Raw genomic sequence first — 133,016 nt, forward strand, 5'->3', positions numbered from 1 at the left:
GCAGGTTAACAGAGTTGTACATGTATGTTGGTGATTTGCAGATGTTTACGTTCAGACTGCATGCCAATGTACATTGTGACTCTTTTGGTGTACCTAGCTATTTGATGGCAGTCAGTGTGTTTTCGACTACATCACGGATGTGTGGTAGTACCGATGCATTGTCATCACACAGTGTCAGGCAATGCCTAATCTGAGTGGACAGTTACTACGCACAAGCGGAACCGGTTGTGACTCGTGTCCTATGATGCTGGTGTTGCACTTTGAGCCTCATTGCCCTCATTGCTGATGTTCTGTGATTGCTACGTGTGTGCTGCATTGTGGGGAGTTGCCCCTGCAACTCTGGTTTTGTGTAGCCGTCTCCGTTTAAGGCGGAGTGCCTTTGAATTGCGTGCTTTTCAGGGTATGTTTTGGTATTGACTTGGGTCATATGTGCTCTCGGACAGATTTTGTGGCCTGGTGCATTGTACGTCTTGTGTGTCCTACAGGGTGCCAAGGCTCTCAGTGACATGATCCAGGGTCATGTGGGTGTGCAGTGTGCTACACATATTTGTGCATGTGTGCCATTGTGCCCATCTCCCCCCGTCCCTGGTCGTTACTCACCCTGTTGCTGTTGGGTCAGGTCGTATTGTGCTGTGTCCTGTCCCCCAATTCCTGCCACTGTCTCCACACTGCTGACTGTGGCCACTGTTTCCTCCAGCTGGTAAATCACTTCCTGTGTCGCAGGACTCCCACCTCCAGTCGCCCTTGCTGCCTTCCTGTTCGGGGAGAGCTTCTCCTTGGTTTGGCTGTGCACTTCGTACCAGCGCCTCTTGACCTCCTCCAGTGACATCCTCCCCACACCGACTGCATTGACGTTGTTGACAATGGCCTGCCATATTTCCTTTTGGGTTTCCAGTGCCGCAGTGGAGGTGGCGGACAGTTGTTGGTATTGTCCTATGACCTCCGTGACGATGATCTGGTCTTCCTGCGGACTGAACCCTGTCTTCCTCTTGTCCTTGCCCTTCCCCGAACACGGGGGTTCCAACCTGGTCCTCCACGGGGCTTGTGGGGTTCGGCTTGTCCTCTGCACTCGGTCCGGATGCATCCATGGTGCTAATCAGTTTGAAATGGTTTTTTTCCCTTTTTTTTTCTTTTATAGTGCATTTTCCCGCCAGATGTGTGTGATTTGCAGGCCTGGGGCCGGTTTTCTCAGATTTTTGTACCACGATTGGCCTAATCGCATTTTTTTGCGTTTGCTTTTTGGCATTTTTGCAGCGGGGTGTTGATTTTCTCGCTGATTTTTTACGCGTTATCTGATGACTATCGCATGCTTGCGTATTGCTGTTAATTCCACATTGACACGGGGTTATTTTCCCACGATGGGCTGCGATGTTGGAAGTTGCGTTACGCTACTCTTGCGGTAGTTATCACAAGTTCTAGTAATTCAAGAGTTTTGCTAATTTATAGAAGGGTATATTCAAATGGGTTGAAGTTGGGAAAAGAGTGTGCTACGGAGGTACAGATAGGTGTGAGATCAGAGTTTATTGTGGGAGCTATTGAGGGCACTGTGCAGATTAGTAAAGGAATTGTGATCGAGAGTTATAGGAATATAATAGTCTGTAACGATGAACTTGTTTAGTGATGAAATTGGTGAGGCCACCCACTGGCCAATTACAATTTACAGGTCTGCAAATGTGATCTGGCATTCTCTGTAAGCCAGTCACTTGTAATGGTCCACACAATTGCCAATCCTGTATAACATACATTTTGAATCAATATAAGACAACCAGGTCTAGAGAGGTCTTGTTTTGCCCTGATAAATCGATTGCCCCTAGCTAATCATAAGCCTCAGGAAATGCCTCGATAGCTCAGAATGACTCCCTTGGTCACATTCGAGTAAAATGTTAGAAAGTCAAATTCTCAAGTTTAAACTAATGTAATATGGAATTCCAGCTGCCTTCCAAATTTACTAGCTAAATATGGTTTTCTGGGTCTACCGCTTTGTAATGGTCCAAACAGCAACAATTCTCACTTGTACTCAAAATGCGAAACCTGGGGGTAATGACTGGGTTCTCTTTGATCATGAAACCACGTGTAGAGGACATCATAATAAGGCTTCCAGTTTTCTGTTTTTCCTGAGTTTTATAGAAAAACACAGACAGAAAGCGATATGCTTTTTGTCTGCATTCATTTTTCAAAGCTGAAAAATACAGACAATTGGTCTTTTTTTAAGTGACTCTCCGTGCTGCCTTGCATGAATTCCGAGCCAACAGCCGAGAAGATAGACACCCTGGGGGTGTTAAAAAAAACAAGATGACATTTCCTTAAAGAAGTGAAAATGACAATATAAATTTGTAGTATAATGCTAAAATTCACTTGTGGGTGTATTGTTATCTTATATCTGGCTTCCTAATTTGCGAAAACACGATAGGCATCAAAGTTTAAATGCATGTTCATCAGTTAAATAAATGTTGAATATGCAATTTTACAACGTCATTTATTCACAAAACACAAAATAAATATGAATAAATACCAATAAGAAGGCCAAAAAATTAATATGGATAAATATGCATATGGAAATGTTAAAAAACATAAATCCTATAAAACCGGGAGCCCTAATAATAATTTCTTCCACATTTATATCCTATTCTGTATCCCCACCTGTATTCTTTCAGCACTGTCTGAATGGCGCCAGACCACAAAGCAGTAAGTGTCATTGTCTGTGTTGAAGGGTTTTTGCCAAAAGAAATACTTGCTCTGAAAAATAATGTCTTTGAAAGGTATTACAAAGCTATACCAGTGTACAATGAAGGAGTAGTACATTTTGTAATCAACTATATTTTAAAGACAGGTCACCAGAGTACAAGAACTGTGAAGTATCATGGAAGGTAGAGAGTGAATATAGTCCTCAGCAATTCAACATAATGTGTCACATGGACACGTGTCTCACAGGCAAGCATATGTATGGCTGAACATACTCACTTGTGGAGGACAATTAACCACCTCTAAGACGGTGAAGATTCATAGCCACTAATTAAATGCAGCTATTGCATTATATTTTTCAACAATAATGTAATTAGTTTTACATTTTGTTTTGCTCCATCTATGTAGAATAGATACCAAGTTGCAATGTTCAATTTGAAAATAATAATTTACTCCTAATTTTGTTTAACTATATCAGAATTATCAATATTTGTGTTTGCAAACATTAAATTGTAGTACAGTCTCAATGTATTACTGTAAATTCACAATATACATTTTCAACCCATTTATAGTGTCCTTGAGTAAGTATCGAATCACACCTAGCTCTGTTTAAAGCTTATTGGTGGGAAGGTATTTATGAAATAGCAGTTTATCCTTCCATCTCTTTACTTAATAATCTGGTCAGGATTATGTATGCATATGCTTTCTAAAATGGTAGATGAAGGATTGATGGATAAGGCTAGATTTTCAGCATTGAAAGTTGGAGATCGACTGGAGGGAAAGACGAGAGAAGTTACATTAAAGTTGTATTGCTAGAATGGATAGCTTTGAGTGAAGCGTGCCAGGTGGGAGACAGCAAATGAGTGAGTATAGAATAGATTCGAGTGGCAGAACTGATAGTTTGATTAGATGGGACTGGATTGTTGATACATAAAATGGTTGATCTCAAGATGTATTGAGAGCTGATTCTATGAATCTTGTCTGCTAGAGAAGAACTTTATGCATTAGCTGGACTACATGTGACAAAATCTATGTCTCAATGATATAGCTGAAGCGCAAGTGACTTATAACTAATAAGGTGCATGCCGGAACTGAGTCTAACTTTAACACTTGGGGGGAAGATTTACAAGCCCCTTGCGCCTCTTTAACACCACTGTTACGTCACTTTTGTGACACAGAGGCGGCGCAAAAGATGAGCCATACTGTGGGGTATTTACAACGTGACCCATCTGGGAGATACGTATGTTGTAAAACCCTGCGCGAGAAGTAGGCGTTCCTGCGCAGGAACGCCTTCAACAGCGACTGAGTGAAATCTACAAGATTTCACAAAGTCCCTTTTGAGCCCATGCTGCGTCAAAACCCTGCGCCTGTTTGAAGCAGGCGTAAGGATTGACGCAGCATTGTAAAGATGGGGTCCCCCAGAGCATTGCTGGAGCTGCGTTGCGCTTGCAACGCAACTCCAGCAATGTACCGCCTTTACGGCACAGATGCGTGATGCATCTGTGCCGTTTTTGCCCTATGGTGTGCTGCATTGTAAATGCGGTACATCCATGATGGCGGAGCCGTGGTGCACAATAACTGACACATCCCTGCTGATATGCAGGGATGCGCCAGTTATTGTAAATCTGCCCCTATGTCCTTCTTTATTACTGATTCCCTCTTAATGTTCCAAAAGGTTTTCCTGTTTAGGAAGGGTTAGTGACAGCAAATGTGGAAGAATGGCCCGTTTGGCCTAAGCTTGGTAATGCTTTAGAAAATGCCATTTTATGGTATGTTACATGTAGGGCTTTACTCCCTTTTGTATGGTCCCATAGCACTTTTAGTGACCCTATTTATGGTTCTGGGGTAGCTATTGACTGGTGTTAAAGTGATTTATTGATATATTTGATTTTTTTCATGGTTTTGTTTGGAGGTCAGTCATAATGGCTAGTGGCTGGGAAGATAGAGTATTGCTCATTTATGGATTAAAAATGGAAAGGTGCTGAGTAGAGACTGTCATAGATCTGCGTGGAGCATTAGATGCACGTGGGAACAAAACTGCATTATTTGCATTGCTTCGTTTAAATAAAATATAAAATCATGAATAACTAAAGTTGCTTGGAAGCTCGCTGTCAGTGCTGTAAAATACCAGGATTACGAAATACTAAGACTGCTAATCTTGATTCCACTTCATGACTCTTTGCTCCACCACTCTAAATCTCATGCTTTTTCATCCCACTCGTGGAGGTTATTTTTCATCTCTGCTTTCTCCCTTTCCCACTGTTTTCCTACCTTTCTCCCCCTTCTCCTTTCTTCCTTTTCAGTCTTTCTCTCCCTTGCTCTGAGTTAAAGTCTAATCAAGAAAGATAGTGCCGATCACCCAAAATGAGTGCTGGTGTCTACCACCTGCAATCACTGGCACACAATAAATGCTGCTTTATTCTCTGTAAAGCAGAGAGGCCCACTATCTTATGATTGACATACGTGGGAACTGGGCGGAAATAGTGTTTCCTCCACATATATAGAGGTTTTTTTGATCCCAGCAATATTTATTTTGGAATCACTAGCATTACTAACCTACATTACATGTTTACGGTGTTGAGATACTCGTTTTTTCGCTTCCTGAATTACACCCAGGAACTATTGCACAGTGTACACAAAAGCACGTTGATTCCCCCCGTTTGTGTGAAGAGGGTGGGAAGCTGCGGTATTTAAAAGGTGAAATAGCATTAAAGCAAACATTGTGGATCATCAGTCAAGGCAAACTTACAAGGGCCTTCCTCCCCCAAGGGGCACTTGACATTTAGATTAAGCTTCCCGGATAATTCTGGGGTCAGTTTGCTGCTTACGGCAATATACATATTACTTATGAATGAAGGCCAAGTTGCTAATCTTAGAACCGAGCACATATTGGTTTTTTGCTGGGGTGATGGTTCAGTGGTTTGTTGTGGGTTTACAGTTTTTTTCACTAGCACATCAACATTTCAATCAAGTCCCAGGTGCACAGTGATCTAGAGTCATGTATTTTCTGCTTCCGTCTTCGATGACCTTTCTAGAATGAATTTCCCAATATGTGGGAGATTATTAGCCGGTGGTTTGTTATCACAGTTGATGGTAGTTTAATGAAGGGGTTGGTTGGAGTCTGTTGCACTGAAAGCTCAAATGCAGCGTGTTTGATCAGTAACACCTAAGCAAGGACAGCTTTGAGCTTCTAAAGAGGAGCTCCTGCATTTGTGCTTTGTTCCTTAGTTGTTGTTGGAGGGCAGTGTGGCTGGGCAAATACTGTAAACGTTTGTAAATTACAATATTTGGATTCACAAATTTTGTGGCCGATTTATCATTACTGAAGCGATGCTGTGTTGCGCAGCGCTGCATCAGACATTTCTGTGCTGTGCTGCGGCATTTCCACGCACCATAGATACGCAGTATTTATGGGGCAGCTCACCATGGCGCAAGAACCAGAGAGGCATCACAAATTTCAACGCAAAGGTGTCGAGAATGGCGCAGAGTGCCTCAACGCAACTACTACCTGTGTGACACAAAGTTGATTTGTTTGTCGTAAAGCACCTTTACGTGCCCCAAATCTGCATTGCTTGTCACAGGAGTGCTTTGCGACACAGGATTGTGTGAAAAAAAGCAACGAAATTTACACAACCAATGCTCCTCAATACAGAGAAGCATAGAAGGTGCCCCTGGAAGCATGGAGGGCAACAACCTCAACCCGTAGTCGCAGGGAAAGAGGAAGTCCAACTTCAGTGAGGAGGCGAACCAGATACTAATCAGTGATCTGACAGAGAACGAGCACCTCTTATTTGTCACCTCAAAATTGCCATTATGTGATATACACACCTAGCCACAGATTCCTTACCTTTGAACTTCCAGGCGTCAGGCTGGATCCGGAAGATTTTTCTTAGCAATACCGCTGCGTGCCTGTAGGTGGCGTCACTCGACTCCGCGTGACATAGTTGGCGTTGTGTGTTCATCACTGCCATCGTGACGTTCGCATCGTCAATATAAACGCCACTCCGGATCGCTGACTCCAGTTCTTTTCTTTCTGCGCCAGCCAGCACCGATCCTTTGAAGAGAGCTACCCCCTGTCATTTTTTGACAGACTTTTTTTTACTTTGTCGACTTCGTTGTTGTGTTTAAGAGCTATGCAGAGTAAGAAGACTTTGGGGTTCAAGCCATGTGGTGCCTGTCACCGCGCCATGTGGGTCAAGGACCCCCATTTGGTTTGTCATTGCTGCCTGGAGCACAACCACAACTCCAAGTCATGTCCCGACTGCCATGTTGCCGAAGGCTTTGAGGGAGCAGTGCCTAAAGCTTCTGGCAGCCCGGCAGCCAGCACAGCGAATGTTGCATCATCAGTCTCGATCCGGCCCAGGTCGAGAGGAAGGTCGAGCACTGCTCTAGTGAGTCGAAGTCCTCTTCATCGAAAACGTCGAAATCAGGTAAGAGGCACCACAAAAAGCACAAGAAGTAGAAGTGTACTTCGACTTCGCCTTGGTGTTCGAGGCCCCGCTCTGTGGAGCGGGTGCCTGGGTTGGCTCCACGTTTCCCCTCCTTTCTGGGAGCCCAGCTGAAGGATTTTTATGATGCCATGTGTGCCATATTTGGGCGGCCTGACCCTGCCGGCGCGCCTTCAGGCCCCCCCAGTCTCAGAAGACGGAAGGGCCCTAGCGGTGCCCATGCCGGCGGCTCCATCCTTGGCGCCACAGCTTCCAATTGGAGTCGCTCCAGGGTCCGGACCGACGCTGGTCGCACTTCCACAGCGACCTTCCGCAGCGTTTTGTCCAGTGCCGAGGTCATCTGCATCGCCGGCGCCCACTGGCAGCGCCTCCGCGATCCTCATTCCTGACAACACAGAGTTGTTCGGGGTCCTCTAATACTAAGACCGGCTCAGACGAAGCCGTACTGCTCCATGCCATTCACCCTGCCTTATTTTGTAGAGTTAGGGATGGAGGAAGCGTATTAGGAGGGGAGCAGGATCCATTAGAAATCCGGCACCAACAAGATTTGGACTGGTATGGGTACCGGGTGATGCCAATGGTTTTGACACCTCTGGCATGCTTTCCCCTCCTACCCTGGCTATGAAGGAGGGAGCATTTTTTGCCATGGCGGTGCATAGGGCTATGGAGGTCCTTGACATACAGCTTCCTACAATGGCAGTCAAGACTTATGTCTTGACAGAGGTCCTGCAGCCTGTGGTCTCCAGCTCGAAAGCCCTACTGCATTTCAATGAGGCCTTAACAGACGTCCTTCCGGGAACCTGGTGCAAACCCAGGACAGGGGCTCCTGTGAATAGAACGATCGCCCGCCGCCATCACCTTGCACCAGCGACCCACTTTTCCTCACCACTCATTCCACCCCTCAGAGCTTGGTGGTCCAAGCTACCACTTCCTGTGGCACGTTCCTTTTGCACCTCAGGACAGGGAATCCAAGAGACTGGAGAACTTCGGTAAATAAAGGTTTTTCTTACACCAGTCTGGCATTGCGGTTGGTGAACACTGCATGCCTTTTGTGGTGTTACTCCCATTCGATATGGGATACGGTTGCGCAGGTGCTACCCAGAGTAACGGGTAGCACTCTCCCAGTCCACATCAGACAGGAGAGACGCAGCTAAGTTCACCATCAGATGAGGCTGGAACACAACAGACTCTGGTAGAGTGATTTCCACAACGCTGGCTGTTTATTGACACGCCTGGTTGAGAACCTCTGTTTTTTCAGGGGATGTCCAGGCTGACCTCATGGACATGCCCTTTGATGGTTCCCGTCTCTTCAGAGACAAGGTGGATGCTGCCCTTGAGCACTTCAAAGACTTGCGGGCCACAGCCAAGTCTTTGGGCCTCATCACCCCGAGGGCTTCACCTGCTTTTCCCTCCTTTCTACGAAAGCGGCTGTCAGCCATGCCACCCCTATTCTGGCCAGAGGACTGTGGCCTCGGTTCACACCAGCCCCGTGGGTCGGGGAAACAGAAGTCTAGCGAAGCCACAATCCCCTTCTCCACCCCAAAACTTTCCTAGTCTGGTTTCCCAGGATCACTCTCGGCCAATTGGAGGCAGAGTACGCCATCATCTTCACCAGTGGAGGGAGATTACGTCGGGCAGGTGGGTGTTGCAAATAGTCCGAAGGGGCTATTCCTTCTCCTTCGAGACTACTCCTCCGTCTATGCCTCCAGTGTACGATCAGCTGACGGTGGATCACCTTGCTTTGCTACGCGAGCAAGTCAAGACTGTCTTGGCCAAGGGAGCTATAGAGATGGTCCCCGGGCTCGTAGTAGGCAGTGGTTGCTATTCCCGCTAATTTCTGGTCCCCAAGAAGGACGAAGGGCTTCGTCCTATCCTAGACCTCAGAGCCCTCAATTTCTTCCTCAAAAAGGAGAAATTCAATGTGCTCACCCTTGCTCAGGTCCTGTCTGCCCTGGAACCCGGAGACTGGATGGTAGCGATGGACTTGCAGGATGCCTAATTCATATTCCCATCCTGTTGGCCAATCGCGCTACCTGTGGTTCACGGTGGGTCATAAACACTTTCAAAATTTCCAGTGCTCCCCTTGGGGGACTTTAGGACCCCTTCTAGGTCTTGGATTGGACACCCTGTGAGGGATGTTAGACCACTGCGATCTGGAGTATCAGCATACAGGAACCTCAGCATCTCGAATCAGTGTGTCGGGCCGGGAAGTCCTGGTCTCCTCTGTCTATCTTTGCAAGATGTGATGTATATATACCCATAGGTCTCCCCAGGGGTCCTACCTCGCCGTATTTCTGTGTCGGCCTAAGGATGACGTTGGGCATGAACTTTATACATAGATATTGTACAGGAGATGGTAGTCCTGCTGTGCTTCCAAGAATCCTCATGCATAATGTATGAGATTTTCGAACTAGGGAAAAACCCGTGTTCTGAATGCAGTTTTGTATCTAGGTAAAAGGTCAGTCCCTGTAAACCTTTATAAGTGTAATGTAGGGAAGAATATAGGTGAAGGGTTATGAAGTTACCTGGGCCTATATCAGGGCACCTATATGGAATATAACATGGGGATGAAGTCTGGTGAGGAGTGGAGACCATAGCAGGAAATCTTGAAGGAGTCTGTAGTTGTCTGAACGCTAATAAGGGGTTGACAAAGACTATCACAAACACCTACTCTTGACACCATGGGATTGATGACTCTCTACCACATAGCACTGGTGTCATGATATAGAAGTAACAACAACACCAGCCTTCTACATTTGATACCAGTGAAGTAGTGAGGCAGCTGGAAGCCATCAATACATCCAGCCAGTTCCTGGAGGCCAAGATTAACTCCTTTATAGCATCAATGACTGCTCTCAATAGCAATGTTGTTGCTTTATTGGCTAACCAGCGAACCCTTGCCAGGAGCTACCATGCTGCCTTACTCCACTCACAAAGGTTGTTGAGAAAATGGTATTTACATCTTCTGCCTCTGAAGTTTGGATGCCTGAGTTCACAGAAACTCAGCTGCCTCCCATTCCAACACCACAACTTCTAGGCGACACATCAAGAATAGCACACAGGCTCCTGGAGTAGAAAACATGGCGGCCAGCTAACGTGCGGGTCGTAGGAGCCCGGAACCTAGAGGAGCACTCTTTGCAATTTTAGTGACAAACTATGCAGTTTAATAGTAGATAATAGGAGAAAACAAAAGAAAGCAGCCTACGGAGGTGTAGGATTAACTGAATCATACCATATGAGCTCTCCCTAGGTAACGTTCTGATTAATAACCTGGCAGTATTGCACCATGTCGCGGGCGTCTGTTCTGTGCACCGCGGAGCGCTGTGGAGTCTGACTTATTGACTTATGCGATGGAAGTCATAGAAGCAGGGACGGCGCCGGCGATTTACAGGGGGAAAGTATAACGTTACCTGGGTCGTCCTCTGCGCGTTTCCCCTCCCCGGCGGCATTGTTTGACGGCGGGAGGTCAACCGTTGATGCACGCACTGGAGCTCAGAAGAGGAAGACGCGCTGCTTCCCGAATTTCCTTCCGGGGGAGGGGGGGTTGATGATGGGCAGATCAGCACCAGCGCCAATCCCTCTAAGCTCAGCCCTCGGATACACGCTGAGGAGATAGAAGCTCACACAGTGGCACAGAAAGCTGCAAGGAAATCTGCGGGGATATCTCTTGCACCAGTGGTTATTACTAGGCAGAATAAGCGGGACACTCTTCTGAATAAGGTTGGGGCTTTGGATTGTATCTCCCCTAGTGTTAGTCCTGAACCCTCTTGCCCCACTTGCCTTGATCTAAATTGTATGAGTTCTAAATCTTATAGAGACAGAAGGAAGGGGCTGGTGGGGGCTAAGGAGGGTCCAGGACTGACCAGGTACACGTTAAGAAGTGCTCTGGCTGCTAACCTTGAGGTTGTAGAAGCAGTGGTTGCCCCAAGCAAAGTGGATTCCGGAACTAAAGCCGATGGGACATAGGTAATAAAAGATAATCAAAAACCTGCCAGAACAACAAAGGAGCGTCTGGTCAAGGACACAGAGACAGGGACAGCAACACGTAGTAAACTAATTAAGGATAGATTAAGTCTTGAATGTAAAATCAAGGTTACTCCGTCATTAAGGACTTACTTTAAAATTCTACCAAAGACTGTAATCCTAAATAATAGCCTCCATCCCAAGATCGATGCAAGGATTGAACAGTGTTAACACGGGAATGGGGATGACTTGTTGTCTTGGTCCTCCACCTCTCCCTCCGTCTCTGCCTCTGCCCCTGCGTCTGTCTTGGAACAGGCCTCAAGTTTGGGTGTTGGTCAAATGATGTCTCTCCAAACCGTTATCAGGTTTTGGCCATAGAATCTGTCCCCGATGAGTTTTCCCTGGGTTTTGGCCCGGCAAATGACCTTGCAAGTCATGTGGAAGACGAAATATCTACTAATTCGACCAGTAAGGATCTGTGTTCCCACTTGGAAAATCTTCCCAAAGAAGATATCTCTATTGCTAATCTTCTCAAAACTCTCACGATGGAAATAAAAAATCGTTTCGAAGTCTCTGAGTGTAATCAGAAAGACATTAGAGGTGTCTGTGACAATTTGGAGAAAAAGTTTGTCGACCTAAGTTCAAGAACTGTGATCCTTGAATGGGAAGTAAAGATTTCTTAAAGAACCAGTAGAGGGTAATGCAGCTGAACTAGAGGTTTTAAAAAAGAGGGATAGAGAACAACAGGAGAGGCTAGAAAGATTAGAACATTTTCAGAGAAGAAATAATCTGAAGTTTCTGAGGATACCAGAGGGCAAAGAAGGGGAGGACATTAAATCCGATATTGTTCACCTGATTGAAAAAGAGCTACTTATTGAAGAATTGGAGGAGGAGATAAGCAAGGACATACAGAGAATACACAGGGACCCCTATAGGCCTAACCCGAATAGAGCTAAACCTAGGAGGATCCTGGTAAACTTCTTGACTTACTCCCTTAAGGAGAAGATTCTGTCTCGTGCCCTGTCGAAAAAGGGGAAGGAGATAGATGGAGTTCGAAATTAGATCAGATATCTCGACCGAAACCTCCAATAGGCAATGGGAGCTAGGCAAGAGAATTGACCCTCTTAGGAAGCTTGGTGCGTCTGTGCAGTTAAAATGTCCAGCGATGTTGAAGGTAATGCTTAATAATAAGATACACTCCTTTCGTTTTGTTGAAGTGGATAGGTTTTTGGAGGGTCTACAGTCAGGGTCCCAGTAAGGAGCATATTCCTTGATAATCTAGTGGTGTACCAAAATGTTAGCTTCAGAATACGAATTCTAACAAAAAAAAAGAAGAAAATGATTGCAAGAACAACTGTTTGTTTAGGTTTAATTTATACCTGTTTTTCTTTCCTTTCTCTTTTAGTTATAGTGCTTTTGGATGTATATCTGATGTAACTCTGGGGGAAGGGTCCCCATAGGGCTTCCTATGCTGGAAAGTCAGGGGAGGGTTTTCCGGGGTGGTTGGAAGGTTTTTCTGTTGTTGGGCACAGGGTGGGGGGCATCAAGGGAAACAAACAAAAAAAAATCCTCATTTGCCATACTAATATTTTAGTCTCGAGCCTGCCTTTGATTCAGCATAAAAATTCCCGACTCTGTCCAAGAAAGTAGTTAATGACATAAGAATACTCTCTTGGAACGTGAATGGCCTGTGGGTTAGAGCAAGGCAGGAGAGAATATTGTAGTACCTGAGGGATTGCCGGGCACAAGTCATTATTTTGCAGGAGACCCATTTGACAGAGGTTGAAAGTCAAGATTTGTTTAGAGTTAAAAAATGGATCTCCAGTGCACTTGTAACAAAGCAGTTGGCGGTAACTAAGGGAGTTGCAATTCTGATAAAAAAGGGGATGGATATCACTGTAGAAGGTAAGGTGTCAACTATTTCGGGCAGATGGTTGGTAGCAAAGTTAAAGATCTACGGCCATAGGTACACTTTAGTAGGCTATTACTGCTCAAATCAGGATGATACAGGTCCAGTTGAAGAGTTATATGCAGAGCTACTTAACTTTCCTGATCGGATCATTATGGCAGGGGATTTTAATGGTGTGATTGACCATAAGTTGGACAGGTCTTCAAATAGCAGAGCAGCAGTTAATCCGAAAATGTCGGCCATGGTATTTCATCTGATTAAACAACTGGGCCTGTGCGATATTTGGCGGCAGAGAGCAGGCCCCTGCAGAAGTTACACATTTCACAACAAGAAATATAGACATCATTCCAGGATCGATTATTTTCTAATTGATAACAGGTTAAGGGATCTGGTTTCAGATATCCAATATATAGGTGTACACCTTTCAGATAATTCAGCTATAGTTCTCTGTATAAACTTGGGCCAGGCAAGGCCTTATTCTAGATGGACATTAGATCGTTCCATCTTGCTTGACCCACAGTCTCTTATTATATTGAAACAAGAGACAGTATAGAGTTTTTTGATAACAATGAGGGTTCCTCTTCATTGGGAATAGTCTGGGACTCTTACAAGGCTTATTTGAGAGGCAGACTAGGTACTCTTGCAGCAGCTAGAAGAAGATTATACCATCAGAAGGTTTTAGATTTAGAGGAACACATTCGGTTGCTAGAGTCTGGTCTGATTTTCACTGAGAACCGGGGACAGCAGAATGCCAGGCTAACTGAAATTGAGTCACTGAAAACAACTTTGTCAGCCATTATTCAAGCAAAGGTTAGGGAGCGATGGGATACAAGTTGTTTAGAGCATTTTATATATGGGGAAGGATCTAGTAAGTTATTACCTGGAAAGTCAAGAGCGACTGAGTTAAAAACATAATTAAAGAGATCAGATGTGAATGAACCGGGACTTTATTATCGGATAACCAGGCTATTGAAGCGGCATTTTATAAGCACTATGCAGAAGTCTATCTGGAGGATTTAGAGGTCACCCCAGAAGAAGCACTTAGTTGGTTGGTGCAAGACTCGTATGAACAGCTACCAATGGAGAAGACTAAGTATCTGAATGAAGAGATTAGTTCAGGGGAACTACAAAAAGTAATAAGCGAGGGCAAGAAAGGGAAGGCTCCGGGACCTGATGGTCTTCCCCATGAAGTTTATAGGGCCCTGGCGGATACTTTGACACCGATTCTGCTACATATGTTTAATGATATTTTTATGTCCAGAGTGGGTTTTCCAGACTCATGGAAAGAGGCCACCATAGCTTTAATTTTGAAACCTGGTAAATCCCCCCAAATTGTGATTCATACAGGCCAATATCACATTTAAAGTGTGACTACAAGTTATTTGCAAAAATTATTGCAGAAAGGCTTAATGGGGTTATTCCCTTGGTTGTGCATGAAGATCAAAAGGGTTTTATTCGAGGAAGAACGCTCAAAGAATTGACATTTAATCTTATTGGGGCAATAGATCTGCCCGTTAGCGGTTATGGCACTGGATGCCGCCAAGGCGTTCAACCGTGTTAATTGGGTCTTTTTAAAAACAGTAGTCAAATCTCTTAACCTTGGCCCAAATATATATAAAATGTTGGAGGGTATATATGCTGCACCTGTTGCCAGGGTTCTAGTTAATGGAGCCCTGACAGAACCAGTTCAGAGACCAAGGGGAACAAGACAGGGCTGCCCTTTGTCCCCTCTTTTATTTGACCTATACATAGAGCCATTAGCTAGATGGCTTTGGGGCTATTCAGAATTCAAGATTTTCATTACAATGGTTGGAGTAAAAAGATTGGCTTATACGCAGATGATATCTTGTTCTTCACTAGTGAGATTCATAGTGCACTTGAGGCTGTTTTAACAATCACTACCGATTTTGGGAAAATCTCAGGGTACAAGATTAATAGGCAAAAAACTGAGATTATGACTTGGAATCTAACAGCAGATGGAATAAGATGCACTGAGGACATGAGATATTTAAGGGTTAGGATTACACAGGACATTGTTAAACTCACGAAAGTAAATTTTGAGATAGTTAAGAAGGAAGTGGTTACCCTGCTAAAAAATTGGGCGCATCTCCCTCTGACTTTGTTTGGTTGGGTTAACCTCATAAAAGTGGTAATCCTATGAAAGTTTACTGTTCTATTTGAGGCTATTCCTCTCCTCTTCTGCAAAGCTTGGTTCGTAAAACTCCAGGGTCAGATTAGCTCCTTCATCTGGGCTTCTAAGGGGCCAAGAATTTCTTGGAAGAAGTTGAGAAGGAGGCTGGAAAAAGGTGGCCTAGCGTTACCCGATCTGCTGCTGTACTCCTGGTCTTTTTTTCTTTTTTTTAAAAAAAATGGAAGAATGCTTATGCTCACACCATCTAATTCAGACGTGGGTAGTCTTTTTGAGGTTCAGTTGAGAAGTCACAACCTGATCGAAGGAGTTTTTATGTTTAAAAATGCGGACCCAAACTACTTTAAAGAAGTTAGACTAAAAATCTTAAGAGGTATGGCGGAGACATGGTATAGAGTGAGGAGAACAGTGAAACTGCCATATTTCAGCCATTATGCTTCTATCTGGGATTCTCCGGGGTCCGCTGAATGGGCCAAAGATGCGTTGGCCGTATCCTTGAGGGAAGCGGGCATAGCAGTTTGGAATCATCTCCTACACGAGGATCAGTTGATCTCTTGGGAGAAATACAATCAGATTTCAGGTCAAAGAATATCAAGATTTAAATATCTCCAAGTTCTAAGATGGTTTCAAGCTCCTAGCACAAAAGTTGGAGACTATAACGAATTTGAGGGGAAATTGGTTTCCAGGCGGTCTCCAGTTAAGGAAATCGCACTTTGGTACTGGTTCATGGTGGAAATGGAGGATGGGAACTTCAGCCTTCCAGACGATCTTTGGGGGAGATGCTTGCCGTCAACCACGATTGAAGACCAATGGCAAGTATCTATGCGTACTTTATATAAAATAATAAAACCAGCATACGTCAAAAGGAACCATCTTTTCACCGTTCACATGGCCTACTGGTCTCCCTGGAGGCTATCGAAGTTTGGTCGAGGAGGAGATGTGGCGTGTCCAAAGTATTGTAGCATGAAAGAAGACGACCTCCACATGTTTTTACTTTGCCCAAAGATCCAGCCCTTTTGGATGGCAGTGAGTAAAGCGTTATCTGATTTTTTGAGGATTGAAGTTAAGGTAAGCGCTTTACTAGTTATTTTTGGTCTGATGGACTCTGAAAGCGTAAGCAATAAGAATCATCTAAATTTGGTATTTTATACGATTTTACTGGCCCGCAGAGAGATCTGTAAATTATGGGTATCACCGATTCCCCCAAGTTATGAAGATTGGTTATCTTCGGTAAAGAATGTGGCAAAGTTAGATACCTCAATTAAGGGCCGTAGTAGGCAGGAATTTTGGGCACCTATTTTGAATTGATGAAAGTATTTTTTTTGTAATTTATTAGATGAGGGGTCCTATGATTAAGCCCTTTTTTCTACCTCGGCTGATAGCACCTGTTTCCAGGGTGGTTGGCTTCCTCCACCGGGCTTTGGTGTGCATAGGGTTCTGTATGGTGTGAGCTATTGATCCAGGGCGCCCCTTAGCTACTCCAACGTTGGTAACTCATGTCAGCAAATGAGGTTGTGGACATTTCGGCTGGTGAGAAAAGCAAAATGGTACGATAGAGGCAAATGAGGAAAAAAACAACAACATGACCACAACTTCTAGGCAGCCGCGGTCCGTGCAGGTACCAGCGGTGGGGCGGTGTAAGGGGGGATTACGAGGGATGAGGCAGAGGTAAAATTAAATAAATAAATAAATAATTTTCCCTCTGCATCGTCCATCGGAATCTCCTCTTACACAACCCCACCGCTGTTACCTGCACGGACTGCGGCTGCTTCTAGGTGAGGCAGAACACTCAACAGAGGAGGAAGATATAGAGTTTCCCAGTTCCTGAAGAAAAACTTCCTGATAAACATTTGTGACTGCCCTCTGGCCAGTTTTCCTGTCTTTCCTGTATAGTACATCATGCCACCTACTTTGGAATCCAGTACAGTACTCTTCGTTTCTATAGTAGTTTATCTTGTCCACTTGTGCATCAAAATAATATAGTACATTTGCTAATGGCAATTTGTTCCTCCACACTTATCGCAACAAACACATGTAAATGTGAAGTCATGTGTAATCAAACGTATTTTGACACACACTACATTTTAAATTGGCATACGTGTTGATTGATAAAAAAAATTAACTACTTACATGTTATGTGAAGATCTGAACTCTGTAATCAAAACAAACTTAAAAACATTATGAGATGTGTGGTTGTTTCTCAAAAGTCTGCATTCATAATGTAATTTAAAAACACAAAGCCACTTTTCTGAAGCTTAAAAAGTGAGCTAAAGTTAATTGCACTTGCTGTCTTTGTATGTGCCCCTACACCAATTTCATCCATTGCAATAGTATGATGAGCAATGGGTGGTTTCCCAATGTAACATCAAAGTGTATCAACAAGCTGCATTTTCTTGAATGACCCACAGTGAGAGTTTTACAAAGTACACAAATACTTACAACATATAAATGGGATGTGTGGGACATGTGAGACCAAAACATTGTTCCACTGATCCAAATAAATGTTGCAAAGCATCCTTATCTACAATGAGTACCTCACTGCTCACACAAAAGATAATAACCAATACATAATTCTGGATGATTTTACCAATACTGGCTACATACTCCTACCTATATTCCTCATGAATTTGCATTGCATTTGTGCCACCCAAGGATGCACAAGGGCACCACAATGACAAGAATTACAGTAACCAAGACATGCAAGGGAACCGTGCCTGGCCCTGTATGTACTGATAAATGTTGAATAATGCATTTATGTTTGTGCATTTATGCACAATTGTGTTATCCTACCCTAGAGAAGCCACAGATAAGCCTTGCATGTGTTGAATGTGAATGCATCCACACACTCAATTCCTTCATTCATTTGAACATATAATTTTGCATAAGTGCAGCGGAGGGAAAACTGGGAGATATATGGACAAAAAACATTGCTAGCTCTTTTTAAGTTAGCTGCATGTTGTGGCACACTTAGCAAAAAGTAAATGCCAATGAGGATGGATGTTGTCCAGGCAAGTGTGACTTTCTGCACAATTATTAACCAGCCAACAAGGCACAATAGTGCAAGTGTGTCTGTGTTAGTGCTAGGCAGCAGTTTGTGTCCCAGCACAGGCAGGAAGTAGCAATCTGTAGTAAAATGTTAAACCCATCACTTACCTGCCTTTTCCCTTTCACAAAGGGGGCTACAGTAAGGAGATTGCCTGTGCCGCTGTCTATAAAATCAAATACTGAGCCCCAATTAGTGTCAAAGTTATGGAAATGAGTCCATACTCTACTGTGAGGAAGACCTAGAGTTGTCCAGATAACTCGAACAATGCAACATATTCCTTCAATATACTTGGGACAAATTCAACATCATGTAATTACCTAACACAATAGTATCAACTCATGACAAATAAATAATGTCCAACTAGAGAATAATGATTACTTTATTTAAATGTAAAACCTAATATCTAAAAACGCTACCTAATCCTAACTAACCTACAGTAGCTATCATTAACATGATCCTATACTACCTTATCTTACACTTAATCTATCTTGACCACTATTGACACATGATGAGGTAAACCATAAACCCTTAATACACTTAGCTCAGTACAATACAAACATCAACTACATCATAAGCATGTACTACATAGACATAGATATCTAAACACACACACACACACACACACACAGACACACACACACACACACACATATATATATATATATATATATATATATATATATATATATATATATATATATATATATATATATATCCGAACTCACAGGTAGCCTCAATGGAGTAAGGCCTCAAGCAGATTGGCATTCTGGTTCCTGTAGTACAGAGGGTGTTCCCCAGTGGGTCTGTCCTGCAAGGCAGTAAAGATTAAAAAAGTTATTACCCAAGTGGGTTGAGGCAGAATTCCAGCGGCCGCCTGCCCCGCTTTACAGTATCCCAACACGAACATCATAGTAGCTCCATCCTGCATATGGAGCCAGCATGCCTGCTTTCCGTGCTGCCAGCTCCACGTGGAGACAGCACGGACCCGCTCCGCAGTGGACCCCACTCCGCGGCTGGGCAACAGCCGCTATTACATCCGAACTCACAGGTAGCCTCAATGGAGTAAGGCCTCAAGCAGATAATTAATTCGCATTTTATTGGGCAAACTTGCAAGCAGGCAAAACAGCAGGAGACTGACATCAAATAAGTTCATTGCCAGACGCGTTTCAGGAACGTGTTTCCCTTCATCAATGGCTCCCAAACTGCCGATTTGCAAAACAGTATCGCTGCACAGTTTTTAAGTTCCAGGGTCCCGCCCCAGTGGGCGTAGCCTTCACGGCATTCTGGTTCCTGTAGTACAGAGGGTGTTCCCCAGTGGGTCTGTCCTGCTGGAATTCTGCCTCAACCCACTTGGGTAATAACTTTTTTAATCTTTACTGCCTTGCAGGACAGACCCACTGGGGAACACCCTCTGTACTACAGGAACCAGAATGCCGTGAAGGCTACGCCCACTGGGGCGGGACCCTGGAACTTAAAAACTGTGCAGCGATACTGTTTTGCAAATCGGCAGTTTGGGAGCCATTGATGAAGGGAAACACGTTCCCGAAACGCGTCTGGCAATGAACTTATTTGATGTCAGTCTCCTGCTGTTTTGCCTGCTTGCAAGTTTGCCCAATAAAATGCGAATTAATTATCTGCTTGAGGCCTTACTCCATTGAGGCTACCTGTGAGTTCGGATATATATATATATATATATATATATATATATATATATATATATATATATATAACCTACTGGCGGTCACCAGTAGGTAGTTATAGTTAGGATTGATTTCCATAGGGAAATCGCAACATTCTATTGGGAATAACTTTGGCGCCAGTTGAGGAATCAGCCTGAATTTTTCAGCAACTTTGCCTCGCGGCTCTCCGCTCCCTCCCTGAAAGTTTGGGGGGGATCCGTCAAGCGGGGGCCGAGATAATAGGGGGTCCCAAAACGTGTTTTCACCATGTTAATTTCCATAGGGCGGTCTGTCGCACTTTTAGCTCGAATGGCTGAATGGATTTTCACCAAACTTGGCAAAATTGTAGGGACTGGTAGCCCGATGTGCCTTTGCTATGTCTCAAGATATGTGCCCCAGAGGATTTTGAGTAATTTAGGTTCAAAAAAATGTATATATCTGTAAGCGCGCCCCTGTACGCGCACCGGGGCGCGCTCCGGGCGCGCCACGCGACTTGCGCACGGAAAGCTGATTGGCTCTCGGGTGTCTGTAAACATTCCAAACAGTTTGGAGCGGCCGCCATCTTGTGTCTTGGTAGGATCGAGACACAAGAGGTGGCAAAAACAAAGGGGGAAATAACCAAAAGGGGCAGGGTAGACCCCCCCTGACCCCCTAGGTTTGATGTGGGGGCCATAAAAGGGTCCCGCGGGTCCAAAAAAACATTTACTTTTTTTTCGGTTTTCACGGGGGGAGCGCCCGGTACGCGCACCGGGGAGCGTACCCTGGAGATAAAATAATGACAGACTTCTTTACAAATGTAGCATTTTTTAATACATTGGAGGGAGTTCTTTTTCATTTTTTTAAGAACACAGCTCTTTGATGAGAATTGGAGGTAGCTCTGAAAAGAACTTTTGTTTTTCTTCTTTTTTTTTAATCAAAAACAAAAACAGGGAACTGGAACCAGCTCAACAGGAGCCAAAAAAAAATAAAAAATTAGGCCTGGGGATAGCAGCGGTGGTTCTCGAGAGCTCGAACCATGAGTGTGACACTTTGCTCCCCATAGCAAAGAAGATGGTCACATTTTCGGCATTTTAATATAGCCTGATTAAAAGCAGGCTGAATATTTGGTATCATCTCCTGTTCACGCCGACGCACATAAGGTGTTGCTCCACCGGTAGAAGTAGAGCCACCATCCCTGGGAGCCTCTCGTGCCAGAGCCCTGACACTCTCCCGTGCATAGTTCTTGGGATGTTTCCTTGACACGTGGCGTATCATCGTCCAGTTCCCGAAGCTGTATTTTTTTTCTGGGATTTCCTCTCGATAAGATGGTGTGGCATATTTGACACTCCACCTTTGGAGCATTTACCTTCTTCTCCCCCTCTGGAATTTTGAAAAATTTCCAAATGAAATGTTCCTTCACAGTTCGTTTAGGAACCTCCTCATCAATGAAATCCTCAGTCTCATCACTGCTGCTGGATGCTCTTGCAGCCATGATAATAGAAGTAAATATGACACAGGTGCCAAAAGCAGGTCTTGCACTCACAAAAGTGAAACAAGAAGTAAAGGAAATGGGTGGGGATTTCAGTCCCCAAAAAAAGTTAGGAACCAATGAAAAGTGTTATTTTCAAGTCACATGATCCTGGCTTTCATCATTTGGAAACCAAAACTGATCTGCACCAATGAAAAGTGTTATTTTCAGATCACATGACCCGACGCGCTTACGCTACGCGCCCCGGGGCGCGCCCGTAGTCGCGCCCCGGGACGCGCCCCGGGGTGCGCAGCGTAAGTGCGTCAGGACGTTGCACGATCGTATGCGATCGCATGCTTTCGGTTGCGATTATGCTGGGCATCATATGACGCATCACGCGTGTACGCGATACGTCACGATGTTGTTTTCGTTCGTGAGAATAGCGCTAACGGGACGCTCCCCGGTACGCGCCCCGGGGCGCGCCGTAATATTGTGCTTACCCGTGCGTTCACCGGTACGCGCCCTGGGAGGGCCCCCGGGTTAAAAATAAAAAAATTAAAAATTTACATATTTATACAATATAAAATTCGTTTTCAAATTTTTCACTTTCTATACCTATAAAGATTTGCTATTAAAAAACCATTGAAATTCACTGAAAACCATAGGTTTCACACCAGTTATAGTTAGGAATTAGCATTTAAAAAACCTATTAAATTCACTGAAAAAACCATAGGTTTTACACCAGTTATAGTTAGCTGAAATTTTACTCGCATAAAACCATTGAAATTCCCATGTTATAGTTAGTTGGACTCACTATAACTTGCGTGTGCAATGCACTGCTGATGAAGTCACATATTACATCACTCATGACATGGTCAGTGACATCACTCAATGACATCACTGATGACCCCATCCTTGTGACAGAGTGACAGACCTCCTTTCACTGTAATGTAACCCTTGAAACAAATATTCAAAAATAGAAACTAAAATTTACAAAAAAAGGAGATAGCCATACCACTTACAACAACCAATTCAATAATTCCACCATCTATATACACATGCACTCATTCACCAACAGTTCAATATAGTCACTCATACATATACTGACTCATCATATGTAGTGATACACCTATACATCCTGTTTCACACCGATAGTCATCCAAAAGTTACTCACACACATACTCACACATGCAAATTAACTATTCAACATCCATTTATTTGCATATACAGCTATACACACACTACCACTTTATTTATAAGGAAACTTACACATACTTACTCTCTTAAACAATCACTTATAGAAACACATACTAATTTAAATAGGAACTCTTACAATCTCTTACTCTCAGATATACTCACTTATATACATCAATATTCACATACACTAGATTAAAACATATGTAGTTACTGATAAAGAAACTAGTGAGACACTCATTCACTCAGTAACACACACATATACACAGTCATCCACCCATACAGTCCTGCACATATGCTGTCGTCAAAACACATACAAAGAGAGAGTCAGTCATTCATGCATCTATGTGCTAAGTAATACCTCCACCAAACCATACAAACACTCATACTGATACTAAGAAAAATATCTAATAACCTATATACATACACATGTACCTACTCACCAACCCATGCAGCCACTTATACACAAAGTGAAACACTAATACATATATTTAAATATTTAAACATTACTCTCTAATATATGTATTCACTAAGATACACTTAATAAACCAGTTAACCAATCAAATTTTTTTTTTAAACTTCCATATAAACACTTATTTAAACATTTATTCTTCCATCAACTTTTACATATACATATATAACACATATTTATTTTTCAGAAAGACACACATTCACTGGATGGTGTCATCAGTGATGTCATGAGTGATGTCACTGACCATGTCATGAGTGATGTAATATGTGACGTCATCAGCAGTGCATTGCACGCGCAAGTTATAGTGAGTCCAACTAACTATAACGTGGGAATTTCAATGGTTTTATGCGAGTAAAATTTCCAGCTAACTATAACTGGTGTAAAACCTATGGTTTTTTCAGTGAATTTAATAGGTTTTTTTAAATGCTAATTCCTAACTATAACTGTCTAATATGTCAGCTTCAACACAGGCTCCCTTGCACCATGACACAAGGGTGCAATCATTTTCACTAGGCAGCCAAATGCACTGTAACTTGTAAAATACAATACATTTGTGCCCTTTGACTTGCTGTGCTGCTCTCTGTGAATAATTGATAAATGTGTTCTTTGGTACGTACATACTAGCCTTGTCACACAGACATGCCTTATACGTTGTGCAGTGTGGATAAAAGCCCAAACCTTCTTCAGTGCTGGCCATTTCTATATTGTAACTCTCATTTGGTCAAAGGGCTCCTGTGCATTTCTTAGCCTCAAGAGTGCTAGCTCCCGGCATCTCAACACAGCATTTAGGTTTGTGGATCAACACAGATTTCAGAACTTTCCATCACAGAAAAGTGAGGAAAATGTATTTTTGTTTACAAAGTTTGAGATTTGCTAGGGTTTCTGGGAAACAGAACCTGGTGAGAGCCACACAAGTCACCCCATTCTGGCTTCCCAAGGGTGTCTAGGTTTAAAAAATGTATAGGTTTGCTAGGTTTCCCTAGTTGCCGGCTGAATTAGGGTTCAAAATCCACAGCTAGGCACATTGAAAAAAGTGTCTGTTTTCAATGGAGCAATTTGATGTGTCTACGTTGCGTTTTGGTCCATTTTTTGTTTTGGACACTAGGCCCACCCACACAAGTGAAGTACCATTTCTATTGTGTTACTTTGGGAATGCGGGGTGTGTCGAACTTTGTGGATCTGCACAGATTCTAGAACACTAAATCACAGAAATGTGAGGAAAATTTGTTTTTTTACCGCGTTTGAGGTTTGCAAGGGATTCTGGGTAACAGAACCTGGTGAGAGCCGCACAAGTCACCCCATCATGAATTTCCTGAAGTGTCTCGTTTTTAAAAATGTATAGGTTTGCTACCTTTCCCTAGGTGCCCGCAGAGCTAGTGTTCACGTTGCATTTTGTCCTGTTTCCTGTTGCGGGCACTAGGCCTACCCACACAAGTGAGGTACCATTTTTATCAGGAACCTTTGGGGAATGCGGGGTAGGTGCAAGTGTGTGGATCCATGTAGATTCGAGAGCTTTTCATCACAGAAATGTGAGGAAAAACTTGTTTTGTTTTTTTACAAAGTTTGAGGTTTGCAAGAGATTTTGTGTAATAGGACCTGGTGAGAGCCACACTTGTCACCTGATCCTTGATTCTCCTGGATGTCTAGTTCTCAAAAATATATAGTTTTGCTAAGTTTCCCTAGGTGCCGGCAGAGCTAGGGTTCAAAATCCACAGCTAGGCACTTTGCAAAAAAATTGGTCGGTTTTAACTGTAAAAATGTTGTGGCCACGTTGCGTTTTGGCCGGTTTCCTGTCACGGGCACCAGGCCTACCCACAAAAGTGAGGTACCATTTTTATCAGTAGATTTTGGGGAATGCGAGATGTGTGGAATTTTGTGGATTCATGCACATTCCAGAAAATTCCATCACAGAAATGTGAGGAAAATGTTTTTTCTTTTACAAAGTTTGAGATTTGCAAAGGGATTCTGGGTAACAGAAACTGATGAGTGCCACACAAGTCACCCCATCCTGGATTTTCCTGGGTGTCTAGTTTTCAGAAATGTATAGGTTTGCTAGGTTTCCCTTGGTGCTGGCTGTGCTAGGGGTTAAAAATCAACAGCCAGGCAATTTGCAAAAAAAATCAGTTTTGGCTGAATAAATGTGGTGTGTCCACATTGCGTGGTGGCCTGTTTCCTGTTGCAGGCACTAGACCTACTCACACAAGTGAAGTACCATTTTTATTGGGAGACTTTGGAAAATGCAGGTTGGGTGGAATTTTGTGGATCCACACAGATTCGAGACCTTTCCATCATAGAAATGTGAGGACATTTTTTCTTTTGTTTTTTTTTTACAAAGTTTGAGATTTTCAAGGGATTCTGTGTAACAGAACCTGGTGAGAGCCACACAAGTCACCCCATCCTGGATTACCCTGTGTGTTTAGTTTTAAAACATGTATACGTTTTCTAGGTTTTCCAAGGTACTGGTGCAGATATGGGGTTCAAAATCCACAGCTAGGCACTTTGCAAAAAAAGGATGTGGTGTGTCCAGCTGAGTTTTGGCCCTTTTTCTGTCGCAGGCACTAGGCTTACCCGCAAAAGTGAGGTATCACCTGTGGCTGTTGCTGTATGTGGTTGTGGCCGCCGCTGCTTTTTAGTCCTTTCAGCCGCCTTATGCTGCCTCCTGCTTCAGCTTGTGCCGGCCTTCAGCCACTTTTTGCCGCAGCTTTTCTCCGTGGCCGTTATCGCCGCCACCACTGCTTTGCCAAGCGGGATCGCAGTGGGGGATTTCAGTGTGGCTGGGCAGCTGAGCAGTGTAGGGGACGGCTCATGGGCAGCACGGCGGCCCCCCACTGCTTCAACTAGAGGTCTGTGGATTGTGGGCGCTGATTTTTGCTCCTCACTCACCCCGCTAACCGCTCGCCTCAGGAGTGGAGTGAGGGTGCAGGAGAGCGGCCAGGCTGAGGGAGGTGGAGAGTGCTATGAGAGCCAGCCAACCACTTGGCCTTGGAAACGGGAAACAGCGGACAAGCAAGTGAGCGAGTGAGAGAGGAGCGGGGTTGCGGGAGTGGGAGGCCAGGGTGGTGAATAGCCTGGTGTGATATCTGGGCTGGCACCTGGGGGGGGGTACTTCTGCAACAGTACTGTTACTTTTGCTGTCAGGCGTTCGCCCTAGGAGCTTTAGGAGCTTTAGGAGCCCTAGGAGCTGGGTTGCCATCCATCTGGTCTCCATTCTGGACACACTGCAATTCCACTCTCGGCCTGGACATTGAGATAGGTGCCAAACCAAACAACCAAAATAATAAAAATTTATTAAAGATGAAGAATAATAGGATAAAAAAAAAAAAAAAAAAAAAAATAAAATAAAAAAGAACAAAAATAGAAGGGCGAACCATGAGGTCAGAAAAATAAAAAAGGAAAAGGAAAACACAAGGAATGACGGCTAAAAACAGCGAAGCATAAATTGGGGGGGAGGCTCAAACGTTAATTTTGCACGTTTTTCCAATCTTTGCAAGAACAAACAATGCACCAAGCAAGATTGACTTCTTAAAAGATCCAATAGTAACAATGCTCACGAATCAAGAGGGAGAAAGCCAACTACCAGCACCAATCACTCCAATAAAGAAAAGAACAACAAGGGACACACAAGTCAAGGACAAGCTTGAGTCAAATGTTTTAAATGACTCAAACAAATCAAGAACGTCCATAGGCTTAACCGAGGTTCTGGTAAAACTAGAACCAATGGAAGAACAAAATAATTATTGTGGGTCCATAACAGACTTGGAACTTATTACATCTAGAGAACAATCCCTGCAAGCCAATGAATTCCAACAAGAGGAGTCCGACAGTCCACTTTTGCAAAAAACTCAAGAACAATCTATAAGCATTGAGGCTCAACAACCAATTGAGGTACTGGTAAAAATCATTAATCAAACATCAAAGCAAGCACACCATGTGGAAGCAGCTCAAAACATTCAGGCACCAGAAAAAAACACACACATTTTAATACCAGCACCATCAAATCATTTGCGCAAAGGCGCGAAGCCGTGTCAAAACCCCGAGACAAATGACTCAGTATCAATAACCAATACAGTGCCATCAATTGACTCAGGAACCATATGGGATATTTTCTTTAAAACATCTCAACTTACTTTGGAGGCACTGAACTACCAATCAAATAAGATGGACGTTCAAGTAGAAATGCTAAATATCATGGCAAATGCAATCACAGGGATTGATCAAAAATTGCCTAACCTTAACTCTCATGCGAGCACAGGCCTACACAACCACACTAAATATGGAGTGTGCCTGCTGCCCAACAATTGATAAATTAGCAACAATCCCGGAAGTCTTGACCACCCTCATTGAGGATTTAAAGATCAGAGTAACCAATGACAACCACAATAACACGCTTGGACGGCCTCAGCATAACGCCACAAAAGAGGAACCAAGCAAGCCCAGGGTAAACACAGACTCAGCACGTGACAATCAACGGATAGCCACTATAGAAAAACCAAATACAGAGGACAAGCAAGAAACCTTAATCCAACGAACACAGATGAATCTGACAAGACGCATGAAGAACAATTTAAGAAAACAAAAGAAGTGCGAAAAGACTACACAAATTAGAAGAAGTTGGGGGCAGTCAACATACGCCTCAAACGAACCAGTAATAACACCAGATCAAAAACAGGACCTGCAAATGAATGAAAAAACATATCCAATCTTTATCAAATTGCCTGAAGCAAATATACAGTCCAGAGATGGTCGTGCAGCGGCGAAAATGACAACCGAACTAGCTACCCGAGAAATTCAGGAGAAACTGAACAAGTGGAGGTAGCAAATAGGGACACACCGGATACAAAAGAAATCTGTTTGGACAAAATATCAAAGGAGAACCCCAGAGACAAAATGGGGGAAAGAAAGAAGCAACCTCAGGGAGTCACACCTCAGTTCTCAGGAGAGATAATAGTCGAGGGACAAACACCTGCATAATATGACTGGCAACAAATTCCATCTTGCCGACACAAGAGATGCAAAACAAGCATCTTCCAACCACTCTACAAATCAAAGGGCAGCCATGACATCTTAAATAGGGGCAACTTACTAAGGCTTCTTTAACATATACCATCACTGTCCAGTATAACAAGTGTAGATATAGTGAGTGTACACTTCCAACCAAGAGACGAAGATCCCACCCAGGAAAATACGGGAGTGACCTGGATAAACCATCATGTTCCAGAAGCTGTGTTCTTGGAAAAAGAAATCTTCAAAAATTGGGGGATAACGAGCATGATACCCGAGCAAGAAAAGTATCTGCTAATTTTACTTGAACCGTCAAATACTACCAACCACACAAAGAAAGTAAAGGAACATCCCCACAGTTTTCTGAAATGCACCTCGAATACACAATTAGATCGGAATTTTAAAAGCCCAAGTGTATCTGTTAGAATACAGGAGGTCACAAGCAGAATAATAAGAGGCACCCCAGAAAATCCGATGGAGGGAGAATAATAAGGGGAAGAACAGTGACACTCAGAGCAGCACTCATCATACCTGACATAAAATAACTCATTGCTGATTTCTTGGGGGATCCTCGAGCGCAGCCTGAGACAAAATTGTCAACAGCGGTAAAAACCGGCATATTAGGGCTATTCCAAAAGACCACACACAGCCTTAAACTTGTCTTCTGGAATATGCAGGTTTACAAAAAGCTCTTAAACAAGTCGTAGCAATAAACAAACTTCTAGAGGGTGATATCATATGCCTACAAGAAACCTAGGCTACAGAGCCGGTACACCTGGAAGGATATGCTGGTTTCCTCAAATTAGCCACTAAACACAACCGCTACAGGTGGGATCTCGACTTTTGTCAAACACTCAAAACAACTAACAGTAAGTATAATAAACACCGATTCAAATATGCTGCAGGCACTTTCAATAGAAGGAAAAAGGGACAAGGAAGACAGCGTCTCACTGCTTTTAATAAATGTATACTTGAACATATTGGGTCAATCGAAACTAGAGGCCACAAAATCTATAATCACCACCATACAGGAAATTCTGTGTACACACTGGCCACCGGCGAAAATGCTTGTGGGGGACTTCAACTTGCACAAACTTGGGAACAAAGCAGTGTGAAAGGAAGCACCTAACTAGCACTGAAAGAACTTCCAATCATTTTTTACTAAATTACGATCTCAACTCAGTCGAGAACCTATTAAAAAGCTCCGACTCAAACAACCAAATGGCAACTACATTTACGAATTGCTCCACAATCGATTATATTTTTTTATGCAACCAACTCACATTCAAGATTGAAAATATTGAAATTAATGCAGATGACACTAGCGATCGTGCATTACTCCAGGTTGAACTGAACATCACAATCAAAGAATGGGAAAAAATCATGGCGGTAGCCCAATCGACAGGCATTGAGGAACATGCCCTGGTGAGAAGAATAAAATGGAACAAGTATCAGGTGATGGCATTTAAGGACTGGAAAGAAAAACAAGAACGCACAGGTAATCACTCGGGGGTTGAACCCAACATGGAAAACTGGTCAGAGTGGACCATTGAAACAGCTTTGAAGAAAGCTGAGCCAAACCATAAGAAAAACTACTATAAAAACTGTGCATAACAACACAAAACTGAGTGAGATTACTCGCAACCTAAACAAGGCAAAAAGAACACATAAGATCGTAGGTTCATAAAGAACACTGGACATGCGCAACAAACTGCATAAAGAGCGGAAACAACTGCTATGGGTTCTCGAGCAAAACAAGCTTGATGAAGAATGGACCCACAAGCTAACAAAACCCCATAAACATTGACAACTCTGGCAATATATAGCCCAGTTGGATAATTATAAAGTAGATCTGCGTAAATCGGTACATCCTGACGCATGTTTGAGACATATGTCAGCAATGTATGTGGAAAAGAAAAGTTGCACTGAAATCGGAAGGACCATGGACGGCTGTAGGAGAGTAGGATCTGCTTACTATGGTTACCCCAACTTTATGCTGTGTTTCACTGATTTATCGACTTTAGTCTGGCTGGGGCCCAACTGACCAGGACCCCAGCCTAGCTGCTTCCTTTCTAAACTACATTAGGTACACACCAGATTGGTTACTGGGTTACCTTTGTGAGTCCCTAGTATATGGTACCTTAGATACCAAGGGCATAGAAACCCCAAAGGCCTACCAGGGGCTGAATCATGTATTATGCCACCCCTGGGAAACCTTCCAAAATGACACCACAGGTCTGCTACTGCAGCCTGGGTGAGGTGGTGCTTGCACCCCTTACTTAGATATAGTATACCTATATCTACCTTTTAAAACAGACACATATAAACCTAGAAGTCACTCCTATGGCAGGCCTTGACAATCCTGGAAGTAGAGTGCTTGGTTGTGTGTGAGAGGGTGCCCTAGCATGAGCTGAGCCCCTCTGCAGCTTTCGGAATCCCTTCCTTATAGCTGTTCTGTGATACAGCCATACCAAATACTCTTAAGTGCATTATAACCTCGCGGTTAATGTCAACTTTAGAATGGCTGCATCAAAACATGTCGTGTTTGGTGTCAAACACTTTGGAATACTACCCCCTCCCCCTTCTAGAGGGAGAATACATGTACACACTGGTCTAACCGGTAAAAGTTAAACAGAGCCCCAGCAACACAAAATGGATGCTGCTGCCACAGACACAGGTCTGACCTCCTGCTGCTGGATGAAACCCTGGCAGGGGAGGCATGGACAATAGGTTTCCTGTCCAGGGAGGTGTAACCACCTCCCCAGACAGGCTTTAGTGTATTGGGGCAGGGTGGGTGCATTCACTGAATGCTTTTCAGACAGTGCCTGGGGCACACAAGGTGTCCCTGTGCATTTATCAGTTCAAACCAGTTGCTGGGGCACTTAGCCCCAGCTCTGGCGCGAACCTGGACAAAGGGGAAGGGGTGTAACCACCCCCAAACCAGGTGCTCCCATAGGTGGGACCTTAGAGTTAGTCCATCCCCTAAACTTAGTATAAGTATAGGAACCCAGTCCCTAGGACTTTAGATTACCCTGGATGAAACTCTGCAACATACATCTTGGACCTTTGACCTTCTATTTCGACTAGAAGACTGAAGAAATCTCCCTTGGGGTCAAGGAGTGAATCCCCTGTTCAAACCGGCACCAAAGAAGCATCTTGCCGGTCTGCATTTTTGAGGCTCCCGACAGATCCAGAAGAATCTGGGACACATGACACTGACTACCAGACATCACTGAGGCCGACACAAGTCCCCAGCAAAGCAGAGACCTGTAGCCATCACAAGAGACGTGGGACCGGAACTCCTGGACATCCAGCACATTTGCTAGTGCATCAACTTCCCGAGCTTTCCTGAAGTTGTGCATTGGGCTACTTGTAGTCCAACCCTGAGCACCTTTTGCACCGAAGCTTGTGGGCCTACACTCCACGAGTGTTCCGTTGGCCCGCTTCCTGCATTTCTGCTCGAGGCCCCTTCGCGATCCCTGGTCCATCGACTGGTGGGTCCCCAAGAAGGAATCTCCTTTGTTTCTTAGGCTTTCCTGGTTGCTCCAGACGTGCCCTGACTCCCCTCCAAAGGGTGAGTCCCTCAGACCTTGCTGGTCTGCACCGGAGCCAATCTTTTGATTCTGCGTGGGTTGCTGTTGCCAAGGCTTGTTGGGTCCAATCCGGATACCAATGTTGCAGCACTCGACATCCATCGTGGGACAGCTCAAATCCAGCTCCTGGATGTCGTCGATGCCTCCTGGTCCTCGTGGCTGAAGAGTCAAGCTTCACCTACATCACCTGAAATTACCCGACATCGGCTGGCATCTTCTTGTTGCCTCCCTGGTCACTGGCAAGTGACCCAGACTCTGTCCCCTCTGCTTTCAGGTGCTTCAAATCTTCTATCCATCCTTGGATCCATCTGGACACTCTTCATCTGGTTGCCTGCAACACTTCTTTGCAGCTCTCCATAGGAAACGATGACGAAACCCATCACGAAAAGACACCTATGCACCCGGCTTACCTGGGTGAGGTAACACAAGTACTTCGGTGCTCCCGTGGGTCTTGACTCTAGAACTGTCCAGTACTGAAGGGGTTTGTTCCTAGTACACTCCTAAGTGTCCTTAATCTTTAAAAATCTAACCTCAACTTTCTACATAGAAGTCCATGGTGATTTGCGGCTGTATTTAGACACTGCACGCGTCCCCCGTGGGTCTCCTGCGTCCCTGCCTTGGGTGGTTCCCCAGCGGTTCTATAGGCCCTAGGCCTTGTCTCTATGCTCCTCGTGGTTCTTATACCACTTTCTTAGTATATGGTTTGTGAGGCACCTAGGGCAAAACGTATACTGTGCTAATTTACTGTGTGCTATTTGAGTAATTGTATTGTACTTTTACCTCTAGTCTCATAAAGAGACTAGAGGGGTGTTTTTAGAATAAATATATATATTTTATATATATATACCTAGTGTGGTTCTCCTTTAATTTGATCACTCATGAGATTATAGACTGGTAAAACAAGTTGCTTTACATTCCTTCAAGGCTTAGCCTGAAGGCTGCTCTCCACAGCCACCACTAGGATAGCTTTCTATAAAGGTTGTCTTTAAACCTACCATCAATAAGGGTCATTTGGACTGGTGCAAGGTGCCCACTAGAATAGTGGACAGCATATGCCAGGCCAACTTCTCACAACGGCCACACAGCGAGCATAAATGTAGTGGAACCTACTAATGTAGTCATGAGCAATGACAAAGATGCAACAAATAGTTTAAAAGATAAGGAAAGACTGGGCACTAGGTCCCAATGGCCTACCGGGTGCTATGTTTAGAGAAGATCCAACATACTGGGGGAGCGTCCTATCCAATCTATTCACTGAATGCCGACTACAGGCCAAGGTGCCAGACTCGTGGCGCGGGTCAATCTTACAACCCATATACAAGAAGGGCGATAATACAAAATAAAAAAACTACAGATTAATCGCCCTATTAGACATCGAAGGGAAAGCCTATACAAACACCCTGTTGACAGAACTAAACAGATGGGTTGAAGATAATGAAATCCTTCCCCCTTATCAAACAGGTTTCCTCAAAGGCTGTTCGACAATCGATAACATCGAGGCCATATCATACTTTAGTCAGCAAGCCAACGTCAAAAATAAGAAACCAGTCTTTGCCTGCTTCACAGACTATTCAGCAGCCTTCAACGGAGTGCCACATTGTTAGCTTCGGTCCAAATTGCGTAATTGGTAAATTCACCAGGCCTCCTCAACGCTATCATCTCGTTATACCGCAATACCTGGATCAAAGTTTAATTAGCAAACAACACTACAACAAAGAAGTGCCTTACAAATCGAGGCCTAAAACAGGGTTATGTACTTGCTCCAACACTTTTCAATCTATATACAGCGAACCTGGGCAAGACGCTCCACAACGCCAACCTCGCAGTCCCAAAAATTGGAGTCAATAAAATCCAAATTTTACAATACGAGGACGGCTTAGTGGTGATGGACCACACAAAAATAGGACTACAAAGGGGACTAGACGCTTTAAACGCCTACAATCAGATCAATGAATTAACAATAAATCGAGAAAAGACCAAACTATTGATCTTCGGGAGTTATATAAGAAAAACACTCTTCAAATGGCACATGGGCAAAGAGACAATAACTGTTTCAAAGTCTTATAATTATCTCGGGTGTTGGATGAGTGACTCGGCAAAGCAACTTTGCATTTACACAAAATGAAATCTAAAGTAGAGTCTACAATCTAGGCTTTGTGTAAACTATATGAGAAAATGCAGAGCCCAACCACCATCCCAATCAGAAAGGTGTTAAATCTAAAATAAGGGCAATCGCAGGTTAACCACAGCAGGCATTCCCAGGCAAAATGACCACCATGATGGAAAAAGCACAATGCCGGGCGTACAAACGCATATTTAAACTACCCAAATACACCCACAATAGCGGGATTCGGCTGGAAAGAATGCTTGGGGGTACACGCAAAATATTATAACCTACTCAAAGCTCCGGAAGGGAGCCTGAAGAACATGCTAAAACCCATACATGAAGGTCCTCCTAATCCATGGCAGGACTTCATGTAGGAAGCAGTAGAAGTTTTAGATTTGGCAACTCAGAATTGGGGTCAAGAGGCCATAACCTACCCGGCTATCAAGAGGGCAATCAATAAACAATGCTATCAATTGTCAAGAGAAAGTGATCTAGCACATTTTGAGAGTGGAAGTGGTCAATCAGGGCTGATCGCTACATATATGAAGCACAAATCCCAGCCTTACCTTCATTAAGCATTGGGGAGAAAGGCCCTAAAAAACATTCAGTGGGCCAGACTAATGCCTCTCCCAATAAATTAACTAAATCTGGGCTGGAAAGCACTTGAACACAAAATCAGCTGTAGAATCTGCAATTTCAAAACCGAATCATTACTACATCTGACGTGCTGCTGCCCGGGTCTCCTACAATTTTGTCTGAAGCTACTTAAGCCAATATGGCTACGCAAAGGTGTTCGGACAGTAAAAGAAGCTTTTGTGACTCTATTTTCTCGTACTCAACCGACCAACCTGGCTAAAATCGGGAGATATATGGAGGGAGTGCGTTCCAGACTTGTTAAAGAATAAGATCAAGCCAACTGCAAGAAAACAGACTCGCAGTGGACAGACTAAGGCACACTTCCGTCATAATGCTTCACACATAATTAATTTATTAATTTTTAACATTTTCGTATTTTATTTGTACTTTCCATGGAAGGAAATTGGTTATAATTGTAAATAAATTTCTTTTAAGTTTCTGCTTTTAATTATTCTGTTAAATTGCAAACGGTTTTAAGTAACTGTGCAATAAAAATAAATATCAAATATTATAAATGGAGAAATTGTTATACAAATAGAGCAACTATAAGCACGTCCAAACCTAAACTAAGCACTATGACATACCAGTGTCATGGAACATTTAGACACACACACATATATATACTTTTTTAAGATCATGGAATGCAGTTAGTCACCTCACAGGACTGATCTGCCTGAAGGTGAAAGGTCAAAATGTCTTACATCATTTATCAAAACCAGGCCCCATATATGTGATATAGTAAAAATTGCTGGCCAGCTTCATCACAGGCTCCCTTGCACCATGACACAAGGGTGCAATCATTTTCACTAGGCAGCCAAATGCACTGTAACGTGTAAAATACAATACATCTGCGCCCTTTGACTTGCTGTGCTGCTCTGTGTGAATAACTGATAAATGTGTTCTTTGGTATGTACATACTAGCCTTGTCACACAGACATGCCTTATACGTTGTGTAGTGTGGATGATGATCTGCATTGTGAATGTAGTCATAGGGGCTGATGTAGCCACATATTATGGAGTGTTTGTGTCACATGAGTGAGGGAAAACAGCAATAAATGATTAGTCCATTTACATTCCCATACCTTCTTTAGTGCTGGTCATTTCTATATTGTAACTTTCATTTGGTCAAAGGGCTGCTTTGCATTACTTAGCCTCAAGAGTGCTAGCTCCCTGTATCTCAACACCGCAGTTAGGTTTGTGGATCAACACAGATTCCAGAACTTTCCATCACAGAAAAGTGAGGAAAATGTTGTTTTTTTTAACAAAGTTTGAGATTTGCAAGGGATTCTGGGTCACAGAATCTGGTGAGAGCCACACAAGTCACCCCCTCCTGGCTTCCCATGGGTGTCTAGGTTTCAAAAATGTATAGGTTTGCCAGGTTTCCCTAGGTGCCGGCTGAACTAGGGTTCAAAATCCACAGCTAGGCACATTGAATAAAAAGGGTCCGTTTTCAATGGAGGAATTTGATGTGTCCACGTTGCGTTTTGGGCCGTTTATTGTTGTGGACACTAGGCCTACTCACACAAGTGAGGTACCATTTCTATTGTGAGACTTTGGGAATGCGGGGTGTGTCGAAGTTTGTGGATCTACACAGATTCTAGAACATTAAATCACAGAAATGTGAGAAAATGTGTTTTTTACAGCGTTTGAGGGTTGCAAGGGATTCTGGGTAACAGAACCTGGTGAGAGCCGCACAAGTCACCCCATCCTGAATTCCCTGGAGTGTCTAGTTTTTAGAAATGTATAGTTTTGCTAGGTTTCCCTAGATGCCCGCAGAGCTAGCGTTCAAAATTCACAGCTAAGCCCTTTTTCAAATAAAGGGTCAGTTTTCACTCTAAAAATGTGGTGTGTCCACGTTGTGTTTTGGCCTGTTTCCTGTTGCGGGTACTACGCCTCCCCACACAAGTGAGGTACCATTTTTATCAGCGGGGTAGGTGGAAGTGTGTGGATCCACGTAGATTCCAGAACTTTTCATCTCAGAAATGTGAGGAAAAATGTGTTGTTTTTTTTACAAAGTTTGAGGTTTGCAAGAGATTTTGTGTAACAGAACCTGGTGAGAGCCACACTTGTCACCCGATGATTGATTCCCCTGGATGTCTAGTTCTCAAAAATATATAGCTTTGCTAAGTTTCCATAGGTGCTGGCAGAGCCAGGGTGCAGAATCCACAGCTAGGCACTTTGCAAAAAACATGGGTCAGTTTTAACTGTAAAAATGTTGTGTCCACGTTGCGTTTTGGCCCGTTTCCTGTCACGGGCACCAGGCCTGCCCACATAAGTGAGGTACCATTTTTATTGGTAGATTTTGGGAAATGCGAGGTGTGTGGATTTATGTGGATCTATGCAGATTCCAGAAATTCCCATCACAGAAATGTGAGGAAAATGTTTTTTTTTTACAAAGTTTGCGATTTGCAAGGGATTCTGGGTAACAGAAACTGATGAGAGCCACACAAAAGTCACCCCATCCTGGATTTTCTTGGGTGTCTAGTTTTCAGAAATATATAGGTTTGCTAGGTTTCCCTTGGTGCTGGCTAAGCTAGGGTTCAAAATCCACAACCAGGCAATTTGCAAAAAAAAGTCAGTTTTCGCTGGAAAAATGTGGTGTGTCCACGTTGCGTGGTGGCCTGTTTCCTGTTGCAGGCACTAGGCCTACCCACACAAGTAAAGTACCATTTTTATTGGTAGACTTTGGGAAATGTGTGGTGGGTGGAATTTTGTGGATCCACACAGATTGCAGACCTTTCCATCATAGAAATGTGAGGCCCTTTCTTTTTTTTTTTTTAACAAATTTTGAGATTTTCAAGGGATTCTGTGTAACAGAACCTGGTGAGAGCCACACAAGTCATCCCATCCTGGATTACCCTGTGTGTTTAGTTTTAAAAAATGTATAGGTTTTCTAGGTTTCCCTACGTGCTGGCGCAGAGATAGGGTTCAAAATCCACAGCTAGGCACTTTGCAAAAAAAGGATGTGTTGTGTCCATGTTGCGTTTTGGCCCTTTTTCTGTCACAGGCACTAGGCTTACCTGCACAAGTGAGTTACCATTTTTATCAGGAGACTTTGGAGAATGTGGGGTGGGTGTAATTTTGTGGATCCATGCAGATTCCAGAACTTTCCATCACAGAAATGTGAGGAAAATAATCTTCTTTTTACAAAGTTTGAGGTTTGCAAGGGATTCTCGGTAACAGAACTTGGTGAGAGCCACACAAGTCACCACATCCTGGATTACCCTGGGTGTCTGTCTACTTTTCAAACATTTATAGGTTTGCTAGGTTTCCCTAGTTTCCCAGCTGAGCTAGGGTTCAAAATCCACAGTTAGGCAAAGTGCAAAAAAAGGGTTCGTTTTCACTGGAAGAATTTGACGTGTCCATTTTGCGTTTTGGTCCCTTTTCTGTCATGGACACTAGGCCTACCCACACAAGTGAGGTAGCATTTTTATTGGGATACTTAGGGGAACACAGAATAATAGAACAAATGTTGTTAACTATTGACTTTCTTTGCATTTCTGCCTTCCAAAGGTAAGAAAAATTGTAAAAAATAAGTCATTTTTAAAAATGACCTCTAATTCACAAGCTTGTATGGGTACCCACAATTTTGGAGTTGTGCAAAAAAATACTTCTTATCAACTCTATATTTTGTTCCCATTTTGGAAATATGTTGGAACCTTGGAACCAATTTTTCACTCTTTATATTTTACCAAATGAATTGCTATGTACCCGGTATACAATAAAAAACCATAGCAAGACACAGCTCAGTTATTGCCTCTGGGTTCCTGTGCTTTTTGGTGAAACTATAATTCCTATATATCCCCACAACCTGAACAGTCCAGCAGATGTAACGGTATATTGCTGTAAATAATCTGTCATACTTAGAAGAAGTTACAAGTGAAAACGCTGGCACACATGGCTGCTTTTTTCAACTCAATTTCAATATTTTCTATTTTCAACTGTTAGTTTTGATGAAAAAAATCTTGAAGGATCTACACAAATGATCCCTTGCGTAATTCAGAAGATTTTCTAGTGTTCACAAATTAACAGTTTTCTAGGATCCATTATTGGTTTCACTCCCATTTCTACCACTAACTGGAAGGAGGTTGAAAGCACAATAAAGAGGAAAAATAGGCTATGTCCCAGTAAAATAACAAAGGTCTGCCTGTCCCAAAAAGCTGAGAAGACGGTGATTTCAGCACCACAAACCATTTGCAGAGAAAATACCATACGCTTTCTTCTGCAGCAATTTTTTCCCATTTAAAAATGGATAAAAATGTCGCTGTATTTTGGCAAATTTTTGGGTCCCCATCAGGGGAATCCACAAAACCTGGGTACCTTTAGAATCCTCAAGGTGTTGGGCAAAAAGGGCTCAAATTTAGTGTGGATACCTTATGTGGACAAAACGGTTCAGGGGCCTAAGTGCGAACTACCCCAAATAGCAAAAAAAAGGCTCAGCACATGGGGAAAAGGCCTAGTGGTGAAGGGGTTAAAGAAACAATATACGACGGACAGTAGTATAGGTGGACGATATTTGAGGTAAATACGGTACATATATTGGACGGCATTTGGGGTAGGTACCATATCTATATATATACAAAGTTTGCCCACAAGCAAAGATGCACTCTGTCATCTCTGAAAATGTTATTCCTCATGACAAACAGCTCAGGTAAGTAACATCGATAAGCTGTTTCCTTAGCCTGACGCGTTTCGAACTTATCAAGCTCTTAATTGTAGGCAAAATGTGTGGCATCACATCATCACTTCCCATCAAATCCTTCAGCCTCGTGGCGCTGTCTCCAGTGAGATTGCATTCTGGGAAAGGAAAGTGATAACGCCAACTTGTATCTAATATCTGTGTTGTTTATTTTATTATCTTCCAATTTATTGTAACACTACTTCCTTATTACTTACCGTCTAGACAACTCAAACCATCCCTCTACAAATAAATACACTGCTAACTTTTGCCAGTTATCATAATTTACTTTTTTACTTTTTAAATATAAGTCAACAGTCTGTGTTTAAATCTTCCAGTAAGTGCATCAACAACATATACAAATATACTTGTTTTTTTTACAGCACATTCTGTAAAATGTTGTAATCTCTTTTTTAAAACTATCAACTGTAATACAAGTGTCTTGTTCCGCAACTCCTCCTCTTAACAACTCTTCATTTTCCCTAGAAGCCCGCTGAGTACCAAAGAAACGAAACTGCACATCACCTCAAACCTTTTCTACATCTGCCACACTACATGCAAAAGTGCTCTACTTATTTCTCCTAAACATAAAGCAGGGGTTTTTCACAAAATATAACCTCCTACCTAAAGTTCGCATTGTTGAGTGGTAGAACTTATTTTGTGTTTTAAACTTCACCAGAATTGTCTTAATATATCAATGGATTCTTGTGTAATACTAGAAACACTACTACAATTCCATTTGTATTTAGTACCCTGACTACGCCTTCCTTGTACCTCTTCTGCAATAACGTCTTCTACATTTCTAGGTACCCTTCTTCATTTGTTAACATCATCCTCTTTAATTAATAGCATGAACTAATTTGTTTTACTGGATATTGCTTTCTTCATTAAAGAAAGCCTCTGTGCAAGAAGTATGTATCCGTTGTTCACTAAAAACTGACAACAGTTATCTAAACATCGACATACAACCCATGCAGTCATTAAAATACTGAGGCGCACATGTGCACTAATGAAACACACGGGCTCTACTCATTCACTCATGCAATTACATAGAGAATACCATTGTAGTAAACCTATCAACCATATTGTCTAAAGGCTACGTATTCCTCAGTTATTTACTTTATTTACTTCCTCAGTAAAACATGTAAATACATGGGTTTGTAGTTGAATACATCAATACTCCCTGGATGATCGAATGAGTACATAGGTAGTGCCAGGTAATTCTGTGAGGATACAAGTAGTGCCTAGATGATTCCCTGACTATGTCATAACTCCATGGATAATCCATATCTACATACTTACTGCCTATATGTTTGCATGAGTATACCACTAGTATCTATGTGTTTGGATGAGTGAATGAGTAGAGCCTGAATGATTCAACAAGTATGTGACTAATGCTTCAATAATTCAGTACATGCATAGATACTGGTAGGATGAATATATGAGTGCCACTCTAGTACCTCAATGATTGCAAGATTGCATACATAGTATAAAGGTGATTTATGCAATGCATGGATAGTGCGTACATGATTGTTTAAGCCCATGCATAGCACCTAGCCTTTTGGATGAGTGGATGAATAGTGTTTCAGTGGTCTGATACTGCCCATGTCTTTTTGGTTGACGGAACGGGAAGTGCCTGGCTGCTTACATAACTACATGGTTAGTGCCTGGAGAACTGAATAAGTGCATCAGTAGTGCCTACCTAATTAGATGAGTGCATGACTAGTGTCTGAGTAACTGCATGATTCCATTGTTCAAACTTGAGAGATTGGATAAAAGTAAGTATACTGCTGGGGTAATTGTATTAGTGAGACTATTGGCTCAGTAATTAAATGGCTGCATATGTACTGGATGGGTGATAAGTTTACTACAATGCTACTCTCTATGTAATTACATGAGTGCATGAGTAGAGCCTGGGTGTTTCATCAGTGCACGGGTAGGCCTCAGTATTTCAATGACTGCTGAGAAATTGCTGTTTGATACATACAGTTGTTGGGTAGTTTTTGGAAACAGAAGATACTGGGGTGTGAGTTTTATGATGGCACCCAACACAGATGGGAGAAAAGCAGAAAATGTTCCCTGTGAAATTCCTGCCAATCTGGCCTATGTGCTTTCGAGGGATCCTGAGGCCAACATGTGTAGCACAGACATCAAGTTTACATGTGGTGGGGTGGAATTGGTCCTTGCAGTTGCTGGCTGGAGACTCCAGAAACTCCATGATGGACTCCCTCTTCAGACTGTAAAACGGTATGACTCCTTCCTGTTTTGCTGCCTACGTGGTTGTCTCGTAGCTACTACCAGTTGCAGTATAATGGCCTCCATGGCGTAGTTGAACTTGCCAGATTTTACTGTGATGATGGAGATTGTGTACTAAAGCCACTGTGTCATTTCCTACATCTGAGTTGCAGATGCTCAACAATTCTGATACATTTCTATCACTGCGTTGCGCTACTCCACAATGCATGATGCAGTGATGTTACATACCACACCATTACAATTGCGTTGGATTTTGCACTAGAACGCCAACATTGCAAACATTAATTCCTATGTGATGCAAGTAGATTCAGTGCAGCTTTTGCACCATGCAATTGTGAAAGAACAACACATTTTTTAACTTGTCGTTTCTTAAATATTACTTACTGCTTGTGCCGAACTAGCGTCATACTATGTGACACAAGGCTAGCGCAAAACCTTGATAAATATGCCCCTTTGAGTCTCTGTAATTCAGAAGCAAACTTTCCAATGACAAATTGGATCAGCACTACATACACGATAATATATTCAAGGCTCTAGCTATTTGCGTGCCAACTCAGCACTCTGTCTGTGAATAGGGTTACATAATCCTGATGGGTGCAATGCACTCTTGCATTGACAGCTCTATTTATTATTAAAATCCCTTAAAAGATGTGCATGGCCTTGACTCTGTTGTTGTGTCTGAGTGTAAGGACATTAATGAGAGGCTAAGAAGGAAGAAAACGACAGAAGCATAAAGCTCCACAATTACTGTCTATATTTTGGGCGATTTGTCCTATTTCATGGACTTAGTAAACTGTTTTGTCGAAGAGACCTCCCCTTCACTATTAGTGTCCCAATTTGGAGACCTTATAGCAAAAATAAAAGTGGCTCTTACTCGCCACAAACCGGCAAATAGTTGTTCTGCCAACTGGTTCGATTCCCCCTGCTCCAAAGCAAGAAAAGCACTTGTAAATGTGCTGAAAACCTACCCTAGAAATCCAGAAATAATAAGATCGCTACGTAGCGACTACAAATCTGCTAGAAGCAAAAGAGAGAAGGACATGAGGGAGGAAACCTGGGATGGTCTGGAGCAGGCGGCTAGGTCAGGCAACAGTAGTGAGTTTTGGAAAGTAATAAATGGGCCTTATTTTAAAGATCCCAAGGACCCATCCCTGGACTTATATGTTTGTGAAGAATCATGGGTGGGTCATTTAAAAAGTATTTTCAGTTCTAACATCTCTCCGGTGATGCCCCCTCCTGACATAGACCATCAACTGCAAATTAGCTTGAATTTTTCAATTTTTGAAGTTAGAAACGGCAGGCGGCAGGTGTTCCTGGCAACGCTCCGTCCATCACCACCTTTGGTTTTTCTTTGTTCGCCCTAAGTTGGCAGGGTATGCTCAGACGTGAGTCCCTTGCTCACTTTGCCACTGGAGTCAAGCAAGCCCGGCTGAAGACGGCTGTAATGCCAGAAACCGGTCCTGGGAAGCTTGATTCCGGTCCAGGGAAGACATGGCTTGGCAGTTCGGGCTGGATTGTTCCCATGAGGCACAGGGTCAGACTGATTTGCATATGGCCATGTCTGAACTGGGGTGGCGGAGTGAGCAAAAGAACGGTGATGGATTAAACCCAGATCAGTTGACTGGGGGTGAGTGTTTGTATTGTCAACGCTCCGTCCATCACCACCTTTGGTTTTTCTTTGTTCGCCCTAAGTTGGCAGGGTATGCTCAGACGTGAGTCCCTTGCTCACTTTGCCACTGGAGTCAAGCAAGCCCGGCTGAAGACGGCTGTAATGCCAGAAACCGGTCCTGGGAAGCTTGATTCCGGTCCAGGGAAGACATGGCTTGGCAGTTCGAGCTGGATTGTTCCCATGAGGCACAGGGTCAGACTGATTTGCATATGGCCATGTCTGAACTGGGGTGGCGGAGTGAGCTAAAGAACGGTGATGGATTAAACCCAGATCAGTTGACTGGGGGTGAGTGTTTGTATTGTCAACGCTCCGTCCATCACCACCTTTGGTTTTTCTTTGTTCTCCCTAAGTTGGCAGGGTATGCTCAGACGTGAGTCCCTTGCTCACTTTGCCACTGGAGTCAAGCAAGCCCGGCTGAAGACGGCTGTAATGCCAGAAACTGGTCCTGGGAAGCTTGATTCCGGTCCAGGGAAGACATGGCTTGGCAGTTCGGGCTGGATTGTTCCCATGAGGCACAGGATCAGACTGATTTGCATTTGGCCATGTCTGAACTGGGGTGGCGGAGTGAGCTAAAGAACGGTGATGGATTAAACCCAGATCAGTTAACTGGGGGTGAGTGTTTGTATTGTCAACGCTCCGTCCATCACCACCTTTGGTTTTTTCTTTGTTCGCCCTAAGTTGGCAGGGTATGCTCAGACGTGAGTCCCTTGCTCACTTTGCCACTGGAGTCAAGCAAGCCCGGCTGAAGACGGCTGTAATGCCAGAAACCGGTCCTGGGAAGCTTGATTCCGGTCCAGGGAAGACATGGCTTGGCAGTTCGGGCTGGATTGTTCCCATGAGGCACAGGGTCAGACTGATTTGCATATGGCCATTTCTGAACTGGGGTGGCTGAGTGAGCTAAAGAACGGTGATGGATTAAACCCAGATCAGTTGACTGGGGGTGAGTGTTTGTATTGTCAACGCTCCGTCCATCACCACCTTTGGTTTTTCTTTGTTCCTGGCAAGGCACCAGGTCCTGATGGGGTGCCGATTGACCTCTTCAGGATAACTATGACCTGTGGGCCCAGCTATTAACAAATGTCTTTAACAGTATAGCGAAAGAAGTGCCCCCACTTTCTTGGAAGCATAGTGTCATTATCCCAAAACACACAAAAGGGGACAGGGCAGCCCAAAGAAGTATAGGCCCATCTCCCTACTGTATACAACTGCCAAGCTCATGGGTCGTTTCCTCCTATCCAGGTTGGAGGATTGGGCCCAAGAAAATAACATCTTGATACAGGCACAATAAGGTTTTCAGAGGGAGGAAGGACACAGTAGACCAATGCCTTAATTTCTCAATTTGTATAGCTAAATACACGAAAGCAGAAGGTGGGAAAATCTATACGGTCTTTATGGACCTGACAGCAGCATTTGATTGCGTGTCCCACCAGAAGTTATGGCTCATGATGGAGAAAATGGGATTGAGTCCCCCATAATTAACTTAATTCCCCAATTGTATGCCAATGCCACCATATGTGTCTGGTACAGCACAAATTGGGAAGGTACCCGCTCATTCAGGATCGAGAGAGGAGTCGGCAGGAATGTGTTCTCGCCTTGTTTCTCTTTTCCATGTACACAAACGGGGTTGAGGCATCCCTGACTGGCTCTGCTCAGGACGTACCTATGTTTCATAATACCCCTTACCAATATTAGCTTACGCTGACGATTCGATGCTAATTGCAAGAAAGGGGGTAGCTCTTCATAGTCTTATAACAGCTTATGCATCATTCATGGCTGCGCTGAACCTTGAAGTGAATGAAACTAAGTCTTTTATCATCTTAGCAGGGACCGATAAAGACACAAAAGCTCCCCACTTTCACCTGGGATTGAAGCAAATAGAAGTGGTAGAGTCTTTCCCATACCTGTGCGTCTTATTTGATAAAAAACTATCATGGGCATACTAGGTAGTGGCAAGAGTGTTAGGGATGGAGCGAAGTCTGCAAGCCATCAAGGTGTTTGCCAAAAAAACTAGGCGCCTGCCCCTTGGACCCAATTAAAACCATTTACCAAGCTTAAACAAAGGCAGTGGTAACTTACGGGCGGGAGTCTGGGGCATGGCGCATTTTGATCAACTACTGAAAGATAGCTTTTTTAAATCAATGGTTTCTTTACCCCCTTCTTTTTATAACTATATTTTACATCTTGAACTAGCGTTGCCTTACATGGTAGACACCATTAGATTGGCGCCAATTCAATTGTGGTTCTCCATATGGCGCAGGTCCACGGTCAATTTAACACAACGTATAATTAAAGACTTTCCGGAGCTGGATTACCATCACAAGATCGGATGGCTCAAATATGTGGAGGCAGAATTGAGTGCAGTTGGACTGGGAGATCTATTCAAGGATCAAACAGTGTGCAGGAGGATTTCTAAGCACAAATTAATCAAGTCATATATCCAGAAAGCTAACCATGCTCGCAGGGAAAGGAACCATCAACAAAAGGCGTCCCTTGCATATGACCAGATACCCCTATTAGAGGAAGGTTATTCTTACTTAGCATGCACCCCATTAGCGCAGCATTGATACATACTACTGAGTTTTCATCTGAATCTCATCCCTCTAATGCTAGGGTACCCGGAGAGGAAATCTAGACATTCAGACTTGATCTCATGCCCCTGCGATAACCATTCGCCTCAATCAGATCTTCACCTAGTACTGTTCTGTGAGTTTTACCAGACAGAATGAGAAGCCTTTATTCTCCCAATTTTTGTTTGTGGTGGTAACATCTTTTCTTACATTTTCACAGTACCACTCAGACGAGAGTCCGACATAATCCTTTCGATAATAAAATATCAAAGAGATCGCAGCATTGGAAATATCAATGGGTACAGTTTGTCTACAAAACAAAAGAAAACAAACTAAGAACTGTACGCAGACTCCCCCCCCCCCCCACAATGGCGAGCAAAATTCAATACACACATATGACCAAGAACAATAAGTGGTAAATCATACATTTGGGCCCACAACCTTCTCATGAGACTGTTTCTATGGGGATTGTGAAGGAAGAGGAGGGAAATCAATGCCACAGTAGATGGCCCACCGAGACCATATCTTTCTATGTTTTTGGGGGCAGCCCCTTGCTTGAAACACAGTTATCTCCGCACCCATACATTTATCCAGCTCTTGTCGCCACTTCCCAATCATAGGTGGCGAAGTTCCCTTCCACAACTGGGCTATTTCTCGTTTGGCAATCGTAAGGGCTAAAAACAGTAGGTGTTGCTTATATCGATTCCCTCCGATGTCCTCCGAACTATGGAGCAAGAACAATTGGGGATCATGCGGCAGGTCCCAGGACAGCACCTCTTTAAGGCACTACAACTCCCTGCGCCAAAAAGGCTGTAATGCTAAACAGCTCCACACAGTGTGGAGCAACGTCCCCTCCTCCCTCACGCAACGTAGACATACGGGGGGGATGATACAACTCCCATCCTCCAAAGCCGAAGACGGGTGTAGTACACGCGATGCACATATTTGAACTGAATAAGACGGTATCTGGAGGCTACTGCAGCGCCCCGAGAGCTAGCTATCGCTTCCACCCAGTCATCGTCCGTCAGGTCAGGGATGTCATCCTGCCACGCCTTCCTTGTTCTACGTAATGTCGTGGTGGAATGCGTCGTCAACGTCTGGTATATTTGTCCAATTTTGTGTGCACCAAGATCGCCTATAAGGCGGCGGCCCTCAAGCGGATGAAATTCAGGGAGGTCAGCAAGATTTACAAGTGCGGGGGCCAAAGCGTGATGCAATTAAAGATACCTGTAGTACTGGGTTTTGTGGAGGTGGAACTCCCCCTGTAGTTGCTGGAAGGATTGAAGGACAGTGCCTCGCATGATGTCACCTAACGTGGAAATACCAATCAAATCACATTGGCGGAACCCTCTCAGTATAGACACTTGGCGTAAATAATTACCATGCCACAACGGCGTTGCCTGCATCGCCGCATGTTCCAACCCATGGGTCCAACGTTGTACCGCCATAACCTAATTGTTGTTCGACTGGCGTGCGGTAAGGAGTCCAGCTTCTGCGCACCATAGAGTAGGCACAAGATGGGAGTCCTCTCCATGGCTGCATGCTTCACCGCGAATGCCGGGTCTGTAGGTGAATTATACCACCAGTCGTTTATAAATAAAAGGTGGGCCTTCACGTAATATGAGAAGACGTTGGCAGCAGCAATGCCCCCACAATAAGTGGAATGTGCACATGTCTGCAGCGCGACCTGAACCGCCCCCCCCTAAAATCTTATTATGAATGGCGTTGATTTGTGCAAACCACACCCGTGGAATATGATATGGAAAGTTCTGTAGACGGTAAAGCATCCTAGGGAGTGAGATCATTTTAAAAATGGCTGACCGTTCATAGAGCGAGAGAGGGAGGGAGGGAGGACCAAATAGAGTTCTCCTCTCGAAGGCTGGCAAAGAGCGGGTTGATGTTATGGGCCCATGAAGTCTGCGGACAAGGGGATATAAAAGCCTAAATACTGGAAGCCCTCTGTGGCATGTTTTAGTTAGGATGCCCAAGTAGCCCTGCCCTGATGACCACATACTGGGAATAGCACTGATTTAGCAGGGTTAGTGTGGAGCCCTGTCTTTTGGCCGAAAACCCAAAGAATTAGCAAAATAAGTGGGCCCGAGATCCAGGGGTCGGTCATAAAAACAATACATCATCCGCGTATAAAGCAATGCGGTCCGGCTGCTACCCCGGCCAATCAAAGCTCCTGAGCACCAGGTCGCTGCGGACCCATGCCGCGAGAGGCTCCACTGCAACGGCGAAGAGGAAAGGGGATGGGGGCAGCCCTGCTGCGTACCTCTACTGATGGAAAAGAAGGAGAGCGGTGGCCAGTTACGGGGACTCGGGCCATAGGTTCTGTATAGAGTAGGCCTACATACGCTGGAAAATGTGGCCCGAAATTGATCACCCCTATGAGTTGGAATAAGTACTCCCAGCTGAGGAAGTCGAAGGCCTTGTCAATGTCAGCCAAGAGTAAGGCCACGGGCGGCCCAGTTCTGGAGCCATGGCTGAACACGGCGGATGTTATGTCGGGTGGCCCGGTGCGGCATTAAACCCGACTGGTCTAAATGGATCAAGTACTGAATGTAGAACCACAGGCGGTCCACACGAACTTTCCCCAACACTTTGGATTCAAAGTTGATGAGGGAGATAGGTTGATATGAGAAACGGTCCTCTGGTGGACGGCCAGGTTTTAAAAAGAGGACTATTTCAGCTTGACGCCAGTCTCGAGGTAGTATTTGCTGCTCGAAAGCCTTGTAAATTGTGCCCAATAGGTGTGGGCCTAGTTTGGTCGCGTGATAGTGAAGAAACTCCATGGGGAACCCGTTAGGCCCTGGGGCCCGACCTTGGCGCATCGCGTGCAGTGCAGCCGATAATTTGTCAACCATAATAGGGACATCCAATTGATCTCGCATCTGATCAGAGATTTGCGGGGGAATTTCCCGCAGAAACTCAGCGATGAGGTAGCCCGAGATCTGCTCTGCCGGGTATATAGTGTAGAGAAATGACGAGCTAATTGCACCACTTCTCCGGGAGATGTATACAGGACATCCCTTGACCCCTAATGGCTGGAACTGTGGCTGGGGCATGCTGTGCCTGACAGAGTCTATGCAGCATTTTTGAAGGCTTTATCCCCCCACTGATAGATTCGATATTGAGATGCCAACCATATTTCGTTCGCCTCTGCCGTAAGATGATGATTTAGCTGCTGTTGCGCTAGGGACAGATTTCTCCGCACCCATACATTTATCCAGCTCTTGTCGCCACTTCCCAATCATAGGTGGCGAAGTTCCCTTCCACAACTGGGCTATTTCTCGTTTGGCAATCGTAAGGGCTAAAAACAGTAGGTGTTGCTTATATCGATTCCCTCCGATGTCCTCCGAACTAAGGAGCAAGAACAATTGGGGATCATGCGGCAGGTCCCAGGACAGCACCTCTTTAAGGCACTACAACTCCCTGCGCCAAAAAGGCTGTAATGCTAAACAGCTCCACACAGTGTGGAGCAACGTCCCCTCCTCCCTCACGCAACGTAGACATACGGGGGGGGTGATACAACTCCCATCCTCCAAAGCCGAAGACGGGTGTAGTACACGCGATGCACATATTTGAACTGAATAAGACGGTATCTGGAGGCTACTGCAGCGCCCCGAGAGCTAGCTATCGCTTCCACCCAGTCATCGTCCGTCAGGTCAGGAATGTCATCCTGCCACGCCTTCCTTGTTCTACGTAATGTCGTGGTGGAATGCGACGTCAACGTCTGGTATATTTGTCCAATTTTGTTTGCACCAAGATCGCCTATAAGGCGGCGGCCCTCAAGCGGATGAAATTCAGGGAGGTCAGCAAGATTTACAAGTGCGGGGGCCAAAGCGTGATGCAATTAAAGATACCTGTAGTACTGGGTTTTGTGGAGGTGGAACTCCCCCTGTAGTTGCTGGAAGGATTTAAGGACAGTGCCTCGCATGATGTCACCTAACGTGGAAATACCAATCAAATCACATTGGCGGAACCCTCTCAGTATAGACACTTGGCGTAAATAATTACCATGCCACAACGGCGCTGCCTGCATCGCCGCATGTTCCAACCCATGGGTCCAACGTTGTACCGCCATAACCTAATTGTTGTTCGACTGGCGTGCGGTAAGGAGTCGAGCTTCTGCGCGCCATAGAGTAGGCACAAGATGGGAGTCCTCTCCATGGCTGCATGCTTCACTGCGAATGCCGGGTCTGTAGGTGAATTATACCACCAGTCGTTTATAAATAAAAGGTGGGCCTTCACGTAATATGAGAAGACGTTGGCAGCAGCAATGCCCCCACAATAAGTGGAATGTGCACATGTCTGCAGCGCCACCTGAACCGCCCCCCCCTAAAATCTTATTATGAATGGCGTTGATTTGTGCAAACCACACCCGTGGAATATGATATGGAAAGTTCTGTAGACGGTAAAGCATCCTAGGGAGTGAGATCATTTTAAAAATGGCCGACCGTTCATAGAGCGAGAGAGGGAGGGAGGGAGGACCAAATAGAGTTCTCCTCTCGAAGGCTGGCAAAGAGCGGGTTGATGTTATGGGCCCATGAAGTCTGCGGACAAGGGGATATAAAAGCCTAAATACTGGAAGCCCTCTGTGGCATGTTTTAGTTAGGATGCCCAAGTAGCCCTGCCCTGATGACCACATACTGGGAATAGCACTGATTTAGCAGGGTTAGTGTGGAGCCCTGTATTTTGTCCGAAAACCCAAAGAATTAGCAAAATAAGTGGGCCCGAGATCCAGGGGTCGGTCATAAAAACAATACATCATCCGCGTATAAAGCAATGCGGTCCCGCTGCTACCCCGGCCAATCAAAGCTCCTGAGCACCAGGTCGCTGCGGACCCATGCCGCGAGAGGCTCCACTGCAACGGCGAAGAGGAAAGGGGATGGGGGCAGCCCTGCTGCGTACCTCTACTGATGGAAAAGAAGGAGAGCGGTGGCCAGTTACGGGGACTCGGGCCATAGGTTCTGTATAGAGTAGGCCTACATACGCTGGAAAATGTGGCCCGAAATTGATCACCCCTATGAGTTGGAATAAGTACTCCCAGCTGAGGAAGTCGAAGGCCTTGTCAATGTCAGCCAAGAGTAAGGCCACGGGCGGCCCTGTTCTGGAGCCATGGCTGAACACGGCGGATGTTATGTCGGGTGGCCCGGTGCGGCATTAAACCCGACTGGTCTAAATGGATCAAGTACTGAATGTAGAACCACAGGCGGTCCACACGAACTTTCCCCAACACTTTGGATTCAAAGTTGATGAGGGAGATAGGTTGATATGAGAAACGGTCCTCTGGTGGACGGCCAGGTTTTAAAAAGAGGACTATTTCAGCTTGACGCCAGTCTCGAGGTAGTATTTGCTGCTCGAAAGCCTTGTAAATTGTGCCCAATAGGTGTGGGCCTAGTTTGGTCGCGTGATAGTGAAGAAACTCCATGGGGAACCCGTTAGGCCCTGGGGCCCGACCTTGGCGCATCGCGTGCAGTGCAGCCGATAATTTGTCAACCATAATAGGGACATCTAATTGATCTTGCATCTGATCAGAGATTTGCGGGGGAATTTCCCGCAGAAACTCAGCGATGAGGTAGCCCGAGATCTGCTCTGCCGGGTATATAGTGTAGAGAAATGACGAGCTAATTGCACCACTTCTCCGGGAGATGTATACAGGACATCCCTCGACCCCTAATGGCTGGAACTGTGGCTGGGGCCTGCTGTGCCTGACAGAGTCTATGCAGCATTTTTGAAGGCTTTATCCCCCCACTGATAGATTCGATATTGAGATGCCAACCATATTTCGTTCGCCTCTGCCGTAAGATGATGATTTAGCTGCTGTTGCGCTAGGGACAGATTTCTCCGAAGAGTTGGGGTGGGCTCGTTGGTGTATTGTGCCTTTAGGGAAGCGCACTGGGTCTCTAGATCAGTTCTCTGAGTGGAGAGCTTGCGTTTATCATGGGTTCTATCGCTAATATCCACCACTCTAATGGTGGGTTTCAGGGCCTCCCACAGGGTCACTTTAGGGGAAGCACCAGCGACAACATTTTAGATGGACCGAGGGTGGCAATGTTTATTCTCCCAATTTTAAGGTGTTATAATTTTAACCAATGTAGGGTGGCACTGTATTTTTTAAAATCTCTCCCTGACTCTTTTATTTCCTTCTAAGCTGTAACATTATGGTGGGTCTGTAGGAGAAATGAGGAATTACCAGGTGTATCAATACTTCCACCAAAGATTTTCCCAATAATGCCCCATTTTTCTCAGGTTTTCTGTAAACCTTTTACCTGTTTTGGCTGGCAAAGCATCTGGGTGAAAGATGTAAGCTATATAGCAAATGTGTAGATCTGTTACTGAGAGCTTGCATGAGCTATAAGTGGGATTCCACAACAGACGTAAAACTAGGAGCCACTAGGATAAAAATTAAGCAAACTACAGTCCTTTCCGTCTAAAATCCTGTCTATGTTAAAGGACTGAGAAAGTAGGGCAGGGCCCTGAAAATTTGGAACACCCTACCTCCGGAAATCCAACTGATAACTGTGAAAACTAGCTGAAATGGCTGTTAGCACCAGCTGAAGCCTTTTTGCTTTTTGGCAGCCATTTTAGTTAGCCATGTGCTCGCCATGTGCTTTCTCCCTCTTCACTATTGCCTGCCTTTGCATTCTACCTCCGGAAATCCAACTGATAACTGTGAAAACTATCTGAAATGGCTGTTAGCACCAGCTGAAGCCTTTTTGCTTTTTGGCAGCCATTTTAGTTAGCCATGTGCTCGCCATGTGCTTTCTCCCTCTTCACTATTGCATGCCTTTGTATTCTGCTTAAGTCATTAGTTACAGTTAACTCCTTCAGTACCTAGCCACAGCATTGCACATGCTCTGAAAGGCCCAGCAGGTAGAATGCACCTGCTCTTAGTGTATAACTGTCAGACTATTTTAACTGATGTCAGCAACTCTGTTACTCCTCCTACTTTGTTGACTAAGTATTTTCTGTTAGTCCTTATATGTGTATTAGCTAATTGTGTGCACACTTGTACTGCCTCTATTTGAGTCTTCATGCTAACTCAGCAATAAACTGGCCATTAAAAAGGCCTTGGTTTCTCTACTCTTTGGACTGTCTCATACAGTGGCCTGAGGGTACCGTATTGACGCAGTCTCCCTCATGTGAGGTTAATAAATGCATTCTTTTGATATCACAGCTTCCGTGCCATTCTCTTCTTTGTTTGTTTAAGGACCGGTGCATCAGTAAACCCCTAAACAGGCTTTTTATTCTACAATACCTTCTACTGCATTGGTTGAAAGAAAGAAATTAAATCACTACTTATGAACAGATTTCTGATCTAGGTTCACACTTTTTGGCTCTTGAGCATCACCCATAATTATTAGTCTGTTGGATCATGTATATTTTCCTAATGACTTGTCCGATGGAGGCTACTTTCCTCAATTTACTATTTTACATAGTTTGTACTTTTCTAATGTATCTGGGTGTTCTCTAGTTTCTAACTAGTTACTTCAGATCACCTGTAAAGCGCTCTGATACCCTCATGGGTCATGTTTGTGCAATACAAAACTTTATAAATAAATAAAATAAATAACTTAAAATTTTATTTTGTCAAATTGTCCCATATGCTTTGCAATTGAAGCATTCACTAGGAGGTGGATTGATTCACCAAACGGCTAATAGTATGAGAGGTTTACTCCTTAGGGTTCAATCAAGATTATATATTTTTTATTGGTTATAAAGTGTTAACCTTCATTTACAGCTGGTTATATGGGTGCTCAAAGTAGAGGGGGACAGACAACACTGCACAAAAGTTGTAAGAAGGCTAAGTCCTAATAATACTGACAAAAAACTAAGAAGCTAAACTATAAAGCCAGAAATATGACTTTTAGACAATCAATCCACAAGATATGAATATTAAAATCACAGAAAAATGAAAGTATTCTTTGCAAAAGACAAATGTTTTGAGTATTTGCCTAAACAGTAGATATAGCGCAGAGTTCCAACATTTAGGACCCAAAACTCCCAATTTTCTACCTCTAGGTCTCTGCTTATGGAATCTAGGTATTCTGAAATATTTAGAGGCATATTAACAAGAAAATGACACAGCGCTGCAAGCCATCTAGCTGCGCCAAGCTGTGTCACTAGGAAAGTCAGGGATGCGTATTATTTACAGCATTATGATGCATCCCTTGTGCTTCCTCCTGAGCAGGTGCACAATTGGCTGCCTAGCACAACGCAGGCACCTTAGCACCATGGTGCAATGGTGCATGCGTCGGAGGGATGATTGTTTTTGTGCAGGAAGGTCTCAAAACAATCATTGATGGTGTTTTCCTCCTTCTAGGTGTGCTGCAGAATGCAGAGCGAAATAAAGGTTTTCTCTGCGTTGTCCAACTTTAACGCCTCCCTAAGGGATCTGATGCATTCCCTGGTTTACGAAACCTTGTAAACCTGGGAATGCGTCAGTCGAAAAGGCCATCAGCACCCAGCTAATAAAGCCAACAACATCCTAAACATCTCCCAATCAGATTTTCCGATCACCTGAAACACGCCACAGTCAAACCCCTCTGTATTCTGCAGTAACCACAGTACTCGCAGCCACAGACAACATCCGTTCCCTCCTCCAGAGCCAAATGGCAGCCCTCATCATCCTGGACCTCTCAGCTGCCTTTGACAACGTCTCCCACCGCACACTAGCCAACAGACTCCACGACGCAGGCATCCGCGGAAAGGCCCTTAACTGTATATGCTAATTTCTCGCAGGTAGAACTCAGCAAATCAGACTCCCACCCTACCTCGCGGAACCAACAGAGACCAGATGTGGAGTGCCCCAGGGAATCTCCCTTAGCCCTACCCTCTTCAACATATAAATGCCCCCCTCGTATCTTTTGTCAGAAACCACAGGCTCAACACCATCTCCTACGTGGATGGACACCCAGCTCATCCTCTCCCTTATCAAAGAACCCAACATCACCAGACACAACTTCCAAGAAGGATTGAAAGCCGTCGCCACACAGATGAAGAAGAGCTGCCTGAAACTCAACTCAGAGAAAAAAGAAGTCCTTATCCTTGGCTCCATCCCCTCCGCATGGGACGACACCTGATGATACCCTCACCCTTGGAACATCCCACCCCACCGAGGGACCCCGCACAAAACCTCGGCATCATACTTGACTCATTGCTCACGATGAACCACCAGATCAATGCTGTATCCTCAGCCTGCTTCAACACTCTCCACATACTCCGAAAAACATTCAGATGGATCTCATCTGAATTCAGAAAAACGGTCATGCATACCCTCATCAGTAGCAGACTGGACTACGGCAACACTCTCTACGCTGGAATCAACAAGTAACTACTCCGCGAACTCCAGACATTCCAGAACGTTGCAGCCAGACTGACCCTAGACATCCACCATCACAACCACATCACCCAACACCTCCGCGATCTTCACTGGCTCCCCATCGCAAGAAGAATAACTTTCAAGCTCTTCTCTAACGCATACAATACCCTCCACAACATCTGACCAGCATACCTGAACAACCACCTCTCCTTCCACGCACCCAAGAGACACCTCCGATCAGCTGACCTCGCGCTAGCAACCATCCAACCCATCTACAAGACCAGAATGGGAGAAAACTCAATTTCCTACCTCGCAGCCAAGGCCTGGAATTACCTCCCCCTCCACCTCCGGCAAGTCCCTACACTGCTCCAGTTCAGGAAGGACCTGAAGACCTGGCTCTTTGGATGACCCCAGCATTCAACGGAGCCGCCCCCACAGCCTCCTTAGCAGCTTGAGACCCTGGCAGGTGAGTAACTGCACTTTAACAACCCTGATTGATTGATTAATTGATTTGAAGGGGCAGTATAATAGTTTCAGGCATTCCATTTCAATAATCCAGCCTAGACAGGGATGCATAAAGTCATAATTCAAATATGTAAGGCTTTGGGCTAAAAAACGTTTTACCTGGAAGAAACATGTAGAGGAAGAAGGATTAACTTAACGTGTTACAGATCATTGATCATCAATCAATAAGCCCAGTGATTTTACAACTTTTGAAGGTGGTGGGAGGCGGCCCATCTTTGATGGTCAATGGTTGTCATTTCAGCACCCATGATTAGTGCCAACTATCATTATATCTGTTTTGTTTTGCATTCAGCTGAAGAAAGTTATGCAACATCAATGTTTGAATGTTGACAAGACAGTGCGTTAAAATAGATTTACTCCTAACTTGACCTCATTCCAGTCTGGAGATGACTGGCGTTCTTATCTGCATAAGAATGAATGAATGAATGAAAATAATTTATAACGCGCAAAACAATAACCCGAAGGTATCAAGGCGCCTAACAATAAGATCAGAAAATAAAACCATTCATCCACTACACATAAGCTTGCAGAAAGAGGCGAGTTTTAAGTGCACCACGAAATGCCTGTAAAGTGGGTAGGGACCTAAGGTCGAGAGGGAGTTCATTCCACCATTTGGGGGCAAGGGTGGAAAAAGCCCTGCACCCCATTTAGCTTTTCTTATACGAGGGGCTGACAGAAGCAGTTTCCCGGAGGAACGCAAGTTCCTTCCAGGGATGTAGTTGGAAACGATGGAGCTTACTCCCAGGTCACTGTTATTTGTGATGGCTCTATATGTTATACACAGGACCTTGAACCGTACACGGTATTCTACCGGAAGCCAGTGCAATGTTTTCCTGGCTAACGTGGCCGATGTACGTCTGGGGGCATCCAGGACAAATCTTGCCGTGGCGTTTTGGACCACCTGTAAGCGCTGCAGCAGGCTCTTATTCAGCCCCGCATACAGCGCATTACAGTAGTCTAGCCGCGAGCCTATTAGAGCCACAGATATGATACATCCATGATCATTGATTAGTCCTATCAATGGCTGTAGGTAAACAATATGGGGATCTGAAAGCTTGCATGAAAACAAACTATGAGCGGTTGGACAAAAAGGACGAGAACTAGATCAGTACAGTGCCCTTTAGTCCTCTGAAATAGTCTTTCCATTAGAATAGTTATGGTTTATAGTATCAAAGGCTATAAAAAGATCCAGGAGCATAACCGCCCCTCAGTCACCCAGGTACAAAATGGTTTTGATTTCCTCCATCATTAAAGTTAAAATTGATTCTGTACTTCTACCAGGTCTAAAGCTTAGTTGCCATGGACTGAGCAGATTGTTTTCTTATACATATTCAGTCTTTTAAATATTTGGTCAGCTAAATTGCCACCACTTTCTCTGTAGGTTTCCCTAAAGATGGCAATAACGTATTAGGCTTATAATCAGCATGATCATTGTTATCCAGGATGGTTTTTTTTACCTAAGGCTTTATCACTCTTGTTTTCCATGTCAGTGAAACATTACCTTATTCTAAAGAGTTATTAACAAATCGTTTGACACTACCCCATATAGCCAGACTACGTGCATTCAAAACACTGGGTGGACAGATCGTCAGTAGATCCTGATTTTACTGATAAGAATAATCCTTTGAGAGTCACTGCCAGGTATGGAAAAGTATTCCCATATCGCATCAGTTCTGACCAAAATCTTCTGTTTTATATTATCCCCCACTGCCATATTAGAGAAAAAACTCATAGATCCTCTAGATTTTGGCAGTAAAGATAGCTGCCAAATGTTTACAAAAATTCTAATCCACTTGTTGGGTAGGCACCAAACAATTGGGTGATTTTAAGGACTATAGTGCCTGCCTGAAATAACTCCCTGGATTGATTTGAGGCTAGGTGAATTTTGTTTTCAATAAATGTTATTTTAGCACTTTAGATTACCTGTTTATTTATGTGTTTGTTTATAATGAGTGCAGCTTCTTCATCCTGCAAAATACATCACTTTCTTTCTGTAGAGAAGATTCAAGCTCTTTTTTTTAATTCAAATCATTTTTATTGAAGAGAAAAGGGAAAACAAAAAAGAGTACAATACAATAAGGCTTCGAGTACATAAATTGAATCAGATACGTTGCTCGACAACAATACACAAAACTGACAGGAAATCAAATCATACTTATCTGGCATTGCCTGTAAACAGGACTACATGAGGATAATTACATAAACAAAATAAGGAAATAGAAACAAGTGTAATTACATGACAATCCAAAAAGTATAGTTACATGACAATCCAAGCTATCAATAATGAGATCAGGTATAGGACTCTTGCTGTGACCAGGCCTATCACGGAAATAAACAGCATGAATTATTACATCACGGAGGATCAAAATGGAAGGAAGACATATCAAGTGATTTCCAGAGTCCCCTGTTGGAAGGGCGCCAGGTGGCAGATTGCAGCGCCGGATTATCTGCTCCTCTCAGGAAGGAAAGCCAGTCCTGCCAGATTTTAAAGTTAACTTCTGCTGTGTTTTCCCATTTACATAAAATCACCTTACACGCCAGTGTCAGCATCAAATCCAAGAGTTGGTGATCTTGTGTGTTTGGTAATTGTGGATCAAGAGCTCCCAATATAACATAGACAAATTCCCTCACAGGGTTTATATTGAAAACATGGTGTATGCAGTCAAAGATCTTCCCCCAGTAGGTCTGCAAGAAGGGGCAGTGAAAAAGCATATGGGCGAGATCGCCGACCACTGACTGACAATTCCAACAAGTGGGGGTTTCTCTCAAGTGGCACTTAAAAAGTCTATCCGGAGTACAGAACGTCCTATTCAACAACATGTATTTAGTCTGGGAAAGGATTGGGGACACCTTGCTGGATAAGGCGGTTCTATGGATCGCACCCCAGTCAAACCTACGGCAAAGGTTAGGGCTGGCGGTTCCTTCTCCTCCTCTCTACGGTTACAACAAGGAACGAGACAAGGGTGCCCCCTATCTCCCTCTTTGTTCCTGTTGGCGATCGAGCCATTTCTTTACCACATAAGAAATAATGACGCGATTGCCGGTATTCCGTTTCAGGATTGCACTATAAAACTCACCGCGTACGCGGATGATGTGCTTATTATGTCGGAGAAAGCAGAGGAGGCCATCCCCGCACTTATGGCAACCATCGATGAGTTTTCCCGGGTCTCGGTTTACAAACTGAACAAGGACAAAACGGAGGTCAAACTCCTTAATAACGTTGGCAATAAGGAAATCCTTGGAAGCTCCGGTCTTACTTGGCAGCCACATTGTTTTAAGTACCTAGGATTGGATTTTAGTAAGGATCTAATCTCCACTCTAAAAGTTAATGAGGAACTGACCCTAAAGAAGATCTCCTCATTACTTGACGGGTGGTCACCTAAGTTCCTCTCTTGGTGGGGCAGGGCTGAGACCCTTAAAATGATGTCCACCCCGCCGGTGAATTACTTGGCCAGCATGCTCCCTATGTCATTCACTGATGACTTCATCAATAAGGTGGATAAACTGTTTGGTGGATTCCTGTGGCAGGGCAAGAAAGCCAGGGTATCACTGAAAAAGCTGCAACTAGCGAAAGAAAAAGGCGGCCTGGGTCTTCCCTCGTTCAGAAATTACCAAACAGCATTTCTATGCAAACAGGGGGCGCAATGGCTGGTAGACTCCCCATCTTATGTTCCGATGTGGTTAAACATTGAAAAATCTATCATCACTCACGCGCCTTTACCGTCCCTGCTTACCATGGATCTGTCCCACTTGCCTCACTCCAAATATATTATGCTGAATACTAGACGGGCTCTCTTAAGGCTCGACCAAACACACAAAACTAATTTAACAATAAAAAAATCCACGTTTATGGCCCTATGGAGAAACCCCTGTCTTAAATCTGATGGCAAAACTCTTTATTGGGAATCCTGGTCCAAGAAAGGCACCAACATGGTGTCGGACCTCTATGAGGGAACTCAGCCCCTTCCTTTCTCGACTTTACAGACAACATATGACCTAACGCCCATGGACTTTTACGGGTTCTTGAAATTGAAAGCCATCATATCAAACCGTGGCCTTGCCCCTCACACACCTTGGCTTGTGACCCATTTACCTCGTCTCATATACGCTGGCCACTTCGTTTCTAAAGTGTATAAGCTCCTACTCCCTCTGCCCAGGAAATCCCACAGAAAGATTCAAGCTCTTTTAAATCAGAGGTGAACCACCCCACATTATTCGGTTTCTCTCTTAGAGTTTACCAATTTCACTGGGAAAAATGAATCATATAAAGACATCAATTTCTTCTTTTAGAGTAGATTTAAGCTCTTTTAAGTCAGCGGTAATCCAACCATTAGTCGGTTTCTCTCTCTTAGAGTTTATACATTTCACTGAAAAAAATTCATCAAATATTTTTATTAACTTTGTAATAAAATTTTTATTAAAAACACAAACACTTCTGTTTATTCATTCATGGATTTGAAACAAGGGGCCTCATTTAGATCTCGGTGGACGGGTTACTCCGTCACAACGGTGACGGTTATCCCATCTGCCGGAATATAAATCCTATTATGTCCTATGGAATTTATTTTTCAGTGGACTGGATATCCGTCACCATTGTGACAGAGTAACCCGTCTACCAAGATCTTAATCAGGCCCTAGGTCTCAAAGCAATGCTTACAGGAGGCTGGTTCAAACGAGTCTGTGGATGAAGAGGTTTGGCCCAAAGCTCACTTTGTATGTATTGGAAACCACTAGGTATTGCACACAGTTGTAGGGCTCTTTCAGCACCACATCTACTATAGATGTTTATTTAAAAATAAGCAAAGAATACATAACTTGCATTACACATGTTGACAAAAAGAGGCAGACTCTATAGCAATGAACTGAAACACACCAGTACAGCATAAATTGCAGAAAAGAGAGCACACTTTGGGTAGCATTTGTCGGGTACAGAAAAGAACACTAGAGGCAAGAGTGTGATAGCCCTGGATGAGGGTTTCAAAACACAGACAGCAAGTAGAGCATGATTTCAAGGTTGTCTGTAATAACGTGCACTTTTAACATGTGGACTATATTAAAGTTGAATTGAAATGGTCATGGTAATAATTGTTCTGCCCTTCATTATTACACATGACTATTCCAAAAATGTTGAATTTTTAAAGTCATTTTTATTGCATGCATTCTTTATTTGATCTAACTATGCTCTAATAACCCTGTAGTACCATTTATTGCTTTGCATCCCTGAACGCTTAAAACCCCAAACTGCCTCTTAATGCTGCCCTTTCCTGTACCCTAAAAAAACTCCTAATATCCCTTAATGCTACCCTTCCCTGAACCTTAAAAGTACCTAACTACCCTTAAACATTATCACTCCAGGCCTGCTCCTTAATGCTACCCTTCCCTGAACCTTATAAAATCCTTTCTACTGCTTTCTGTACCCTTCCCTGACCCTAAATATCACTTAATATCCTTTAATGCTACCCTCCCCCGAACCATAAAAGCCCCATACTCACCCGCCCCACTACCATTCCCCAACCTATAAAAATGTTACTTCCCCTTATTGCTATTCTTCCCTGGACCCACAAATCCGTACTACTCAATGCTACCTTTCTCTGAACCCTAAAAACTGATTACTGCCCTTTTACGCTACCCATCCCTGAACCATAGAAATTCTTACTTTCCCTCATTGCTATCCTTCCCTGGATGATGGATCCTAAGTTGCTTCCTTTTTACGCTGCACATCCTTAAACCCTGAAACCCCCGAACCACCACTTAATGCTACCCTTCTCTAAACCCTAAAATCCCATACTACTCCTTAAAGAAATCAATCCTGAAGCATATCAACCCCTGACTACCCATTAACGCCACCATTGCCTGAATCCTAAAACGCCCTCATTAATCCTCTGCTTTTCCCCCACCTCACTGTAAATGCTTCTCTCAACTTTAGTAGGAGTGCCAGTATGCTTGCCTTTACCCTGTACTGCACAACATTTTTCGATTTTTGTTTATATAGCGGCATCTGTTTTTTTACCATGTTTTTATTAACATTTTCATACTTTTCATACATTTATTCCGCTCGTATTTTTGCATCACAATTGTTACATACATATTATACATGCCTAGATCAATTTTTAGGTCGAGGCCACCATCGCACTGTGAAGCGGGCGGAAGATTTAATGACTTCAACAGTGGGGCTTTAACCCGCCTCTCTCTTCCATTGGCTAGCTTCGTAAATGGTGGCTAGCCATTGGAAGAGATGTGCGTCACTCGGTACAGGCCCCGGCTTGAGCAGATTCGTGGGCGTTTTTTTTTTAGCCCCGCCCCCTTTCCCCCCCCATTCAGAGGTGGGCCATTGTGGGCGTATCCTTTTTTTTTTTTTTTTACAGGGCTGTTTTTTCGTCATTGGTAACGTCTCTGTTGCCGCTCCCGGTCCCCTCTGAAGACCCCCGTGTTCCGGTCCCGCTCTCCCCCGCAGCCCCCCGCGGCTCGCTCCCGGAGTCTTGCTCCCCCCTCCCTCTACCGCAGCTCTCCTCTGTCGCGCTCTGCCGCTCCCCCGGGCCCCCACCCCTCCCTCCCTCTCCAGCGGCCATACTGCCTCGGCTTGTATCTTTCTGCTGGGAAGCTGGGCTCCGCTATCTGTTTAAATTGTACAGCCCAATTAGTTTTACGTGAACTTACTTTTAATTAGATCACCGGTACTAAATAGTTAATAGCAGCACATATTTTTTTATCTTTTTCCAGCCTTGGGGTTGTTCTTTTATGAAGCGGCGCGGCTTCAGACACCGCGGCGTGTTTGTGTAATGGCGGCTTGGTGCTAATTACCTCTAGTTGTGCTCAGTACGCACCGCTTGCCAGCTGCGCCGCCTTTCCATACAGAGGGTTGTACGCGGCAGACGCAGTGTGTTCCAACACGGCCACCGTATTCCCAAATACGGCAAAGCGCAGTGGGCGACAAGAATGACTGATACAAGGCTGTCGTGATCCAAATGTCAGAATACTGAAAAGGTTGTCTGAGAAAGAATGAACCGTATAACAAAAACGTAAGAAAACGTCCAATAATGCCAAATACAAGCTATCGGTTTAGTATCAAATGTGCCCCTGTAACATCTAACGACAAATGGCAATCTATAACTTATTACCCTATAACCCACTATGTAGTGAGAAGGGCATTAGTTCCAAGAACAAATACTTTTCAACATGTATTATATAAAAAAAATGATATGATCACAGAAACACAAAGCTCTAATCTAAATTATAAGCTCAAGCAGATGACATACATTTTTAATTGGGCTATACTGTGCCTGAGCCAATCAAAGAGGACGACTGTTCCAGCCTCCCTGTTTACGTGGTATAACCAAATATTTAAAATGCACAGGAAATATGCTTTTGGGGGAAAAAACATTGTACGCTAGTTGAAATAAATAAAAGCTTTCGAATCACTTCAAATGTTGCCGAACAGACTATCTTATTTAAATATCTAAGTGATTGTGAGATTCTGGGCAGGGGTGTTAGTTTTCTCATGTTTCCAAAGTTCGCATTGCCTTCTCCTGCTGCTACTTTATTCAAATTAGCGAAATGATACTTTTTCTTACAACTGCTAATAGAGTTGGACTCACTCCGGCAAAATAGAAGCAGGTAACAAGCCAAATCGACACCAAAAGAATTAATATTTTTTGCAATGAGAAATGAAAGCCTTAGAAAATGGCGTCCCAGAGGGTCCACTGCAGCATCTTTAACGAAGGGCTGGTCACACCAAGCAAATGTCACTGTTGTCTTTCGTTGGGTGACTAAAGAAACAGCTCAAGTTTTAGGGAAAGTAGGAAACATTACCCATTCGGAAGACGAGCGTTGTACTAAGCCTGGATGTAATTTTTCAGTCAGTGGTTCGAATGCAGGGAGGTTCGAGTCAGGGTTTCATGTTTGTGAAGTTAATAAAACAAACACAAACCGAGATAGCAGGCAATAATAGGAAGGAATACACGCTGACATGAGCCTATTACAGTCCAGATGGAGAATTCTGTTGGGAAGCGGGATTGATGAGAGTTTCACAAGAAACATGGATCGGGAATTTAGTCATGTTAGGCGCGCGACTAGGGGTTTAGAGTGGAACATATAATTAGGTTTGGGCGTCTGAGGAAAAGCAGGGAAGACTTCTTTGGGCCACTTCAGCGTGATTTGTGCAAGGGCCTACCCTTACGTCAGTGGTTCCCAAACTTTTTTGACCTGTGGCTCCCTTGACCTAATCGGCAGTTGGCCGTGGCTCCCCACCATTTTTTTACCGGTGGGTGGGTGGTATGTACCTCCTGTTATCTTCCTTAATGTAATTGGGACGCATTCTTTCACTCATCCAACCATCCGTTCACTCATCCAGCCATCCGTTCTCTCATCCATCCACCCTTTCACTTCACTCATCTATCCATCCTTTTGTCCATCTACCCCTTTCACTAACTCATCAATCCTTACATTCACCCTTTCATTCATCCATCCATTCACCATTTCACTTATCAATTCATCCATCCACCCATTCACTCGCCCATCAGCTGCCCTTTCACTCATCCATTCATCCTTTCACACACCCATCCACACTTTTACCCATCCATATAGCTTTCCACCCATACATCCATTTATTTACCTTTTCTCTCATCCATACTTCCACTCATTCACTCATCCATCCATCCTTTCTTTCATTATCTATCCATTCCCCCTTTCATTCAAGCATTCATCCTTTCAGTAATCCATCCAGCCATTCAGACATTCCTTCACTTATTTACTCACCCACCTTTCCACATTATGAGCTGAGCCTTTGTCTGCAGAGTTGCAGGCAGAAGAGGCCTATCAAGAACGAACTACAGCAAGGGGTGGGGTGCGGTGGGGGAGAGTTCACTATGCCCCTGCACATAGGCAGACTGAAAATGTAGAGGTCATGAGTCACACATGATGCACAGTGCCAGGATGTGAGAATACTGTAACATGGTGTTGTTTCCAGGGCTTTAAGCGGTGTAAAAAAATGGGGGGTCTCTTCAAAGGGGGTGTTGGATGTAATTAAGAGCGCAGTTTAAAACACCTAGGCTAAAAATCTGCGCCCGACTGGTATTATGTTGTTTCTGTCATTGCATCCAGATATATAATACAGTAAGTATCATTGCACCAACAACAAGCCAGGACTATTGGCTTTGTCAATGGTTGCTAGTTCCTTAAAATAAAAAAGCAGCAACCATGGCATTGTTGAATATAATATTGAAAATACTTCAGTTAAAAAATGATGAGACAGTGAAAGAACGTTAACCTGTTTCTTTAAACTTATTTCACAGGCTTCTTTAAATGAAGTGTTCTCTAACATTGCAGCGTGGGCGTTTTACTTTTTTTTAATCTAATGTTAACGCGGGGTTTCTGGTCTTTATTTACCTTACCAGATCCCAAATCATGTCGACTGAATCGTTGGTACCTGTCATTGAGTAAAAGATAATCTACTACTAGGTTAGTCAATTAAGAACTTACACCACTCTAAATAACCACTGACCAGTGATAAAGTTTATAGATTTAATATAAAGCCAAAGATAACTGAAGATACAAACTTCTCAAGATAAGGTTTAAAAGGTATACTGGTATCACTATAAACATAAATTCTTTGAATAATCTAAGTCTACAAAACAGAATAATAAGTACAAGTTCAAAAATCATTAGTGTTGCCAAAATGGATACAAGTTGCAACTTAAGAGTCATTACAGAAAAGAAAATTCAGGTTAGTCTGTCCCTGCACTAGACTAAGTGACATCCCTACTTAACAAGATCTTTACCCCAAAAGGTGTCAGCTGTGGTGACTTCCTAAGAAGATCACGCACTTCTCTTTGTCTCTTCTGTAAATAGGTCTCTTGTGATCAGCCTATCTGCCTACCCCACCGCTCTCTTAGGCTTCCAAAATCATCTGCTCTAACCTCCTCCCGGGTCGCTTTCCCTAATACAAAATCACATTTCCAATAGGAACGCCCCTCTGGACGCCCCTCACGTGGTATCAAATTTGGCGGTAGACTCCATGATGGTACTCTTCAAGACCCTCGTTAAAGTTGACCTTGGTTCCCAGGCTTCTTCTCCAGCGCCGGTACCCCCTGAAATTCCTGAAGACTCCTACAGGCCTGCGCCAAGCGCCACTGAACAAAGCCCCATTCATTTCAACTGATTAAGACCCCTCGCACCTGCATACAGGCCGTCCTACAGTGGGCCTCAAATTCCAGGCTCCACCATATCTATAGGTCGTAAAACATATGGAAAGCACAGTACTTGGCGCCTCTCGACTTCTTCTCTAACGAGCACATTGCAGATCAAAGGAACGACATTATCTGTTCGGGCCTACTTGATTTACATGCAGCGAGTCCCTGCACTCTGAAAACATTTAACTTGATTTAAACAGTATTCTTAACTAACACACGTTTCTATAATGCCTCACATCAATAATACCTTTAAATGAACAATGTCAACCTCACCTCACATTATTTTAGCAGCACGTTTAGATTTACTGTGAATTGCCATAAGGCCTACACATTTCAACTGGTTTGCAAGACTCTATTTTCCTCTTACATGATCACTTTAACATGAGAACGTGAGGGTTTCATATTCATTACAGCATTTCTACATTAGTCTTCACATTGCTATGATTATTGTTACCCTACTTGAACACTCTATACATTTCACTACTGTATATAAGACACTCTTGTGCAAAGTATATTTAAACTAACTACGTGCTTGTAAATATGGTGCACTTATACATTTTTCAGATTTGTGCTCTCTCAGTCCCCCCTTTGATGACTTTCAGGAGTCATCACCATCAAGACACCATCTCTAACATGTAGGACTCTTCAAAGTGAAGTCATGGCAGTACCACTTCTTTTCATCGTCTCCAATGCCTTCAAACTCTTATATTGCGTATCTTGCATCGCTGTCAACCTTTTCTCCTGTTCTCTCATAGATCTCTGCAACCTGTTTGCTTTATACCATTGGTACAAACGCACCAATCCCCACAAAGTGATTACACAAATCACAATTATGATGATGGGTTTCAGTATGTACCAAACGATACCCTTCCTAGGTTGGCAAACCAACCTCCAACTTTACCCATTCCATGACCTACTTTTTCCCACACGTTTATTTTTGTCAGATCCTCAATTTCGTGGTGAACTGCAGTGATGTTTCGTATATACTTTTCTAAAGGTTTTGAATTGTCCGGAATGTAAGTGCAGCATTCCTGGACCTTCAAAGCCTTACAGACTCCTCCCTCTTTAGCTAACAGAACGTCTAGAGCAAGTCGGTTCTGAAGAACCATTGCCCTTATCGATTGCATCTCACCCTCCACCAGCATTAATGATCTAGCAGTACTGGCAGATAATCTATCTACGACTGTAGCCAATCTTCTAATTTTGATGTCATTCAGTATCACTCCCAAGATAGGGAACGCAGCACCAAATACATCCCCAATTACTTCTGCTGCACCTAGCCCTCTCTTCCCTCTAGTTGGTATTCCTCTCTTTGTCGTTTCTAAATTCTCAACATGATATATTTTGGGGAAGACAATTGCTAGATAGCATGATCCGTACCAATTATCTGGTAGCTTCACATATGCATTTCTTCCACATACAAAATATACATTTGGAATTGCTTGCATCTCTTTCAGAAAATCTTTGGAGTAGTACTCCAATTGAAAAGCATGTTCACAACTGACTTGACCTACATACAGATTCTCATAATAGGAGTAACTCCTGTGAATGCACAGTTTCCCCCATTTCTCCTTGTCTAAAGCAATTGGACCAAAGCTACCCTTTCTTTGGTGTATCCTTTCTTCCTTGGTCCAATCTGTTTCCCATTGTCCTGAAGCCTTTAGAATCTTCTGCCTCCTGTATCTAGTATCTACCTGCCCTATAAACTTTTTCTCAATTTCTGACACTTGACAAGTCAGATTATTTCTTCGGGCATGTGAAGTATCTAACGTCTTCCATGGAATGAACCATTTGTGTAGTCTGTCTTCGCTCTTGTAATAGTCCCATTTGTTCAGATGCTTGTAATTTGGGACCTCTGGCAATGTCGAGTCAAAGTTCGAGAAATAATACTCGAACCCCTCTCGTCCATAGAATATGCTTAACAACAAACTACATGTGATTCCATATGTCAATGGAAGATGATGGTATCTGATACCCTCCTTCACCGAAGCTGGTAATTGCATACAAACGTAGCAATTCTTCGCCTCCATGACATCAATGTATTCGTAAAGCAATTTGGCATAAGCATTTGACCTGAAGTTCCCCTGTGATTCATCTGTATGTAACCTTTTAATTTCCGCGTCTAACAAAGCTTTGTCTTTATCATTGATGTTTCCCTTATGATTAACAGTGATTGTTCTCTGTGTTGACACTCCCTTGACTTCCTTGACTTCCTTGTCTTCCTTTGCATTTCTCTCATGTCCCACTATGTATGAGATAGTAACCACTAAAATTATAAGTGAAATCACCACCCCTAAAAGTGTGCCAACTATACATTTTGCCCTGCGGTTCGGGTTGCCAGCCTCCATGATCTCAAACAGTGTAGTTTTGGTGTTCTTCTATCTCCAACGTCTCCTTTTCTCCGAAAAATGTCTCTCTTTTGAACACCTGGAAGTTGACAATTTACTCCGCAAAACAGTTCTAGAGTCCTGTAAAAATAGACAACCCTAGCCCTTCTCCATCCTCTAAAAGGAGGTCCCTACCATTTTCTTCTTCCACTCGGCGCTAGGTTATTGTGGGCTTTTGGTCGGGTTGGGGAGCGGAAGACAAGGGCAAGAGACGTACTCGCGGTAATTGGGGTTTTATTAGTGCAAACAGCTGATCAGTACAACTAGTTCTCGTTGGGTGCCGTCGAGGAGATCGACTCCGGCTTCTCCTATGACGCTGGGATTTCTCTTTCTTCCTGCTTGCTTCCGGTCCTCTGGGGGGATCGTCGTCCTCCTCGGAGTCCGTCCCGGCCGTCGGAGTGGCTCTCCAGCGATCCCGCAGGGAGAGAAGAGAGGAACAAAGACCAGGTCAGGCGTGTGTTCACAGCGTAGGCAGTGCAGGGGCGGGGAGTGAGGGATCACCGGTGTGCAGCACAAACTGGGCTAACAAAGTGCAGATCCTAAGGTGGGGAAGTGGGGGGGGGTAGTTTAGACACCCGCTAGGGACAAGGACAGGCTACAATTCCCCAGGAGGCGTACCTAGCGTACGGGGTCTTCCAACCCAACCCCTGAACCGGTCACGCACCTGGTTTAGCCACGCACCTCCCCTGGGTGAGTGGCTGGGCGGATGGCGGGGTCGGTGGCCTCCTGGCTCTGCTCCGCCGGTTGTGGGGTTGATGGTAGAGTCGCCCTTGTCTCTGGATTCCTCCTCCAGTGGGTGCTCCTGAGTCCCGCGTCGCTCCTCGTCTCCCAGGCGCGGTTGTCGGGTCCCGCTGGTTCCGCTGTCTCGTCCGGCTCGATTCTCCGGCAGTACTCTCCTCCCGTGATCTGCTTCCTCCTCACTCCGCACGGCTCTCCAATCTCCCCGCCTCCAGGTGAACAAGCACACCTGCGAGTCGGCGTCGGCTTCTTTTGAAGGGCTGTCCTGATAGGAAGGCTCCTCCCACTCTGCATCGTCCTCTGCGTTAAAGGGCCAGTCCAGTGTGCCCGCTTCCTCCGCACCGGCACCCAAGTCCTGTGAGTCAGAGAGAGAGAGGGGGGGGGTGGGAACAAAGATTAGGTCAGGACTCCCTGCGGGAGGGGCCCCACGGACCGATGGTGACATCTGAACCGGGGAGCCGGTCGGGGCCCTCCGGTACACCCCGCCACACACCTCCCCCCTAGGACGCTCCCGATCGGGGAGGGGATGACGGGACAAATAGTCAGCATTGACGTTCTCAACGCCCCTCCTATGGTGGACCGTGAAGGAGTACGGCTGGAGCGCAAGGAACCAGCGCATCACCCTGGCGTTGTTTGATTTGTTCCTCGACATCCAGAGGAGGGGAGCATGGTCGGTGTACAGGTGGAACGGGCGCCCCTCCAGATAGTACGCTAGCTTGTCTATGGCCCACCTGACCGCCAGACATTCTTTTTCAATTGTGGCATACTTGAGTTCCCTGGGGAATAGTTTGCGACTGACATACACCACCGGGTGTTCAAGCCCGTCCCCGCCCACTTGGGACAAAACAGCGCCTATGCCATACTCAGAGGCATCTGTATGGAGCAGGAACGGCACCGAGAAGTCAGGGGAATTCAGGACCGGCGCAGTGGTAATCGTGCGCTTCAGATGATTGAAGGCGTTTAGCATGTCCTCGGTGGGTTTGATGGGAGAGTTGGACTTCCCCGGGTTGCGAAGGGCATCCGTAAGGGGGGCTGCGACGTCAGCGAAGAGGGGGATGAACCTTCTGTAATATCCCACCAGCCCAAGGAAGGCCCTCATTTCCTTTCTGGTAGTGGGGAAAGGGGTGTCTGCAATGGCCCGTACCTTTTCCATCTGGGGCTCGATCATACCATGACCCAGGACATAGCCGAGGTACTTCACCTTTTGGTAGGCCATCCTGGACTTCTTGGCGTTCACGCGTAGACCGGCCTTTTCCAGTACTCGCAACACCTGGTGGATGTGCTGCAGATGTTCTTCCCACGTCTTACTGTGTATGACAATGTCGTCCAGATAAGCAGAGGCTATCGTGGATACTGGGGCCAGTATGGTGTTCATGAGTCTCTGGAAAGTGGCAGGGGCCCCATGGAGCCCGAACGGTAGGACGGTGAACTCATAATGTCCTTCGTGCGTGCTGAAGGCGGTCTTCTTTTTATCCTCCTCCCGGAGGGGCACCTGCCAGTACCCTTTGGTCAGGTCGAGGGTGGTGATGTATCGGGCTTCCCCAAGCCGCTCGATGAGTTCGTCCACACGGGGTATGGGGTAGGCGTCGAAGGCCGATATCTCGTTGAGGGCTCTGAAGTCCATACAAAAGCGTCGGCTCCCATCGGGTTTGGGTATCAGGACTATGGGGCTTGACCATTGGCTGGTGGAGGGTCTCACCACACCCAGCTCCAGCATGTCCTGGACCTCCTTCTGGATGGTTTTTCTCCTGGCTTCGGGCACTCTGTATGGCTTTATCTGGACGACTTTACCCGGGGGTGTGTTTATACAGTGTTCGGCCAAGGTGGTTCGGCCCGGTACGTCTGAGAAGGTACCCTCGTGACGGCGTAGGAGGTTTCTCACATCCTCTAACTGTTCTTGGGTCAACTCCTCGTTGACGTTCAGCTGCTCGGTGGTCGAATGAGGAGGTGGGGCTCTGGTGACGACCTGCACGTTTGACGGGGGAGGACCTAACCACTTCTTCAGCATGTTGATATGGTAGGTCTGTGTCTTTCTAGGGCCGGTCTGTAGACTGTATGAGGTTTTTCCTATGGTTTTGATCACTTGGTAAGGTCCAGACCAACTGGCACGGAATTTCTGGGTGGAGGAGGGTAACAACACCAACGCCCACTCTCCTTCCTTCAAGTGCCTCCATCTCTTTCCCCTGTCGTAGGTGTGTTTTTGACGTTGTTGGCTGACCCCCAAGTTAGCGTAGGCCAGGTCCCGCAGTTTGCCCAGTTTGGTCTTGAGGGTATGGGCATAGTCCAGGGCGCCTGCTGTTTCTTCGGGTATCTCGTTCTCCCAGGCCTCCTTTGTCATCTCCAACAGAGAGCGGGGTTGTCGACCATAGAGTAGTTCGAAGGAAGACATACCCAGGCTGCTTTGTCTCTGCCCTCGTAAGACATACAGCGCCAGAGGAAGGATTTGGTCCCATTCCTTTCCGTTGACCTCCATCATTTTCCTCAATGTGGCCTTCAGGGATCGGTTATATCGCTCAACCAATCCGTCCGTCTGCGGGTGGTACACGGAAGTTCGGATCTGGTGCACATCCAGGCACTTGCATACCTCCTTCATCAGACGGGAAACGAAGGGTGTCCCCTGATCAGTCAGCAGTTCCTTGGGGAATCCCACTCGGCTGAACAGTTCGATCATTCTATCGGCGACCTGCTTCGTGGTGGTGGAAGTGAGAGGAAAGGCCTCCGGGAATCTCGTGGCGTAATCCACGATCACCAGTACATATAAATACCCCTTTCGAGTTTTGGGTAAAGGCCCGATAATGTCCATCCCGACCCTTTCGAAGGGTTTGCCGATAATGGGCAGGGGTTGAAGGGGCACTGCGGGAGGTCTACTCATGTTCTTCGTTTGACAGACACCGCATTCTTGACAGTATCGCTGGGCATCCTTGTATATGCCGGGCCAGTAGAAGAACCGGAGAAGGTTCTGAGTGGTCTTTTCGGCCCCTGTGTGCCCGGCAACCAGGTGTGAATGGGCAAAGAACAGGATCTGTTCTCTATAGGAAGTGGGAACCAGCAATTGTTCCGGCTCTTCTGCTTTGGCCTGGCGGTATAGTAAGTCTTTGGAGATTATGAACCGAGGGTATCGGGGCTGCGAGGTGTTTCCGTCCTGATGGGCCTGTTCCCAGGCGTTCAGCAAAGAAGGGTCGTTGACTTGGGCGAACCGGAAACTCCGGTCCATTATCCACGGTTCGGGAGCAAGAAGGGCCGGTTTGGGCTTTTGGGGGTAGTCTTCGCCTTTACCTGTGCTTTGATTGAACCACTGTAAAAACTTGGGGTTATCAGTTCCTATGATCAAAGGTTCAGGAAGCGATTGTAGGACCCCTACCCGTACCTCCTGAGGGGGCCCTCCCTTGGGTATTATGGGTATGCTGGCCAGGGGGTAGGTTCGGACATCCCCGTGAACGCAGCGGATAGCCACTGATTGGGAGGAGAGGTATTGGGCACTAAGGACATGTTGGGACTGAATGACGGACTGCCTACACCCGGAGTCCAATAAGGCTTGTATAGGGGACCCGTTCACCTGTACACTCACCCGGTAGGTGCTCCCCATCTCGGCTGAGTACAACACAGTACGGGGCAGGTAGCCGACCTCCATGGGCTCTTCCTGGTTCTTCTTGGTGGGACAGAACCGGGCAATGTGGCCCCAATTCCCGCAGTCGAAGCATTGAGGGCCCGACGGGGGGTGGGCCTCTGGTTTCCATGGACGAGGTTTGGGGGGGTCGAGGGGACGTGGTACAGGGCGTCTCTCCTGCTTCATCGGAGGTTTTGGATGACGCTCTGGTTCCCATCCGGCTGTGCGTGGTTGGGCTCTGGAGTAGGTGGTGGCCATGTCCACGGCCTCTGTGATTGTCAAGTGGTGATGTTGTCTTAGCCACTTCTGGGTGGCAAAGGGGAGCGCTTCGAGGAACTGTTCCAGGTATATGCGGTCCATGATCTCTGCTTTAGAGCTGGTGGAAGGGGATAGCCATTTATCGGCGGCCATCTTCAGGCGGACAAAGAGGGTCTTGGGGCTCTCCCCCGGCGTTCCTCTTTCCTTCCTAAATCGCTGCCTGTATGCCTCGTTATCCAGACCTAGGTGATCCAGGATAATCCTCTTCACCTCGGGGAAGGCGGTGTCGCCATTAGGATTGGCGATCTGGTAGGCTGCTTGGGCTTCTCCTGACAGGAGGGGTGCCAAAAAGAACGGCCATTTGCTCATGGGCCACCCACAGGCCCTGGCAGCTCTTTCAAAATTGAGCATGAAAGCATCGGGGTCTTCCCCTGCCTGGTATTTCTGCAGAGCCACTGCTGAGGAGCCATGAGGGATAGTGGCCTCCCCCCTATTTACGTTTGGAATCACGGGATCAATCCATCCCTGCTGCGCCTCCTCTCTGGCGGCTAGTGCTTTTTTTAGTATCTCACGATCCGCTTGGGCGGCTGTTAACTGTTGCTCGGCGACCCACCCGAGTTTCTCTTGTCCCTTGATCAGTTCCTGTATTAAGGTCTCCATCCCTGTGTCGGGTATTACATTGCCCGCATTCTCCACCACTGTGGGCTTTTGGTCGGGTTGGGGAGCGGAAGACAAGGGCAAGAGACGTACTCGCGGTAATTGGGGTTTTATTAGTGCAAACAGCTGATCAGTACAACTAGTTCTCGTTGGGTGCCGTCGAGGAGATCGACTCCGGCTTCTCCTATGACGCTGGGATTTCTCTTTCTTCCTGCTTGCTTCCGGTCCTCTGGGGGGATCGTCGTCCTCCTCGGAGTCCGTCCCGGCCGTCGGAGTGGCTCTCCAGCGATCCCGCAGGGAGAGAAGAGAGGAACAAAGACCAGGTCAGGCGTGTGTTCACAGCGTAGGCAGTGCAGGGGCGGGGAGTGAGGGATCACCGGTGTGCAGCACAAACTGGGCTAACAAAGTGCAGATCCTAAGGTGGGGAAGTGGGGGGGGTAGTTTAGACACCCGCTAGGGACAAGGACAGGCTACAATTCCCCAGGAGGCGTACCTAGCGTACGGGGTCTTCCAACCCAACCCCTGAACCGGTCACGCACCTGGTTTAGCCACGCACCTCCCCTGGGTGAGTGGCTGGGCGGATGGCGGGGTCGGTGGCCTCCTGGCTCTGCTCCGCCGGTTGTGGGGTTGATGGTAGAGTCGCCCTTGTCTCTGGATTCCTCCTCCAGTGGGTGCTCCTGAGTCCCGCGTCGCTCCTCGTCTCCCAGGCGCGGTTGTCGGGTCCCGCTGGTTCCGCTGTCTCGTCCGGCTCGATTCTCCGGCAGTACTCTCCTCCCGTGATCTGCTTCCTCCTCACTCCGCACGGCTCTCCAATCTCCCCGCCTCCAGGTGAACAAGCACACCTGCGAGTCGGCGTCGGCTTCTTTTGAAGGGCTGTCCTGATAGGAAGGCTCCTCCCACTCTGCATCGTCCTCTGCGTTAAAGGGCCAGTCCAGTGTGCCCGCTTCCTCCGCACCGGCACCCAAGTCCTGTGAGTCAGAGAGAGAGAGGGGGGGGTGGGAACAAAGATTAGGTCAGGACTCCCTGCGGGAGGGGCCCCACGGACCGATGGTGACATCTGAACCGGGGAGCCGGTCGGGGCCCTCCGGTACACCCCGCCACAGTTATCTTGCAGCAACATTTACAAAGTTCTTTCCAAAATCTTTTATTAATCTGAAGCTATAAGTGTTCCAAGAAGTGACACTACGTCTTCATAGATGTCCATACGAAGAAGGATTCCCTCAAATATTGGGCAGTTCGTACAACAACATGGAAATTCGACTGTCTCTAGGATTATTCTCCTTATTTCACTCTGGACAAGTGGACGAACAAAGTGAAGAGTTAAGGTCTTTTCAATCTCCACTCCTGGTACTATCAGTTCTACATCCACAGTTACAAAGGGGTCCGTTCTGACCAAGATCACTTTCTTCACCTTCCCGGTTCTGCGCCCCCTTGAAGACATCAGCAACAAGGTATTAATCCAAGACAATTAGTGTTCCAAGAACTTCCACTACTCGTTCAAGCATTTCCAGTCGAAGAAGAGTTCCCTCCAATACTGGATATCGTGAACAGCAAACCGGAAAATCAACTGTCTCTAAAATCAATTTTCTTATTCCGCTCAGGAGAGGAGGATAGACGATGTTGAGTGTCAGCAACCTTTCGGTCTCCGCTCCCGGTAGCAGGAACCTTATTTGCACTGTGATGATCGGATCAGTTCTGATCAGGTTCACTTCCCTGACCCTCCCGGTTCTGTGTCCCACGGACATCTGCAACGAGGTAGGTCCAATCAGGAGTAGAGTACCTTCTGCTAGGCACTCGCACCCTCCTTGATCTTCTGGGACCCTCTTGGGCTTGATCCTGCGTATCTTCTTCCGGATCTGAGTCTTCGGATATAGGAGCAAGCGTTTCTTCTCGAGCAGACCTCAAGCTCAACCTCCTCTTTCTTTCTGGCCAGGTGGCTGCTCCACGCCTTGCTCTCCTATTTCTCGTCCTCACACTCGATTCCTGTTCGCTCTGGTACTGATCTGTGTCTGAGTCGTATTCACTGTAGCTCTCTCCTTCAGTTGCGTCTTCGGTCTCACTGCCGTCCTGCCTTCTTTCCTCTTCTGGATCAGATGCGTTCCCAACTTCTTCCGACACCCCCACAGCTTGACTGGTCCCCCCTTGGGATTCTTCTTCCACTGCTGAACTTTCGTCTGGGAGAGGAGCTGTTTCTTCTAGAGGTGCTGGAACTCTTCGAGTATGGGATGCATGGATCCAATTGGGCAGCCCTCCGCACTTCACCGCGGTATTCGTGATCAGGATTACCTGAGGCTTCTGGCCGATAACTACAATGTAGTTTTTGATCGATCTTTAATGCAGAGCACAACATCTTCACAATTTCGCTGTTAAAATGTTTTCCTCTGTCCGATTCCAGAGAGGCAGGCACCCCGAAGCGTGGTATCAACTCCCTGAGCAACAGTTTGGCTACTGTGAGTGTGTCGCACCTGCGTGTAGGGTATGCTTCAACCCACCTGGAAAATATGCATACAACCACCAAAACATACCGAAGGCGGTTGATTTTTGGCATTTCAATAAAGTCCAATTGCATTCTATTGAAAGGCCCCCCAGACCTCCCAATGTGACTCAGTGTAACTGGTGTTCTTTTCCCTATGTTTAATTGTTGGCAGGTAACACATCGCTTACACACTGATTCTGCTGCTATCCTAAATTTAGGGCAATACCAAGTCTGCCTAAACACTCTCAGCATAGCGTCTCTTCCTAGGTGTACTGGACCATGTATTTGCCTTGCCATGGGATTCGCTAGTTCCTCAGGTAACACAGCCCTCCCATCTGCTGAAATCCAAAAATCCATCTCGCTTCTCACTCAACCTGCTATTTCCCATGCCTTTTTCTCTGCTTCAGGTGCGTTCTCCTGCATCACTCTTAAATCCTCCCAAGTGTCTACAGTTTCCAACATCATACTCAATTCTGTCTTCTCTTCCGCCCCATCTATTTCCACCTTTGAGAAGGAATAGTCCTGCTCCGCACAATAGCGGGCGACTTCATCAGCATATCGGTTACCTTGTGACACGAAATCTGTATTCTTAGTATGAGCTACACACTTTACAATCGCAATGGCGGCTGGACCTTGCAATGCTTCCAACAGCCGCACAAATTCTCCATTTCGAATGGGCGAACCAGAAGAGGTCATGTAACCTCTCTGAGACCACAATTGCCCGAAATCGTGAACCACACCGAAACCATATTGGCTGTCAGTGTATATGGTGACTCTCTTTCCATTTCCTGCTATGCAGGCACGAGTTAGGGCAATGATTTCTGCTACCTGTGCGGAATGTACTCCTTCCAGGCAAGCGGCTTCCACAACTCCAGTAATGGTACAAACAGCATAAGCTGCTCTCAATCGACCAGTATCGTCTCTTAAACATGAGCCATCAACAAAGTAAATCTCATCAGGGTCAGACAACGGCTCATCCACAATATCTGGCCTGGGCTTCGTGCATAGTTCAGTCACATCAAGGCAATCGTGGTCTTCACATTCTTCGCCTTCTATCACAGTAGGTAGTGGCATCAATGTAGCAGGATTCAAAACAGAGCATCTCTTAAGGGTCACGTTCTCCGCAGCAAGGATAACTTGCTCGTAGCGCGTGAGCCTGCTATTGGTCAGATGCTGAGTCTTGGTCCTGGTTATTAACAATTCTACAGAATGTGGTACATACACCACTAACTGGTGTCCCATCACAATACTTTCACACCTCTCAATGCTGACACCCGTTGCAGCAACGGATTTGAGACATCCGGGCAACGCTGCGGCTACCGGATCTAATGTAGCCGAAAAGTAGGCAACTGGTCTACGGGCATTTCCATGGGTCTGTGCCAAGACTGATAAAGCACATCCCTCTCTCTCACAGCAGTAAAGTGAAAAAGATTTCTCGTAATCGGGCATCCCCAGAGCCGGAGCACGACACAAATCGTCCCTCAGCTGCAGGAATGCCACTAGGTATTCATCGTCCCATGGTACCGGATCACTCACCTCCTTGTGCGTCAGTTTCTGTAAGGGTTTTGCTTTCAGTGAAAAGTTAACTATCCACTGTCGACAATAACCAACCATTCCTAGAAACATCCTAACTTCTCTCTGAGTCGTAGGCGCATTCATTTTCATTATCGCCTCAATCCTGTCTGGAGACACCTTACGTTTTCCCTTTTCTAACCGGTGTCCCAAATACTGCACTTCGGTCAGACAGTACTGTAACTTGCTCGGAGATACCTTATGTCCATTTTCAGCTAAATGGTTCAACAAGGCAATGGAATCTATTTTACAAGCTTCCTCAGTTTCTGACGCAACAAGTAGGTCATCTATGTACTGGACCAGAACCGAATTCTGCGGCAGTACTAGATTTTCAAGATTCTTCTTCAACAACTGGTTGAAGATTGATGGACTGTCTGTGAATCCTTGTGGGATTCAATATATAGTCAGCGGCACTTAGGATAAGTGCCAACTCCTTGAGCACAACGTATCAATATCAAAAATTATACTTTACACCAAAGTTGCATCAAATATTGTTCATGTTTAATTCACATGATTTAAATGTCACTCATTGTGTGATTTCATTCTCATATTTTATCTCTCAAATCCATTGTCATGTATGCATAATAACATAATTTCCCTGGGAAATGATGTTATTATGCATACAGTGACAATGAGTGACATTTAAATCATGTGAATTAAACATGAACAATATTTGATGCAACTTTGGTGTAAAGTATAATTTTTGATATTGATACGTTGTGCTCAAGGAGTTGGCACTTATCCTAAGTGCCACTGACTATATATTGATTTCAACACCTTCTTGTCAGGGGGTGATATCTTTGAGGCACACCACAACTTGATCAACTTATATACAAGGAGGAGTGCGTGACCCACACCACAACTGTAGTCCTTGTGGGATTCGACACCATGTTAAGACGCGATCTTCCATTTTAAAAGCGAAAAGGTACCTGCTCTCTTCATCCAATGGGATTGAAAAGAAGGCCTGGCAAAGATCTATCACTGTGAACCATTCTGCTTGGCATGGTATCTGAAACAGTATCACTGATGGATTCGGTACCACTGGACAACATGAAACAACTATATTGTTAATTTTCCGGAGGTCCTGAACTATTCTAAATTTCCCACTAGGTTTCTGCAAACCCATAATCGGGGAGTTACAAGGACTTCCCATGATTTCTTTTAGTATTCCCTGCTGAATCATTGACTCGATCACAGGCTTTATTCCTGCAATCGTTTCCTGGGACAATTTGTATTGCGGTGTTCTGGGAAACTCGGCACTTGGCTTTACCATGATTTTTACTGGTTCTACCCCTTTAATCAATCCTATTTCCTCACCCGTGAAATCCCATACTTCTGACGCCACTGCATCTCGCAGGTCCTGGGGAAGATCTTCCACAGTCAGAGTAGGATATAGTTCTATACAAGATTTGGAATTGGCTACCTTAAAGGTAGCGTCATCATCTGTAGTCTGTACCTCCACCCCTTGCGGGGTGTAGTATATTGTGCAGTTCAATTTGCACAACAGATCCCTTCCTAACAGACATACCGGACTCGAATCACATACCACAAACTGATGTTCATTCATATGGTTTCCTATTTTCACAGACACTGGTTCAGTCAGAGGACTAGTCATCCTTTTGTTTGCAACTCCTACCACTTGAATTGTTTCCCCTGACTTCGGTAAATCTGGAACCACCACTGATCTCAACGTTGATCGAGTAGCTCCAGTATCCACCAAGAACGTTGTGGGACATCCCGCCACTTCAGCCTCTACAAATGGCCCCCTTTGATCCACCTGTAGGACTGCCCCGAGGGTACAGTCCTCTTCCTTACTCACACGCTGTCCTGTCAATGGGTCAACATAATAACACTTTTCTTCCTCGATAAAGAGAGGCATTTGTTTAAAGACCTTTCCCCCTGACGCTATTTTCGGGGCCTGTGGGAACTGAGCTCTCGGAGCCGAAGTCCCCCCTTTGACCCCCTTACTTCCTGGGACTGTTGCCTTTTGAGCTGGAACCTCTTGAACTTGCTCCTCTAATTCCAGCTCTCCATTTTCAGGGTTAAAGGGACACTCGCGTCGCCAATGTCCCACCTGGTGACACAAATGGCACTTTGTCGTTTTCTTTAAAGTGGCAAAGTCTACCCCAGGTCTCTGGCCTTCTTCATTATCCTTGTTCTGACCATTTGGCTTTCGTCCCATCCCCTGCTTCTGTTGTCCACCCTTCCCTGCTGACTGCATCTGCACTACCATCAACTTCTCCTTTAGATTCTTTGCTTTAGAATCTATTTCGTCACTGCAATATCTCGCATATCGCAGGATCTCATCTAGTGGTTTGTTTTGCCAACAGATTAAATGTTGTTGAATCATCAAACAAATATCTGGTCTCAGCCCCAAAACGAACTTTGACACAAACTGCCCTATGTCTTTGGGATCCATTACATCGAGTCCACTATACTGTTTGAATATTTTCAGTAATCTCTCATAAAACTCATGAACTGTCTCTTTGGGTTCCTGCCTTGTTCGGTCTATTTTTACCCAATCTATATCTTGTGGAGGCACTTTATCCTTTAACCAGGCTATTACCCTTTCGTACTTCTCCATGACACTGTCCGATGGTCCATTAGTTCTAGCATTCCTCTAAGGCTCTGCATTTGGCCACTGGACACTAATCTTGCACGTTACCCACAAATCCCCTGGAACCACAATGTCGAACAAGGTGTTCAAATCAATCCACAATACTTTGGATATCTTTACAAACCTTTCTACCTGCTTATACCACTCAACTGGGTTTTCCCTCAGTTTCGGAAACGAGTTGGTAAATGCAGCCAAATCTCCCCTACTCCATGGTACATGTACATAGTTCCCATTTGATATCTCTCGCAAAGGGAATGCCTCCATCTGCATTACCCTTCCCTCGGGGGTCATCACATTTGTACTTCGTCTAACTGTGCCCTTTTTCGACCACCTTTCCTCCCATTTGTCCAGTTCTCTCCACACTCTTATTCCTGATACCAACTCTCTTATGTGTGTTTTTAATCCAGTAGTTCTCTTCTCATCTAGGTCTTGGTCTGAGTACTGCAATCTGTGGTTACTCTGCAATGCCCTTGTCCTATATAAATCTACGGCATACCTGTCTGCCAAATTAGTCAGTTTCTCATGAATCACTCTAGCCTTCCTAGTAGTATCCTTCGCTATGAACAGCAGCTCATCTTGTTCGTACAAATCAATCCTTTCTAAAGGCACCGTCCCTTCTATAATCTCTTCTAGATCGGATTTTAGACTGGAGACATCAAGCCTTTTAACCTTTATTGCAGCTTTTAGTACTTCGGCTCCAGGTGCTCCTTCCGCATCTCTCCCATCCCAGCTCCTAGCCCTGCGCCTAAGCACTGGTGAGTTATGGGGAGTCCTCCCATGCTCCCATCTCTCTAGGTCCCATGCCCTTCCATCTTCTCGGGGTGGATGGTGAAACACTCCTTCACGCCTCATAGCCCCACGTTCCCCATCCTGTCTAGTTTCACGGGATACATGGTAAGGTATTCCGTTACTCCCTCCTTCTTCCTCATGCATCTGTGACCTCAGATCACTCGATGTATGGCGTGACCTTTCACTGTCCCCTCTTTGCCAGTGCTGTACTCTTTCCCCAGGTGCGTGATGAGTGCACCTAAACTTATCCCTGTACTCTTGTGTTCTTCGGTCTCCCTCGGTTTGCATGAGACGAGACATCTCCCCACACCCTATACTCCTACCATTCTGCTCCTGTTGTTCCCTCTCATTCATAGAACATGTAACTCCTCTATTCTCCTGACTTTGACCTTCTCGGCCCTGACTGCTTTCGCTAGCCCCGCAATGAGATACAGTCCCGTTACCTCGGCTTTCCCACTCGGGTTCTGTTCTTACCCTATTACTCGGGGTTACTGCGGACCCATCCCATTCTCTCAAGTCAGCCCTTAATTCCGTATAGGGTTTTGGCCGTGGTCCCCTCAGGTCCATCGGTCCTCTCTGACCTCCCTGTCCTGTGTTGGGACCCACAGTCGTATCAAATGGGGTGTTCCACGTTACCAATCCTGGCAATTGCTTCCATGCATTTGTCGTGTTATTCCTCCTTTCCATCTCTATCCTTTCTCTATCTAACCGTGCCTGCTCTTCTCCTTTCCCATGATCTGGATTGTAAATCGACACTATAGGTCCTATAGTAACAGGTACTTGAAGAGCATCCGGTAATCCAAAAGACTCAACCTTTTCGGTGTTTGGCGTCTTTTGTACCACAAACCTTCCCACTACACTCTGTACTGTGTTATTTTGAGGTGTCTCCTCGCCTTTAATAGGTGTCCATTCCGATATAGGGAGTGGTGTAAACCCCTCTATGGCAGTCCCATCTTCCCTTGCAAGCCCTCCATCTTCAATTTCCCCAACTCTCGGAGGAGGTCTGTCTATCAACAATCTGTTTATCACATTGTCCTCCGACTCGCTCTCCTCATCCTCTTCCATGAGGTTCTTCCCACCTACCACCTCCCTCATTGGATACAACTTCTCTACCTCAATAGCCTGTACCCTCCATCTCTTTGCTTCCTCATCCCATTTAGAATCTCGCACTGCTCTTACCGATCGAGTCAATCTTTGTTGACGCCTGTTAAAATTTCTATTGTGTGCCGCCCTAATCCATGCATTAAGGGCCTCAAACTGGGTTGGTCTAGGTGAGGGTTTCAATGAGGACATGGTTGCTTTTAGCCGATGTAACACCTCTAACTTAAACGTCCCGTACTTCGGGAACTGCATTTCCTCATTTCCTTCCGTAAGCTTATTCCAAGCCCCAATCCACAATATCGTATGCAACCCCACATTCGCTGCCATATAATGAGCTGGTGTACCCTCCGGCGGTGCCTCTTCCCCGTAATAATGTTCACTTCTTTTTCTTTTAAAAATCCCTTTCAAGCACTTAAAGCACTTCATGATTTCTCTTTTCTCCGCGTTTGTTTACTTCCTGATGACAATCTACCAATCACAGCTCTGTTCCCGCTAACTGGCCTATCCGAGCGCGGCTTCTCACTGACGTCGCCCCAGCCGCCCAATGGCGTCGCGGCTCTTGCCGACGTCACACCAACCGTCCTATCGCGTCGCGGCTCTTCACTCTCCACCCTATCTCAGCGCGGCTCTTTCTGACGTCACTCGTCCCCCTTCGCAGCAGTTCCCCTCCTTCCTCAGCTCGTCTCCTCGGTCATGCGTGCATCCCATTCATACTCTGAAAAATGATTACTTCTGTCCAAGCGATCACCTTTCTTGACTGTACGCCCACAGTCTTTCTGTAGTTGTCCCCTTAACTTGACGAAATGTCTTTCCGTTTACTTCCAGACAATCGCCTTCTCTGATAGGTTACTCACACACAGTAACTTCCGACCAGCGTCCGTTACTCATACGCTCACTCTTACACTCCCCCTATCTCGGTCCCACGGCGGTCAATGGTACCTCATGACTTCCGTACTATGGTCGACAACTACTCTGGATGTTCGATACACCCAAAACCACTTAAGCTCTGGCCTGAACTTAAGATTCACCGGTTCACCCGTTTACCAGGTGACCAGTTCACCAGGTTGCGCGCGCTCACAACCTTCTCACAATCACGCTACAGGCATTCAACTCCGCAAGACATTACACTACAATTACAACACAAAACACCGCAATCTGTTCACGCATGACCCTTGTTATACTCACTCTCCTCCGATACTGCTGCTTTTCTCGCCCCGTCTGCACCTTCGGCGCACGATTCTTCCGCTGCTCGTCTCTCGATGTCTAGGGGCCTTGGGGTAAACTAACCTCTCTAGATTACCTTCCTCAAGAAGATAACCATCCTAACTGCTACCAACTGTTAACGCGGGGTTTCTGGTCTTTATTTACCTTACCAGATCCCAAATCATGTCGACTGAATCGTTGGTACCTGTCATTGAGTAAAAGATAATCTTCTACTAGGTTAGTCAATTAAGAACTTACACCACTCTAAATAACCACTGACCAGTGATAAAGTTTAAAGATTTAATATAAAGCCAAAGATAACTGAAGATACAAACTTCTCAAGATAAGGTTTAAAAGGTATACTGGTATCACTATAAACATAAATTCTTTGAACAATCTAAGTCTACAAAACAGAATAATAAGTACAAGTTCAAAAATCATTAGTGTTGCCAAAATGGATACAAGTTGCAACTTAAGAGTCATTACAGAAAAGAAAATTCAGGTTAGTAGACTAAGTGACATCCCTACTTAACAAGATCTTTACCCCAAAAGGTGTCAGCTGTGGTGACTTCCTAAGAAGATCACGCACTTCTCTTTGTCTCTTCTGTAAATAGTCCTCTTGTGATCAGCCTATCTGCCTACCCCACCGCTCTCTTAGGCTTCCAAAATCATCTGCTCTAACCTCCTCCCGGGTCGCTTTCCCTAATACAAAATCACATTTCCAATAGGAACGCCCCTCGGGACGCCCCTCACGTGGTATCAAATTTGGCGGTAGACTCCATGATGGTACTCTTCAAGACCCTCGTTAAAGTTGACCTTGGTTCCCAGGCTTCTTCTCCAGCGCCGGTACCCCCTGAAATTCCTGAAGACTCCTACAGGCCTGCGCCAAGCGCCACTGAACAAAGCCCCATTCATTTCAACTGATTAAGACCCCTCGCACCTGCATACAGGCCGTCCTACAGTGGGCCTCAAATTCCAGGCTCCACCATATCTATAGGTCGTAAAACATATGGAAAGCACAGTACTTGGCGCCTCTCGACTTCTTCTCTAACGAGCACATTGCAGATCAAAGGAACGACATTATCTGTTCGGGCCTACTTGATTTACATGCAGCGAGTCCCTGCACTCTGAAAACATTTAACTTGATTTAAACAGTATTCTTAACTAACACACGTTTCTATAATGCCTCACATCTATAAAACATATATTTCAGTACTAAATTCAATAATACCTTTAAATGAACAATGTCAACCTCACCTCACATTATTTTAGCAGCACGTTTAGATTTACTGTGAATTGCCATAAGACCTACACATTTCAACTGGTTTGCAAGACTCTATTTTCCTCTTACATGATCACTTTAACATGAGAACGTGAGGGTTTCATATTCATTACAGCATTTCTACATTAGTCTTCACATTGCTATGATTATTGTTACCCTACTTGAACACTCTATACATTTCACTACTGTATATAAGACACTCTTGTGCAAAGTATATTTAAACTAACTACATGCTTGTAAATATGGTGCACTTATACATTTTTCAGATTTGTGCTCTCTCACTAACAGAATGCCCTTCTGTACACTGAGGCAGGAGGAGCCCGCCACATGCTTGAACACCCCTGACTGCCCCATTGTCATTCAGTAAGTGGCAATCAGCCCCATACCGAATTTCAATGGGCGGGAGGGGCTGCTCCTGTGCTCCTGGAGGAGTGCGAGGCGGCACCAGCAGCGGGGGTGAGGCCTCTCACAGGGAGCAGCGCTGCTCCCTGTGATGGCCCTGGAATTTATGGACGGTTGGTCACCCTAGCTGTGCGCGGCGCCCCTGGCACCTCATTACGGCGCACTGGGGAGCCGCGGCGCACAGTTTGGGAACCACAGCCTTACGAGTTGCAAGTGTCGATGAGGTGCCAACTGCCAGCATAAAGAGCGGCAGAGGGGATCAAAGGAAGGGTGGGTGCGAAGCTTTGAAGGGGGGGCGTACACGTGAAAGTTTTGACGAGGGAAGGGCGCTCGGGAGGTGGGGGCTGGTTTCGAGTTGGGGGCCTCCTTTGGGTGAGACAGGCCGGGGCTGGAAGCGATGGGCGGCAGCTGCGCAGCATGTCTAGTTCTAGGACGGCCTGGCCGATGAGCGGGTCAGCACGGGCTCCCAGCTTCAGTGCGAGGGATGGCCGGTTAGGTGTTGCACGGTACCCTACTAGACGCGCTGCAATTATTTATTTATTTATGCATATTTGTGTGGCACGGACTTTACCCGAAGGTGTCGGAGCGCTTCGCAATAGGAGCAGTAAGGATACAGGAGGAGAAAATTACAAGTGAACAGGTTACAAAAGGACAACGTTCAGTTACACGAGAGGGACAATTGTCAGCAAATACAAGAAGTAGCAAACGATACAATACAGGAGGGAAAAGTTAAAAGAGGCAAAAGTGGGGGGGATTGTGTCCCGGGCGGCGGGGCGGGGGGTTAAAGGGTAGTAAAGGAAAATTCGGGGGGGGGGAGCGGGACTGAAGAGCACAGTGAGGAAAGGGGCCTTACGGTGGGTGGTTCCTCAAGGCGGGGGGGGGCGACGAGCCAGTGTCTGTCTTGTTTTCGTCTGTCAGATTCCTTCTGACAGTGATGAGTTTTTGGATACCGAGGCAGTAGCCTCATTACTCCACATTCATTTTGAATTTTTTAGTCGCTGTTTAGGTTGTCTTATTGATGTGTGACTCTTTGTCACAGTTGAGGTTGTATCACATGGTCAGCACAGTGATGGGCCACGGGTAGCGGTGGGGCGACGAGCCTGGGAGCCTGGGCGTTTTTATATAGCGAGGACTTTAGCCGAAAGTAGCGCTTCGCAATAGGAACTGTAATGATACAGGAGGAGAAAGTTACAAGTGGGGCTTGCGAGGAATGTGGAGGAGCGTGGAGGGTTGCAGTGCCAGCCACTGGTGAGTGCTGCACCCACGGGTGGGCCCTGGGTGACTGGGAGTGAAGAGCTGTCTGTGGGGGAGGAGGAAGAGGCGCTATACTGGGAGCAAAGCCTTCGCGCTATGCAGAGGGCCATCGGGGGCGGGTGATATGAAGGACACACTGGGAGGCGGATGCAGTGCTGTGGGCGTGGGACGTTTTTATGCGTTTTTATACAGCGCGGACCTTACCCGAAAAAAATGCTCCTAGAACATATTACTATCAGCCATAGAGCAATGCGCTGACGTTAGGAGGCTGTCTGTTTTAGTCGCAACACTACAGAAGCGCATCACTCATTGCTAGCAGCTAATGTTTGGGACATTATCAAGACGGCAGCTGCACTTAGTAAAGTAATAGATCAAATTCCCCATCTTGGTGTAGTTGTACTTATAGCATCCACAGTCTGTGGTAGCACTCATCGAGCAACATTGGCTTGATAACTCTACTCACTGAGCAGAAACACCATAATACTGCAGACCCGGAATGGTTCTGGGAGCCCTTATCAGGCAGCCCCAACCATCTGATGTTATTGACAGCACCCGATGTTTCCTGGTAAACATACTTAGCCTTTATATTTCTGAAAACACACATTGAACAACACCTAATGTCTCTGGAGGCCTCTATTGAGTGGTGTCGTAATGTTTCTATAGTTCTTATTAAGCAGGGCTTCCTGATGTTATGGGAAACGCAACATGCCTGATCCCAGTGAAGGCAGAAATTGTATGTAGAGTACCCATTATACTGGCAGATGCACTTGCCTCATCCTTGTGGTAATGGCAAAATAAACATTTTAGTGTAGCGATAAAGGTAATAGAACATTAATACTTTGGTGTTTAAGGTATCACCGTTGTAGAGCAGCATTTTCAGCACTTTTTATTAAGCTACAGGTATGTTTGATATGTATGTATTTGGATGGGGGTAGTACACGACTCCGCATCCTTGTAGACTCCACACATGCAGCAGCACACCACCTCGTATGCCCGTGCCACCCTGAACCAGCTCTAAAACCAGCTGCATCATATAGATACAAAGCAGTCACAAACATACCACTTCCCAAATGACTGATAAGTTAACAATCTCTGGTGACTCTCGGCATACCGAAGCCAGGACACCATCAGACTGTTTATGAAGAAAAGAAAAACATTTTACCGGCCTTCTGTATCTATTCGTAAAGAATCTTGAACTACGTCTCTGTAGCCATCCGAGATGCCCAAATCCAGACGTAATTTAAGAAAAAGTTGTCAAAACATTTCTTTTAATGATCACTACATAATGCTGCACTAACAGTTCAGAAACCAGCTACACTAAAATCACATGTTGACTGCATCTTTACCTTGGCCTCTCTACAGTGTTCACTGTCTTTTGGCTACGTTTGTGCTATATAAAAATTACATACACACATATATAGCTATATACATATTAACCATTAGCTCCAGTAGTGATTTTATATTACCTGCCCATGGCATTGAGGTGATCGTTAGGATATTTATTTTTACTTGGTTATCGACCCAGTGTGACTTATTACAATGTAACTGTTGTTAATGTTTGATAGTCTACCCTTCATTTGGACATTCCTTTTCCATTTAATGTACGTTATTGTATTTTGTGAGGCTACACTTACTGTGATGTTATTTGTCTCTATGGGTATTTGACAGGGCTGATGCTATTGATTGTGCTAATTGGGATTTTCCGCTGCTATAACATTTGGAGCATGGAGGTGAAAAAAAGTCAACTACCAACTCGCGATAAATAGGGTGCTCTATCGCCAATGGTGAATCTCTGCACAGACTACAGCTTTTTGAATTTTCTTCTCCAAAGTGAGTGGATCACATTTAAAGTGCTGGTGGTGTGGCTGGTTTCTTTAAATCATACAGTTTAGCTGCTTGAATCTGTAACATCTTGAGCCTGTTATCCCAGAGGTGCCCTGACTTAGAAACTGTAGTAATCCAGTCTGGAAAGGGTAAAGTCACAGTGAGTTTAATAAAGTGGTTCCTCTGACAGAGTGAAGGATTCTTCCTTTCTCATCAACTTGAGTTGGAAAGAGGTATTTGGCTGTGATCCGATTTGCAAAGTGAAGCTCTGCTAAACTAACCTTCCATGTGCTTGCTCCCCTGCCCCCTGGCTGTGCTGGCTCCCCTGCCCCATGGCTGTGCTTACTCCCCTGCCCCATGGCTGTGCTTACTCCCCTGGCTGTGCTTGCTCCCCTGGCTGTGCTTGCTCCCCTTCCCCCTCGCTGTTCTTGCTCCCCTGCCCCCTCGCTGTGCTTGGTTTCCTGCCCCCTGTTCCCTCGTTCTGAAAGTTTTTTCTGGCCTCTGTTCCCTGTGTGTGGCTGTCTGTGTGTGTGGCTGTACAGAGCTCTCTAGTCTGCATCTTACTCCTGGTGTGCCCACTGCCTTTGTCTTACTCCTTCCATGAAGCTCTCTAGTCTGCTTCTTACTCCTCTTCCCTGCTTGTCATCCCGGTTTTTCTGTGCCTCTGTTCCCCCGGTTTTTCTGTGCCTCTGTTCCATGCTTGTCATCCCGGTTTTTCTGTGCCTCTGTGTGCATGGCTCTGTCTGTGTGTGTGGCTCTGTCTGTGTGTGTGCGTGGCTCTGTCTGTGTGTGTGTGTGCGTGGCTCTGTCTGTGTGTGTGTGTGCGTGGCTCTGTCTGTGTGTGTGCGTGGCTCTGTCTGTGTGTGTGCGTGGCTCTGTCTGTGTGTGTGCATGGCTCTGTCTGTGTGTGTGTGCGTGACTCGGTCTGTGTGTGTGCGTGGCTCTCTGTGTGTGTGCGTGGCTCTCTGTGTGTGCGTGCGTGGCTCTCTGTGTGTGCGTGGCTCTGTGTGTGTGCGTGGCTCTGTGTGTGTGTGTGTGTGTGGCTCTGTGTGTGTGTGGCTCTGTGTGTGTGTGGCTTTCTGTGTGTGTGTGGCTTTCTGTGTGTGTGTGTGCGTGGCTCTGTGTGTGTGTGTGTGTGTGCGTGGCTCTGTGTGTGTGTGTGGCTCTGTGTGTGTGTGTGTGCGTGGCTCTCTGTGTGTGTGCGTGGCTCTGTGTGTGTGCATGTGTGTGTGGCTCTGTGTGTGTGTGTGTGTGCATGGCTGTGTGTGTGTGTGTGTGTGTGTGTGTGTGGCTCTGTCTGTGTGTGTGCGTGGCTCTGTCTGTGTGTGTGTGTGCGCGGCTCTGTCTGTGTGTGTGTGCGCAGCTCTGTCTGTGTGTGTGTGTGGCTCTGTGTCCGCGAATACTCTCTACTACTCTCTAATGCTCACCTTTTGCCATTGTAAATGACAATACTATTTATTTATGGGTTTTTAAAAAAAATGAAAAAAAATGTAATGAGCAATGCCAATAGCTCTACCTTTAATAATGCCGAGACCATTGCATTGTAAATGCTTGTTTATGTATGCAATAGTTCGTTTAGAGCATCTTGTGCCTAATACAAGGATATTGTCTGCATGCGCAACTGTTCATGTTGTCGCATGTTTTGTGTTGTTGGCGCTTATCCTTTCTGTATGAATCGGTCTAAGAACTACCGAAATGTTTACTTAGTTGTTAACTGTACTTTCAACTTGGATTAACGGTAGGGGATTATGGGTAAAGTCGCAGGTGGGGTTGTTTGACTCGTTGATTATTATAATGTTAGTTTATATATTTCTAGGCTTCTGGGGAGATTGTAGTAGCTTCTACTAGTTTTTCCTGTATACTCTGTGTCTGTGCAAGTCATAATGCGTTGTTCCTGATTTGGGGCAGACTGATCTCTCTGCGAGTATCTTCGGATGTATTCTGAATTGTTTGGACTACCTGGGTCTGAGATGCCGTGGGTGTTTCGACATGTGTTATCTGGTGTTTGAACTGATGTAGGAGTTGAGTCCATTCCATAGATGTATGATGTTTACACGTCCCTCTCACTTCTAATCGCTTCCTCCTCCGCAGCTCCCCATTTCTTCACTGCCCCCACCAAGGCTGCTACTGGCGTTCCCGCTGGGGCCCTCCAGTGCATGGCTATTCCTCTTTTTGCCAACAGTATTGATAGGGATATGAAGTGTGTTTGTACCTTGTATGTCTTAAGCCGTCGGAAAACTCCTACTGCGCAATCTTCCCACGTGTTCATGTTTGGTAGGCCTGTGACTTCCCATAATGTTTCATGCACAGACTTCCAGTATGATTGCAATGTGTGGCAACTCCAAAACCTATGTTGGAAATTTGCCTCGGGAGCATTGCAGCGGGGACACAAAAATTGTGTGTCTGGGTAATATCGTTGCAGACGTTCTGGTGTTAGATATGCCCTATGGAGGAAGTAAAGCTGTATGTTTTTGAAACAGGCATTTCTGGATACCTTTTTTGGGTATTTTAATGCTTGTTCCCATTCTTTATCGTGCAGTGGCTGACCTATCTCCTCTTCCCAGGTATGCCCCAATGGGTCCAGTGATTTGACCGTGAGTTCACGGACGGCTTTGTAGAGCCTGGTGACTAAATAGTGTGTATTACTAGAAGTGTCTCGGGTTCCCCTTCAGTTAAATTCCAAAAAGTGTGATAGCTAGCAATTATTTGTCTATGTAGCAGGAATTGCCCTGGGGGGAGGTCATAATCTTCCATTAGTAGGTTGTATGGACGTAATTGTCCATCCTGGAATAAGGATTCCATCTCACTTAACGCATGATCTGTCCATACCTGTAGGGTCCGGGCTGTATAGTACTTCTCTTTCCTAAGCAGTCCTATCAACGGGAGCAGTGGAGAGTAAAGGGGTTTCCCTACGGACATATGATGTTTCCTCTGCATACATGTTCGTGCTATTGTTACCTGTAGTGGGTAAGTGCGTGTGGGTTTAGTGCCAGGAAGCAGGAGGCGGCGGATAGCTGGTAGCGGTATTTGCCCTGCCTCGGACACAGTTTCTCCTAGGTAGCGCTCTGCTGTCCAGTGTGCAAGCCACTGCAATTGTGCTACTCAGAAATAAGCCTCAAAGGATGGGGCCCCTAATCCTCTGTGATCGGTGAGTAGTTGTAATTTAGATAATGCCACGCTGTGGCGGCCTGTGCCCCAGATCAAAGAGATAAGTAATGAGTCTAATTCCCGAAAGAATGAGCGAGGGGGAATGACGGGGAGGTTTACGAAATGATATAGTAATCTGGGTACCATAATCATTTTAGCCAGGGCCACTCGTCCGATAGGGACCAAGGGGAGCATTTTCCAAAAACTCACCGCCGCTCCTATTCCTGCCAGCGTCTTACGGTGGTTTCCCTCATATAAATAACTAGGGGAGTGATATAGTCGGATTCCAAGTATCGAGGGTCATTCCCAATCCAGGCAATGCTCTCGATCCCTATTGTAATGGTCTGAGGGGCGAGAACCGGGCTCAATGGATAAATCGTGGATTTATCCCAGTTTACTTTGAACACTGACGCTTCTGCAAATTCCGTTAGTGTTGATCAGATTGGGGTCAGGTCTGCGGTGATGTCTTGGACGTATAGTTAAAAATCGTCCTCGTATAATGAAACGCTGTGGACTGTGTCCACCATTGGGGTACCCCAGTTTTCCCCTTCCTGACGTAGACGGATCGCAAGGGGTTCCACAGTAAGAGCGAATAGTATTGGGGATAGGGGACACCCCTGTCCTGGGCCCCTCTCTACTCGAAATGTAGCTGAGATGTATCGCCCTAATCGTACTCTCGCAGTGAGGTTTGTATATAATAGTCACATGTACGTTAATAAGGTGGGCCCAGACCTGTTTTGTGGAGAGTTGCAAACATATTCGGCCATGTGAGGGTATCAAAGGCCTTTTCCAGGTTCCGAACCTGGCACGCGGCTCTTGGATATTTGGTGCATGCTCCGTCTTGGACATGGAACAACCTACGTATGTTCTGTGAAGTGTTTCTTCTTGGAATTAATCCACATTGATCTGGGCGGATCAATTGTGGAAGTATTCGAGTATATCGGTCTGCTAGTATCGTCCTTAGGATTTTACAGTCCGCTGTCAGTTGAGTAATGGGTCTGTATGAGGCCATGAGTTTTCGGTCCCGATTCGGTTTCGGTAATGTCACCAGGATGGATTCTCTCAGTGATCTCAGGAGTTCACCTCATTCTAATGCATCATCGTACATTTACACCAGGCGGGGCACTAGTAGGGTTGAGAAGGTACTGTAATACTCGAGTGGAAAGCCGTTCAATCCTGGGGCCTTGTTACATGCCAATGCCTGTATTGCATGGGTTACATCTGTAGAAACAATCTTTGTGTCCAGGGACTCCCTGTCTGCTGCCAAGATATCTGTTATGACTAGGGGGTCTAGGAAGTGCTCTATTGCCCTCCGATTACTCTGTGCCATATTTCTGTATATCCCTGAGTAGTAACTGTGGAACGATTGTAGTATTTCTGCCTGTGTATGGATTAGGTTTCCAGTCGGGTCTATTATTTCGGTAATCGGTTTAAGTTCTGTGTCTTGCCTGGTCAACCAGGCTAGCAAGGTCCCAGCTCTCTCGCCCTCTCTATGTGCCCTTGTCATGTACGCTTTAAAGTTATATCTATGTAAATCCAGCAATGTCGCTGCATATGCTGCTTTGGCTGCCGCCACCTGAGTCGGATCTGCCCTGTTCACGTCTGCCTCTTTGGTTACTGTTGCTAATGTGGTTTCTGTCCTTATTAGCGCCTGTGCCTTCGTTTTCCTGACTCCCACTATTTGTTGTATGCATTCTCCCCTAGAAACCACCTTAAATGCGTCCCATTCTATTAGTCTAGATGCTGTTGTACCCGCTTTGGTTGTGAGGTATTTTTGTATACTATTCCCTTGTTCATGTCGAAACACTTGGTCAGTCGAGCATTTGCGTGGCAATTTCCATGTAGGTACCGGAGGATGAGGGGGCCTCCATCTATGTGTGAGGATATGTGCGTCGTGGTCCAAAAGTACCCTACCTGGGTAGTCCGAGTGTTGGACTTTGGGGACTATTGTTGTAGAACAGAGGAATCTGTCTAGTCTTACTTGTAAGTTGTGAGAGATAGAGTGAAATTAATATAATTTGGTGTTTGGATGTCAGATCTGCCTCGCATCCGTAAGTGCCAATGCGTAACCCATGCTCTGTAGCTTTCTGTCTGTTTGTGAATGGGAGAGTGTACTGGCAGGGGATGTGACCTGCCAAGTAGTAGATCTAATACGTAATTGTAGTCACCCTCCGACAGCCATGGGATGGGCGTGTATTGGGATTGGACCATAAGATGATCCCGGAATTTCCTACACAGGCTCTCCAGCTCTTGTGCTGTTAAATGCGTTTCGTGAATCAGAGCTATCTGCACTCTTTGGGCCAGATGTAGGAGCCATTTACCGACCGGTAACGGCCGATTTCGGCCGTTATCGACCGGTAAATGGGTTTTTGGGATGTAGGGGCACATTTTTACAGAATCGGTAAATTTACCGATTCGGTAAATTTACCGATTCTGTAAAATACCGAATCGGTATTTTTACCGATTCGGTAAATCTCAGATGTAGGTGGGACTCTTCTGAGTCCCAAAGGCCCTACAAATTCGGTATTTTACCACCCAATCCAATTGGGTGTTAAAATACCGAATTCAGGTGTGCATGCACATGTGTGCATGCACACCTATGCCATGTGACAGACAGACATGCCCTTAGGGCATGTCTGTGTGCCACATGGCGCACATGTCAATTTTTGGGGTGCCAGAGGGTGTCAAAGTGACATCCCCTGCACCCTTGTAGAATTCGGTATTTACCGATTCGGTAATTACCGAATCGGTATTTCCCATTGATTCCTATGGGCTTCACAGCCCATAGGAATCAATAGGAAATACCGATTCGGTATTTACCGAATCGGTAAATACCGAATATTACCGAATCGGTAATTCCACATCTGGAATTACCTACATCTCCCCCTTCATATTTACCGATTCATAAATACCGAATCTGTAAAATTCGGTATTTATGAATCGGTAAATACAAATTACCTACATCTAGCCCTAGGTCTCTTGATGTATGAGTATACTGCATACCTTTTGTTCGCTGTATGCATGCCCCTGACATTTATTGTAATGAGACTGAGGTCTGTGTTTTCATTCTTATTTGTCATGATGTACTGTCTTTTGGTTATAGTGTGCTACGACCCTGGCATGTCTTATTGCCTGGGTCCTCCCCATTTGTGGGTAGATTGTTGTTTTGTGATGGTGTTCCCCGCCTGTAGGGTGTCTTTGGTAGTAAACCGGGGTTCTGTTGGGGGAAGGGGTCAAACTTTGCATGGGAAGATGATCCCAACTACTCGCTCAAGGCGATATGTCCAAACTAAACATTTTGTTTCTACTCTAGTACGTAATTGGGGGGGGGTCGTGGCTACCTTTATTTGTTGTGTATGGCCTTTGCGTCCCCTTATAGCTTACATGTGTAAAAGTGGCGCCGCTGGAGCTTTGTGTGTCCCCCTATTGTGTCTGTTATATAGTTGTGTGTTCACCTTACGCAGGGCGTTTAATTATATCAATATCCACTGTCCTGTCATTATTTCTCTGCAAGGCCTGACGGGACGCGCTAATTATATTAAATACAGTCATACATTTGCTGGCAAGAGTCAAATAAATTTGTCCGCCGTCTGCGGAGTTGCCACTGGTGGGGTAATTGAGCCATCTCTGGAGGTGTTGGTATCACTTATGTCCTCTTAGGATGTGATATGGGGACCCCTCTCTCCGTCCGAAGTTCCTGCCATCGGGCCCAGTTCCCCCATCTGCAGGGCTTTTCTACGTCCTGCTATAAATTGTTTTAAGTCCGGGGGGTTCCTTGATGTTGTCCCTGATCTCGTTCCTGGCTGTTTTGGGGTTGTTTTCTTCTGTTGTCACAGTTTTCATCTGGATTCACGGTTTCTTAGTCTGGTTTCTCAAGGCCCCTTGCCTTTCAGCTGCTGTTCTACCCATTCATACTCTTCTATCGGGTCACTGAAGAAGTTTGTGCGACCTTCATGCAGGATTTTTAAGCGAGCTGGGAACAGGAGAGTATATTGGATATCCCTTTATCACAGCATGCGTTTGACGTCTAGGAATGATGCTCTTTGTACCGCTTTGGAATAGTCAAGAAACAGCATTGCTTGTTTATCTTCCACTCGAATTGGTCACTGTTGCCTTGCTGCCCGGACCTCTGTGTCCCTATCACGGTAATGTAGGAGTTTTAGCGACAACGGCCTAGCCGGTGACCCCGGAGGTGGTTTGCGCGCCGTGACCCGATGTGCTTGTTCCAGTGAGAAGTAAGGAGTTAGTCCTGATTCCTGCCTAAATGATTTGAACCAGCTCCCTACGTACCCTATGGGGTCCAGTCCTTCTACTCACTCTGGTAAGTTCAGAACTCTGATGTTACTTCTCCTTGACCGCCCTTCTAGATTGTCTGTTTTTTCCTCCAGTGTCTTAATTCTCGTGTGAAGGTCTCTCAGTGTTTCCTCAGTGTTCACTCACTTGGCTCTGTTGTTTCCATCCGTCGCTGCTATTTTTAGTTACCGGGCGTGAATGTCGCCGGTTGGCGCTTCGTTTTCATAGTTTTAGGGGCTCCACCGGCGCCTATATATGCTAGTGTTCAGGCCGGAGCGCGGAGCTTCAAAAAGACGCGTCCGCCAGCAACTGTTTTGACACAACTTTTTTCAGTCAACTTTTTTCACCCACTACATTTTACTTTAAATCATTTTCAAAATGATGGAAACTGATCAAAAACCACTGGCTTCCCTTTTCGCAAGCACAGCCCGGCAGTTGCTGTTGCTGATAGAGCAGTGGGCCATGTAATTACAAGTATACACATTCGACATTGTCTACCGAGTACCTATTTGGAGCAGGAAATCCTGCCGACTACCTATCCTGACCACCCATACCAGAGGCAGTAAGACAAGCGAGGATGATGAGTTAGCTGATGAGTTCATTAGGAGCATCGTGCAGAAGGCTTAACCAAATGCCATAACACTTGAGGAAATCAAATCAGCGAAAGAGGGAGACATCTGTTTGCAGAGAGCAGCACGGTCCACGCAGCTTTGCTAGTGGAAGCAATTTCTGGTGGGGAAAAAGGCTTGGAACCTACTACTGACCCAACTCTAGGTTCCGACCAAACTCTAGGTTTCAAACCCCCAAACATTATAGGCCTGGATAGCTGACCTGGCACACCAAGGCCACAAAGAGATTGTGAAAACGACTCCAAAGTAAGATTTCAGTTGAAGATCTGGTTCCCGAACTTGGATAGCCTAGTTAGGGAGAAGGTGAGGGTATGCATTCTCTGCCAAATCACTAGAGGAGGCAGGAGCCCTGCCCTAGTCATAGCTGAACACCCTTGTCTCAAGCCGCAGACAGGTGAGCTTTGATTTCTGAAGCTTCCCTGATGGGTGGAATACTGTTGTGATCATGGACAGTCATACCAATTACCTGTTGGTTGACCATCAATCTCAACCATTTTCAATAAGATCAAACTTATCTTGGAAAAAGTGTTTTCCACATTTGATTTGGACTGCCATTGGAAGTGAAGACGGATAACGGACCCATTGCAATGAGTGGAATTGACAGAGTACCTTCATGCCCCTGGGATTCGACATAGGAAGATCACACTCCAGTAGCCCAAAGCTAATGGGATAGTAGGACACTTTATGGGGACATTTAACAAAGCACTAAGGATTTGGAATGACAGAGGTGACGACCCAGAATGTTGTTTACACCAGTTCCCGAGTGCCTATTGGCATGCACCACACAGCACTACATTGTGCGCTCTGATCAACTTGATGTTCAAGTGGCCATTTCTGAGACAGTAACCCTGCTGGACCATTTTGGAAAACCAACCAGAGTGGACGTAACAAAAGCTCATTAAAAATGACCATGCCAGCCAATCGTAATGAGCTGAAACTTCCAAGTTGAATCTGGGCGACCAGGCAGTTTTCAAGGACAAAAATCCGGTGGGAACTTTTACATCACCTTAAAAGTGAACCTCGTAGCTTATTACCAAAATCCGGGGTAGGTACTACTGTCACCACTGTGAGAGGAAGTGAAACTGAAAGAGAGTGGAGAATCTTAGCCAGCCCACAGAAGAAGATCCACCCCACCCCCGGTAGAACTGGGACATGAGCTGGAGCCCAGAAGGCCTTACTGGCCGAGGCATACCTGCATGAGACATCTGACGGAGGAGCCCTATTACCAAGACCGAGGATTACCGCGAAATGAAGAGCGAAAGACCTGAAGATGAGCCAAAAAGCTGCCGCTACCACCTGCGGCCCAACCCAGCTTTAAGCCAATCTCTTGGGGTCTAACTGTGGACTATCTCATCCAAAAGACTCAAAAGCCTTGCCAAGTAGGCATGCTTGCCGACCAACTAGGGACATGACGTAGTGGACCACCGACCTGGTCAGTACCACCATGCTGTGATGTCACACACACACCTTTAGGCCGGGAATGGAAGATGAGATAAATCAATGGGATGTGGACTTCTCTAAGCCACTCCCGTAAGTTACAGGCACATACTGCCTCTGTGTAGGTTTATCTAGTGGGGGCGAACCTCACAAACCACGGTGAGGACCTTCGAGAGTCTATGTGTTTGATTACTGCATGAATAGAAGCTGCCTTTGGGCCCGCCTCTTGTGTGTTCTGCATGTACTTTCCGAAATCCCTGTAAACCCTTGAGTTCTGTCAGATAATCACTCTTCAATTAAATGTCAAATGCACCGTATTGCCCCGCGAGGGCATATCACATCATTCCTTCTTGTGGAATAGTCCTAGGAATGCAATGTAAAGGAATGCCATATTGAGTGTGTTTTCCATTTTGATTACGCTTGCGGGGTTTCTAAATAACAGTCCGCGTGCTCGATGATTGACACGGTGACGGTATGGGGAAAAGGGGGAGAGCCTCGTGCTGCACAGGAAACACCCAGGGAGACAGAATCTATTCCCTTCATCTCGGCAGTTTGATGTTTGTCCATGTTTCTCTCTTTTCCTGGAAATCAACCCTGTGTGTTCTGCCTGTGTTTACTTTCTGAAATCCTTGTAAACCTCGGGTTCTGTCGGATAATCATTCTTCAATTAAATGTCTAATTGGCATCACGTTAGTTGATATTACAGATTCCAGCGGCCTGCTTGCCTTCGAGAGACCCTGGGCGAGAATGATTCCAGAATGGATGGACGGTAAACGGACTAGGAGCGACCACTTACTTCTTGGTGGAATATGGCAGATTGTAGGTGTAAAGTGCAAAAAAAAATACAATATATCAATATATTTTTGAGTATGCAGCCCATTACCACACTTTCCTCTTTCCTCCCTGTTGCAATTAGAGACATTTTTTTGGTTACAAACTGCTTTAGCCTGGTATTTGGGGGGCAACTCCTGTAGTTTTCTAACGGTTGCCTATGCAGCTCTTGCATGTCATTCACTTCACCTTTCCCCTTTTGCAGGGCCAGACTGGCTACCGGGCAGTTGTGTGGGCTGCTGAGCTAGGGGCTAATTTCTCTGTGGTGGGGGCATATTTTGTTGATGGGGACCTGCGTGCGATTTGAAATAAAAAAAGCAAAACGAATTTCGTTTTGCACACGCAGGTCCCCATCAACGAAATTAGCCCCCAGCAGGGCAGCACACACAACTGCCCGGCAGCCAGTCCGGCCCTGCCCTTTTGCAATCCCGCCCCTGCCACTTCCTGCCACTGTCAATTCCTGTTCCCTCCCTGGTCAGTTTCTTCTCCCATCGCCACGAGTGTCATGTTCATGTGGTCACCGAGTGTCACTATTACTTCCTGCACCTGACTCCTGTCATCATTGCACCCTACCATCTTTTATGGGCCACGCCAAGTAAGAATTTATGAAAATTGGTTGTGGCTTGAACTTTAATTTCGAACTTCTGATTAAACTTAACATTTTAGCCACTCAACACATCTCCGGCCTTTGGGTCATAGCCGTGCAGGCAGAGCCCTTCCCCCAGACATACTACTCATGTAATGTGGGCCTTCCATCAATTAATTGAAATTCCAGCCGTGTAGTGCGTTCCTTTTTTTGTCCAAGGCTCTGCTGCGCCTGAATAAAAATATCATATTTTGTGCTCCTCACTTAGCAATTTTTTTCATTGTCAGCCACTTTTATGATAACACCAGATTCCACGGGAGCAAATTAAATCTCTCTCTTTTTTTTATGACCCTTACCTGACTAAATTGCTCACAGATCATATTGCTGTGTTTGGGAATGAAAAATACTTTCTCGCTTGCTTCATCCACAGTGGGAAGTTTGCCATACTCCCTAACCCTTCAGGGTCATCTGTTGCTAGAATCTGTCACTCTTCCATGTGTCTCAAGATTGGCACCATTTCTGGTAAAAAGAGGAGCAGACGTTTGGACTAGCTCTTGTAATTCAAGGTACTTTTTGAAATAACTTACTCTCAGGCAAATGATGAAAAGATTGCAAAACACAGCAAAAACAAAACTATGATGGAGAAATGTAAGATGCTCGAGGCATGATTTTTACTTCATTTATGTTCACGCGCTGTCATACCAATGAGGTTCTCAGAGAGAACCAGAGTCCTCTTGTCAGAGGTATATTTTGGTAAATAAGAGAGACAGACCGGCAGCTTTTAACCCCAAGACACTACCTGATTCCCACCTGTGCACTGCTTTGGACTTCTCGTAGACCTGTTTGAGTAATGCCTTAAAGCTTGAAGCTGGTAGGTGGCCTATGCACTCAAGAACCACATTAGGTTTCCCTGGGATTCTGGCGATCTCTTGACCTTTGCCAGGACCTTTTGGGGAACCACACCTACAATAGCCAGATTCATTTATGGGTCTATATGAGCCATTGAGCTTGCTTCCAAACCAGCCCAAATACGTCTCCGTGGTTGAAACCCAGATAGCACGTTGTGTCCTCAATGGAGTTGCAAATTTCTCCGCCAGCGAAAGGCAAATTACTAGCAGCCTTTTCATTTATAGAATGCTATATTTAACCTACAAATATATCAGCAAACGTCTAGGGAAATTTGTACATGCACCTAATCCATAAGCAAACAGAACACATTGTCTGTCCGTAGCAGTACAATCTAGCAGAGAGTGCCAATACAGACTCGCCCTTTCTGTCCAAAGGTTCGCAAACTAGTGACTGTTCACACCTTGGGATAATGTATATATTGAGAGGGTATGTTCTACCTAAAAGGGCCATCAAATTGTAAATCTCTTCCTTGAAACCGGGAGTCCTGCCCTTGAACACAAAGACAATCGGTTTCCCAGGCATTCCTTAAATGGCAACTTCAACACCCAACTTTTTCTTAACACATTTCATTAGGTCTAAAAATATGCCCTGATTATTCTGCTTTATCTGCATTTAGTGGGTATTGCTTAAGACCACTCTAATGCAGGGTTGCCTCCGCTTCAACTCCATTAGACATAGACATTAATAAATAGGCATTGGCATCATACTGGCATTGGTTGATTGAGCACTTGAGTAATGTAACTAAGAGGGGGTTACGTAGGTAGCAGTCGCAGGTGTTGATGTACCATGTATAGTAAAGTTTACACTGCTGCTGCCTGTTCTGTACCTGTTTTGCATGTTAGGGAATCTTTGGAAGTGCAAAAGTCTAAGGGGTGCGGAAAGCACAATATTGAAGGGTGATGGGGGTGAGGGCCTGGAGAAGCACACGGTCAAGTGCACAGTGCAATATCACAGACCATAGGCAGCCTAGGTAAGGGGCATGGATCAGTACAAATGTAAGAAGTTGGGGAAAGGTGCAGGAAGCAATGGAGGATCTAGATGGTAGAGAGAGTGTGTTGTCTCGCGGGAGTGTTTGGGTGTGGAAGGAATGCACATAGATTCCAGGGTGGGAGTAAAATTGGGTCCAAAATGGTACACAAGCTGTGCAAGCTCCAATAAGTGGTGAACAGCATAGGAGTGAGAGAAGCAGCGTACAGTCTAGGGTGTGATGAACAGGGAAGGGTCTTAGAAAGCAAACGCTGGGTCTATGTGCGGATCACCGCAGGGTCCAGGGGTAAGCCGCTCAGGTTTCAGGAGGAGGAGCCAGCACAAGGTGATTTAAGGAAGGTACTGCAGGCGCCTGAGAAGTAACTCTGGGACCAGAGAGGAAACAGTGCAGATCCAAAAGGGAGGAGCTTGTTTTGGTGAGGATTTAACATACCAGGCAGCGGCAGCATTGCACCACTTCCGTTCCTCACAGAACAGGTACAGCAGTGACAGAAGAGTACCAGTATACAGACGTGCACAGATAAGGTTGCGATGCCCTTTGCCGGGACATCCACCGTCTAAGCACCAACATACGGAGATGGGCGTTTAGGATGTACCCACTTGCAGGAAGGGGGGCACCAGAAATTACCCCTTTGGAACTTCGGTGGACCCTGAATTTACATGGGCCACCGCATACCAAGCTATCCTGTTTGGCCAGTATATATATTGATTTGAATTTAAGAATATATTATTCACATATACACAGAGTGATTACATAATGATTACGTCACAAGAAAATAAAGACTCGTAGCGGTCTGTATTCAACCCTAAAGATTAGAGCAAAAAATCTGATTATCAGGAGGCAAGTGTATGTGTGTTAGAACCTAAAAGTGTATGAATAAGAGGAAATGAATCCCATCAGCCCACCCATATGGCGGAGTATCGTCATCTGGGATAGAAAAAGGTCATGTTCCAGATAAGGAGACACACCTGATTGAATTGTGTGTGTTTATCTCCAATTCTCCAAGACCACCCAAGATGGATCCATCTTGGGTGGTCGTTTTGGGGAATTGGAGATAAACACACACACTATTCAATCAGGTGTGTCTCCTTATCTGGACCATGACCTTTTTCAATCCCAGATGACGATACTCCGCCATATGGGTGGGCTGATGGGATTCATTTCCTCTTATTCATACACTTTGGATCCATCTTGGGTGGTCTTGGAGAATTGGAGATAAACGCACACACAATTCAATCAGGTGTGTCTCCTTATCTGGACCATGACCTTTTTCAATCCCAGATGACGATACTCCGCCATATGGGTGGGCTGATAGGATTAATTTCCTCTTATTCATACACTTTTAGGTTCTAACACACATACACTTGCCTCCTGATAATCAGATTTTTTGCTCTAATCTTTAGGGTTGAATACAGACCGCTACCAGTCTTTATTTTCTTGTGACTAGTTCAATTTGGGGGTGTAGGCTGGTTTAATTGGTCTCTAAATATAGTTCCCCTTGGACCCTCCTCATTTGTGTTGTGTTACATACATAATGATTACTGCATTGGTCCTGATGAATGCCAAGGATCCCACTTGTGGGACTGTTGAAGTGAGAAACATGTCGACCGCTTGACCATTGAAAAGAGTTAATATATTTTTCGCATAACCCTCGTCCTCTTTTTAATCCTATCCCCAGTGGGCCACAGAATATAGTTTATTGGGTACCTTGGAGGTAGTTGTAACTACCACTATATCTTTTTTTGCACTCTGTCCCTCTCTCTCCTTAACCGCTACCGCATTTTCCCGCTGTACGCGGGAATTTCAAAAATGGCTTGATCGTGACAAAGCCAGCTCGTCATCCGCGCACCGCAGGTAACGTTGATGACGAGCTGGCTTTGTCATCAGCATCGAAGGGGTTAATACTAACCACTCATCAAAAACATCTCCGTTCCTCTCCACTCGGAGAGTTGTAGCCCACACAATGGACCTCGCGGTCTGGGTGTGAGGAGAGGACCCAATGATGAAGCATGTCACCCTCGGGTGAGTGAGGGTTCTCGTCCTAAAAAAGGACTTTTTTCTTTCCAGCAGAAGTGTCACATTTACATACTCCGATGCACAATCCTTTTCTGTTGAACATACCAGACATACTTTTTTGTGAGCTTTCGTTCTTTCACAGACCAGGGAGAAGATAGCACCAGGAGTGCACTGTTTCTCCAAACCGGCAATAATATTGTTCACAAAGGGGATGGAATATGAAGGTACAGGAGCATGGGGTAAATGCGTAAAGGGACAAGACACATGCAGCACACCATGGGCGCTATGCAGTGGTATCATGGAAGACATGGGTTTTTGATCATTCTCAGAGCAATCTGCCCTATGCAGTGTGCTTTCTACCAAAGTGTGGTTGTTGATTGTGCTGCAAATAACATATGTACCGGTAAAGGCGCTTGGCGTTTTGACGGTAGGGTGAATGCTTTACCCTCCTGCCTGCTAATTGTTTTAGACTCTGCTCTTGCTCCGTTTTTAAAACTACATCGTATATTGCCTATTTGCACAGATCTTTTAAAAACAATCACTCCTCCTTCTGCCTACTTGCACTAACTCCTACCTGCTCCTCTCCTCTGACGCCCTCTCTTCGCCTCACGCTCCCCGGTCAACCACGGGGTCTCCCGATTGATGTGGAGGGAGCGCTCGGCAGGCTTCACTTCCGGGCTAGAGGTGGGGGAGGTGGAGTATAAAAGCAAAGGCTGGCAGCTAGGTGCAGCAGACGCATACCGGTAAAGGCGCTTGGCGTTTTGACGGTAGGGTGAATGCTTTACCCTCCTGCCTGCTAATTGTTTTAGACTCTGCTCTTGCTCCTTTTTTAAAACGACATCTTATATTGCCTATTTGCACAGAACTTTTAAAAACAATCGCTCCTCCTTCTGCCTACTTGCACTAACTCCTACCTGCTCCTCTCCTCTGACGCCCTCTCTTCGCCCCGCGCTCCCCGGTCCACCACGGCGTCTCCCGATTGATGTGGAGGGAGCACTCAGCAGGCTTCACTTCCGGGCTAGAGGTGGGGGAGGTGGAGTATAAAAGCAAAGGCTGGCAGCTAGGCGCAGTGGACGCATACCAGTAAAGGCGCTTGGCGTTTTGACGGTAGGGTGAATGCTTTACCCTCCTGCCTGCTAATTGTTTTAGACTCTGCTCTTGCTCCGTTTTTAAAACTACATCGTATATTGCCTATTTGCACAGATCTTTTAAAAACAATCACTCCTCCTTCTGCCTACGTGAACTAACTTCTACCTGCTCCTCTCCTGTGACGCCCTCTCTTCGCCTCGCGCTCCCCGGTCCACCACGGGGTCTCCCGATTGATGTGGAGGGAGCGCTCGGCAGGCTTCACATCCGGGCTAGAGGTGGGGGAGGTGGAATATAAAAGCAAAGGCTGGCAGCTACGCGCAGCGGATGCATGCAGCGGGTGCGCTGGTTGCGCGCCAAAGGCAAGCCCATCTGTGCCCGTCCGCACCAGACCGTCGCCAGGAGCCAGGTACTCTGCCACCTTTTCAAAAAACTTGGTCAACCAACATAAAGGGAACATTAAATACACCAGACAGGAGTTAATAGCCTTTAGAAACCTTACCCCCCCCGTCCTCCGCATTTACAAGCACCTACCAATGTAGTTACAAATTCCCCACCTCTGTTGACGGCCCCCTTACATGCACACACTGCAGATTTCAGAGCCTCCCACTCCAGCCTTCAAGCGAACCAGGCCCATTAACCCGGACGCAACCGGGGCCAGTTGGAATTGCTTCCTGGCTAACGTCCGCTCTCTCCCCAAACATGCCATCAATATTTGGGATCTTATATCCTCCTCCCACCCAGACATCGGATTTCTCACAGAAACCTGGATTAAACCCTCCTCTACACCAGCCATCGCTATTGCTCTCCCAGATGGCTACCGCATCTTAAGAGTAGATAGACCACGCAAGAAGGGCGGTGGTATCGCTGTCATATACAAAGACCCCATCAAGGCTACAATACTTGACCAATATTGCAGCGACTCACTCAAAATCCTCATATTTAGATTAGACATCCACCCACAATTAACCTTGAAAGGAGCCCTGGTCTATCATCCCCCAGGACCCCTCCTTAATGCCATACCCCAACTTCTAAATATGATTGCCCCACACGTGATATCCTCCAACAAATTCCTCCTTCTGGGCGACTTTAACGTCCACAGCGAGAACCCTAAAGATCCAGACACAGCTGCCCTCCTGACCGAGATGACAGCACTAGGTTTGCTTAAAATTAATGATGAACCTACACACATTGCTGGCCATACGCTGGATCTAATCTTTTCCAAAGCACCAGAGACCACCTACAAATCTACCAACCCCCTGATATGGTCAGACCACTCAATAATCAAATTCAACCTAAGAGGCCACCACGAACGTATAGTCAAGAAGAACTATGTCAGACAGACCCACAGACATTGGCACAAACTAACACCAGCCCTCTTTCATGAAGCATTTACTCCACCAGATCAGCTCACTTCGGACACGGTGGACATACAGCTCATGGCCCTCCAGGATACTTTCAAATCCACCATTGACACACTCATCCCTCTGGAAAAATCCTCTCTGGCCCCCAAACGCATCCAGACTCCCTGGTATGCGTCAGAACTTAGAGCTGAAAAAAGTTAATGCAAAAAGCTCAAACGCCAATGACGCCGCACTAAAGACCCCTCCAACAAAGATAAATACAAGAGCGCCTTGACCACCTACCATAGGAACCTAAAAACTGCTAGGAAAAAGCACATAGCCATCCAACTGGAACAGATGGATAATACTTCCAAAACCCTTCATCAAGTTCTGAACAGTCTCATTAACCCCAAAGCCTGCAGCCCTGAAGAAGAGCCATCTCAGTCTTTATGCGATGATATTGCCAATCACTTTGCTCAAAAAATTGATGACATCTACAACAAAATCTCTCTCTCCAACACAAACACAGGCAACAACACAGTTATCAAACCCGCCCAAGCCTCACCCAACCTTAGCACTCTAAAAAAAATTCCCCTTCTCACAACCCTCGACACAGAATCCCTGCTAAACTCAGCCAAATCGGGCTCCCCTAAAGACCTGCTACCAGCCAAAACAGCGAAAAACTGGCAGCTGATCTGGCCGTGCCTCTATGCACAGTTTTAAACAGCTCAATCAAGGAAGATAAGCTCCCCGAGGAATGGAAAGCCGCCCAGATAATGCCCATTAGGAAAAACAATAAACTGTCTCCCGATATAATAGCTAACTATCGTCCTATCTCACTCTTCCCCCTGTACAGCAAGTTGCTGGAAAAGCACATAAATACTCACTTATCATCTTTTATTGAATCCTCCAACTGTCTTGATCCCTCACAGTCAGGATTCCGCCCCAGATACAGTACCGAATCAGCCCTGGTCAATGTGATTGACGACATTCGTATGCAGGCGGACGCTGGTTGGGCAGTTTTTCTTATACTGCTCGACCTGTCCGCCGCATTCAACACTATCTCTCATCAGATTCTGTTGGAAAGATTAGAAACAATAGGCATCCAGGACACTGCTTTAGACTGGTTGAGGGACTTTCTTAAAGGAAGAACCCAAACAGTGCACTTCAGACCCTTTAGATCAAAATCCACCACTGTGACTAAAGGAGTACCGCAGGGCTCTTGCCTTAGCCCCTCGCTTTTCAATATTTATGTAACCCCACTAGCAGCTCTCCTCAGGGAAATCGGGTTTACTCCCATCTCCTACGCAGATGACACACAGCTCCTCCTCACCTTTGATAAGGACACCCCCAACATCAAAAGCATTTTCTCAGAAGGCATGAGAACCATAACATCATGGATGAGCAGCAACTTCCTGCAGCTCAACGCAGGGAAAACCGAAATAATACTTTTCAAGGATGCAGTCTCCAGCTGGTCCCCCAGCTGGTGGCCGGAAGAAATGGGCCTGGCACCATCCCCTAAGCCAGTTGTCAAAAACCTTGGAGTCCTATTAGACAGCAAACTCAATCTCGATGAGCACATAGCCACAACCAAACGAGCCTGCTTCCACGCACTTAGCCTGCTTCGCAGAGTCTTTCATTTCTTCCCCAACTCCACACGCAAAACCTTGGTCCATGCCCTTGTGCTCAGTTGCTTAGACTTCAGCAATGCTCTACTGATTTCTGCCAAATAATCAGCTCTCAACAGCCTACAGGTGGTGCAGAACACAGCAGCCTGTCTGGTGACCAGTGCACCTCATCGCACCCGTCACTGCCCTTGCTTCGCAAGCTGCACTGGTTACCCATCCGTAAAAGAATCCAGTTCAAAATCTGCTGCCTAGTGTTCAAGGGCCTGAACCAGCTGGGTCCCACCTATTTAGCCAACAAATTGTCCAGACACTCACCAGCGCGCACTCTCCGCTCCAATGGAAAAGGTCTCCTGGTTACCCCTCGCATCAAGCGAACCAGATTGGGAGGCAAATCATTCTCCTTTCTGGCACCTCAATTCTGGAACCAGCTTCCACTGGACATACGCCTCTGCACCAATTACCTAAGCTTTCGGAAAAAACTAAAAACCTCACTCTTCTAAATAACCCCCATTGCCTCACCTGTATGCGCTCTCAGCACGGAGATACCCCATGTGGGGTAATTCAGGCGCTTTACAAATGACATAAAAATAAAAAAATAAAATAAAATAAGTGATTCCAACAGCGGTGTAACAAAACCTTAGGGGATAACGCCTCAAGGAATGGTTGGACGACCCCCTACAATGCCCATGCCCTCACGGTTGCCAAACACCCCATAAAAGTACTTCTACTTTGCCTCCTGTATCCACATGACATCAACATGAGTTTCCAGAATACATTTAGAGTCAAAGAGGAAAAGTTATCCTTGCAGGATAAGCATGCACACTAAAATTGAGATGTGTTCATATGTTTTATTATAATATTATTATTATTAACACAATTGAACTTCAGGGGCTGTGTGTATGTTCCTCTCATTGACGGTTAAATAAGGGACCAGGGGCCAGATGTAGGTAAATATATTTTACCGACTCATAAATACCGAATTTTACCGATTCGGTATTTATGAATCGGTAAAATATAAGGAGGGAGATGTAGGTAAATCCAGATGTGGATTTACCGAATCTGTAAAAGTCGGTATTTACCGATTCGGTAAATACCGACCGGTAATGCCCATTCATTCCTATGGGCTTTGAAGCCCATAGGAATGAATGGGCATTACCGATTCGGTATTTACAGAATCGGTAAATACCGAATTTCACAAGGGTGCAGGGGGTGTCACTTTGACACCCTCTAGCACCCCCAAAACAGGTTCGGGTGCCATGTGGCAGGCATACCTGCCCTAAGGGCAGGTCTGCCTGTCATATGGCACAGGTGTGCATGCACACATGTGCATGCACACCGGAATCGGTATTTTAACATCAAATTGAATTTGATGGTAAAATACCGATTCGGTAAGGCTTGTGGGACTCAGAAGAGTCCCACCTACATATCAAATTTACCGAATCGGTAAAAATACCGATTCGGTATTTTACAGAATTGGTAAATTTACCGATCGGTAAATTTACCAATTCTGTAACAATATGCCCCCTACATCTCAAATTCCATTTACCGACCGGTAAATGCCTACCTACATCTGGCCCTAGGTTTGCAAGGGATATGAAGATGCAAATTATCTCTAACCACCAAAAGGTAAAGATTAAGCAGGATATTTAGATATTGGCAGAGTAGCAGAGCAAGTTAATCTATCATAAATGTGTGGAGTTCCCATTCTACAAGACTGGCAGTTCCCCTTTCCATTAAAAACCATACCAAGTGCCCAGGTGTAGCACTTGGTAAATTTTAATAATTCAGCATCCTGGAGTTACTAAAACAAGCATTACAAGTCACTTTGGATGGCAAAGTTAATGCTTACTAAAAGTTGAGCCCTAGTCTATCACAGGTGGCAGTCTATCTACCACAGTGTCCCCACCGTCCGTACATTAGGGAGGTCTGCCCTATTTTCATTGGGTTTCTTGATGCATAGCCCTGTCAGAGTCTGCAATGCCAGGCTGGGAAACCAGCACTGGCCTCCACTTTCAGAGGAAAACCCCCCTTTGTTTAAAGGTCATTGATTTTTTTTCCAGAATCAAGTGGATGTCTATTCTAGTTACTGGCTGGGGTGGGCTCAGCCAACATTGATGACATACCCATTCTGTACTGAGTGGGAAAGGAAGGGTGGAAGAAATTAGGTCATTGGTTGGGGGCAAGGGGATCGAGGCCTTCTCAAGCAACAACCACAATCTTTTTCAGGGAGAAACACAAAAAGTCATCAAATTAACCTGTGCTTAACCCCATGGGAGCTTGGCACAAAGCCGTCAGGCTTAACTTAGAGACAATGTGTAAAGTATTTAGGCAGCACCTAAACAGTAATAAAGTGAAAACATAACACAAGAAAGATCCCACACTAAATTAGAAAACTAGAGTAAAATGTAATAAATTATTTGTCACCAAAATGGCATCAATCCAGGCAGTAGAATTGACGACATGTAATTTTAACGATTTAGGAAAAAGAGTGTTTAGAAGCGCAAAGCCTCAACTGTGGTTATCCGGTCGTGCCAGACCAGGACAAAGTTACAAGTTCAGGTTAACTTCGATGGAGCACAGATTGGATACAGGTACCAGGTTAGGCCAGCTGAAAATTATACCTTATGTCCTGGATGTGGTGTGTTGTGCTGTGCAGCTGCAGTTCCTTGTAGCGACGTTGGTTCCAGCGTTGAGTTCGCTTGTGCTGTGTCAGTTCTGATGAGGAGCTGAGAGGCGAGGTCCACGTCGATTTGCGTTTCGCTGTGTCTGTTCCAATGGGCAGCTGTGAGTGTTAAAATGCGAGATCCTGCACCAATTTGCATCACGCTGCGTCGGTTCTGATGAGGAGCTGCAAGGGTTGCGTCAGGTTGGGTTGCGCTGCGTCGGTTCTTATGGGGACCACAGCTGTGCTGGCAGAGCACCTTTATCCCTGCTTCCAAGAGTCCATGGCTATGAAGGCACTACCTGGGAGGTTAGGACTCACAGTAGGCAGAGTGTAGGTACAGGGTTCACGGGTGTTGCTGCCCTTGGTGTCACTCTGGGGTCATGGGTTCAAGGTGTAGGTTCAGTCCTACTTTCTTTTTTTTTTGATAATCAACTTTATTGGATTTATTGATAACAGAAAAATTCATTGGTAGCAGATCAAGCACATTATTAAAGTGAAGTACATTCAGGGAAAGCCGACAAAAAACATATGAGGCACAAATGGAGTGAGTGCGACATTCACATACAACTATGCATGTAAAAGACTTAGTCAGGCCCCTCAAACAGGTAATAAATTGAACCATTTACCCCACACCTTGCTGAAGAGTGCGGGACCTCCCCGGGCCTCAAACAGGGGTTCCTCCTGGGCTTCGCACCAATCCACCCCCCTCCTCCATTTCTGCACAGTAGGTGACTTGGGCTGGGACCAGAGAGTTGCTATATCTCTCTTTGCCACCGCCACTGCCGTCCCCAGGAAGCACCTATCCGCCCTGGATCCGTTGAGGCCATCAAACACCCCCAAAAGCAGGTGCACCGGGTCGTTGGGAACTTCCCACCCAAGGGCCCGTGTGAGTTTGAGCTCCACCCCTCTACAGAACGGCGCCAGAGCAGGACACTGCCATACCGCATGATAGAAATCTGCTGGAGCGGGATTGCAGCGCGCGCAGGCCGGGGAGGATCACATGCGGGTGCTGGAGAGGCGCGCCGGAGTGAGGTATGGAGGTAGTAAAGTTGGACGAAGCGTAACTTGGAGGATGTTGTCAAAGTTTTGGGAGCCATAAGGGCGTCTCTCCAATCCGCCTCTTCCTGGGGACCCAGCCACCCCTCCCAGCGGGCCCGAAGCCGATCCAAGGACGTGGGACTGTTGTTCACCAGGGATCGGTAGATTTATGATACACCCCCCCACCCAGGTTCCCCATCATCACCTGGGCCTTCAAGGGACTGAATTCCGGGAAGGAGGTGGGGGATGGAATGTGTGTGTGGAGGGCATGTCTGAGATGTAAATATTTATAAAATTGGGAGGGGAGGAGGGCGTGGCGTTGTTGCAAGTCTGCAAAAGATCTAATGTGATATCCCACCCACACATCTCCAAGTAGCGAGATCCCGATGAGATCCCAGCAACGGAAATCCCATAGGGACAAGACTTCCCTCATCCAAGCTCAACTCCACAGAAGCGTCTGTCTGGTAAGTTTCCGGTCCCACTGTACATGGTGGAGGGCTGTACGCCAGGCTGTGAGCACCGTCCTGGTGACAGGGGGTAGAGCCTGCGGCACCGGGCTGCCATACAGGAATGCTTGGATCCGCATGAAATCCAACTCCCTGAGTTCCACCTGGTACGCCGGGTCGGACCAGCCGCCCGCGAACCAATCGTGGATCACAATGAGCCTCGTGGCCAGGTAGTAGAGGTGGAGATTAGTTACCCCCATGCCCCGTCAAAGTGGTGAATACGACAGTGTGCAAGTGACATTAGCGGCCTCCCTCCTCCCCATAGAAACCGGATGAAAATGCCATCTAATTCTCGTAACCAGCTACCCAGGAGCTGAATGGTGATATTTTGTAGGATGTATAGGAAGCGGGGGAGGATCATCATTTTAAAGAGAGCACTCTTGCCCAGCGGGTTGAGGAGGAGGGTTTGTCATTTCTTGAGGTCCGCCTTCACCCTAGTGACCAAAGGGGCAACATTCAGGGCCCATTCGAGCTCCGGTAAGAGGGTGACCCACACACCTTGATACTTGAAGGATTGTCTGCATCAGTCCTCCTTTCTTAGGCAGCATGGTAGCAGAGCAGTCCTTCTTGCAGCTGGGCATTCCTGTGAATTCCTTTGTGAGTGAGCTGGGCCAGTGCCTTTGACGTGCAAGTGTGGTAGGTGACAGCTCCGTCCCCCCATCATGCCAGAGATGACCCATCCTGTCAACATCCAGAACCCTTATTGTGATGCTGTCTGGGAGGAATACACAAAGGCCAACTGCCAACAACACTTAGTCATGTGACCCAGGAACAGGCCGCAGGCACCAAATGGTTCGGCCAAGAAAATGCTAACTTTCTAAAAGTAATTGCATAAATAGACCGAAACATCGACAATTGCACCCGTTTCTTTGTGATTTTTTCGTTAGATGATTTGTTTTCTGTATAATCAGTTACAATTTCCTTATGTACATATTGTATGGAATGGGTTACCACATTAGTGACAATGAGATAAAAGCAGTAACATAACACTTCTAAATCTCAGTCACTGTGTGTTTATATATGCAGTATTTCATGTACCCTCTAATATATATTTTTTCAATATAAATTTGTGTTTCAAGAAGTATACACCCGTCTGTATTTTGTTCCTTTGCAATTTTTTATAGATCTGCTCATGTTGAAATACGTAATTCATTTTTTTAAATAATTCAATGTAAGTTACTGTTTAGAGCTTATTACTGATGATTCCTAAAATAACATGAGAATAAGTAGAATCCCTTGTAGACACGTTTACCTGTTGAAACTTTCTAAACGTGGCATTTTCAGAATTGTGACTTCAAACCCGACTTCACCATTAAAAAGGATTTTAAATTCCAATACCTCTGACACCAAACATGACTTTCATACCTGCTCTCTGTCAGAACCGCTTTCACAGGGCCACTTGGCATGCAGGGGATACTGGGCCCAACCGTGGTGATTAATTCCATTTACTCCTGATGTCCTGGGGCACAACCCACTATAGATCCTGAGCAACTGGGCGAAGTACTTCTTCTACACTTGACTCTCAGTGGTAGCTGTGGTCGAGCCGCCAAAGCTCCCTAAGGGAGAGTGTAGATACAGGTCAGTGAACGACTCCTAACTCAAAGGTCACACAGTATAATAAATCAATGTTGAGTTAAGTACTTGATTTTCTACATACAAATGATGTATTTTATTTCTAACTCTGCACATGCAAAGGTATGCGACATTCAGCAGCAACAACTCAATCACCTTTGAGGTCGGAGCTCTAGTAGTTGTCAGGCAAATCCCTGTCCCTTCCTCCTTTGTATAACATGTTCAGCGGTTATTCCACATTCATTGGTGGCCACATCGAGGGAATGAACACTTTTAATCCGTACAAAGAATTTCCCTTTGACTCTTGAGGATTTTTTTCAAAGGTGTCTATGGTGCTGCAGCTTCGTTAGCAGCGAGTCATGTGGGGCTCAACTGGCCCAGTTCACATCTTACCCATTCTTGCAGCACGGAGGAGTTAGTCGGAGCAGTGGGTGCCCCCGGACTGAGCACCCATGAGTCCTGCTCAGTTTTGAGAAGTCAGGCTGCTCGCAGCCCATGAGGCAGAACAAGTGGCTCAGGCTTTCTCTCCGGATTGGCCCGGCTGCTGGAGTCCTCAGTTGTTGTATTGCCTCCCAGCTTGGGAAGACCCGGTAAGTTGGCGTTGTCCAGTTGGGGGGAGGGAGGACAAAACGGGGGTGGGTAGTCAGAAATCCTTTATTTGCTCCTAACTGTGTCCCAGTGTGTATTTGAAGTCATCTGTGGCGCCTTTGAAAACCTTCAAGTCAGTGCCCTTGCAGTGTAGATCCAACTAGCTGAACCATAGCCTCAGTTTTTCCCTCGGATAAAGACCCAAATCCTTTGGCACATTGGTGCTGGTAGCCTCTCATGGCATACAAGGTTACAGCAGTACAGGGACAACTTGGGAACAGATTTTCTTGGTGCAAACACCCATGCTGAGACGATCACCGGGTCAGCGATTCAGCAGTGATAACTTTACCGGGGGCCCCTTCTGACATACAAGATCACTGGGATGGGATTTGGCCAAGGCCCAAATGGTGCTTCACACTTAGCTCAGTCTTCAGCAGGCAGCCCTGTCCTTGCATATGGGAGTCGCAGACCCAACAAGGCACAAGAATAATGCCCTGAGCGGTGCACAGCCTTACACCTCACTCAGGGAATCCTCTGTCAGTGCTCTCAGCTGCCCTTGCTCCTTCCAGCGCTCTCCTCTTCCTCACAGGGCACACTGGTCTTGATAAGCAGGCAGGCAATGGTGCTTCAGGCTCTAAGGCAGGTGATCATGGTGCCCTGGGTGATGTCCTCTCATCAAGCAGAGAGACTAGCAGGCCTTTGCCCCCTGTTGTGGTCACCGGCAGAAGTGTGAAAAACTCACGTAGAGTGGGTTATTTTTATGTTAGTAAAGCTTTTAGCACAACATTTTAAAACAAGGCAATAAGAGAAAATATTGTTTTTAATTAAAGTTTTCTGATTGTTATTTCATATGGTACTGTGAATATTATCTGGGTTTGGACTGTGTGTCATTTGGATGGCTGCAGGTGTGGATTTGATTGTGTGGTACATGCCCAAAGGGAATTGTTTTTTGACAAATACTGTCTTATTTAGCCCTGTCCCTTTGTGGCGAGGGTTTCTCTATATATGGTTTCACAGGCAGAAGTGTTGAAGAGCATCCCTCTCTCTAACAGCCCATCTGACTGCATGGCAGATAACCAATTTTGAGGTCTGAACCTCCTCTTCTTATAGTCTATTTTAAGACACCAATTTAGAGCAAAGATAAGAGGCAGGTTAAGCCTTCTGTTTTCCATTATCAAACAAACAAAATGTCAGATATGGAGAGCGAGGATGCTACTGCTTCCTCTCCCTCTCACAATAGTGACGCTTTCAAAAATTTTCTGAAAAAGGAAATGAGAGCATGCATGCTCGATACCTTTAGCGAGGTATTGTCTCGTAAGAGGACCCTCAGCGACCTTGGGCAACACCCTAATGACCCTGCAAGGCTCAAAGCACCTAGGAAAACCAAGCACACTATAGATAGTCGTGCGGGGAACTTTGGAGGTCCAAGCACCTCTCTGGATTCGGGAAGCCTTAGCGCTCCAAGAGGCATTGGTGCCCCTCGCGGCACAACTAGGTTGGGTACCCCTGGCGGTACAACTCTGGAAGGTGTCCTAAGCGGCACGACTGGTCACGGTGCTAGTGCTCTTTCCGATACCTACTCTGACCTGGAGGAGACCTTCGAGGAACCCTACGACGAGTTCATTTTCGATCCTAATGATTACCTCTCCGACTCGGACCCCAACTCCTTTCCAGATTTAGATCCCCCTTCCTCCTCCAAGGATACCATCCTTGACCCCCTAGGGAGAGAAATGTTTTCTCCGGTCAACATCTCACGCCCCAATAGCTCTAAGTGGTCCCCCCAGGAACATGTCGGCAAGTTTATAACCAAATGGTTGAGAAACTCCTTGGAAATCGATACAAGGAACATTATGCGCGCTGAATGCCCGAGACCATGGATTGGAGATAAGGTCTGCCAGACCCCCAACCTCGACCCAGACCTCATTAAATTTCTCTTTAAACTGGGTAAGGACCCTAGAAAGGGGCTCGAAAGAGCATTTAAATCCTGCCAGGACCGTCTACTAGACATCCTAGGCCCTCTCACCAAAATCCTTGATCTTGCTGAGGAGTCCTATATTTCAGATACTCCCCTCGACACTGCGCTCATCAGGGGTTGGAGCCAGAGAGCCATCGTTCTCCTAGGGAACGCCAATTCGAGCCTCAACATGGAAAGGAGGAAAACTGTCTTAAACAGAATTAACCCCAAACTCGGGGACTTGGCCGACAAAGAACCTTCTTCCGAACCTCAAGGCCTACTCTTTGGGCAAGATATGATTAAGTCAATTGGCAGATACGTCGCGACCTTTACGGCGCTTGACAGGGCTCAGAGCAACCTGAAAAAAGTATTTCCATCTAATGTTTTTGATCAGGCCGGAAGAAGGGGCCGTTCTTTCGGCCGTGCCAACTTCCGGCCCTATAACTCCGGCAGAGGAAGAGGTGGTGCAGGAAAAGGTTACTACCCCTCGAACAAGCAGTTCTACCCCCAACGAGGAGCTCGTGGTTCCCGAGGCAGAGGCTTCCCCTCCCGTGGAGCACCTAATACCAACACCTCAAGTAAGTGCCCTCCTTCCTCCCTCCCCTCCAAAGGTCGGGGGAAGGCTCAAATTGTTTTACCATGTCTGGGAAAGTTATACTCAGGACCCGTGGGTCCTACAAACTGTCCGCGGGTTCATGATAGATTTCGTGGACATTCCTTACCAATCCACGACTCCAAGACCCTTGGACCTCCCCCCGGAACACCTAGCTATCGCCAAGGAGGAGGTCTCCTCTATGCTGAAAAAGGGAGCCATTATCGAGGTTCCTTGGTCACAAAAGAATTTTGTAAGTACCCTCTTCTTGGTAGAGAAAAAGGACAAAGGCTGGAGGCCTGTCATAAATCTACGGGAAGTGAACAAATACCTGGTCTATCGCCACTTCAAGATGGAGGGCATCCATCTCCTCAGGGACCTTCTTCTCCAAGGAGATTGGCTAGTCAAGCTAGACCTGAAGGACGCCTACTTTACTATCCCTATGGCCAAGGAACACCAATCCTTCCTCCAATTTATTTGGGACGGACACCTCTACCAATTTCGAGCCCTCCCCTTCGGTCTCTCTTCCGCCCCATGGTGTTTCACCAAGGTCATGAGAGCCATTGTTTCGATTCTCACTGGACAATTTGGATGCATGGAATGGAAGGGCTATCTTTGGTTCCACCCCAGACTTCGTCTTGGAATCAGATGCCAGTCTCCATGGCTGGGGCGCTCGCCTCCTCGACCAGGACACCGGCGGAGTTTGGACCCCTTCGGAGTCCTCCCACCACATAAATTTTTTAGAGCTAACCGCTGGGCTTTATGCCTTGATGAGTTTCAGACACTCACTTCAGGGCAGATCTGTCCTTCTGAAAATGGACAATGTGTCTGCGGTCTCTTACATCAACCGTCTCGGTGGCACGAGGTCCGCAGACCTATCGGATCTGGCCAAGAAATTATGGATGTTCTGTCTAGAACACAAAATTTCTTTGAGAGCAGAATACCTCCCGGGGAAATCCAATATCTCAGCGGATTGGAACTCGAGGTTCCTTCTAGATTTCAGCGACTGGAAACTCTATGCGGCAATCTTCAATTCCCTGGACACTCTCTGGGGTCCCTTCGACGTGGACCTCTTCGCAAGCAGGTTGACCTTCCAACTTCCCCAGTACTTCAGCTGGATGCCAGACCCGGGTGCTCTAGCTGTGAACGCCTTCCTCCAGCCTTGGGCTCCCCCGTCGCCCTTACGCCTTTCCCCCCTTTGCGATGATTCAGAGGGTTCTTCAGAAGGTGAGACAGGAACAATGCTCCCTTGTTCTGATAACCCCCTTTTGGCCGTCTCAAGCCTGGTTCCCCACTGCTCTGGAACTTTCTTGCGACGTTCCCTTCTTGATTCCCGCGACTCAGGGCCTCCTCCTAAACGCAGACGGAGAGGATCATCACCTGGTTGTTTCGGGGAGTTTGAACCTTCTTGCCTGGAAAGTGTCAGGCAATCTCACCAACTGTCTGGACTTTCGTCGTCTGCTCTCACTCTCCTCGGAGAGTCATAGGCACCCGGAACCCATTACAGATACAATAACATCTGGAAGAAATGGTCTAGTTGGTGCTTGGAAAGGAACCTGGATCCCGTGGAGGCTCCTATAGTCTCTATTGTTAATTTCCTTGTTGAAATCTACGATAATGGCCTCTCCTATAGATCAATTAATTGCTTTAGATCTGCAATTTCAGCCGGCCATGCTCTTGTCAATGGTAAAACGGTAGGTAAAAACGTTATTATCTGCAGAGTTCTTAAAAGCATTCGTCTTAAGAGACCCCCTCGTCCTAGATATCAATCAGTTTGGGATGTTAAACTATTGCTTGATCTTTTTTGTTCATGGCCTAATAATTCTCTCCTTAACAGGAAATGTCTCTCTATTAAGCTCGCCTCTCTCTTATGTCTAGTCTCTTGTCGCAGAGTTTCTGATGTCAAGGCTCTCGACATCTCTAATAGATGTTACGACATGTTTGGTGTTAAATTCGAAATATTTAGAAGAACTAAAACCATGTCTGACTCTATCTTTTACCCTCGTTTCGATTCTCACCCAAAACTATGTGTCGTTGATTGCATGAAGGAATACGATTCCAGAATGTCTAACCTTCGTCCTCCTGGTGCAAATCAACTTTTAGTTTCTTACGTTAGTCCCTTTAAACCCATCTCATCCTGCTCTATCGCTAGGTGGGTTAAAATTGCTATGAACCTTGCTGGTATTGACCTGTCTAAGTTCCAGGCTCACTCTCTCAGGAGCGCTATGGCCAGCAAGTCTTTCTGGTCTGGTGGTAAGTTGGATGCTATCCTTAAATCCGCTGATTGGTCTAACGCCTATACCTTTGCACATCACTATTGTAAACCAATTGAACATGTTTCTGATGCAGTTATTCAAGGCTACCAACATGCATAATGTAGCCTCCTGTCTTGTAATGAAATTGCGATTCTCCTATTTACATGACCAGAGAATCTGGATTTCATTAAAGACACGGAGGCTAACATTATCCCTCCCGTCCCTCCCTGAGGGTAATTGTGAATTGTTATTTAATCTGGTTTACAATTATTTAATCAGTTTTACAATGCTTTCTTATTGTGATGTTTTTGCTCATGCTTCTCATGAAGTCACTTTCCTTCCTTCTCCTTGATTTACCTCGTCTTTCCATTTCAGACAATTCTAACTGATGAATCTACTTGGAATTCAAGATGGTCTCCAGTTCCTCTTTCAAGTTCAAGCTTTGTTCCTCCGTTTCAACTTCTCCTGTCACTCGAGGCATTTAAAAGAGGCTGATCTCCCTTGGCACCTGGCCTTTATGGATACTGTGATGTCACCTAATTCTTGTTCTTACCTTTGTGACGTAAGCGGCTGTGTGAGAGCTGCATTAAAAGGATTAATGCATAATGTTAGCCTCCGTGTCTTTAATGAAATCCAGATTCTCTGGTCATGTAAATAGGAGAATCGCAATTGTTTTTTGACAAATACTGTCTTATTTAGCCCTGTCCCTTTGTGGCGAGGGTTTTCTCTATATATGGTTTCACAGGCAGAAGTGTTGAAGAGCATCCCTCTCTCTAACAGCCCATCTGACTGCATGGCAGATAACCAATTTTGAGGTCTGAACCTCCTCTTCTTATAGTCTATTTTAAGACACCAATTTAGGGTCAGAGTCTTAAAACCCCAACATAAAACTTCAGCTTCTTTTGAAGTGGACACTTCTCCTTTTATTTTTCCCCATGGAAGACTGCCTGTCACAGCAGGCTAGACTATGAGATAGTCCCAAAACACAGTTTATGGGAGTGACCTGGGTTCACACCTGGATATCTGCCACAGTGATATGTGCATCAAAAGGTTAATCCTAGCCCTACTCTTTATGATTCCCTTATCAGCCCCATCTCCCTTCCTGAGAAGTCTCCACACCACTTTGTGTGATCTATCACTGATTTAAAGAACAGTCTTTTAAAGTGTAGCGCCTTGAGACCCTCTGGGTGAGTAGTGCGCTTTATAAATGCATGAACTTGAACTTGAACTCTCTTCCTTTTTCCCTCCAGCATGTGTCCCACCCAGCTCACAGGAATACAGCAATACACAAATCTGTCTGGTGAGAATCTTCTCCTCCTTGTGTCTTCACTAGGTAGGCCTGAGCTTTCCCAAATGGACCCAGAGTCCTCCACGTAATGTATCATTGCAGGTACACTTACTCAGTGTACATTTACAGTAGACTTACTGTCAATGACTAGTACCACCATGCATTGTACCCTTACATGTACACATGCGTTCAGCACACACACTCGGTCTGTGCACACTGTTTAGCACTGAAGATTTTCTGTATTAAACTATGGTGTTCTATTTACAAACACACACACTGCCAGCACACACACTAACCATGTGCACGCTACACAGCACTTCACCCTTCATGTATTGTACTTCCCGCAAGCACACATTCACCCAGGACATGCTTTTATTGTGTGCACACTGCACAGCACAACCCTATCTAGCACATGCATCAAGGTAGGCTTTTACGATTCCTTAATTACGATTATTAGGGAAGCACAATTAAGGAATCTCATATGCCTATGCATGTAGGAATTGCTATAAAAAATAGCAATTCCTAAATATTCCTTAATTGCGACTCGCAAATTGCGACTCGCAATTAAGAAATGGCTTCCAATTAATTCCTATGGGCCTATAGGCCCATAGGAATGAATGGGAAGTTGCGCATGCAATTTCAAGGGTGCAAGTGTGTCAAAAGGACACCCTGTTGCACCCCTGAAATTGATCTGTGCACACATGTTGCGCACACACATGCCCCAAAGGTATGTGTGTGTGTAACCTACAACTTTGAAAAAAGTTTTCGCTATTTAACATCTGGTATAATTTCTCTGTAAATAGTGAACCCAAAAGGCGAAATGACTATTTTAAAAGACATCTTGCATTGCATTTAAGTAATCGCAATTCGCGATTCCTTAAATGCAATCGGAATTTGCGATTTTTGCATTTGGCATCCCAAATGCAAAAATACTGCGAAGCTGCCCGTTTGCGACCGGTATTTCCTTTGATGCATGTGGGCCTTTATCTCTTGTGTCATGTATTCCTTACAGAAATACATACACCCAGTGCATGCACTAACCACACACATACTGCACAGTACTGCTCTGTCTCTGTACTCTACTCTTCCAGGCACACATACGACCAGCGCAGTCACTACTCCAACACTGTGCAGCACTCCACATCTACCTGTTGTAGGTCAAGGGTTGACAAACGCACAGCAGCAGAACTTTAAAAAGATGAGCGAGCCTATAGGCCTCACTACAGTGACACAAGGTAAAAACGTCTTGTTCACTATTACTGATCTTTACACTGTATGCCACCACCGTGCTTGTGATTCTTAACTCCAAGTGAAGGCAGCAGCCTTCCACCACTATGAATGTAGCGCTTTCGTTGCCCCTCCCAGTTCAACAACACCACAGTCCATGAGACAGGTCTGTGTCATGGCGCATGCGCATGATTCATATTCACCTATGATTAGAGATTAGGGATACAGAGAACAGTGCAATTGGGCACTCAGGGCAAGGGTACACATCTCCAACCACGCAGCAGACTTTTCCATCCCAACACTCCCAATCAAAAGTTATCACTTAATAAATGTAATAAGGTAGCCCTTGCAATAATAAAAATGAATTTGCAAGTTTTTCACTACTAGGACATGTAAAACTTTAAAGTATACATGTCCAACTTTTGAAAGCTTTTTTTTAAGTACAATGAATCCTCCCCTCTAGGTTGTTTAGGGCCTACCCTAAGGGTGACATAAGTTTTAAAAGGGAATATTTAGTCCTGGAAAAAGGTTTATTTTGTCTGGTCGAAATGGCAGTTTAAAGCAGCACACACAGAGGGAAATGGCAGACCTGACACATGTTTAAATAGGTTACTTAAATGTGTCAATTGGGTATACGCAGATTTATAAAAATTTAAAGAAGCAACCACAAGCACTTTAGCACTGGCTATCAGTGGTAAAATGCACAGATTCCTAAAAGCCAACAATAACAGGTTCAGAAAACAGGAAGAGTGAAGGCAAAAAGTCTCGGTGTGACCCTGCAGTCCAACAGCGGGGTTAAGGAGTAGGTATTGTTAATGACTGATCTAAAGCTGCCAAGCTCCTCCTCCTTAGCGAGGAAACAGGAGGAACTGACCCAACAGCTTGTGACTGTAGTTTTTGGAGCAACAATTAAACTACATATTTAAATCTATTACATTTCTTATTATTCTGTTTTTACTTCACTACTGATTTTTTTAAATCTGGAAAGGACAGCGAGCAATAGTGTTCTGAGTAAATATCACCAGCACCACTCAGCTATTCTCACTAACTTCAACAGGAATATGTTTTTTAATTTTTTTATTTAAAAGGTTTTATATAGCGCTGGCTAGACCCGGAGGTGTCAGAGCGCTTTACATGGTTATCAGACAATAAATTGCAGGTTACAGCTTTACAAAGGTTACACAGTTATTAGAGCATGGCACATCACAAGAGGAGATATTCCGGGGAGAGGGGGAAAGAGCAGGGGAAGTAGACAGAGTGGAGGAGGGAAAGAGGAGGGGAGGGATAGAGACATGGCATGGCAAGAGGAGGGGGGGTAGCCAGATTTTAGTTATTAAAGTACTATGTCAGATATCAGGTAAACCTATCACAACTCTACATCGGATATCCTGGTTCTCCCATAACCACAAACAAACGAGTGGACAGGCTATCTATTGTGATCTTAGCCGCATCATCACAGAGTAAATCATATGGGCCAACTGTAGGAAGGTTTAGTCCTTTTGTACTATTTGAATAGAAAATATTTTGTCAAGAGTCACCCACCAAGCTCCTGTCAAGTATCACCCTCCTCCATCATCTGCCTATATTTACAAAGCAATGACCTGCAGTTGAGTAGCTAAGTGAGGGAAAATCAATCTCTTGAAATCGGACGGCCCACAACAATCCAGCGCGAGGGCATACAAATTTCTAGATTACAAACCTAGTATACATAGGCATTGGAATACCCAGATCATTCTTCAGGGGATTACTCACTGATCGGTGACGAGTCAGTAAACGCAAGAGGACTTGATAAAACCGTTCGGGAGCTGGTTCCTTTAGAATGCTTGGACCCTTCTTAGGTCAGAAAAGCAATCCAAAGTCCTGCAAATAGATGCATAGAGTATAGGCTCCTGAAAAAAGCTTATGGGGTTTGTGGTGGCATCTATCATATTGGCATTTAAGAGTAATATTTTTAATATTATTTGAATACCTCCAAAATAGTGACCTTTATGGCAATTTATCCTGCCCAATCTCAATTAATCTGCAAATCTCTTAATATCTAAAGTCATTGAGTATGCAGACACAGCTATGTTATCACTTGCTGATGAAGAATGATTTAAGAGTCTAGCATCACCAGTTTTCTGTAGACATGGGGTAGTACTGGAGAAGGTGTTAGTAGGTCTTGGGGCGGTTTTCCAAAAGTTACTGAAGAATGAGTATGAATAATACCAAGTATGTTGATGGAGAATATGTGGTGCCTGGAAAACCTACAGGGGGTATTGATAGGGATGGTTTAGGAACTTGATTTTGATTGTAGGGGCAGGGCGGTTAACAAGTCTAATGAATTGATGGGCTGTAAAAGCTCCACTACAGTTTTGATCGATGTTCTGCTTTGAAATTTTTTAATTTCCGCATTTCATGTATGTATGTATTAAGGTATTCAACAAGACCTGATGTAAATTCATCTGTGATGAGCATGATTGAAATAAAAGGAATAAACATTTTTTTTTAAAGTATGTTGATGAAGATGTCTGGTATATCACGAAGTATGTAGGTATGTATGTTGTTTTCACTTGTGTTCCGCACTGTCTTGTAGCTCTACGGGAGACTCTCCAGTAGGTTTAGTGGACATTGGCAGGTTTGGTGTCTCTAAAATGCTGATAGAGCTGGTGCAGAAAAGTTGATATGTTGGAGCCGTCTACCAGACACGACTGACTCAACTTCAACCTTACTGGCCTTTCAAGGATACCAGCATGTTGTGAAAAACCTCTGGACTTTCATAAAAATCAGCCCACCTTGGATAAAAGTGGCCTTTCGGCTACTGATTCTAAGGCCTTTCACTGTTCAATATTCCATGTTTAGTGATTTCTTTCACCCTAGGGTCTCTTGCAGGCTGGCAGGCGGGTGATTTTTGTTGGCATCTTGGCACATTGTCCTGGGACCTCATGCCTTTAAAGTAAGTGGGGAGAACCTTTGTAGTCCTTAAGACTGATGTTAGGTATTAACAAAGATGCATTAAAAGAACAATGCTCCCTATGTGTCCAAAACACACTCACTGTGGCGCACACACCCTGCATGTTTACCCTATGGGCTGAACTTGCCTCATCTTTGAACTTTGATACAGGTTGGCTGTTAATTCTGGTGTCTTTGCTTCTTGTTGCCCATGCTTAGTCCCCCACAGCTTCTAATGCATTTTGTCTGAAAATCATATTGTGCGCATGTAGCCCAGGGCATCAGGGCTTCTTCTCCTCTAGTGAGAAGGTGTTTTTTTCTTACAGTGTAGAGCAGTGGTGTATTAAGGATATCATATCAAGATCCAATTGAAGCAGAGCCTCCTAGCCTTTCCTTTTCTTTCCATTCTCTTTCATTCATATTGTCTATTTTTCTCTCCCATCCCTTTACTATATTTCCATTTTACCTTTCTGGTCTGCTTTGCTCTATTTCTCTTGCTCCCTTTAGGCTACCTCGTCCATATCCCCTTGGTCTATTTTCTTTCCCTATCCACTCCTTCCCTCCTTTCTTCTCTCCTTTTAATCCCCAACCTCTCTTCTCTATCACCTTTCCAGCTGTCTTTATCCTAGCATCTCATGACCCGCATGTATCTCCTTCATATTGTTTTGCCCTTTTCCTTTTGTTTCCCAATGCTGCTTCCTTTTTCCTGCTCTGTCACCCTCTATACTTTCATTTCTCTATTTAAAAAAAATTACCTTTCCATCTTTTACATGGCGTGCCCCGTTTCACGGACTCTGAATGTCTGACAACTGCAGTACTTTCTGGCTTTTCCAACGGTTGCATTGGGCCACATCTGTTTTGCTCTCCATGATTATGTTCCAGTCGCACTAACAAACAGTCAACAGAGCCAAGTAGGATACAACCGCAATTAAAGAAAACATTCTGAATAGGAAAGATGGTCTCTTAAATAACCAACAGCTGGTGAAATGCACTCTACACCCCCTCCCCCATTCCCCTCAAGGTTGACCAGGATTTTAAAGTAAAACAAGCATTAGAAATGCAATAGGTCTCGGATTTTTTTGAGTTAGAGCTAATGGAATTGTAAATGGCAATGTCTTTTAGCCATGTGTTATGGAGTGTATGAATGTGGTGTGTAGTGGAATTATGTGTGTTGGATTGGAATAGTAGGAATGGTGGCATGCTGCGCTTTAGATGAATATGTTTAAAAGTGAAGGGCACCATATTGCGATTGCTACAATAGTTAATTGTGGATGCGTTAACAATTGATGTGTGCACTGATGGGTGGTGGTGTGTGTGACTGTAGAAATTGTGCGCTGATGGTGTGCGTGCTTGTTAAAAGCGTGCACAGATGGCTGGTGGTGTGTGTGCTTGGTGAAAGGGTGCACTGACAGCTGGTGGCGAGTGTGCCTAGTGAAAGCGTGCACTGACGGCTAGCGTTGTGTGTGACTGGTGAAAGTGTTCACTGACGGCTGGTGGTGTGTGTGTGTGTGTTTGGTGAAAGCATGCACTGACATTTGGTGTTGTGTGCGTGGTGGAAGGCTGCACTGACGACTGGTGGTGTTTGTGCTTCATGAAAGCGTACATTGATGTCTGGTGGTGTTTGCGCCTGGTGAAAGCGTGCACTGACGGCTGGTGGTGTGTGGTTGTGTGTGTGGTTGTGTGTGTACTGGTGAGTGTGTGGTGGTGAGTCTGTGGGGGTGAGTGTGTGGTGGTGAGTGTGCAGTGGTGAGTGTGTGGTGGTGAGTGGTGATGAGTGTGTGGTAGTGAGAGGCTGTTGTGTTTGGTGTGGTGTTTTGTGTGTGGTCTTATGTATGTGTGTGGTGGACTTAGTTTGAGTGTTCGTCTCCTGCACACTCACACAGTGCCCCTACACACTCATACACTGCTCTCCCTGCACACTCACACTGTTCACCCTGCTTACTCACACTGTTCATCCTGCACACTCACACACTGTGCACCCTGCACACTTACACACTGTTCACCCTGCACACTCACACACTGTTTACCTTGCACACTCACATACTGCAGTCACTGTCACTCTGCAGTCACTGTTACTCTGCAGTCACACTCACTCTGCATTCACTCTGCAGGCACTCTGCAGTCACACTCACTCTGCAGTCACTCTGCAGTCACGCTCACGCTGCAATCACTCTGCAGTCACACTCACTCTGCAGTCATTCTGCACTCGCACTCACTCACACACTGCTCACCCTGCATACTCACACACTGCTCACCCTGCATGCTCACTCACTGCTCACCCTGCACACTCACGCAATGTTCACCCTGCACACTCACACACTGCTCACCCTGCACACACACACACTGCTGGCCCTGGACACCAACACACTGCTCACCCTACATACACACACACTGCTCACCCTGCATACTCACACACTGGTCACCCAGCACACTAACATACTGCTCACCCTGCACGATCACACACTGCTCATCCTGCATGCTCACACACTGCTCACCCTGCACACTCACACACTGCTCATCCTGCACACTCACACACTGCTTATCCTGCACACTCACACACAGCTCTGGGACTTACAAGCTTGACACCTGGCACAGTTGGTTCTTTCATAGAACTATACAATGAATGTACGTGTACGGATCAATAATAACACTATATATTTACACGCAAGGATATTGCTCATCCCAAGGGAGTGGATCACCATGATACAACGCAGGCCACCTCCCTGAGGTAGTCTAAAGGCCTGATTACAATCTTGGTGGGCAGGTTTACTCTGTTACAAACGTGACGGATAGCCCATCTGCCAAATTACAATTCCACGATATCCCATGGAACTTGTAATCCGGGGACAGAACATCCGTCAAGTTTGTGATGGAGTATCCCATGCACCAACATCATAGTCAGGCCCTAAGTATTGGACTACAATGACCTCTAGCTTACCTCTTTCCAGGCAAACTACATGCAGCAGCATGTTGCCCATCCTGACACCAAGAATCACACGCAAAAGTGAGAACCAATACACAACAACACCTTTCTCGACCCGGACCTGCAGAATTGACAGAAAGCTATCTGAGCAGAAACCCTGGGGCCTGAGGACCCACACTCTGAGGGTCCCCGTCAACACACAGTCTAATTCAATGCTCTGCGTCACACAATATTTAACCAGGTAAAGGCCACCAGGCACGTCAGCGCCAAAATAAGGAAGTAGTGGGTGTCTCGGGCGATACTTCCGCTCGCATAGGAAGAGAAGTGACTAGGCTGTATTCACAAGACAGGCGTACACTCGACACAGGTGTATGTGGGGCTGTATGCTACCCTAACAGGGAGTGCTGCAAGCCGGGGTTGTCGAGCAATGGCAGAGAAGAATTCGCGTCCATATGTTATACTAACACGATATTGCATTCCACATTTGAGAAACCCTGGCAAAGCGGCATGTTGGTGTCCATGTATACACTCTAAGATAATGTTGCGCGCCACGACTAAGATGCACAACAAGAGCTTTATGTAGGTGTCCGTTACACTGACAGAGAATGCCGCAGGTCTGGATTGAGATGCACTGTCAACTGTATGTGGGTACAGTACCTATCCATTCATGAAGGACAGGTGGAGGCAGCGTCCACGGTTGAGGTTCTCTGTTCGAGCATTCCGTAATAACTGGAGCTCAGGGTAGGGAGCACTGACTGATCTCTATGGGGTTAATGCCCAGGAATAACAGGGGGCGCTGAATGCCGCTATACACAGGCTGCACTATGTGCGCGTTCCTGCATTGGAAATGGAAGTGCATTGTTGTGTCTGAGCCCTAGACTGAAATATGTCAACGAATGCTGTGAAACGGCATCGAGGTGCTTTGTTTGCCTGAGCTATGTGGGAGTTTCGATATTAAAACAACAAGGGTCTCCAGCAATCGGAAATGGGGTACACAGGCGAAGCTGTGTGTAGGTCCCACACTACATGATGTGTCACAGTCGGGGTACAGCTACAATTCTGGAACAAGTGAGAGGTCTTCTAAATTAAACCCCATCGCCCCGCCACGGTAGTATCCCAACATGGCCCTTTTCTCTGCCAGTACAGAACACAGGCAGTGATAGGCTGAGCAGAGCGCCCCACAGAGCGGACAGTTGCACCAACCTCCAGCTGCTCGTTCGCACCCTGCGGCTCCTCGTGTGACATCACAATGGGCATTTGCCCCCACGTGGGAACTCCAAACTCCTACATTCATCACGGGTGACCAATCGGATTGACCGTCGTCACGGGGCCGCTCGCCTATTGGCGGCAGAGTGCCCCCCTGGCAGAGCCAAGTCCTGTCTAAATGGGAAAGTGTTAGGGATGGGATGGGGAGAGTGTCTGTGACAAGTTCATATGTAAAGCAGCTTTATCCGGGGGCCGGAGGGGCCCCCTCCTGCGTGGGGGGCAGGAGGGGCCGGGCGGGCAGGAGAGGAGGGATCAGGCAAGAGAGTGAGAGAAAGGGAGACTGGATAAAGAACTGGCGCTAGGAGAGGGAAGAGACAACAATAGAGAAACAATGTGACAGCAATCAGGAGAGAGAGAGAGACGGGGACCCTGGGAGGGGGGGGCGCCTTTAGATGCTTTCCACAGGGACACCCACAATCCATAAACCCGCCTGCGGACCGAAGAGCAGAGAGTAGCCGGAGGCATCTGAAAAATGCACGGCGAAGAGCGGGACGGTTCGTGGAGGCACGTCTGCGCTGCGAGGGGGCCTGGCCACGAGAGCACACAGCAAAGAGAGGTGCACGTGCGCCCGGCATCTGTCTTCAATTACCGCGGGCACTGACAGCTGGTAATTGAAGAAATATGCCCTTCTGCTGCGCGTGTCCGCACGGAAAATGCACTAGGCGGAGCTACTCTAACACCTATGGCCTATTACGTGCTCTCTTGCAAAAACACACGCATGCGAGGCACAATTGCCATGCAGCTGCCAAAAGAAGGACGAAAAATCACGAGCAGCCAGGAATTTTTAGGTAGCTTTTCGGAGACGCTAACTACAGGACTCTTGTGCTCCGCCCACACTGCTACGCAGTGTGACGTAGGCCCGAGCCCTAAAAACGGGGCATTTAACAAAAATAGAAGAAGGACTACAATTTTACTTAAAGCGAGCGCACAGAATGACAGTGCTCGTCAGCAGAAAATTACAGAACAGGCAGTAAGAACACATATAAAATGCAATGTTTAAACCCAGTAGCTTGCCTGTTAATTACATTGTTTTCTTGAAACAACTGCTAACTATCCCTGCTTTGTAAAACATAAAAAAGCACCTCCCGCCGTTTTCAGTCGACCCACTCTAAAAACCGGGACATACGCTGAATTTTCTGAAATCTGCTGGGACAGCTGGTCAAAAACAGAAACCGTCCTGGCAAATCGGGGACACCTGGTCACCCCCCCCCCATTGCCCCTGGGCTGTAGTACCACTGCAGTGGCTGCACCACGGATAGCTGTGCCCCTGATTGAGTAGTCCCAGTACTTTTTCATCCAGCACCATGCCCTCCCTCCAACTGGCACAAGCTGGATCCATGGGTGAAGAGCCTAGCTCTTCCAGTACTGCTGGCTCCATAGATATATATGTAGGAGAGTGGGGTCTGCAATCCTATGGTCACCCCAGATTTTTGCTTTTTGCTTCACTGGTTTACGACTTTCCCTGGCTGTGGGCCTGCTAATCAGACCCACAGCCTAGCTGTTCTCTCTCTAAATTGACAAACATGTACTTTAGGTGCATTTACCAATTTGTACTGGGCCACCTTATCAGTCCCTGTACCCAGGGCATAGGTGTACCCAGGGCCTACCAGGGGCTGAAGCATGTATTATGCCACCCCTGGCTGGCCATCTAAATCTGACACAACTGGCTGCATGACAGCTGGGGCAAGGTGGTGTAAACACCCTTTGCTGTAGATATAGTATACCTATATCTAACCCCAAAATGGACACATATATTCCTATCAGTCACTCCTATGGAAGGTCTTATCAATCCTGAAGGCAGAGTGCTTGGAATTATGTGAGATGGTGCTCTGGCATGAGCTGAGCCCGTTTGCAGCTTGCGGAACCAAGTCCTAATAGCTGTTCCATGATAACGCTATACCATATACTCTTAAGTGCATTATCAACCTCGCGGTTAAATGCTAACTCTGGTATAACATTATCAAAACATGTCGAGTAAGGTGTCATACGATTTGGAATACTACCCCCTCGCCAATTCTGGTGACGGGGGTTTCTGGCGACGGGGGTAGCATTCCACCCTTCTAGAGGGACACGACATGTATGTAACTGTGAACCCCGGTTAAAGTTAACTCGAGCCTCAGCATCACAAAATGGATGCTGCCACCACAGACACAAGTCTGACCTCCTGCTGCTGGGAGTCCTTCCAGCGAGGATGGCTTGGACAAAGGGTTTCCTGCCTTGGGAGGTGCTAGCACCACCCCAGACAGGATTTTGTGTATTGGGGAGGATAGGCCTGAAAGGAATGAGACATGCCTGGGGCACACAAGGTGCCCTGTGCATACACCGGTTCAAACCAGTTGCTGGGGCATCCCAGCCCCAGCTCTGGCGGGAAACCGGACAAAGGATAGGGGGTGTAACCACCCCCCTTCCTGGTCCCACCCAGGGGAGGGACCTAGTCAGTAGTGCAGCCCCCTTTAGGAGAATAAAGGTCGGAGCTGGTCCCATTCCAAATTAGATTATCCTGAACTATTCAACAAGAAGAAACTCTGGCCTTCGACGTTCTGCTCCACAGAAGACTGAAGAATCTCCCTTGTGGGCAAGGAGTGTCCACCCTGCAACTGCAGGCACCATCAAGCGTCCAGCGGCTTCCCTTTGTCATCTTCCCTCGAGGATACAGACTTCAGAGCCCGACGAGACCCAGATTCCCAGACCTCTCCGACCTCAACCTACATCTGCAGCACAGCTCAGATCCGTGGGTGCGATGAGACACGTGGGACCGGCCATCTTGGAAGAAACTGCACTTCGCTTCCAGCACGACTCCCGAGGTAAACTCGGCCAAGTGCTTTGGGGACTGTGAAGCCCCAACCCCGAGCAGCCCCTGCACCGAAGATCAGCCCTCCAGCATCCACGAGATCTGCGTGGGGCCCTTCTGCTTGTTTGCTGCTTGACGCGTTGTCTGGTCACTTGCCGGCTGGCTAGTGACCTCCTAGACGACGAACCTTTGAATCTTTGCTGCTGGTCTGGTTGCTCCAGACTGGCCCTTGCTCCCTTCCAAAAGAGGGGCACCTCGGACTCTCCTAGTCCGCACCAGATGTCTTTTCCCTTCACCGCGTGGGTTGCCTTTGCCAAGGCTTGTTGACTCCAATCCCAGATCCGACACCGCCAACAGCGAGAGCCCGCGTGGGAAAGCTCGTGCCTCCATCCTGGTCATCGAAGATGCCTCCTGGTCCACGTGGCTGCACAGTCAAGCGTCCACTCTTCACCTGATCACGACAATAGCACCTGGTTCCTTCCTGGTTCCACACCGGTCACTGGCTAGTGACTTTGAACACTGTCCCCTCTGCTTTCAGGTCCTCTTCTTCACCGATCCACCCTTGGATCGCACTGGACATCTTCCTCCTGGTCGCCTGCAGCATCTTTTCTTTCAGGCTCCATTGACTTCAACGCGAGAACCCGACACACTTTGGCACCTATGCACCCGCAACCCGTGGGTGAGGTAACGAGAGCATTTCGGTGCTCAAGGGTAGTCTAACTGTCCTAGTGTCCAATTCCACAGTCGTTGTTGTCCTAACCAGTCAGGATTGTCCGTACTTACCTTTTACTTGAACTGTACTGTCCTTAGACGTTGTTACGCATCTCGCGTGTGAGTTCACACTCTGCACACGCGTTCCGTGGGCCTCCTATTACTTACCTGAAGTTAGTGTAGCGTGGTCCCATCGATCCTACAGCCTCTGGACAGCTCCATTCCTTTTATCGACTCTCACATTCCACTTACTTAGTATATGGTTTGTCGTGCCCCTAGGGCACCATTGTAATTTTGTGCAACTTGTCGTATTTTTCGTAAGAGATTGTCATGTGCTTAGCCCTCTGACCTCATAAAGAGTTCAGAGGTGTTGTTATAAATAAATATACTGTTTATTTTCATAACAACCTGTGTGGTGTCCTTTCATCTGGTATTCAAGGGGTTATATTGTGGTAAAACAGCTGGCTTCACATGCCAAAAGAGTTTAGCCTAAGACTGCTTTGTCCATGCTACCATTAGGATAGCTGGTCTATAAGGTTGACTTACAACCAATCACCATAAGGGTTGTTTGGACTGATACAAGGTGATCACTAGAACTAGTGAGCATCATATATCAGGCCAACTTCTCACAATATATAGCCTGTAAATGAAATGGAGCTCGGGTCCCTTGTCTCAAGCTATCATTACCCTCCTTCCTTCCACTACTCACCCTGAATCCTCAGCCCCCAAGGTTGCATTCATTTTTTCCACAGAGTTCTTCACCAGTGTTTCCAGAAGGGCATATAATGCCTGTGCCGCAGTGCTGTATATCCTGCCCTCACTTGTGCCCCACCACCACTGCTGCTGTACATATCAGGAGATGACACAGAAAAAGCAAACACTGCACTTTGTCACACACATTCATTTGTCCTACGATCCTTCATTGAAAAGCAGTGTTATTTGGTTAAAATGTTTAAACCTGTTGTTGCATGTATGTGTTGATATCGAAATGTACATGTATATATCTATACATACAAAGTACATCCAAAGTCAGATTCAGACATTTTAAGCAGACATGTACACATAGTTCAAAGTTGTTGTATCAATCCGGGATGTTGTTATCCTTCAGTGTGTTCCAACTAGGAGAGGTTTAGTTTCCTAGTAGATGGTAACACTACTGCCTGTCAGGATTTTGCCAAACTGTCACTAGATGCCACTCACAAGGGCCTTTTATGAACCTGTCTTTATATCAGTATAAGTCAATAAATACATGAATATTTACCATACTAAGTTTTGCTTCACCTTTTGATTCAGGTTTTGTTTAATTTCCTAGCTGTTTTATATTTCTTGTAGTTCCCTCTGTCCTCAGACCATTCATAGATCATGTCTTAGTGGTGATTTCGTGTTCACTAGATTTATTCCTGGGTCCTGAAGTTATTCTGACTCTCTTATATCTACGTTCTTGACTTTTCTCTTTCTTGTATCCAATCCGTTCCAAGTTTTCCTATTCCCTGTCTTGTATCTCCTGGTTCCCCAGGTCTTCCCTTCTCCATATGGCCAGGGACTACCAAACCCCCCCTCCCTTATCAAACCTTATTTAATGACATGAGAGGAATTTCTTTGGAAGCGGGGGCGTACAACCCCCGGCCGGCCGTATTTAATAAACATAAAATTAAACAAATATTTTAAATAAACAAATATGTACATGAGTACGCAGAAAACATTTGCATTACATTGATTCCAATTGATGAATACAGATGTCAGATGGCTAACCTTAACATAATTCTAGTACAAAGGTATTTCCTATCCGAATCTAACATATCATCCATAATCATACAGCATTTATTTTTCTGCGTACTTTCTGCATTTATATTTCTGCGTAGGTCACTAACTGGTGTCAGATCCTTATCAATTAGCCACGCCCTCCAGTCGGAGTGTGCATGCGCAGAGGGCCCGTTTACCGTGAGGGTACTCCCCCCCGCCCCCAGTTACCCCCGTACGCTCTAATAACTCCATGAAAGGTGGCCCTTGCATTTCTGAGACGTTTACTGGCGTCATTGTGCACGTGTGGGGTCGCCAACCAGCCTAGAGAAAGTGTGACTCCTCCCTCCCCCGCACCCATCTTGCCAACCGG

The 133,016-nt window shown here is 45.7% G+C and overlaps 2 long non-coding RNA genes across 2 annotated transcripts; one reads left to right on the plus strand and one right to left on the minus strand.

Moving 5' to 3' along the window:
• Positions 1-2,638: 2,638 nt before the first annotated feature.
• LOC144824809 (uncharacterized) lies at positions 2,639-103,155 on the minus strand. Its single transcript, XR_013609129.1, has 3 exons — positions 103,114-103,155; positions 18,923-19,005; positions 2,639-2,736 (listed from the first exon to the last, which is right to left on the minus strand). It is a non-coding gene; the product is annotated as an uncharacterized LOC144824809 (long non-coding RNA).
• A 240-nt stretch (positions 103,156-103,395) lies between these two features.
• Positions 103,396-118,357, plus strand: LOC144824810 (uncharacterized). Its single transcript, XR_013609130.1, has 3 exons — positions 103,396-103,646; positions 112,185-112,383; positions 118,142-118,357. It is a non-coding gene; the product is annotated as an uncharacterized LOC144824810 (long non-coding RNA).
• The last annotated feature ends 14,659 nt before the right edge of the window (positions 118,358-133,016 follow it).

The sequence above is a fragment of the Lissotriton helveticus genome, chromosome 3_1, assembly GCF_964261635.1.
Source record: "Lissotriton helveticus chromosome 3_1, aLisHel1.1, whole genome shotgun sequence".
Classification (NCBI taxonomy): domain Eukaryota; kingdom Metazoa; phylum Chordata; class Amphibia; order Caudata; family Salamandridae; genus Lissotriton; species Lissotriton helveticus.